Raw genomic sequence first — 109,947 nt, forward strand, 5'->3', positions numbered from 1 at the left:
CTGAAAGACTTTAAGTGCAATTTATAGAAAGAAAATGATGTATAACAATTTAAAAATTGAATAGTAGTAAGAACTGAGAAGCATATAGACGTCAACGCAACTATGTTACAAAAATGAAAAATATATCCATGAACCAAGATTTTTTAATATAGAGGTGCACTAGGGACATGAAATCTCACGATTTATAGCCAATAGTGAAACTTGCTCTTACAAAGAAAGATATTGTTCTCACTGAAAAAGAAAATAGCCTTCTCTTAAAATAATGAGTGTATTACAAAACAAGAAAAGGTTCGTGAAATATCAAATACATTTTCTGTAAATGATTCAAAGTATATTGGAAACTATCGAATACAGATTTATGATGACCACCAAATCTTTTGGCTATTAAAGATAAATAAAGGCAACAGTGGTATACCTCTGTTCAAAACTCGTAAATCCATGGACAAAAAAAACGAAATCGGGATAACAAACTAAAACCAAGGAAAACGCATTAAATATAAGATGAGAACAACGACACAACACTACAATGTAACACACACAGAAACGGACCAAGCATCAGACAAAATCCCACGAGAATAACAAATATAACGTCAAAACCAAATACATGAATTTGGGATAGACAAGTACCGTGACACGTCTTATCGCAATGTGAATTTACACTCAAAAATAAGAGAAAACAAACGACGCAACGTTAAAATGTTACACACACAGAAACGAACTATAATATAACAATGGCAATATTCCTGACATTTTTAAAGGAAAAAATGGTGGGTTGAACCTGGTTTTGTGGCATTCCAAACCTCCCTCTTTTATAGCCATGTGAAATATAACATCAAAATGACAACTCAACACCACAGGACTACAATATAAATAAATTGGAGAACACAATTGACAAAGAAACACACAAACAACAGCCAACAAAAGGCAACAAGTTCAATTTTTAATACGCTAGAAGTGCATTTTGTTCACACATGACCTACTAGTGACGCCCAGATACAAAAGTTTGAAAGCTGAAACAAGTACAAAGTTGAACAGCATCGAGGAGCAAACGATCAAAAAAGTTGTGCCAAAAACGTCCAGTGTTTTCTGTTAGTTACCAGAACATCCCTATTATTTAGAATAATTTATACTTTTGCAAACAGTAAATTTTATAAAATGACTAAAAGAGATGTACATGATAAAACTGAAGTATTTACCAATTACAAGGAACAACTGAAATACATTACATAACCAGACATTTGCAACACAAAATGTAGACACATCCGAATAAGTTTAAACCTCAACGCTAAGTGACGTCATATTTTAAATTGTAAAAAATGACAAAAAAATAACGTCATTTGAATTTGTAAAACAGATCACTAAAAAATGAAAAATGACGTCACATTAGAATGAATAAGATAGAATTAGGATTGATTTAAGATGACATTTGAACTAAATACTGATATTGCATTTAATAACAATGCACATTTCAATACTTATTAATAGCAAACTAAGGTAGCAATAAACTATATTATAAAGTTATGTCCGGTTTGTGTTGAATCTAACTTCAATCGAAAATATCGTACTGACTACGTTGAACCAATCAAATCTTATAAATGAAGGCGGTGATAATTTTCTTTATCATAACACATAAATATAATAAAAAAGACTTCAACATATTTGACAAAATCCGATGTGAATTACAAATATAACATTAAACATTTAAACTAAATACATGAATTTGCGATAGACAAGAACAGTAACACGTCTTATAGTAATGCGAATTCACACTCAGCAAAACAGACACAATCGGGAATAAGTCACGATTGGTAATTAGACGACATAATGACCAACAACAATCTACCATGTGGTAAACATGTCCTTAGCTAGTTTGGTCAAAGACACATCGTATGGATCCACCAATTCGTGATGGTGTCCATAAAATTCAATTGTCAATTTTGATCTGTCCTCCTCATAAGTTTGTTGGAACAGTTTCTGCGTAAAGAGCACACTCCTGTATATGAAGTCCGTATAGTGTGAACAAGCACGAGAATAACGTATCAATTGTGATATGTAAACACCATACGAAGGGACAGAGGGTATGTTACTGCTGAGAAATGGGAAATTGATAATTGGGAAGTTGAAATCGTACCGTTTATCATAGATTTTCGTGTGAAGTCGTCCATTTACGTCAATATTGAGGAAAAGATCAAGGTATGAAGCAGTCCTTCTCGTATAAGTAGTATCCTTAATGTCAAGTTCACTGGAATATATGAGATGTATGTATTGGCTGAAATATGGGTTATGCAATGATAGAAAATCATCAATATATTGGAAAGTAAAATTAAAGAACTTTGCAAGATGCTTTTTCTTTTTGTCTTTTAGAAGGTTCTAAATGAATTCTGCTTCATACGAGTACAAAAACAAATCAGCCAGCAGGGGTGCACAATTAGTACGCATTGGAATACCGACTGTCTGTTGAAATATAAATCCTCCAAACTCAACAAATATATTGTTGATCAAAAGTCCAGCATTTTGATAATATCATCTTCAGTATATTTTCTGGAAAATTCAGTGTGATTCTTCACAAAATATGAATTATTGTAACCCAAAACAAGAAATTTGTATCTACGATTCCCATTTAATCTACCCGATCTTTTAAAAAAAACCTTCGACTTTCTCCCCTTTCGATGACGATGTTGTTGAGAGACGAATACTTAAAATTAACTACACTCTATTTATATTTTTCAACACTGTAAACCATCGTTCCCCGTGTAGAATTTAAGGAAAAATCGTGTAAAAGACAAAAGATTTAATCTATAATGCCTTCCAATATAAAAAAGGTAGCATACCGTATAAGTTTATTGTTTTTGGATACCATATGGGATATTGTGTTAATAGTGAACAAAAACTTAAACATTTTACACAAAGTAGCAGGTGATCAGTATGCAGGAGTTTCAATTAATCGTCGTTAAACTTTTCACATTTTAAAGGTTCGTATACAGAACCACTTGTTTTTATAGTGTTTACGATTTAAACAAATTGTTGACTGTTTTACCTTTCATGTCTGTTAGTTTTGCTCAAATAATATTGTTAATATAATTGAATGTTATGCGACTGTCAAACAAGTGGGATGTTAAGCTACCAATAAACCCATGTACCATTTTCTACATAAGAAAATATCTGCAGAAGAAGGGCACCACAGTAAAAAGAAACATGGTAGTCTTCCAAACTCGGAATCATGATTTTCGGGACAAATGGCATCGTAGATTTTGTTTATAGCCATAAACAATGACAGAAAGATTTGCCAACAAATTATCTTACAGCAGCTTGTGCCTTTAACGGTTGGACAAAAAGGATAGATTTCATCGAAATTTAAAAAAGAAGACATTAAGTTTAGGTACCTTTGCTTTCGTTTTCATTCCAGTAGAAATAGTTTTACAAGGAATCTTGATCGGTAGCACACACTTTGGAATATCTTATAAACTAGGAGACATACATATAAAGATTCCAGGACTAAAATTTTAAACTTACGCCAGAAGCGCGTTTCGTCTACAAAAGACTCATCAGTGACGCTCGAATGTTCTTATTCCAAGCATAAAAACATAGCCGTATTTGACACAACCTTTTTCAACTTTTGATCATCAGTGCTGTACAAGTTTGTACTTTTTTTCCCTTTCGAGCTTTTATATCTGGGCGTCACTGATGAGTATTGCGTGGACGAGGCATGTTTTGGCGTATTGAATTTTAAACCTGACGCCTTTTGTAATCTATTAATGATGTGTTTCTTTGTCTAATACGTTTTCCTATTTATTTGTATTGTAGTCCTGTAATATCATATTGTCATTTCAATGTTATATTTAACATTGCCATTAAAGTGCGAGGTTTGGCATGCCACAAAATCAGGTTCAACCCACCATTTTTATCTTTAAAAATATCCTGTACCAAGTCAGGAGAATGGTCATTGTTATTTTATAGTTCGTTTCTGTGTGTGTAACATTTTAACGTTGTGTTTCCGTTGTGTCGTTTATTTTCTCTTATATGTGAGTGTGAATTCACATTTTTTTAAGACGTGTTATGGTACTTTTCTATCCCAAATTCATGTACTTGGTTTTGATGTTATATTTGTTATTCTCATCGGATTTTGTCTGATGCTTAGTCCGTTTCTGTGTGTGTTACATTTTAATTTTGTGTCGTTGTTCTCCTCTTATATTTAATGCGTTTCCATCGGTTTTAGTTTGTTACCCCAATTTTGTTTTTGGTCCATAGATTTACGAGTTTTGAACAGCGGTATACTACTGTTGCCTTTATTTAAAAAGCCAAATAAATAACGTACCGGTAGTTGAAGAGTATTGAGGATCAAAAATTCCTTAAAGTTTTGCTAAATACAACTAAAGTATTCATGAGGTAGAAAAGCCTTAGTTTTTTGAAAATTCAAAGTTTTGTTAACAGTTGATTTATTATTATGAATATATCAATGGAATAAAGCCTCAAACAACATAGTGTTTGTGTGTAAATCACATTACATAAACATATCATCATTAAAATGGTAAATCAACTATATTAGGAATCATTGCACTAAAATTACGATTTTCACCCATCTTTGCGTTTTAAAATTTATCTTCAAAACTATCATACATAGACAGAAATTGTAAAAGGCAAACATAATAATAAGTCTTGTAACATTTGGTAAAACACAGACTGAAAGTGCCTCATGTTACCTATATATTATATTATTTCGAACAATGCCAATTTTGGTAAACAACGTATTCGAAATAAGAACCAAATTATATAGATTAAAAGTATATATGCGATTGTCATACAAGTGAGAGGTGTGTCTAGCCACCATTTTTTTACCTAATAGAATGCATGTACCTTGTCAGGAATATGACAACTGTTTAGTCTTATCCATTCGTTTAATGTTTTTAACGTTTTGGATTTTGCAATCTGATTATCGACTTTCCGTTTTGAATTTTCCTCTGAGTTTAGTATTTTTTGTGTTACCTTTATTTTTATGTCTGAAGTTTATCATCTACCATTTTAATTGTTTTTTGTATTATTCATAAAGTTTATATTCACCATATCAAATCATAAGCAGCAGATAAAGAAAGTGACTTCGTCTTGGTCAGTGCAAAAACTCAAGGAATAACTTAATAATACGATTGGCCATTAAGTCGATGATGATAATACCAGGCAATGGGTGACCCCCTTATCGCCATGGATTTAACGCGAGAAACAAGACGTAATTAATCTTTCTAGCCCGTCGGGCTTAATATAAAGGATGCAACAGATACAGTTAAGTCTGTCCCATGCTTTGACATATATCTAGAAATTGAGAATGAGGATCGGCAGAAAACAACTGTTTATGACAAAAGAGATGATTTAACCTTCCCAATTGTTCACTTTCCATTTCTATGCAGCAACAATGTAGCAGTGCCTGCATACGGAGTATACATCTTATTTGATACGATATTCCTGAGCTTCAATTGTGGCAACCACAATTCTGAAGTCACATATGTTTTGTGGTGTTCATATTGCTATGTCTCTAGTTGTTCTATGCTGCTATTTGTATACTGTTGTTTGTCGGGTTCGATGTTTTAATTAAATCTATTAAACAATGCATTTATGTTTGGCGGTAGATGGCATGGATAGGGGTTGCGTGGAAAGTTAAATTTGAGGATGGAAATGGGGAATATGTCAAAGACCCAACAAACCGACCAGAGAGAAAACAACAGTAAAAGGTTATATATTTTGTTGGTAGGTTTATACCCACCCCTTCTGGAAAATTGTCCTTTTCAGTGTATCTTCGATCAGGCACATTTCTTAAACTAAATAACCCAATTATGATTGTGGCCAAATTTGGTTGAATTTGTCTCTGTAGTTTCAGTGGGGGAAGATTTTTATTAAGGATTACAAAAAATTACAAAGCTTGTTAAATTTTACTTTTAAGGGCAATACCTCCTTAAGGGGTCAATTGGCAATTTTTATCATTTTGACTTATTTGTAGGTCTTAATTTGCTAAACTTTATTGCTGTTAGAGTTTATCTCTTTCTATAAAAATATTCAAGATAATAAGCAAAAACTTAAAAATTCCCTTAAAATTGCCAAGTCAGGGGCAGCAACCCATAAACAGGTTGTCTGATTTGTATGAAAATTTCAGAGCAGATATATCTTGACCTGGTAAATTATATTATTCCAAGTCAGATATGCTGTAAATGCTTTGGTTTCAAAGATATAAACCAAAATCTACATGTTACCCCTATGTTCTTTTTTAAGCCATGGTGGCCAGGTTGTGAGACACATTTTTTTAAACTAAAATGTAGATACCCTCATGATTATTGTGGCCAATTAATTTTGGCCCAGTAGTTTTTGAGGAGAATATTATTGTTAAGATTAAAAAGTTAACAGATGACAACAAGGTACAACGGACACAAGAGGTGATAAGAAAAGCTCACTTGCCTATTAGGCCAGGTGACATTAAAGTATGGAAGGTTGTACGAGGCATCAAAGAAAGGTGATCCCCTGACAATTCTACAGGTGAAATTGTGGGAAAAGGGGCTAATGCCCCCAAAGCATGCTTTGCCTATGTCAGTAGCAGACTAAAAAAAAAGCAGTAGAAGATTATTGTCAATACAGGTAGGTATTTAAAAATATCTTGAAATTTACAAATCATATTGTTGAAAATATTATGGATTCAAATCAATATACTGTTACTCATTCATATGCAAGATTGAGACATAATGTATAACCAATAGTTATCTTTGGAGAATTTTGAGTTTGAAGTTTTTCTGGATTGCTATCTCAGTGACATATACACCAAATCTCCTTATATGTTTATATAATTTTTTTGATAATACTGACAATAAGACAAATCTAAGCTATGTACTAGTATATAATTCCAAATCATCAATTCTTTGTAACAGTATAAAAGATAAAATAGCAGTAAATAATCTGTTGATAAAATGTCAACTTCAAAGATAACAAAAAAATAATCAAAATGTAAAGTCAAAAAAAATATATAGAAAATTAATTTCAAATTAAACACCAATACAACTTATTCCTTTTTGTAAGCCATTCCTGGACATTTTAAAGGTTCCTGTAAAATGTTGATGTCACAATAGAAAAGTCTGACACCTCAAACAAAAAGTAATTGCTGTATGACATCAATAGTTCAAGTGCGCAGATTCTCTGGTCAATAGTTGTAAATTACCAAATAGCTATAAGGTCTATTAAATACTCCCTTGGGGTACTGGTAGGGTGTAATAAGAGGTGCATGATATGTGCAACCAATAAAATTACTTGTAAGCTAAGTAAAGTCTACATCAAAGTCGTTTCTTAAAATCTTCAATCATTGTCCTCCAAGTTCCATCGGTCCAATTGTTAAGGCGTAACTTATCTCCTTTAATTTTGATATTTTGGTTATTTGGAGCAGTAAACAAAACATGTTTCCAGGAAGGATGATTCATTGCACCTAAAACAATAAAAATAAAATAAAATTAATCTGATAAATTCTAAAGGTTTTCAATGGGCCTTTAATTGGTGCAAACAATCAATAAAAGATCAAAGGGACATGTATTGGTGGCTTACTTTTTGTATAAATATAATCATATAGTGATATTTTCTTTCTTTCTTTAAATGTGGGAATATGATGTTATTTTTTCTCGAATATTTGTCATTGTCTTCAGTTTAATAAACAAAAAGAAATTGAGAAAATTTTCCACTTTTCAGTAGTTCAATTAAAATGAATAATATCAAATTCTATTACTGCTAAATTTAAAGATTTCTATATTTTTGACGAAATCTTTTCATACAAAACTCAAAACCAGCTCCATTTGAAAATTCAATAGTAAAAATTAATTGGTATTTTTTAATGAGCATACTGTTGGGGAAGAAATAGACTAAACATAAAAGAGACATAAATCTCAAATAAACTTCTAACTGTATAAATAATGGTTTGCTTTTACAAATTGCAACTTGAATGCAAATTTGTCTCATTGATACCACATCTTCTTATATCTAGATATATAAGACAAAAACTCAGGTTGTATCACTATGTGACTTTGTAATAAGAATCTGGAAATACTGAAATGTGTTCTTTTTGTTTGATATAACCTGTAGGTATGGGTGCCTTTTCTTTATACAAGTACATTGGCAAACTCCAAGATAAATAAAAAAGCAAGTTGGTGTAATAATTCAATTACATTGTATATGTAACTTCAATGAGAAACTATGAACAAGCAACCCCTCGCAGTATATCAAATTAAATCTATCAAATGCAAAAAACAAACAAAAAAAACCCAAACAAACAGACCACACATTGTTCATCTAAATAAAACCAAAAGAGAGATTGTATTATTTTAAACAAAACCATCTTGAGACAACTATCCATGAGAGAACAGATGATGAGGATGTAAATATCTGTAAAAGTCACCATACAGCTTTTAACCATGTTAAATAACTGTAAAAGTCACCATACAGCTTTTAACCATGATAAATAACTGTAAAAGTCACCATACAGCTTTAAACCATGATAAATAACTGTTAAAGTCACCATACAGCTTCCATGATAAATAACTGTAAAAGTCACCATATAGCTTTTAACCATGATAAATAACTGTTAAAGTCACCATACAGCTTTAAACCATGATAAATAACTGTTAAAGTCACCATACAGCTTCCATGATAAATAACTGTAAAAGTCACCATACAGCTTTTAACCATGATAAATAACTGTTAAAGTCACCATACAGCTTTTAACCTTGATAAATAACTGTAAAATTCACCATACAGCTTTTAACCATCATAAATAACTGTAAAAGTCACCATACAGCTTTTAAACATGATAAATAACAGTATAAGTCACCATACAGCTTTTCACCATGATAAATAACTGTAAAGGTAACCATACAGCTTTTAACCATGATAAATAACAGTAAAAGTCACCATACAGCTTTTAACCATCATAAATAACTGTAAAAAAGTCACCATAAAGCTTTTAACCATCATAAATAACTGTAAAAGTCACCATACAGCTTTTAACCATCATAAATAACTGTAAAAGACACCATACAGCTTTTAATTATGATAAATAACTGTAAAAGTCACCATACAGCTTTTAATCATGATAAATAACTGTAAAAGTCACCATACAGCTTTAAACCATGACAAAAAACTGTAAAAGTCACCATACAGCTTTTAACCATCATAAATAACTGTAAAAAAGTCACAATACAGCATTTAACCATGATAAATAACTGTAAAAGTCACCATACAGCTTTTGACCATGATAAATAACTGTAAAAGTCACCATTCAGCTTTTTACCATGATAAATAACTGTAAAGGTCACCATACAACTTTTAACCATGATAAATAACCGTTAAAGTCACCATACAGCTTTTAACCATGATAAATAACTATTAAAGTCACCATACAGCTTTTAACCATAATAAATAACTGTAAAAGTCACCATACAACTTTTAACCATGATAAATAACTGTAAAAGTCACCATTCAGCTTTTTACCATGATAATTAACTATTAAAGTCACCATACAGCTTTTAACCATGATAAATAACTGTAAAAGTCACCATACAGCTTTTAACCATGATAAATAATTGTAAAAGTCACCATACAGCTTTTAACCATGATAAATAACTGTAAAAGTCACCATACAGCTTTTAACCATGATAAGTAACTATAAAAGTCACCATACAGCTTTTAACCATGATAAATAACTGTAAAAGTCACCATACAGCATTTAACCATGATAAATTACTGTAAAAGTCACCATACAGCTTTTAACCATGATAAATAATTGTAAAAGTCACCATACAGCTTTTAAGGGCATACGATACAGTTACAGGGAAGGTAATGACATTGCTAACGTAAAATGTTATTTTCGCGACGTCAAACTGTGACAAGTCGGGAAAAGATGCATTTTTCGACTGATTTTTATCATTCAAACTAATTTAATTTGAAAAGGAATTCATGGACCCCTATTTTTCAAAACAGCAATTTGTTTCATTTTGCAGGGAGATTATGTGACCCAAATTTTATAAAACTAAATAGAGGATTTTTTTTAATTTTGATAAACATGCAGCAAACAATGACGTATTTTCCTCAAATCATGAACATTTGATAAATATGAGTTATTTCTGAATAAAAAATGCATAATTTTTTTGAATACTTATAAAATACAGAAATTACCGATTATTTAACAAGAAACAATTTGTGTTTATCTTTTATAACAAAAAAGTAATGTCTTTCTTTCGAAAAAGAAATTACAGCCACAAATTTGATTTTTGAGCAAATATACAAAATTTAGACCTCATTTTACTCAAAAAGAAGTACATGAAGGTATATTTTTTATTACATATTTGATTTAATCAGGTAAAAAATAGCCTATATGCAACTTGTAAATACAGGATCAAAACTGTATCGTATGCCCTTAACCGTGATAAATAACTGTAAAAGTCACCATACAGCTTTTAACCATGATAAATAAACAATATAACACTTGGTAAGCTTAAAAGGCATATTCATGAAAAAATGTAATTTTGACAACCAAAAATAATGCTGATAACAAATAAAAAATCAAACAATATGATCTTATAAATATCAACCAATCAAAAGCTGAGAACATTAAACCAAACCAAAATTTTTCATTTTTTATCTAAGTTAACCAATGAAAAACTAAAAACATCTACATGGCAGTCAGAATTATTTCCAGAAAGGTATATGTCCTCACATAATTCGAAAAGAAATTAAGCAATGAGGTTAGGGGAGTTTTGAAATCCCACTTACATGTCTTACATGTTTCATCCTGCCACACTCTGTATGTATGTGCCTGTCCCAAGTCAGAAGCTGGTATTTCAGTGGTCATTTGTTGATGATTTACATTTTTTTTTTCATTCATTTTTTGTACATATATAATGCCTTAAGTTTATGTTTGAATTGTTTTAACATTGTCATGTAAGGGCCTTTTATAGCTGACTATGCAGTATGGGCTTTGCTCATTGTTGAAAGCCGTACAGAGACCTATAGTTGTTAAATTCTATGTCATTTGGGTTCTTGTGGAAAGTTGTCTCATTGGCAATAATACCACATCTTCTTTTTTATATGTATAGAGATCAATGAAGCAGAACTTACCTGTTATATTGCTCTTGTCATCTATCAGAATATCTCCATTAATCATAGTTTTATCTCTCGTTAAAATCAGCCGATTAATCCAATCTGGTCCCAAATGTTTCTCTACCCATTCATACTGTAAATGTAAGACTTTCATATGTAAACTGCTCGTAAGTCATTAATCTTTTACATATATTGATTTGATGAAGAACGGGGTTCTCCTTGGCTTTTCTGTTAGGGTTTAACCTCAACCCATCTTTATCACTGTTCAAACAAAAATCAATCAATCAATAATATGATCCGTTTCAGATCAAAGTTATTTAAAATATATTTGACTTTCTTGCTACAAATTCAAATATTTAGAGGATTTGTAGTATGGACAAGTATAGTAAAGCTAGTATTTAAATGTTTGTAAAGAAAGAGAAAACGTTAAAAATTCAGCCATGCATGAAAAAAGCACTGTACTTACTTTTTCTGGTGCACTGTATTTGTACTGGAATAGTGGACTAGAACAAATGAAAACTTCAACACTGAAAAATAATTTGAAGTCATATTTCTCAATTCTTGTTATGATACATGTAGTCCAGATTTTTCTTCCTTAGTTATCAACTGTTCTTTGACAAATCCATTCAATACAGAGAGCCAATCGAATTTCTGGACCTCAGCAAGGATGAAATTGATGATAGAGATTCAGTATAGAGTTTTTAATGGTGATATTGTTGCATTACCATTAGATTTCTGAGTGATGTTTTTTTTTTACTATTTCTTTTTTTTTCTCAAGGCCATGGTATTTTTACTTTTTTACTTATAACTTGCATCACCATCTTGGTATCTTCTTATTCATTGAAGTTGTATATTTTAAGCAATTACATATAAGGAACATTTTATATTATCGGACCAAATATTACTCATAGCCACTTTCACTAAGATAAAATAAATGCCAAGTTTTTTCACTCAGATAAAATAAATGGTGAGTAACACAGTTTGTACAGCATGATCCCTGATCTCATCTACAAACAGGTGACTAAAAGATTTATCAAACTAGCTTTTTTTCAGAATTACAACATATTTTTATTAACAGTGGCCCAATCTCATAAAAAAAAGAACAGTTGCCTCATTTTTTATGCCCTACCTCGTTAGAAAGAGGGCATTATGTTTTCTGGTCTGTGGGTCTGTTTTGTTTGTTCGTCCATCCATCCATTTTTTCGTACGTTTGTTCTTTGTTTGTTCATTTGTTCATATGTCTGTCTGTCCCGCTTCAAGTTAAAGTTTTTGGTCAAGGTATTTTTTTATGAAGTTGAAATCCAATCAACTTGAAACTTAGTACACATGTTCCCTATGATATGACCTTTCTAATGTTAATGCCAAATTAAGAGTTTTTACCCCAATTTCAGTCCATTGAACATAGAAAATGATAGTCAGAGTGGGGCATCCATGTACTTTGGACACATTTTTGTTAATTAGTAAATCACATATACCTTTCAAAGTTTAGTCAAAGAAGTTGTAGGCTATACATCAAAGAGACAGTAAATATACACATCAGAAATAAAATTGAGAATGCTATATTTCTTACCCTTCCATTTCTGCCATTTCCTTTACAGCATCACATCCACCTTCTATTTCTGGTAAATCACGGAAAAAATGTTCACTCCTGTAAATCTTCTTTAATCCAAGCTATAAACAAATAAAATGTTAGTTAGTCAAATAAAATGATCGTTAGTTCTAAAACAGACTTTCAATCTGCACTTGAAATTAATGTTTAAGAGATTAAATTTAATGCATAAATTTCACCTATGTATTATCTCCCTTTTGAATGTGTTTATTTGAATATTTCATTTATTTTCAATTACATCATGCACTACTTCAAAAGCTGTGATCCTGATCATAATAAATTTATTCCACCTTGAAACAATATAATCTTGTCCACTTTTCCCTAAATTAGACTTATCACAGAGTTTGTACTAACATGAGCCACACAATGAATGCTACATGTTGAGCAGAATCTGCTTGTTCTGCTTAAGCAACTGATATCATCCCCAGTTTTTGGTGGGGTTCATGTGGTTCAATATTTAGTTTTCTATGCTATGTTTGTGGAGCTGTTGTTAGTCTGTTTGTCTTTTCCTTTTTTAACCATGTTTAGAATTATGAGTTTTAAAATCCCTTTTTTTCATCTCACTTTAAAATGTTATATGTTCCAACATTTATACTGACTATTTTATCACAATTGAGGCAACATAAAAAGATAAAATAAGTCAAAAGTTTAAATGATTTTATATACAGGAATCACTCACTCTAGATAAAATGAGACAAAAGTTTAAATGATTTTATATACAGGAATCACTCACTCTAACACTATCATCTGTAAAATTCAGTTTATCATACTGATCAGCAATATAAAATGTGTTTCTCTTCTCTGCTGGAATATAGGGTTCATTAGGATATTTTTCTCTAAACTTGATCATGAAATGCTTTTCAAATGCTGCCAAGGTCTCATCAAGATCTATCAAAACCATCAATGTTCTTTGTGCCATATTCCCTATTCCTCTCCTTGCTGCCATTGTTTACTATGAATTATCAAAATCTGTCAGTCTGAAATTATAGGTTGACATTAAAAAGGCATTGCTACATCTTTAGAATTTCTATCAAAATAATACTTTGACACTTTTGTGATAACTTTGATTTTTTTTTGTTTTTGTTTTTGTTTTTAATCTGCCATTATTTTAAATCAATTCATACTGTCACCACATGTTCATATATCTGTTCAAAGTCAGCAATTTCGTAAATGATTTTTTTTCCGTAGGTGATAATTCAAATTGTGGATTTTAGTAATATATGGTGAATTGGATATTGATCTTTGTTATTCTGTTCAATGTTTGGATGATTCTATAAAATTGTAAAAAAATGAATTAGCATATTGTTCTCAAAAGTCAAAACCCTACACTTCATAGTTTTAAAGCAGTAAAACCCATACGGTAAAGATGCGTAATTCATTGTGAGAAGAGGACATGTCTGACAGTAATGACAGTGTGTTATCTTGGAAGGCCTGTCACAAATTCATTTAGACATTAAATGTAAGTGTATCTTGATAAAAGAGAAGTGAAAGAATACAAAGGAGCATTCAAACTCATAGATGATGACAAACTGACAAAGCCATTGCTAAAAAACTAAAAACGACCAAGACAAAAATAGTTAACATAGAAAAGTAAAGACTGAGTAACAGAAAACCCACAAAAAAACTCCAGTATATTATATGTTTTATCATGTTTATTGGGATAGACAACTGCAGAAAGAAAACAATATGAAAATTTGAGACCAAATGTCGTTTCCCTTAAATGTGATTAGAGTAAATTGATTTAATCATATTAAGATAAATAGGTAATAGAAAATAAGAAAATATGTGTTTGTGGTTAACATGGATCTTTATATTCCATTCCAAAACATATTATCTCTATTTTTCCATTTAAAGATTTTCTCTTTGGAGTAGTATCAATAATGCCCAAACCTTATAGAATAATAGGTTTTATTTATTTTAATAATAGGGCACAAGGGGCACGTACCCCCCCCCCCTCCCCCAGTTCAGGTCACCAATTTTGTTTCGAACATGATTTTATTGCTACTGAAACTTCATACTAGTGCGGAAATTGTCACAGCTTGATCAGACTTCTTAAACTGGCCGTTAATTTATACCAGCGTCCCTATGCATGATTTATGACAACTTATCGGTGGGTGTGTAAATATTGACACCTGTGTGTTATGTATCTATGCAAAAGCTTTTATGTAATTGTATTATATGTCTCTGGTCAGATACATTTACATACTGATTGGAATAGTACAAATTTGTATTGGTTTATAATACAATACTGATTAAGATCGATTACCAGGTGAAACTTCTGATCTGTGTATTTGAAGAAAAGGTATAAACATTTCCTGTAATGATGTACATTTTTTCCAAAATTTTATTTTTGTGAATTTATTCAGCAACAAATTAAACTGCATATTTTTTGATAACTTAGAAGATATGTTTTTCAAACAGAATGTCATATTTCATTCTCCCCTTATTTTCAAGGGAAATCAACAATTTGTTTTACTCCCCCTCCCCTTTCCCCTAATGCTTTCCCCATGTCCAGGAAAAATAAACTGACATTTCCTATTAAAAAAGCATTAATAAAATGCTATTTGATTTTCGTTAAAATTTAGTTTGTAACAGAATTTAGGACTTATACATTTCTCTAAAAGCTGAAGCATGCTGTTATATTTGTTTTTATTGTTATTGTTTCAGTTACCATCTACATATATGAGGCCATGCAAAAGGTCGCCATTTATGAAGATATGAAGGTGTTTTGCAGATATTAGAATGATGTGCAAAACAGTAAGTCTAGAAGCGACGCCAAAAACTATAGACAAGAGAATATAGAGGTGATGAAATATAAAGAAAATATTGTTTGATTGTTGCATGGTTGTTAAACGTCCAGTGGCAAATATTTGATGCATGTTTAAGTCGAATATAATAGAGATCAAGTAAAGTGAAAAGGTAAACAACTACTTTTAAAAAACATATCGAAATATAGAAACATTGATCTTACCCCCCCCCCCCCCACCTAGCACCCACTCACACTCGAATATATATATATATATATAAAAAAAAAATGTTTTTTTTGTTCATGGTGCCCCCCCCCCCCCCCCCCAGACATCGAGGTCCTGGATCCGCCCCTGTAGGAAACTCCCACACCCAGAGAAGCCCTTCAACTTGATATGTTTATGCATGGGCTTGCGGATTTCAAGCCTGAATACAAATTAAAATAGTCTTTCAAGCTTTTTTAAAATAATTGATTTTTAGCTTCATTAAAATTCCCAGGTTTATATATCAGATGTCAGAGGTTTCTGCAGGTACAACTCTATTTTGGAAGAAAGATCATTGAGACATCGAAATATTTCAATTATATAAATAGTTCATATTGTTGCACTTGCTTTATGAACATGTGTCAAGCAGGTTACATATTTGTACCATCTAAGTCTAAGATCCAAATAATGTCGTCCCATTTAATGACCTATTTGTTTATTGCCGCTTAATATCATAAAAAAAATGACATGCATTAATTTTGATATGATTACCACTAATATAGTGTGAAGAAAAAAACAATATATTAAAATTCAGAATTTCAGATATTATTTCAAATGCATATTTACAAGTAATAAGGCTTTTAAGAAAAAATATTTATTATCTTGTTGATGTAAGCGACAATTGAACATTTTGTGAAGAATCCTTCAAAAATTATAACAGACTATGGCCTCAGTCTTAGAGCAGTATGTCAATACAGTACAGAACCTGTCATCCCAAGGTATAGGAAATAATTATTTTTAGCATTGAAATTAAATTCAATCAACTGTAGGGAACAAAAACCTTACAGTTGCATGACATTTGAACCCCATTTCATAAAATAAATAAATAAAAAAAAATATCATTTTCTTCTTCTTCTTCTTCTTCTTCCAGGTAAGGAACCGGATTCATTGCTGAATGTTAATGGTTCCGGGCGAAAACTTTACGCAGTGTCGGGCAACACAGAAAGATTTCTCTTGGCTATTTACAAATTACATTTAAAACGTTCGCAAAAAAATATACAATTAAAATTATTTACAACTGGTTTTCCTACTTCCTTTCAGAGCATGCCTTCAGGGCAGCTCTGAATCCCTCAACGGTGTTGGACGCTGTAACTGTTGTTGGTAGGTTGTTCCAGTCCTTGATTGTCCTCGGGAAGAAAGATTGGCCGTAGGTGTCTGTACTTGTTCTTTCTTGGAAGAATCGGTTTTTACCTCTGGTCCGGTTATCATTCGGCGTCAAATATTGGTGACGGTCTATATCTATAAGTTCATGCTGGATCTTGAATAGCATGCACAATCTATTTGTTTTCCTCCGTTCTTCGAGGCTTTCCCACTTTAGATTTTTAACCATATTTGTGACACAGCCAGGTATTCGGTCTGTGTAGTTGTTATTCACAAATCGTGCAGCTCTTTTCTGAACCTGTTCAATTGCCTTGATTTTATTTTGAGCGGTTGGGTCCCATACTGTGCTTGCATATTCCACTGCAGGTCTTACCATGGACACATATGCAGCTGCCTTTACAGGTTTTGTACAGCCTTTGAGGTTTTTACTCTTGTCTTTAATAAACATGTTAAACCTCATCATGAATATTTTACATTTTTCAAAATTTAAACGATTCTTTTAGTCAGTTGAAGAATTTTCTTCAATTTCTTTGGTAATGGTAGTATGAACAAATGATGTATGCACTTCACATATATGGTAAATTCCTCCTACGAAAAAAACCTCGAGAGGTGTGAGGGTACACTCCCTATCAGGACTAATGGAGATGTGTCTCTAACGTATTTACAATGTTCAATATTTACAAGGACAATCCCCAACCCAACACCAGGGAGTGTTTGTGTAAGACAAAATATTGTCCTGTGAAATATTGTACCACACAGTGGCGGATTCAAAAGGGGGGTGTAGAGGGCGTGTGCCCCCCCTTTTGCTGAGACTTTTTTTTTTTTTTGTAAAATTATTAATCAGACTAGACTTTTTAAAAAAAAATTCTACGACATGATGTGCCTGTGTATACTATATATATACAAAACGAGTGATTGTCAGTACATTACTTATATTTGTACAGTTTAATATAATAAAATGAAACCTACATTAGACAATTCTTTAATCTATAATAAACCATTTGTAATGTTTCTATGCAAATTTGAAACTCACTATAAGTAATAATATATATAAATTCTTTACTATACAAAAGAATTTCAGTTATATATCTAAAATGTGCATGCTGCATGCTTGTGTACTCTTTCTAATTGTGAAATAATTTGATTAAAAAATATTTTCAAAGCCAGTATTTCCTAGTGAAGTATTGACAGTATTGTCATAAACAGAATTTGATAGTGAAGTATTGCCATTTAAGGTTTGAGCTGATGGTTATATAATTACCCGCAGATATTTTGCAGTTAAAAGGATATTTTTTTTTTTTGCTGTGACACATTCCTATGTTCCTATATTATCCTACAGCCATTTTACAATAGTTTTAAATAGTTTAATAATATGTTGCTTTGGGGAGAAAAGTTTTGCCCAAGAAAGGAGTAGTGATGCATATGGCTGTTATATGATTATATACATTTACATGACATGTAGATATTATTATTTCGTAAAGATATGAACTTTGTTGCATATATTTGGGATAATTTTGTTAGATTTAGATTTTGAATAATAGAAAAGTACCGGTAAGTGGGCTTTAAATATTGTATATTTCAATCAACTTTTTAATTTAGAACCCACACATAGTGAAGTGTCACACACAAAAAACACAAAAACGTTGTGTTTCGATTCCAAGTCTTAATCAAATTACAATTTAATCTACTATTGTAGGAAATTTTTCTCAGCTGTGTGAATTCATTGGAAAAAGTGCAGATGCCTTAACCAAAAATGCAAGTCATTTAGACAATGTGTTAGCAACATTAGATATTCAGCAACATTCTCTAGGAATTTTGGGTATATTGTAAGTAAACATATTTAGGTTTATTTTGTTAAGTGTTTTTTCACTGTCAGTGACATCACAAAATACCTGATAAAGATGTTCAATATAACATTATTTACCAGTAAAAAAAAATTTGTACCACCACAGTTATTTTCTATAACAAAAACAGATAAATTTCTTATAACTAAAGATCTGACTTACATGTAGATTTGTACATGCCATTATGAAGCAAAGTTTTTATTTCTACTGATTATATGGGCGATTTTATTTCACTGGTGAAGATATCGAAAGAATACTTTTCCATCTTCAGTTGTATCTAAAAATATATTACAAATGAAACTGATCACAAATAGGATACTATTTCATATATATATAATTACTTCTCAACATACCAAACTACATTGGTGTAGAAATTATTTCTGATTATTGATGTAATTTCTGTCGAATTGTCTTACACTAACCATAATGTTATGCCCAATGTTGTATTGTTTCAGATGTGTGAAGTATAGTTTACCAAATATACCAGATTTTGAGATTTTATTTATACAGACTCAGGAATTCATTCATAATTGTAATGGAGAGCATGTTAGATATGCCACAGACAGTTGTAAGTTTATACAACAAAATAATCTTTATTAAAGCATAGTTGCCAATCTCTGACAATGACAAATCATGTCATGACATGACATAACATGTCAAAAAGCATGTGAAAATGTTTGACAAAAGATGCAGACTTTTTAATATGAACATTTATATATACATTGTTTTTTACTAAAAAAACAATATAATTCTACTGTAAAATATTATTGCATTCAAAAGCCTGTTTTACTGCCTTCAGAACAATACAAGTAGGCACATATTTAAAAGCCTGTTTTACTACCTTCAGAACAATACAAGTAGGCACATATTCAAAAGCCTGTTTTACTGCCTTTAGAACAATACAAGTAGGCACATATTCAAAAGCCTGTTTTACTGCCTTCAGAACAATACAAATAGGCACATATCCAAAAGCCTGTTTTACTGCCTTCAGAACAATACAAGTAGGCACAACTCCAAAAGCCTGTTTTACTGCCTTCAGAACAATACAAGTAGGCACATATTCAAAAGCCTATTTTACTGCCTTCAGAACAATACAAGTAGGCACAAATCAATAAGCCTGTTTTACTGCCTTCAGAACAATACAAGCAGGCACATATCCAAAAGCCTGTTTTACTGCCTTCATAACAATACAAGTAGGCACAAATCCAAAAGCCTGTTTTACTGTTCAGAACAATACAAGTAGGCACATATTCAAAAGCCTGTTTTACTGCCTTTAGAACAATACAAGTAGGCACATATTCAAAAGCCTGTTTTACTGCCTTCAGAACAATACAAGTAGGCAAATATCCAAAAGCCTGTTTTACTGCCTTCAGAACAATACAAGAAGCCACAAATTCAAAAGCCTGTTTTACTGCCTTCAGAACAATACAAGTAGGCACATATTCAAAAGCCTGTTTTACTGCCTTCAGAACAATACAAGTAGGCACAAATACAAAAGCCTGTTTTACTGCCTTCAGAACAATACAAGTAGGCACATATCCAAAAGCCTGTTTTACTGCCTTCAGAACAATACAAGTAGGCACAAATCCAAAAGCCTGTTTTACTGCCTTCAGAACAATACAAGTAGGCACATATCTAAAAGCCTGTTTAGCTGCCTTCAGAACAATACAAGTAGACACATATCCAAAAGCCTGTTTTACTGCCTTCAGAACAATACAAGTAGGCACATATTCAAAAGCCTGTTTTACTGCCTTTAGAACAATACAAGTAGGCACATATTCAAAAGCCTGTTTTACTGCCTTTAGAACAATACAAGTAGGCACATATTCAAAAGCCTGTTTTACTGCCTTCAGAACAATACAAATAGGCACATATTCAAAAGCCTGTTTTACTGCCTTTAGAACAATACAAGTAGGCACATATTCAAAAGCCTGTTTTACTTCAGAAAAATAGTAGACACATTTGCAAAACAACTGGCAGTTAATTCAAGGCGTTACCTTTTCTTCTTTTTATAATTATGTATCATATATACTGGTATGTATTTAAATGTACACTGGTGATACAGCAAATATAGTAAAATGGATAAACTACATGAAATATTAACAACTGGAAACACAAATGTTCAAAAATGATATAGTGCACAAACTTTAAACCTTTGCCTTGATTTTTTAAAACTTGAAAAATCAGTCTCATTTTTGGGATGAAATATAATTAAATATGTGTATAATATTATTGAAACATACATTTTTGTAGTTTATGATAACATTGGCATTGAAACGAACAAAAAAAAGTTTGAAAAAAAATGATTTATATAACCACAATTTTAATAACAAAATGAAGTGTTTTTGTACAAAAAAATGCATTTTTCAACTTTAACTGTAGTCGAACTTTACAATGTCAAACATCTCAAAATTAATCTTCTGATGACTGTTCACATCATGGTTGATCGTTATACGCCAAAGAATTAGTACTTTGTGCGCAGTCTCCATTCAAACGGATAACCGCATCTAAACATCTTCTGATTCCTGCCATAGATCAACCAATTTGTTGCTAAGGTACAGTACAGCCTGTGACTTCCTCTTAGTAATGTCCACCCTCTTGCATGGTCAACATCCAATGGTGAACATTTATTGGGGTATTCAATCTTGAGATGTTGGCCATTTATTGGGGGTCATAAATCATAGGTAGATTTTTTATCTAATTATGTTACCTGTTAAAATCAATCAGGGTTGAAGTTTTCAGCTGGTATGTTTCATTAAAATTTACCTGTACAGGTAACTCGGTACGTCTAAACACCGCACAGGACCTCCTGAGTGCACTCAGGACATACAAAATACACCCAGGACCCTTTATAGTCATCGTATCTGCACACAGGATGGATGCATATATTCTTTATACGCTTCTTATTTTGGAGTTAAATTTTGGTAGAATTTAAAATTGAACTTAGGTAGATATGTTAATTCTTATAAAATAAAGAGGGCACATGTCACTGATTACACAACTACTGAGCCGTGAACTATCCAATCAACAAAATTGATTGGATTATCTTTAATGCTGATCATGATTGAGTTGTTCGTACAGTGTGACCATGCGGGAAAGTAATATTGTGACGTTTAAAATGAATATCACGATGTTTTAAGATTTTCGTATTTTATTGAAATTTCGTTCCATAAATTTTTTAGTTTTATTCTTAAGTTTATTATTTAAAGCGTTGATTTTTGCGTTTCAATCTAAATTTTATTGAGGAAGATTGTTTCCCCTATTGATACTCGTTCTTGTACTGGACCATTAATTAATTCTTTGCACGAGTTTGAAAATGGAAATAAATGTTTATACTTTTCAAGAATTAATATTAAGTTTTGTATATGGATACCGTTCTTAACTGTAAAAGCAGTTCTTTTCAAACAAACTTACTCATATACAGGTGTAATACCACCAAATCATGGTACGTCACATCCAGTTGCATACGAAAGTAGGTCTAAAATAATATTCCCTTGAATTTGACCGTTGTAGGTAATTAATCCTACATTTTATTGCAGTAAAACTATTTCTGTGTCATAAACATATGTCTTGGGTATTTCAAAACACCATTATTTTTTATTTGTGATTTCTATAGAAAATTTTGTAATTTTGAGGATACATGGTGACTAAACCTTGTACACAGATAGAATAAGGGGAGAAATTTGATTGGTTAACTTCCAATGATGGTTATTTTCTTATATGCAATGAAATGTTATGTGAAATTTTTTCTACAGAACTGGACCGGATATATCTTTACTCATGCCAAGTATTTCTTTATTTGAAACAAAGATAAATTCTGCACATTTTTTTGAAAAGTGCAAATTTAACAAAGACTAATAGGGGAAAATCAATGGTGGTATTACACCTACATATAGTAAGATGTTATTTCTCATTTTTTCGAACTTGTCCAGGAATTTTATTTTTGAGCATTACGAATGTTTTAAGACATCCGCATTTATTAAGTTTTTTCTCTAATTAAAGCCGTTTTGTCCAGTTTCACAAGCCAGAAACGAATTTCAATGTGAAAATAAATTCTAAAAATGATTTTGTCTCCATTTGTGTCTCCGTTTTTTGAAAATTATGATATTTTGGGTATAATTATTTCTCAACAATATATCAGTTAGATCGTAGTAAGATTCTGAACTAAATTATACAAAATGATTTTTTTTACAGCGAGAAAGACTATGTCGAAGACAGTATATTGACACGAAATCCGTTCAAACCACGACTAAGTCTTCGTGCACAGATTTTCGTTAAGGTTAAATTCTAAATATTGTACATATAATTGTCTTTTCTTGTATGATGGTTTGTTGAGAATAAAGATATACAAATTTATAAATTTGATATTCAGTTAACATTGTGTTTATTTAAAAACTTGATTTAGAGAGAGAGAAAAGAATCACGCTGAAAAATAAAAATCGAATTTGTTACAGAAAAAAGCGACTATAAAATAATTTTCTTTATTCGTGAAATACAAAACACAACAAATTAATTTACCCGTTATCACTGATGAAATATAAACTGAAAAAGTACATCGAATGAGAGTTTACGAATGTATGAATGGAGGTGTTGTTTTGTTCGCTCTTAAGATAAGTCATCTTATTTGATAATAAAATGGATAATTTTGGAAATTAGAATTTTCAAGTGTTTGATTGGTGTATTGGGACCTTTCGCCCGTAATAACTTTGTAATTCAGGAGATATTGGGGATGAATTCCACTATATTTTTAATTGTTCGAAATTTAGTCATGATAGAGAAAAAAATTTGAAACCATATTATCTAAATAGACCTAACATATTGAAATTTCATGATTTCATGAATACTAGAAACATCAGTATGTTGAATCATTTGTGCAAATTTATTAAACTGATTAATAAACAGCTGGACTCTTAGGGGAAACATTGTTAAATAATTTTTTTTATATAATATTGTATACATGCATAATGTGTTTTTTATATAACATGTAGCTGGACATATTTTCCCAGTTGTAGATCATACATTTGTATTAATTCTGACTTTATGTTATATTATTAATGTTTATAATATCTCTGTCCCATGGATTTTGGTTTATGAGAATAAAGATATATAATGAGATATTTTTTTTTCTATATGCAAATTCATGTGAAAGGTAAAACTGATATAACAATACAAATCATCATCAGCAATAAAGATAATCCAATCAATTTTGTTGATTGGATAATTCACGGCTCAGTGGTTGTGTAATCAGTGACACGTGCCCTCATCATTTTATAAGAATTAACATATCTATCTAAGTTCCATTTCAAATTCTACCAAAAGTTAACTCTAAAATAAGAAGCGTATAAAGAATATATACATCCATCCTGTGTGCAGATACGATGACTATAAAGGGTCCTGAGTGCACTTTGTATGTCCTGAGTGCACTCAGGAGGTCCTGAGCGGTGTTTAGACGTACCCCAGGTAACTTGGTTTCTTTTAAATTTGACATTTCACCTTTTTGGGAAAATGTAGAATAAAATATTGTTTTAGTCTGTTAATTTATTATTATTTTTTGTCTTTAATTTTATTTAATTTTGTAATTTTTTAAGGTTTTATTTTTTTATTTTTGTATGTTTTGTTTCTTATTCTTTTAATTTCTTCTCAGTAAGAATCTTGAGTAGAAATGGCAAAAAGTTAAAGATAGAGTTATTGACTAGCATTTGAAATAAACAGACTTTTAATAATTGTTTTTTTAAGTAAAAAGGTTTATATAAATGTACATGATGTACATTGTATTCAATTATTTGTTAACATTATTAAATGAGTTATTACTTTTAATAATAACTAATAATCATGCAAGTGATATTTTAAATTAAAAAAATGAAAGTAATTAAACAATTTTGTTTCTTAACAAAATAAGATGATCAATATCAATCCTTTTACAATAAATTTTGATAACATCTAATATTATTCAGGAAAACTACAAGGACAATTATATGGTTTAGGAAAAAACTAATTTTGTTTATCTTAATTTTCTTCAAATCTCAAAACAAGAGTTGTGCACAAACAGTCACTGAAAAGACTTATTTTCCAAATGCCCACCTAGTTATCATCAAATTTTGATAAATGTTCATTAAAAATGCTAATCATAATGAATTTTTTTTCAAAATTTGTCTCCAGAAAAATAGTGCACTTCTAAAGATGGTGACACTTTAATGGTCTATTAATTAAATCATTTTTTTTTCCAGTGTATTATATTGTCAATAGTGTTGGACTGGCATGATACATAATATTGGTATACATTTACAAAGAATATTTCAATCAACCTAGGCCTTTTAGATAAAGTTTAATTGCAGGGACTTGAATGAATTAAGACTTTTAGAGTCCTTAATATAAAAATGAATTTAAAGAAAAAAATAAAAATAAAAACTTTTGATAAAAACTGTAAACTTGATTGTGTCAATAGGTATAGAATTTTTGTTCATACTTTGGAAATAAAAAATAGTGGACAATATAAAATTCCTAGAAAGGATAGAATGTGTAAACTGTGCCATTTTGTGACAAGGTCAATGAAGAACACCTATTCCTTGATTGTAAAATTAACAAAACAACTTTGAAATAATCCATTTGAAAATTATTTACCTTCTCATTATAATGTCTCTAACCCAAGAACAAAAAGTAAAAGAAATGCTTAACCTCTAAAACATGGATCTGACATGTTTAAAATATCAAATGAAAATAAAAATATTATCAAATTTTGTTGTAATGAATATTTCTAATACTTATTAATATATTTTATTCAATAAAGAAATAATGAATTGCCTAAATTTTATTTAGTGTATGAGTCCTAAAGACAATCTTTATCATTTGTTAAATAATATTGAATGCAGATCAGTCTATCTACAATAATAAACCATTTTGATTTTAGAAAATAATTTTTTGAGAAACACCTTGTCGATAGAAAAAGGCAGGCATTGTAAATGTTTGCAGTATATTTGAAAATGATATTCATTTATTTTTCACTACCAAAAGATAACTTAAATTGATCAAAAATTATTTAAAAGGTATAATATCAAAACTAATAGTCAGGGGACAATTATGTTTTAATTAAGCTGTTTGTTCAACTAGTTTTATTATTTCAATTTATTTTTGAATTTCTTGTCATAGTCATAGTTATTAAATTTGACAAACACATACATGTATATTTTACCTGAGACACCTGACCTGTTAGTTATATAATTTTAACACTTGAATGCATTCAAGATTTCCCTTTATCCTTGACTAGTTTTTGAGTAATACCTTGTGTATTAAAAAAGCAACAGGGGGTATGATGATGAACATTTAGGGCCACCATGGTGAACATATTTTTTATGGCCACCATTAATAAGATAAAGTCACAGGTAGTACTGTAGCAGCAACCATTTCTGATGAAGGGCATTGTTAATTTCGTGATGTGTTTGAACTGGGGTGTCCTTTCGCGCACTTTCCGCCCAATAGTGTCCCAAATATGCTCGATATGGTTCAAATCCGGGCTACGATCAGGCCAAGGAAGATGAACCGAATTCTATTTGAACATTGGATCTTCCTCCACAATGCTAATTTCCAACTTTGGCGAGCTCTGCACTACATTGGATACGGAAAACTGTGTGTCTGTTCGTTAGCTAAGGTATCCGAAATGGTCTTATCGCACGATTACCAGTAGCGATGAGTCGATCTCGAACAGTTCTTGTTAAAAGGGTCCTATATGGCCACCACTCTCTTTTTAGGATTGTCTTGTATCCAATAGGTTTCCTTCTGACCAACCTTCATTATGCTTGATTTTCCCTAGCAAATGGTATAGGGGGTCTTCATTATCTCGGAAGGTCTTTAACAGCGTTTAGAACCTGATTTTTATTCATAAAACGACTTATAGTGGAATGGTGATGACCAACAATACGTTCAGTTGTTACAGCGACATCCCTGCTTCTCTTATGCTGATAATCTGCCATCTTGCTGCAGATAAGAGTTGTCAAGGACCCATTACAAGGTGTCAATCACATAACTTAAAAAACTTGGTTATTTAAACTGTTGAAAACAATGAGGTTAAAAACATCTGTTTTGCTACAGGTACAGTAGCTGCATGTGCAGATAAAAACTTATCGAGTCGATATTTATTGATTAAACTCAGGTGATACTTGAATAATGTTTAACTAGTTCTATTTTACCAAATTATATCACAAAAAAATGAAGAGTGTTTTTTTAATTTCAATTTCAATTTGGTGTTGCAATATTTTTTTCCATGTGTATATATTTAATCATCTTCTTACTGACAAAATTCACTCTGAATGAGTTTTGTGAATTAAGCTATAATTTTCCTGATATCTATGTTTTGCCTTTTTACTAAGATATAGTACGAAAAAGTAATTTCTTTTTATGATTAGTTGAACATGAAAAATATTAAATGGATATGAGTTGGTTTTCATGCTTCTGAGGTACATAAGCTGACTTTTGTTAAGCTTTCTGCTATCTATTAAATCAGGGTGCTATAAACAGTTTTGTACTAAAAACTAGGGGTTATTCCCCGTCTAAAAATAACCATGGAGGAAAACCCCTGTTTATTTACTTACTTGGTGAAAAAATATCATGTTTTTTGTATTTGATTGTAAAAATTAGTTACTTAGCTTTCAATTAAAACAGGTTGAATGATTGAAATAATTTTTAAAATTATATTAAATAAACATGTTTCGAGGGGAGACAACACTGTAAACAGTCTGTTTTTTAAGCAGTGAAAATTGAAAACTTATTTGCAGCCACTGTAGCTCTTTTCGGAGCAGGAAACCGTACCCTGAAACCAGATTTTTTGAAAGGCCAGGTAAAAACCTACAAAATTCATACAGTTTTGATTATGAAAAATGTGCATGGATCATGTCTTCATGGGTGTGCACTTGACCTGATTTCAAGTTTTTTATGTTAAAATTATACCTTTTTTCCCCCATGTTCATTGGATGAAGTTTTTATAATATATTAAAAGTACACATTATTTTTATTTCATTATAAACTAGAGAACATTCTGATTCCAGTGATATCTAGTTTTATACAAGTATCTTTATTAATCAGTCCACCAGTAAGGGTCACATATGCATGGTCCCTCAAAACATGACGTCATAGAAAAAAACTGTAAATTGCACCCTCACTCCTGGAATTCTAGTTAATAAAAGTTCCATTAAGATATCAAATAATTTATTTTTAGGATTCATTTTTTGAAATGTCAAATTGTCTCCCATGATCATTTATATATACATTTGTACCATAATTTACTTATTGTGATAATATTTTAAAAACATATTTTTTCTTTTCAGTTGCAGATTTATGTCATAGATTTACACAGAATTTGGTAGAAAAGAAACAGGTTAAACACTTAATTCAAATGTTATCAATTGTTCTTAGATGTAAAGCATCAATAGTGGATGTAGGATATGAGTACTGTAGACCAAGTAAAAAAATGAAGAGCTATAACCTTTGTTTGAAAGCACAATACAGCTTACTTTTTAATACTGTTTTTAAATTTAAAAGAATTTTACCAGACTTGAGTACAATCTTAATTGACAAGGATTGGATATAGGAAGATGTGGTGTGAGTGCCAATGAGACAACTCTCCATCCTAATAAAAATTTAAAAAAATGTAAACAATTATAGGTCAATGTACGACCTTCAACACAGAGCCTTTGATTGTCAGTTTTCCTACGGAAGGTCTTGGTTCTCTCTGGGCACTCCAGCTTCTTCCACCAATAAAAACTGACCACCACAAAACATAACAGCACACAAATGCTGAATGTGGTGATAAACTTCAATCAATCAATCAATATTTTGAATTGAACTTTTATAAATAATGACAATTTAGCAGTGGGGGATCCGGAAGGAGGGTTCCGGGGTTGGAACCCCTTTTTTTTGGATGAGCAATGCAGTTGTATGGGGACATATAATTGAACCCCCCCCCCCCCCCCCCACACACACACACACACTTTGTCCAGGGTTGGGAACCCCCGTTTTTAAAAAGGCTGGATCGGCCCCTGATTTAGGGTTTTACCTTAGATTATTTGTTTCACTGAATGAAAATGTAATAGTGTTACTGTTAGCATGGCATTGTGCCTTATAATCACATATCATAATTTATTTTTAAATCTAAATGATACTCCTTGTTTTATTTATAGAATAATGTACATTGTTCTATTGCAGCCAATGAGAGGTATCAAACTATTAGTGAATGCCATTGATAAGATTCAGTTATTTCCAGCTCAGTTAACATCAATTCATGCAGATCTGTGTCAGGTAACTTGGAAATGAGAAGAGAAATGGTCATGCTTGAATAAATATGGTTGAAAGGGACAGACATGAGAAATGTGAAACATGTTCAAATGAGATAAATAATGGCATAAGTTTTTACAAAAAAAATTACGAAAAAATAGGACAGACATAATTACCCGATCATTACTCTGCTATTTACCAGTTTATATAGAAGGAGGAAAAAGATTTTTAAAACTTATAAATGTCATTAATAACTCCATCATTTTAGATACCATCTCGAAAAACTATACAATTGAAAAGATATACAATGACAAAAAGACGAAAAAAACGGAAATTTGAACATCACCAAGATCCTTATAATAGGAATGATAAACTTCAATGCATCATATTACATATCCATGATTTCATAAAGTATTGTAGACAAGGTCTTTTGAGATATATTTAACTGGTTAATCAGTTGAAATATTATCCTAGAACCTGATTATGGGTTAATAGGTAAAAATATTCAATTTGACAAAATCAATTATTAGTATTTATGTTTGTCACATCTTATGTTTTTTTTTACACAAGACTTTGTATTTATGTCTTTTTTTACACGAGACTTTGTAATTATGTCTTTTTTCACACGAGACTTTGTAAGTATGTCTTTTTTTACACGAGACTTTGTAATTGTCTTTTTTTACACAAGACTTTGTAATTGTCTTTTTTTACACAAGACTTTGTAATTATGTCTTTTTATCTATATTTTAGTTGTGTTTACTGTCAAAGAACATGACATCAGCAATACCATTCCTTGATGTGGAAATTAATGAAATAAGTAAAGAGGTAAAAGCTAATTATTTTTTTTTCAAATAGAGAATTGTAAAAGTAAACAAAAAGAATTTGAATAGTATTCATGTATAAAATCAAACTGTGTGTTTTTCATAGCTAAAATTGTTAGAGAGATACTCAATTTATATTTTATATAAAATGACATATTTCACTGCTGTCAATGAAATAATCTTTTTTGATGTCAAACTGCATTTTCTAAATTTTTATGCCCCACCTACGATAGAAGAGGGGAATTATGTTTTCTGATCTGTACGTCCGTCCGTCCGTCCATCTGTTCATTCATCTATGCGTCTGTTCATTTGGATTCAAGTTAAAGTTTTTGGTCAAGGTAGTTTTTGATGAAGTTTGATAACTTTAAACTTAGTACACATGTTCCCCATGATATGATCTTTCTAATTTTAGTGCTAAATTAAAAGTTTTGACCCCAATTTCACGGTCCACTGAACACAGAGAATGATACTGTTAGTTGGGCAACCATGTACTATGGACACATTCTTGTTAGGGCTATTTTTATCATTGTGAAAAATAGAGACAGTATTGGTTTCACATTTTTGTTTTTTTAATAATACACATGTATTATATATATGATGCGTTTCCCCAATTGCAATAATAGATCTCTTATTTGTGTTCATTGTTCAACAAGCAAAATTTTTAAAAAATGTACCGGTACGCAAAATGTCTGAATTAACAGTACTTGGATGTCAACGAATAGATATAATTTTATTTCAGGGTGGCCATTTTGATGCTAAAGATTTATTACTGTACTATTACTATGGAGGAATGATCTACACTGCACTGAAAAACAATGATAGAGCATTGTACTTCTATGAAATTGTAAGATATGTCTTTGAATTTTATATTTCATGTTAAAACACTTTGATGAGATAAGTCTTTTATTATTCTGTGTGTCCATTTTAAACAACATTTTTTTTTTAAATTTTGGATGAAATTTAAACTACTGCATAAATTAAACTTTAAAAAGTTGAAAATCATCACACAAGGGTTATTACTTTATATTTGTGTTTATGTTTGGTTAATACTGATATATAATAGATGATGTGTTAGTAGGATGACCATAGATAATTTACACCTCTGGACTGAAGTTCTTGTATGTATGTAACTTACTGAAGAGCATGTTAGGTATATTAAAAAAATATGAATTGTCGTATTTAAGAAAAGATACATTAGTTCTTAGGTTAGTACAAGCTTCATCAGCTTTTAAAATAAAGTCTTTCTTTGTTTACAGGCCATTACCACACCAAGTATGGCAGTCAGTCATGTGATGTTAGAGGCTTATAAAAAGTATATTTTGGTAGCACTTATAGTCCATGGAAAGGTAAGTTAAATAGGAATACTATCCAGTTACAATTTCTTGTTAGTTAAGATTGAGCAAATCTTGTAATTGATAGGTATTCTTGATAATTTATGTACACAGGTATATGTTTTATAATTAAGAAAAACTACAAAATTATGTGCAAATTGAACAAAATTGAGGTGTTGCATCGAAATAAAGTTTTCGGACAGTTAAGTTAAAATAATAAATAGAGTGACATACCATATGGTGTCATTTTGAAGGATTTTCATCCTCTCAAGATGAAAAATAGAATTGGGATATACCTTTTGTTTATTTGTTCTTTATTCCATCAGGACATTTGAGCGAAAAAAATAAAACTACTAGGGGACACTTGAGTGCCATCATTAGAGCCAATATAAGCGCCGGATTAATCCGCTCTCCTGTATTTTCGATAGCCCATTTTAGCAAAAATTTACCTGGTTGAATAATGCTCAACTTACTTGCCCATCATAATGAGCAATTTTATAGTTGTCACCAAGCAATTTATGTTTTCCTCGATACTATTACAAACAACAACATATATGAAGATACGAACTATAGAGGAATGTGCACCACAATCGAACCAAGATATTAAAAGAGAAAGGGCAGTTCCTTATGCAATTCTATGAACAGTGTTGTACAAGGGGGTATGTCTAGAGCCCATTACGTACATTCTCTAGGTTATAAATTCTAGGCTAGAACAGACTTTTAGTGCTGTATTTTAATTGAAAAGTCTTGTATTGATTTATTTTGTGCTGTGTTGAGTCTATAAATGCTGTATTTTAATTGAAAAGTTTCATATTGTTTTATGTTGTGCTGTCTTGCGTCTATTAGTGCTGTATTTTAATGGACATGTTTTATATTGTGCTGTCTTGAGTCTATTAAATTTTTTAAAATTTATTATATATTATTTATTTACTAAAAAGGGTTAAAATATTTTGCAAAAATGGGCTTTGACAATTTTAATTATCGCTGAAATGGATAAAAATTCTGGTGCTCAAATGGGTTCTACTTTGGCGCTCAAACATCCTATTTTTTTCGCTGAAATATCCTATCAATGTGCTCAAATGTCCTCCGCTGATTCCTTCCCAGTTAAACTATACCTAAGATCAAGGTCAAAGTTACTGAAAATAGACAGAAAGTTTGAAGAAAAAGGGTTCAGAGTGCTTAAATGAAATACAATATATTGGATTGAACTTTTATTTGGACTTCAGGTCACATAATATGAAAGTAAGATCCATATTGATTTTGAAGTCACATGGTCAAAGATCAAGGTCCCAGTTAATAAAAATGGATAAGACAATATTACTGTCTTAAAACTTACATCGAATTAAACTTTGCCATCAGGTCTCTATGAGTGTTTTCTTTTTATAATCAAACTTTGCCATCAGGTCTCTATGAGTGTTTTCTTTTTATAATTAAACTTTGCCATCAGGTCTCTATGAGTGTTTTCTTTTTATATGTATGGTTTTGGGTATGTTAACTTGCTGACTAAAGGTTCTTTACTAATCTTTGCCATCAGGTCTCTATGCTTGTTTTATATGTATGGTGTTAGTTATGTTAACTTGCACTCTAAAGGTTCTTTAATAATCTTTCAGGTACCAAATTTACCAAAATATACATCCCCTGTTGTTGCTAGATACATAAAGGTAAGTGTTATAAAGTGAAACTTTTTAAGTTCATCAAATACCGTAACATTGATATATATATCAATCATAGACCAACTGATTTATGGATGAAAGCAATTGTAGGTCAAAGTATCCTTCAACAATGAGCAACAGTTATAATGTATAGTAAGCGATAAAAGAAGCTCCTAGAAACAATAAACACTTCATGACATTTTTAGCATCAAATCTTTAAATTTAGATACAATTAAGAGGAACAGTAAATCATAAAGCGTATCACATAATATGTTCTAATACCTTAGCATACTAGCTGTTGCAAAAAGACTTGTTTTTACCATCTATGTACTTGAATGTTTTAGCCTATTGTTCCATTGTACATCAGCAAACAAACAACCATCTCACTTAAGCATGAGACACTATCGTACTTTAGCATAGACCATCACACTTAAGCATGAGACACTATCGTACTTTAGCATAGACCATCACTCTTAAGCATGAGACACTATCGTACTTTAGCATAGACCATCACACTTAAGCATGAGACACTATCGTACTTTAGCATAGACCATCACACTTAAGCATGAGACACTATCGTACTTTAGCATAGACCATCACACTTAAGCATGAGACACTATCATACTTTAGCGTAGACCATCACACTTAAGGGTGAACTTCACACTATTGAGTACCATTGCACTTTAGAGTCCTAGATATATTTTAGGTATTTTATTTAAATTGAAAAGTAGAAATCTAAATTATTTTGTGTGTTTTACAGCCATTATGCCAGCCATATCATGATCTTGCTGCATCTTATACAACTAATAATCCATCAGAGTTACGGAACACTGTGGGAAAACATCAGGAAACATTTAATAGGGTAGGTAACTCTTGTATTTCATTTGCATGAAATCACATGCAAATCATTTCATTTAGTTTCCTTGGTATATATCAATTTTCATAGTATTTTGAAATATTGTCTCTTTTGAGGGTATCTAAACTGATTGGTTCTTTTCTAAGATTTGTGCAGACTTATTGGGTTTTTGTTAGGTTTTTTTTTATGTATTTACACAGAAACAAAATTTATTTGTCTTTGATTCTTAAAAAAATCTTTATTTCATCCTTATGTAAATTAAAGGAACTTTTAATATTTTTCATACCATTATTCAGGGTTTTTATTATTAAAAACTAATGTTGTATTTGAACAGGATAGTAACATGGGACTAGTAAAACAGTGTCTTACATCATTATACAAGAAAAATATACAGAGACTTACAAAGGTTTGTGTTATTGTTATATTTTTAGACTTATTATGGTAGATGGTATTAAATAGATATTCATTTGAGTGCACAATCAACTTTGAAGATTGTTCTATAGATAAAAAAAAGAAAATAACTTAAATATAGATTTCTGTTGTAGTAGTGGAAAGTCCATGAAACTTTTTGTTATCAATAAAACTTATTATATAAAAAAGAAGATGTGGTATGATTGCCAATGAGACAACTGTCAACAAGAGACCAAAATGACACAGAAATTAACATCTATAGGCCACTCTACGGCCTTCAACAATGATCAAATCCCAAACAGCATACTATTAGTCAGCTATAAAAGGCACCGAAATGACAATGTAAAACTATTCAAATGAGAAAAGTAATGGCCTTATTTATATAAAAAAAAGGAACAAAATACAAATATGTAACTCATAAATAAAAGACAACCACTGAATTACAGGCTCCTTATTGTTAATTTTAACACCTAAAATAATGAAGTTACAGTCCAAAACTTCTAAAAATATATTTAATCAATTGTATGTATTAGTGTTGTTCCGATGATCGGAATAAGTCGGAAATCAGTTGGTTGGGCCTTGCGATGTCGATAATCGATTGGGATTTTGTTCAAACGATTGTCGTTTAAGTTTCCGGACCTTTAGCTTGTCAACTTCCGGTCTGTTTTACGGTTTGCATTTTATATGCGCAGTCAAACAATATTAACCAGTCGATGACAGTAGCAATGTCAAACATCCAATAATTAAAGAATAAACCAATTTCCTTCTTTATAAACGTGACAAAAGCATTTGCAGATTGATGGAAGGTTATTTAACATTAATAATTTTGTATGAAATACTTTCTTTCATTACCGGTACTTGTTACTTGAGAGCGGTACAAATCATTCTGATTTTAGACAAAATAATTTCGTTGCTTCATTAGAACGTGTTGCAAATTGCCTTTTAGAAATGTTTATCCATGAGTTGCATCAAAAACGTCATATTCCTTTCCAAATTGTTTGCCAAACCGTTTATTGTTGTAAATTTTCAGAAATTTGTCCGCCATTTATGAAAATATAAGAATCACGAATCGGATACGGTTCAACTATGTAATAATTCCGCATTCTTACAATTATAAGTTCAGACGTACAAATGACACAATTGACAGAAATTAATGATCACAAAAGTGAAAAAAAGCGTTCTTCACGAATTAACAGACAATGGCTTAATACCCTGTGTATACTGTATATCTTATAATGCAAATGCATTATTTTATTTTTTTGTGTTAATTTTAAATTTCTAAAAATTAAAAACTTTATATATCTTTTCCTAATTAGAAGCATTCAAATGTTCATACAGCTATGTTATTGAAATTGTTTTGTGAGTTACACCATTGAAATTTAGAAATGTTAGTGTCACTGTTGGTAATAAATGTTGTAATTATGAGATAGAATATGTTCAATATGAATCTTGATTCTTATCAAGACAATTCATTGTTTTAACTGCTGAATAGATAATTATCAAAGGTACCAGGATTATAATTTAGTACACAAGAATATGAAAAGGAAACAAAAGATCAAATATGAATATATAAACTCTGCAATGATATGAAATGTACACATAAGACATGTACAATGGGACTAAATACATAATTTCCTTTAAAAAAAAGGACAAGATATTATGATCCGATTATAACCGATAGTCGGTTGGTTGCTGTCAACCGATTGTAATAGATAATCGGTTGGTAATTTCAACCGATTATCCAACACTAGTATGTATTATTTCAGACATTCTTGACTCTATCCCTGTCTGATATGGCTAGTAGGGTACAGCTATCTGGTCCCAAGGAGGCAGAGAAATATGTTTTACATATGGTGAGTCAGTATACTTTTATGTTGTTAACAGAATTAAGAAATTAAATTATTCAAGAGGATCTTTTTCTATTGATATCACCATTAAGATTGTTGACTGTTGGTTCATTTATATTTGTGGATTGAGGAAATATTCTACTTTAATTAATATTTGAGACATGAATAAAAGAAGACATGAGTCAATGAGAAAGCAACTCAATTACACAAATAATCAAAAGACATCAAGTTAAGGTGGTACCTAACACTTTCACTAAAATCAATTTGGCTTGTTTATTTTTGATAAAATTTTGACAAAGTATTTACTTTGACCCTTTAACAGAAATATAAAAAAATACACTGGTTATATAGCAGTTTGACAAACACCAATTCTGATCTTGGAGAAGCTTATTATGTCCTTAACAACACAACGTAATTAAAATGTTTCACTGACTTTACAGAGTTATCTCCCTGTAGTGTTAGGTACCACCTTAAGATTTGATCATGAGTAATTGTGAAATTTAAGCAGATATACTAATGCTACACATATAAATGTTATAAAATGAAAATGCCAAATACAGTTTTAACAGATTTTATGCAGATAATTTTTTTTCAATTTTTTAGAATGAAAATTATATGTCAAAATGTTATATATGTAATCTCTAATGAAATGTTCTATACATATATTATAAAATTTTTGGTTTTAACTCTTTAGATTGAAGATGGAGAAATATATGCCACAATAAATCAAAAAGATGGAATGGTTCGTTTTCATGACAACCCTGAACAATATAAAAGTGCAGCAATGTTACAGCAATTAGACAAAGAGGTAAAAAAAAAAAAATCATGATAAGACTTGGATGAAAACTTAAAAAGTAGCAGGAAGGGAAGACTTATGCATGTAATTAAACTATAGGTCAAAGGGAACTTAAAAAGTAGCAGGAAGGGAAGACTTATGCCTGAAATTAAACTATAGGTCAAAGGGAACTTAAAAGGTGGCAGGAAAGGAAGACTTATGCATAAAATTAAACTATTGTCAAAGGGAACTTAAAAGGTGGCAGGAAAGGAAGACTTATGCATCAAATTAAACTATTGTCAAAGGGAACTTAAAAGGTGACAGGAAAGGAAGACCTATGCATAAAATTAAACTATTGTCAAAGGGAGCTTTAAAGGTGGCAGGAAAGGAAGACTTATGCCTGAAATTAAACTATAGGTCAAAGGGAACTTAAAAGGTGACAGGAAAGGAAGACTTATGCATCAAATTAAACTATTGTCAAAGGGAACTTAAAAGGTGACAGGAAAGGAAGACCTATGCATAAAATTAAACTATTGTCAAAGGGAACTTTAAAGGTGGCAGGAAAGGAAGACTTATGCCTGAAATTAAACTATAGGTCAAAGGGAACTTAAAAGGTGGCAGGAAAGGAAGACTTATGCATAAAATTAAACTATTGTCAAAGGGAGCTTTAAAGGTGGCAGGAAAGGAAGACTTATGCCTGAAATTAAACTATAGGTCAAAGGGAACTTAAAAGGTGGCAGGAAAGGAAGACTTATGCATGAAATTAAACTATAGGTCAAAGGGAACTTAAAAGGTGGCAGGAAAGGAAGACTTATGCATGAAATTAAACTATAGGTCAAAGGGAACTTAAAAGGTAGCAGGAAAGGAAGACTTATGCGTGAAATTAAACTATAGGTCAAAGGGAACTTAAAAGGTGGCAGGAAAGGAAGACCTATGCATGAAATTAAACTATAGGTCAAAGGGAACTTAAAAGGTGACAGGAAAGGCAGACTTATGACTGAAATTAAACTATTGTCAAAGGGAACTTTAAAGGTGTCAGGAAAGGAAGACCTATGCATGAAATTAAACTATAGGTCAAAGGGAACTTTAAAGGTAGCAGGAAAGGAAGACTTATGCCTGAAATTAAACTATTGTCAAAGGGAACTTAAAAGGTGGCAGGAAAGGAAGACTTATGCATGAAATTAAACTATAGGTCAAAGGGAACTTAAAAGGTGGCAGGAAAGGAAGACTTATGCCTGAAATTAAACTATTGTCAAAGGGAACTTAAAAGGTGGCAGGAAAGGAAGACCTATGCATGAAATTAAACTATAGGTCAAAGGGAACTTAAAAGGTGACAAGAAAGGAAGACTTATGCCTGAAATTAAACTATTGTCAAAGGGAACTTAAAAGGTGACAGGAAAGGAAGACTTATGCATAAAATTAAACTATTGTCAAAGGGAGCTTTAAAGGTGGCAGGAAAGGAAGACTTATGCCTGAAATTAAACTATAGGTCAAAGGGAACTTAAAAGGTGACAGGAAAGGAAGACTTATGCCTGAAATTAAACTATTGTCAAAGGGAACTTAAAAGGTGACAGGAAAGGAAGACTTATGCATAAAATTAAACTATTGTCAAAGGGAGCTTTAAAGGTGGCAGGAAAGGAAGACTTATGCCTGAAATTAAACTATAGGTCAAAGGGAACTTAAAAGGTGACAGGAAAGGAAGACTTATGCATGAAATTAAACTATAGGTCAAAGGGAAAGGTTTCTCAAACTTGAATTATTTTTGCATACATCAACACAAACAGTATTGTATGAATAAAGGATGATTTGAATATCCACTTTTATTTAAAGAAAAACATATCAATCATCCATTAAAAATAGTTATGAGTAGATTTTGTTTCCGCATTATATACTAAAAATATCTTTTTCCTGCTAGATATACTTTTTCTTTGTAGATGCAAAAATGTATCCAGTTAGATGAAAAGTTGAAGGAAATGGATAGAGAAATAGCAGTCAATCCTCAATTTGTGCAAAAGGTAACACATATGTAACCAGATCTTTCTGTCACTACATAATTGTGTAATGTTGTTATCACTGAACTAGTATTTATTTGTTGAGGCGCCAGCTGAAAGACGCCTCCAGGTGCGGGAATTTCTTGCTACATTGAAAACCTGTTGGTGGCCTTCTGCTGTTGTTTTTTCTATGGTCGGGTTGTTGTCTCTGACACATTTCCCATTTCCAGTCTCAATTTTAAGTATACTTCAGTAGAAACCAGTTTCATGGACACTTTTTAAAAAAAAAAATGGTTTATATGGCTTACTATGGCTTCATTATTATTCGTTGGATACCAACTTTCGTGGATATTGTGGGTAAAGGTAAACCACGAATTTAAATGTTCAACAAATGACAAATGTTCAATAGTAGGCTTGTATGCAGACCTCGGCAAAACCACAAAATTAAATATTCACGAACATACAAGTTTTCTTGAAACCAAGAAAATTGATACCCACAAAAATAAATGAATCCACAGTAAATGAAAAATATATGAGACTTTCTAGTTAAGCTGACTCATATTTCTCTAAATATGTAATATCCTCTTTCTAGAAAATATTCATACGCTGTTTTCAATGGGAATTACGGATTTTCAAACTAGCAACTCTCATCAGAATGGTAATCAGGGACAATTGTCATATTTTCTAAATGATGTTGAGAGGTTTTCACATTCACCGGTTGACTTTAAAGGTCATGTTGAGTTTTGTGCATACATTTTAATGATTTAGTACATTTTGTACTTAAGTTTGTTGTAACATTTCAGAGTTTACGAAGTCATGAAGACAACTTAAAGATATAAGATGTGCCAATGAGACAACTCTCCATCCAAGTCACAATTTGTAAAGTAAATCATTATAGGTCAAGGTACAGTCTTCAACATGTAGCCTTGGATCACACTGAACAGCAAGCTATAAAGGGTGCAAAAAATGACTAGTGTAAAACCATTCAAACAGGAAAAACAACAGTCTTATCTATATTAAAACAAGAAACCAGAAACACGTCTGAACAACATCAGGTTTCTGACTGAAGACAGGTTCAGCGGGTTTAAACGTTTTAATAGGTACCAAACTTCACAGTTAACTGAAATAATTGTGTAACATTCCAAATGTTAATATTTAAGGTAGGGTTGAGATGTGAATTCATATTTAATACTATTGTTTGTTTTTACATTTCAGAGTTCGTCGAGCCATGATGACGACCTGCCAGGCAGCTCCTCTAAAATACAGGGATATTGATGATAGCTAAAGTGTGGCAATAACACTACAAAGTGCTGAATTGTATTTGGACTGTAACATTTAAACACAGTAGATCTTTGTTAACTGTGATAGTGACACTGATTTCATTGGATATTTTGTATTACCATGAAACAATAAAAAAAAAAAATTCTTGTCAATTAAGTTATATACAAGAAATCTCCACACAGTTATTGTTACATTAGAAAAACAAAAGACAAGGGGTATCCATCCATGACACAAATTCAGTACATGAACAGCAATAAACCACAAGAAGCAGTCTGAATAACTTCTTTTGTTGCATGGACAAAATGTTGTGGATCAAAGGGCATTCAGCATCAATAACAACCTACAAATTTACAACAGAGATTCTCATACGTTCAACATGGTTTGCACTTTGTAAAACAAATGCATGAATAAAGTGGATAAAGAAGTTAACACAACATTTATATTATATAACCAGTCAACAAATATCTCTTTTTTCTTAGGCATAAGTTGCAAAACTAGCAAAAAAAATAATCAAACTGCATATATTAACAAAAGCAGTTTAATTTATTCCACCATTTTCTACAAAAGAAATATGCCAGTACCAAGTCCGGAATATTACATTTGTTTTCCGTTTGTTTAATATGTTTAGACTTTTGATTTTGCCATTTAAAATTTTCCTTGGAGTTTACTTTTTTCGTTATTTTTTTTTTTTTAATCAAGGGCTTGCGTTTATTGATAAGTTTGTTTCCTGAACTAACAAAGGTACTGAAAAGCCAATCTGTATGTAATGGGTTTCGCATGTAGAAGTTGACCTGGAAGTTCCATTTCCTGCAAACTCACCTTGGAAACTAGCTCGTAAAAAACAGGCTCAGGTTGCTCTTGTTCAAAGCATGATTTGTCTTATATCAAATTAAGATGTTTTAAATTTTTAATCCTGATCTGCAGGCAATATTACCACTTGATTTTAAACACCAATCCAACATCATCATAATTTTTTACAATATTTTGCCAATGACTGTTTGATGTCATAGGTATTGCATTGCACCCAATGAAATACTTATAAAACTATACATGTAATGCAAAAAAATCCAATTATTTTCAAATGTGGTTATTTCTTCTTAGCTTGCAAATTCTTTTGCTTAGTTAGAAAATAGGGTCATCAGACAATTCCAAGATGTTTCTGGCTCTTTCTCAGTTATAAATTTACAATTTCTAAACTTAAACGCAGCTTAAAACTTAGCGTTATATCTTAATAGGCTAAAATTTCTTGCCTTCTTTACTTACCATTGATATCGTGTTGATAGTCCTAAATATAAACCTTTACTACAACTATCACATAAACTTAACATGATCCAAGAAAATGAGGTCAAGGTCATATAAATCAAACAAAAAATACATATACACCTTACAATCATTCAATAAACTAAATATGGTTGGCCTAGTGGTTAAATTTCTAAAAAACAGGCTTAACCAAGAAAACTAAAGATTGACCAATGAACCAAAAATATAAGATCAAGGTCAGGCAGACATATACAGCTTACAATCCTTCCAAACACCAACATAGTTGACCTATTGCTTACAGTTGAAGAAAAACAGACCAAAACACAATAACTTATCACTGAGCAATAAACAGAGAAAATGAGGTTAGGGTTAGATAAAACCTGCAAGACTGACATGTACATGATTAAATATTTTCTTATATCAAATATAGTTGACCTATTGCATATAGTTCTAAGAAAAAAAGGCAAAAACTCCAAAACTTCACCTTGACCACTGAACCATGAAAATGAGGTCAAGGTCAGATGACACCTTCCAGATGGACATGTAAACTTTACAATCATTCCATACACCAAATATAGTAGACCTATTGCATACAGTATAAGAAAAATAGAGCAAAACACACAAACAGTTTACCAAGTGGTCTTTTAAGAGGTTGTGAGTTTAAATCCTGCACGTGGCAGGTGCACTCTACTCCAATCTTAATAGACTTGTCAGTTTTCACTGAGAGTTGGTGGTTCTCTCTGGGCACTGCAACTTCTCACCAATAATAATCACCACAAAACAGCACAATGGTGCTGAAAGTGGTGTACAACACCAATAAATCAATCAGGCAATCATAACAATTCAGTTATGGTAATTGGGACATGCTAGAATTTTTATTCGAATGTCGAAGTACACATATTGAAATAGAATAAAATCTAAAGGATTAATTGGTGAGATGTCTTGGAAGTATGTTAGATATCCGATATAAATCTGTTCTTTTTGAACCATTAAAACATTTTCTGATTTTTTTAATTATTTTTATTAGCATCATGAGAAAAAATCATATTCATCTTCAAATTTGTCAAAGTCTGTGTTAGAAAATACAGTTGAGTTATCTACAGGTTCCATCTTTTCATCATTTTTGGATAATCTTCCTTTGTTGTACTTCAAAATCTAAAAAGAAATACAAAATTTCATTACATATATGTAGACTCTTCAGGGTTAGTAGTTATCTGCATTGAAGGAATAATTAACATTGGAACTTCTTTCCTCAGTGTTGAAATATTGTCTTTAATACCAGCCAATTGAGCTCAGCTATTTGTAAGTAATTTTAAGGTGGAGCTCATCTATTTGTAAGTGGTTAGGGGCAGGTTTGAGCTCTCTCAAAACCCAGCCACATTCTTTGAGTGCTAGTTCCAAGTCAGGAGCCTGTCATATGTTGTTGATTCATGTCGGTCATATTTGTTTTTCGTTTTAAATTAGACTCAATCTTCTATCAATTATTTTACATATTTCAAGAAGTCTTTTATAGCTGACTATATGGAAGGGGTTTTCTCATTGTTTAAGGTCATACTGTGACCTATAAGGTAGGGTTATTCTCATTGTTTAAGGTCATACTGTGACCTATACCGCATCTCCTTATTTTCATAAACAGGATATCATTCATATAATAACCAAAATAATACAGTGAAATATTTAAAATAAAGAATCATAAATATAAATTCAGGACCACTTTTTTAAAATAATAAAGTTGCAAACATGGATCCTGCTGTCATGTATTATATCTGAACATAATTGCTGACCTTTCAATGACTAACAAGATTAGGAACAGCAATAAAAGCGGTTTGGGAGTTTCTCGCTACATTGAAGACCTATTGGTGGCCTTCGGCTGTTGTCTGCTCTACAGTCGGGTTGTTGTCGATTTGACACATTCCCCATTTCCATTCTCAATTTTATTGTTGCTTTGCTCAAATCAAGTCTCATGACATTTGTTTGTCAAAGCATAGAACTTTTGTAGTACTATTACAGTAAAATTCCTGGTAACTAATACAAGATTATGTGATCTAAGAGAAATGACCTTGCCACTATATAACTGTGCAATATTTATCTCTCAAGAGTAGACTGTAGTTCAACGCCAGACACAAAGAGAATGATGCAACATTTAAATATATTCCCTAAACACTGATTATTGAATGTATGATGAATTTATTACTAGAGTATCAATCTCCATAGTCATAAAACATCACATCTAAATTATTCATAATTAAGTGCTTGCATGCAATAATTGAACAAAAATTGCCAGAACTCCTGCAAAAGTCATTATATCGACAATTTCACCAAGTATGAAAGCTTCTGCACATACAAAATTGAGATTTTACAAAAATAAAATGAAATTTTAGAAGGCGGTTACTGTAATTGAAAGCCAATAAATGGCCTTGAAGAAAATATGAGATTACCCTCAGGCATATAGATATTATGTAAAAAATAATTGTTAAATGTCCCAATGGCAATGACATTAAGTACCAATTTTCATATACTAAAGCTAGTCTCCAATCCCAATACATGTTAACCAGAGTTAATTTTGAAGTAATCTGATCCACTTTGGTAAACTAGAACTCAGTAAATGACATTTAAAAAATCCCTTTTCTTTATCTGACCGTCAATCCAACTCAAGCAAATATGTAAATCAATCAAAGCAAACTCAAATTATGGTATAACATATCTAAAATTTGTTAAATATGACAATTTGAGTCCGGTAACAAACAACGAAACCAAAATAAAATTAAGAAAGAATAAGAGCCTCTATCCTTTAATCCTAATGGTATGTTTAAATCTTGAGAAATGGTTAGAACAAATTTAATATTAGTTGTACAAAATGTTGATGGATAGTGGGTGAGTCAGGCAGACAGAAAGATGAAGGACAAACAGATTACTGGTATATCTACAGGCATATAAAAAATAATTGAAATACAACAACTTCCCAAAATAAAATTAAAAGTAAGATCAAATACAAAAATTGAGAAGCTATTTTATTGAGTATTAAAGCTTTTTGACATACTGTCAGTGAAGTTTCATGCTATAAGTGGCCTCAAGCCTTTCCAATTGGTGGTAAAGTATTATCATCAACACCTAATGACTAACAATCCTGCCAAGTATGAATGCTTTCATACATTTTATCTTGGATTACAATGTATTAGCATTTTTCAGGAGTCATTAAATTATATCTAGCCAAAAAAGGTCACCTCTAATAACTTCCACAAAAATCATTACAGAGGGTTAAGCCTTTCAATTGATATTTTATAGTGTGTCTTTCTATGTTGTGATGTTATACTATTGTTTCAGAAAAGTTTTGGTACTATTAAAATATTGAATCCTGCTGCAAATGTTTGCACCTGTCAGGAATCTAATGTACAGTAGTTGTCGTCTGTAGTTCAAACGTGTTTCTCGTTTTATATAGATAAGACCATTTGTTTTCCCATTTGAATGGTATTACAATAGTTACTTGGATGGAGAGTTGTCTCATTGGCACTCATACCACATCTTCCTATATCTAATGACACAACTAACCATGATGATAAGCAATTCTACTATGTAAGAAATCGTAACTGATAATGGTCACAGAGGATTGATGATCACACAGCTTTACAGATTAAAAACATAAAAAGACTATTACTATTGGGAGGAGGAATAAGTACTGCACAAAGAGGCATATAGTGATTACAGTACCATATAGATCTTAATAAATAACAACTATCAGAGTATCTTGACAGATGACCTTGCTTTAAAACACCATGCAAATTAATTCTACTTTATGTAGTACCATATAGATCTTAATAAATAACAACGATCAGAGTATCTTGACAGATGACTTTGCTTTAAAACACCATGCAAATTAATTCTACTTTATGTGTTGATATGGTTTATTTTTTATTCTTGCTGGCAAAGAACAGTCCCTGGATTTATTGCCATGTTTTTCCTATTCAATTTTAGGTATAGATCTGCTTTTCAGTACAGTGTTGTATAAAGGGTAGAAACCAATCAAGGTTAAACATGAATCTTTGGCTGAATTAAGGACATCTATACTTACTGTTTTAGTTGTTTGGCTATCTGTTTTGTTGAACTTTGATAACTTTTGTAAAAACTCTATGCTTTTTTCTGTTCTATCTTCAGTCTGTCTGTTTACTGTAATACAAAACAAAAATAATGGAAGTCATATCATTTCTCAGTAGAAATTTGAGGTTTTACTAATTAAAACCATACAAAAGACAGATTTAATGAACACTTATGTTTTTCCTTACAGTTACAATGATATGATATCAGTTATGAAGACAATAAAATTCTGCCCAATTCCAGAAAGATTTCTATTCTCAATAGTGTGTCAAAAACCTTAGAGAAAGTAGAATGACTTTTTGTAAGTTAATTATGTTGGAAACATTTTATAACATGAGTCAAACAAACAAAAAAAAGCAACTTCTTACTTTAGTATACAACAAATGGAAGTTTTTTACGACCTTGACTGGCTATACAGTCCTTGCACGGTCAGTGACCAAGACAACAAATGGAAGTTTTTAACGACCTACAGTTGCGGATCCAGAAATTTTCATAAGTGGGGGCCCACTGACTGATCTAAGAGGGGGCCTGCTCCAGTCATGCTTCAGTGATTCCCTATATAAGCAACCAAATTTTTTTCCAAAAAAGGGGGGGGCTGGCCCCTGCCCCCACTAAATCCGCCTCTGACCTTGACTGGCTATTCAGCCCTTGCACAGTCAGTCTTTAGTATACAATGATGATCAATCATAGATCTATACTTGTTCACAATCATTATCTCAAACACATAACAGACCATAATAAACAGCTGCGCCATGAGCGCATGATACCCCCGACGTCTTGTGTGGAAGTAAGTTTTATGCAATAGTCATAAATAGTTTCTGACATGTGAAACCCCCAACCCTGGTTTTTTTTTTACAAAAAACTAAACATCACTAAAATAAAATTTTGAATCAAAACCAAAAAGTATACAGATCTTTAGATTAATACAACAAAGAAGTGTGTAAAATTTAAGCAATAATCATAAATTATTTTTGAGATACGGCGCAACATGTAAAATAAACCTCCCCTGTTTAACAAAATACTCAATAACTCCAAAATAAAGTTTGAAGTCATCACCAAAAAGTATACAGATCTTTAGATTAAGATAACAAAGAAGTGTATTAAGTTAAAAGCAATAATCATAAATTGTTTTTGAGATACGGCACAACATGTAACACCCCCCCCCCCCCTTTTTACAAAATACTCAATAACTCAAAAATGAAATTTTGAATCATCACCAAAAAGTATACAGATCTTTAAATTAATATAACAAAGACATGTGTAAAGTTTTAAGCAATAATCATAAATCGTTTTTGAGATATGGGGCGACATGTAAAAAAAACCTCCCCCTTTTTTACAAAATACTCAATAACTCAAAAATAAAATTTTAAATCATCACCAAAAAGTATACAGATATTAAGATTAATATAACTAAGAAGTATTCAAAGTTTAAAGCCATATTCAAGAATCTTTTTTGAGATACAGTGCGACATGTGAAAAAAAACACACCCCTGTTTTAGTTACAAAGTGCCGTAACTCAAAAAGTTTTAATCTTATTTTCACAAAAAAGTATACAGATCATTTGACCATCATAAGAAACAACTATCTTAAGTTTCATGAAATTTGGATAAGTCGTTCTCAAGTTACGGTGCGACATGTTTACGCCGGACAGACGGACAGATGGACGGATATCGGACATTTGTATACCATAATACGTCCCGTCAAAATTTTGACGGGCGTATAAAAAGATATGCTAGAGTGTCATTCCTTTAAGTTGACATTGAAGCTCATAGCAGCTAGTTGATCTAACTCTAAATTTTTTATGGCGTTTAAAGAGGATGGGGGTTTACAGAATAGAGAATAATTGGCAGTTTTATATTCATAGAATAAAAAAATGGACACATTTTTTAAGAGTACTGCTTTAATAGGTTGATTCTACAAGTTATCTTGATTTTCCTGTAAGGTGTAGAATGATTGACGCCCTTTCCATTTTTCTTTCAATGACTATTTTTCTTTCAATGACTACTATTAAAAATATTTAAAAAAAAAAAAAACTCTTTCAAGATGACCACATATGTCAGATGTTCTTCTACACATATTTTGTCCTTATATTACAAATTCAATAAATAATCATTCGGTGCATTTGTTTTTTATACATTGTGTCTTTCAAATTTTGTTAGTAATTCACCATCAAATACAATGAGCAAATATGTCTGAATGCAATTTTCTGTCTTTATAAACCATTTAACTTTTATATATATATATCAATCAATTTATAAATTCTGGTATATATGAGTTTCATCTTTAGTTTCTTAGCAGTCATGAAAAATATACAAGATTAAAATCCAATTTAGTTATTTAGCAACAATTTTTCTTTGAACTGTTGCTGTTAAAGCTACCTGTAACCATTAAATTCCAATACAACAATCTCCATGAAAATGAGATATGCCAATGCTTATACAACTGCATACCACTTATCATCAACTTACCACTAGTGGAGCCCCATAAACTGAGTTAATCACAAACTAATACATAAAAACAAAGCAAACCTTTCAAAGTCAATAGACCATAACTGGTGGGACAGGGCCAAATAATCTCCATGGTAATAAAATTTGCAATTACTAATACAACTGCATACAAAATGTCATCACAAGTGGTTCACCATAAACTAAACCTAATCACAAACTAATACATAGTTGACACTGAAGCTGATGCCACCGAGGAAGGAAACTGCATACCTATGTCTCGCTTTTTAACTCCGTCAAGCAAGACAAAAAGCTTAGAGAACTATTCTGTCAACAGCAATTTTATCCCCAAAAATCTCATTAGATTTACCCAATAACTGAAATGATCATCAATGGTCTAAAACATTCCATGACAATTTCAAACAAAAACAGGGTTTTTAGTTTATTATCTGGAAATATTTTTTTTTTTAAATTTTCCATCAATTTAAAAGTTCCACAATTCTTGGACATTAAAAGTGAGAAAAAAACAACAAACATTGTAATAAAACCTTTATTCTATTAAAATTCAATCAATTTCTATAAAAGGAGTGCTCTATTTATTAGCCGACAACTTCAAAAATTTATTTTTTCAAACATCAAGTAGTTACAGAGGAAAATATTTTGTAAAAATTTACAAAACTTCAATTTACAAAATTTATGACGATTGTATAGAATTGATCATAAAGGGCAATAACTCCTTAGGGGTCAATTGACCATTTTCGTCATTTTGACTTATTTGTATGTCTAACTTTGATGTACATTATTGCTGTTGACAGATTATCTCTATCCATAATAATATTAAAAATAATAACCAAAAACCGCAAAATTTTCTTAACAATAACCATTCAGGGGTATGTAGAAGCTCAACAACTGGTTGCCTGATTGGTCTGAAAATTTCAGGGCAGATAGATCTTGACCTAATAAACAATTGTATCCTGTCAGATTTGCTCTAAATGCTTTGGTTTCAGCCCAAAACTGCATTTTGTACCCTATGTACTATTTCTAGCCATGTCAGCTATCTTGGTTCAATTGTAGGGTCATTGGACACATTTTAAAATCTAAATACCCTAAGGATGATTGTAGACAAGTTTGGTTAAATTTGTCTCACAGGAGAAGACTTTTGTAAAAGATTACAAAAATTTATGAAAAATTGTTAAAAATTTACTATAAAGAGCAATAACTCCTTAAGGGGTCAATTGATCATTATGGTAAGTTGACTTATTTGTACAATATTGCTTTCTACAGTTTATCTCTATCTATAATAATATTCAACCATAAACAGCAAAATTTCTTTAAAAATACCAATTCAGGGGTAGCAACCCAACAACAGGTTGTCTCATTCATCTGAAAATATCAGGGCAGATAGATCTTCACTTGATAAACAATTTTCCCCATTTCAGATTTGCTCTAAATGCTCTGGTTTCAGAGATGTAAGTCAAAATCTACATTTTACCCCTATGTTCTATTTTTAGCCATGGCGGCCATCTTGGTTGGTAAGCCAGGTCACCGGACACATTTTTAAAACTAGATACCCCAATGATGATTGTGGCCAAGTTTGGTTAAATTTGGCCCAGTAGTTTCAGAGAGGAAGATTTTTTGTAAAAGTTAATGACGCTGTACGCCGCCAATTGGTGAGAAAAAAAAAAAAAAGAGATTGACATGAGATATATACTCACACTCTATTGAGTGATGCTATGAGATATAAATCCTAACCAGAACAAAGTCCCAGATGTAATTTATCATTATGAGTTTGATAAAAAGTCACTGAACTCATAAGTCAAATATTGGTGAGGGGCTGATTCTGAAATCCCAGGCTTGAAAACATGAAATCCTGATGTCCTGAGTTTTAAAAAATAATTGAATCCTAACATCCTGAAATTCGAAAAAAGAAATCCCGGATCCTGAAATCCCAAACTAAATAACACCCGATCTTGATGTCCCGAAAAAGGTCCTGCCCCCCCCCCCCCTCATTGGTAATATAACAGAAACACCACACAAGTGTTATATCTATCTCCAACAAGCTTCAACTGTGAAATATTTACTCATTTTGTTTTCTTTATAAAATTCTCACTGTTCTTTCAGTTCTAAAAGTGTCTAAAATTTAATCAGATTGGACAATCATCATGTATCAAATTTGCTTACAGATATAAGAAACCATAAAAGGCTTTTAGCTTTGTTTAAATTGATTAACAATCCCAAACCTTCTACATATACCATAGCATCATGTTGCTAACACTTAATTGAATTATGAGGATCTTTACTTAGGAAATTAGCAAATTATATAAAATTTGATCTGGCATGCAATAACAACAAGTTTTTACTGCTTTACTCAGTACCCTACAGAGAAATAATCACCAGCTTCCTGTGTTAATGAATGTTGTTTTATATGCTTCTCTACATCAATTTCAATTATTATCAGTTCCCATAATTAGTATAAAGTGATGATGTTGTTTACGAGAAATGTACTTTTGTATGTCAAAAATAATGGCAAGGACAATCATAAAGCTCCTTTCTTAGTTAATATAAAAAAGAAGATGTGGTATGATTGCCAATGAGACAACTATCCACAAAAGACCAAAATGACACAAACATTAACAATTATAGGTCACTGTACGGCCTTCAACAATGAGCAAAGCCCATACTGCATATAGTCAGCTATAAAAGGCCCCAATAACACAATGTAAAACAATTCAAACGAGAAAACTAACGGCCTTATTTATGTAAGGCTTTAAAACAAGAGTGTGCCCTGTTAGACTGACATGTGCATCTTATACCCATCACGATCATCTCATAAACCAAATTATAATGACCATTACTTATGATATCTGATAAATAGACCAAACCACAAAAAATAAATATTGCCCAATGGTCTATGAAAATGAGGTCATTTGGAAAACTAGTGGCACAATTGTAGCATTGTCACAAGAGTTTCAACAACACACAACAGATGCATTTAACATGCAAAAAGAATTTCTCCACCAGTAAATATAACTAACGTACCAACTTTTTTCATATAAACAAAAAAGGCTTTAAAAGAGTTATAGCAAATATTATAAAAATAAATAATATTCTTTAAGAAATAATGCGTCAAAAGTATGTCAACGGAATAAGATTTGTAAAAGAGGGTTGAAAGATACCAGAGGAACAGTCAAACTCAAAAATAGAAAATAAACTGACAACCCCATGGCTAAAAACATAAAAGACAAACAAACAAATACTAGTACACAAGAAATAACATAATTTATGTGAGACTATCAATCACACAAACTGATTATTTTATAGATATTTTATTCAATCTATAAAAGCTCCAAACACTACCATAAACTGGTTTAATTCAAGACTCTATTTTTAGTAATTGCAGCTTAGAATGTCTGTTAATTGCCAGAAATGTCATGAACAAGTTTGAAATAAAGTGTCCAGACACTTCACACCTTAAGGATGATCAAATCCCTGTCTGATATCAATATCTTAATGTTGTATACAATATTTTTTTCTTCTAATTTACTAACAGCAATATATATGGACAACTGAGGCACAGCAGATACCAAATGTTGACAATAATTCACAGCAAGGCATGTTAAAAATGTATATATAGGTAATTTAAAATCCACAAATAAATCTTTCTTGCTGTTTGAACTGATGGCATTATCAGAACCCAAACAAAATTGCCTTAATTGTCTAATTATAGAATTTCATGTCACTACTTGGAAAATCTACAGATAACATATAAGCTAAGCTTCTGTCAAGAAGGTTGTGACCAATTATAATTGAAAACCATAAAATATTATTTCTCCTACACATCAGGCAATTCTCTAGTGAGGTCTTTTGTAATATAATTTATAGAACATTATTCCATTTATGATCAAATCTCCACCAATATTTTATTATTTCAATTGACTTTGTTACATAATTCTTCAAGGAAAATCCTGATGACTAGAAAATCAAAACTAATTATTTTTAGCAAGAAGGTTATAAAATAAGTGGTGGGTTCAGGTTTTTTTTAAATTATTATTAATCAAAACTAATTTTAACATTTTGGACAACTACCACCACCCCTCCCTCCCCTTCCACCTTTTCCCCTTGGACCCTGGATCTGCCATTGGGAATAACCAATTGCTACCTTCTTACATGTACATACATATCTATGTATTGTAGTCCAAAGAAAGTTTAAAGAAAATCCTGCATTCTATTTGGTACTAACTTCTGTGACACTCCTTGAGAACCTGTAGGTGTATATGTATAACAGTATTCATTGACAAAGAAAAAACAAAACCATCATCTATTTACAATAATAAAAATATTAACTTACTAGAGCAATTATTTCTAACTGATAGAATATCAATAAATAAAACTTCAGTCAAGGTCTTCCTTCAACAAATCTGAATCTATTGGGTATTCAATGTCTGTTTAGTTGTCAAATTAAATTACAGGATTGTCAATACAGATCTGATTAAGCTTAGGTTATCAAAAGAAAAATGTCACAGAATTGGATCACGTTTCAAGAAGCAATACAAGAGCATTAGCTTGGTTGAAATCAGAATATTATGAAAATAGAAAATCTGATGGTTTGTTTTGTAATTATTATGACCGCAAAAACTTTCAAAGGCTTTGTTTTCTATATCATAGTAAGTAAGTAAGTAAGTAATTAGTTTATTACAGTGTCACAATCTAACATTATACATAATATATTATACATCAGATAAAAACAGCATAAAAATACATTAGATTCCTGCCTTAAAAGACATATGAGACACTTTTACCTCATGCACATTAAATGCATACACAATTTAATACATTTTTCAAAAGTAAAATTTAAAAATACAAAACAATTACTTCGTAAATTGACAATTTTTAACTTAAAAGTACGAAAAGGGTAGAATTGATTTAAAAATCTTTAATAATATGCAAATAAATAATAATTAAAATTTTTTAGTTCTTTAAAAGTTATAAATTTATCTTTCTCCTCTTAAACATCAAATGCAATGTTTTAGCTAACAAAAATTGAATTTCATCACAGCTCATAATATAATTAAATTTCTCTTCTACACTCAAGATTATAAAAACATAGTTTGATAAAAAGGGTGAATTTAAAAGTTCCTCTCTCAAGTCCGAATAAAAATTACAGTTCATTAAGAAATGTTGTTCAGTTTCAATCGTATTTCCATCACAAAACTGACAAATTCTTTCATTTAAAGGTGTAACTGGCTTGGTGTAACGTCCTGTTTCAATGGCGAGTGGTAATGAACCACAACGAAAGTTTGACAAAGTTCTACGATAGTCTCTAAACTTGACGGATTTCACAAAACTGCTTGGCTGAAGATTACTTTTATACTGTCTGAACGTCCTAAGTTTATTTCCATTTTCACAGTTTCGATCGTTATGCACATCGCGTAGCCAATTTTCAGCATCCATAGTGTTTAACTTGTCCTTTACAATATTTACTTTTTGTCGGATTGTCATATTTTGAGCGTTTATCAAAGACCTTAAGTCACTTTTTTCAATATATTTCAATACACGGGAATTCCACGAGCGCTGTTTTGATTTACTTGATTCATGTATCTTTTTAACTAGCCTATTTCCATCTAAATTTGTAACTTTAAAATACAGTCTCAAAACTTCGATATTTTGTTTAGTTTTTACCGTAGTCCATCCCATGTCTCCACGTATAGCTAGGTTTGAAGAGTTCTCATATCAAATAGTGATTTGTGCATCCTTTTAATTTTCCCATTCTAACCCTAGGATAGATATTTAAACAATATAACTGCTGAGAGTGTAAAATAGATGTAAATTATGATTTAAGTCTCTGTACTACAGTGAAAATTTGCCATTGCATATCATAAAGTAAAGAATTTTGGAGTAAACAACACAATTTCTCAACCTTCTTTTTAGTGTTTTTAAGCATAAGAAACTATAGGTCATCACATGTTTCAAAAATATTTTATAAATACATCAAATTAAAAAAAAATAATGGTGCCTTCAAACATCCAATTATAAGTTTATGACTTAAAAAAAAATCTCTGAAGAAATGCAGGATTCATTTCAACTGTAAGGTTCAAGGGGTATTTATTTTTGGTCCTATTTTAAGGTAATACATCTGTCTTGGTCTGGAATCTCTTAAAGACTACTTTTTCAAATGCAGTTGAAAGGAAACCAAGGCTTATATCATATGAATACATATATTTGTCAAAACAATAACTTCCAGACAGATACAACATTTATAAAACATTTAACAAAATAAATGTCAAGTCAATATTCAGCTTTAAAGTTTTTGTGATCTTCTTGGTTCATTTTACAGAAAAGTTTGTTAAAAAAATTTAAATGTACTGATTATATAAGCAAATTACAAATAATTTCCAAACAATTTGATCAGCAAATACAAATTAAAGATATGTATACAGGGTTCTCATTAGGGGGTTCTGATCCCGGATTCCGCTTACTGTTTTGTCAGATTCCCGTATCATGCTTACACTACATAGGTAAGCAATTCTCCCTTTTTTGTTATTTCCCAGGTCCCGCTAGACCTCATTTTCCGTTTTCATGACACAATAATTTCACTTTCACGTGTCACACTTACAAATCAAAGCCTGAAAGGCTGTAAAAGCAATTGCTGCCATGTTTATGTTTTGGGGACTTTTTTTTCATCCACATATATTTAAGAATTAAACATGACAGGAGTGTTGTCTAGTGAGAATTAAGAAGGTTTTAACTTTATATCAATTAAAGACTTTAGCAGAAAGTCATTTTTAATATGTTTTATATTTCACAAGGAGACAACACGTTCACCAGGCTAAAGTTGGGGTCAAATATACATGTGCTGAAACATATAACTCCAAGAGAAATTATAATGGATTATCCCCTAGTAGTGTTTGTAACTGGGCAATAATTTCCTTTATTGATTTAATTTTCATAATTAATTTAAATTTAACACTTCAGTAAAAACATTTCAACTTTCCAGACGCAAATGTTGAAAAACGGGAAAGAAACAAAATATTTTACAAGACATAAACATGTAAAAAATAAATATATATTTCAGCTGACTAAAAATATTTTCATAATGTTACTTTGTCATCATTTCTTAAAAACTAAGTCCCAAACATTATTGCTCAGTTGATATGTGTCATCCTCATGCGGTACGAGATAACTATAATTCTCGTGCAATCCCGAAAAGAGGGGCCATCACAGACAAACATGACATTAAATCGTCATTAAAACGAACAAGAACAAACAGCTCTAAGTTGCTTTGATATTTATCCAATTTTCAGGAAACATTGTGAAAATGATCTTCAATATTTCGAAAACATGTGAAATAAAATTGCAAACACGGTGGACCGTCGAGGGTCAACAAACGTAGTAGACTCGTCCATTGGAAAGACGAGGATAATGGTTTTATCATTTGTCATGCGGCATACCCAGTTTTGAATATGATATCCAAAAAGGATGTACTTTTTTTAATCTATGAAACTAGAAAATTCCAAATTGTAAATATCTCTTCATCTGGACTTAATTGGCATCTATCACGTTTGGAAAAAGTAAAATCACAAAAATACTGAACTCAGAGGAAAATCAATTTGGAAAGTCCATAATCACATGGCAAAATCAAAAAACAAAACGCATCAAAAACGAATGGACAAGAACTGTCATATTCCTGACTTGGTACAGGCATTTTCAAATGTAGAAAATGGTGGATTAAACCTGGTTCTATAGCGCTAACCCTCTCACTTTAATAACAGTCTCATCAAATTCCGTTACATTTACATGATGCGTTAAATTAACAGTCACAATCAATAAAATAGTCAAAATATGGGAACATCAGTCATCATCGTATAACAATTTAACAGGACACAACAACATCTACTATCTACGAACACATGGATTGATTTGAGTGTCTGACGTCAGAAAAATTATATACGTCACATAAATTTGTCGTTCAATGTGCATACAATAGTTATCCAAAGTACCTGGATTATAAACAATTTTAAATTTTACATAGGCAATGAGCGCAGACAGGGTTAAAAAATCAAAAGTATGTAAGAATAAATTACAGAAATCAAACTAGTCCAAAAGTTATACATAGAATTTATGAGAATCCAAAACTTTTAAAAGGAACAATTTAACAGGACACAAAAACCTATCCACGAACACATGGATCTACTTGAGTGTCCGACGTCAGAAAAATTATATACGTCACATAAATTTGTCGTTCAATGTGCATACAAACAATTTTAAAATTTACATAGGCAATGTACGCATACAGGGTTAAAAAATCAAAAGTATGTAAGAATAAATTACAGAAATAGACCGAGATTCAAACTAGTCCAAAAATTATACATAGAATATATGAGAATCCAAAACTTTTTAAAGGGAACAATTTAACAGGACACAATAACATCTACTGTCTAAGAACACATGGATTGATTTGAACGGGTTTGGACGGGTCCATTTCAATAGTAAGGTGATCGATAAATCTTACGGAGTTATGACAAAAAAGGAAAACAAACTTATTGTTATGTGTTTTTAACAAGGGTTTCGTTCCTCTAAATTATTTGCGCAAACAAATCAACAAAATAGGTCAGTTAACTTTGTCTATTTTTAGATTAGAGGTAATCATTTGACACTACGTATAACCTGATAACCTGTGTAGTGATTTTGATTTTACGATAAATTTATGAATGAACGACAATTTTATGAATGAACAAGAGCACCTGACCTTTTTCTTAAAAAAACACCAATTAAACATATAAAACCGTATATTATAAAAGATAATTCAGTCAAATTTTCAATATATAAAATACTAAATCAACAACTGAAATGATTCCATATTTTGTTGAAACAACGTACGAACGGAAAACGGAATCGCATGTATAAAAATGCATTTTTTTCACTCGGACGTCTATGTTTTTTGATAGTCAAACGGTTGTCCCCCTAAATACAAAAATACATCTACAAGAACGTATGCTGAAACTTCTTAAATCCACTAACGTTTTTCAAAAGTTTCAAGCTATGTATTGCATTAGAAAACATACATTGGAGTTTAAGAATGACAGACCAGGAGCCTGTTTAACAAAATACTATGGCTTGATCTGGGCGGAGTCTCTGATCTGGGTCACAAAGATGGCCATACGCGACGGCATGAAAGCAATAGACCACTTTCGAGTTCATCCGTCACCGGCAAAAACTCGTCAATTATACACGCCTTTATGACGTCATTTACCAGATTGAGGGGCTCGCCTGTATCCCTGCACTATTTACGTTCATCAAGCGTCTTAGTGATCGTCTTTGTGCAGGATAAACTAGAAATAATGGTTGCTCTGTAGGTACTTACTGACATTTCCCCAATGACAGCAGTGTTGATTGTCAATTTTGAGAATTCAATTTGCCGAATAATTCGTACAATATAGAATTATAGTTTTCCAACCACTCGCTCAACATTGGAAGGAAGTGACGACGCCCCTAAACGCACAAATGACGATGATAAAGGCGCGTATAATTGACGAGTTTTTTCCGGTGACGGATGAACTCGAAAGTGGTCTATTGCTTTAAAAATCGACAGTCCCGCATCACGCTTAGCCCCAATGAAACCCACTAAGGCACTATACAGATAGAAGATAAATATTCAGTACAGTAGTAAAACAATAAAATCTGCATGATTGTTCACATTCACATGTATTTTAAATTTTACATACATTGTAAATTCAGTTTATTTTGTTGACTAGGAAATAGTTAAATTGATTTCAATGTTCCATTATCTGCCCCCACATTTACATCAATGATACAGCAATCAAACCATTACAAAGATTTATAGGTATTTTCAATCTATTTGTTGCTATTGATGAATTTTAGTACTTCGAAAGAAAGACTTTATCCACAACAACAAATTAATTTAAATTTACCTAATTTGATGATTTGCAACAACATTAAATATAACCAGAGGCTCAACAGTGCCTAAATTACTCACATAGTAAAATTATGCCATTTTAATAATAATTTTACTATTAGGGAGCTTCCATTTGATTTTTATGGGGGGCTAGGTGGAAATTTGAAAAAGATAGGCAAGACAGGAGTTTTGAGTAAAAAAAAAAGGCAGGATGAGACACTTGCAAAAAAAGTCAGGACGACAATTTAGGTTAAAAAAAAGTCAGGATAAACTAAAAAAAAAAGGCAGGACCGAACAGAGTGAAAAATAAAAAGGCAGGACAGAGATTACAGCTGAAAAAAAATGCAGGACAAAATTTTTCATCCTAGCCCCCCCCCCCCCCCCCCCCCCCCCTCCTCCATAAAAATCAGTTTATGGTCTCTTATTTTTAAATATTAATAATTTCAGTGGCATTTTTAAAGATTTTGTATTGATGATAATTTTTACTGTTTACATTTTATACTCATCAATAATTTTTTTAGATAGAATTGGACAGTTTTAAGTAATTGGTTAAAAAAGACATTTAAAGGCATTTAATCCTAAATGAAGTCAAGACTCTTTTGTAGATTGCACTGTGCTTAATTTTGTTTGCTATGGGTTGTTCCTCACACATATTACCTATTCTTTTCAGATTGTGCAAAATACACAGAAAAAAGTGTAAAAAAATCATTCAAAGAGCAATTATTTGTCTAAGAATTTTTTAAGGATTTCAACCATATTGACTAATTTGTAGATCTCATTGTAGTAAATAACTAATTGCCATTTTTCCCTTTCTATTAAGGTTTCCGCAAAAAAAAAGCAAAAATGGGTAAAAACCATATTACAAGGACAATAACTCCATAATTGGTCAACCAATGAGGATTTTAGTCATTGACTGATTTGTAGATCTTATTTCAATGAACAATATTGATTTAACAATTTCTCTCTGCCTATAATAATTTCTGTAAAAAAGTAGTTAAAATGTCTTTCAAGGATCATAACTCTTATGAGGAGTCAACTGATGATATAGTCTATGTTGACTTATTTAAAATTGAAGATCTTATTTGATTTACATTTTAATAAACAATGGATTCTTTCTATCCACTATGAGGGGCCTGATGGGTTATTTTTCGTTCTTTGTGATCGGCACATTTTCGCTATCGTGATCCGTTTTTCTACAGATTACTTTTTTTATATTTTCGTGATCCGTGATCATGGAAATTTATTTCATCCGGCCCTTCTACTATAGTTTACATAAAAATCCAACAATGACGAACAAGTATGATGGCCACCAAATGAAGTAAACATTTAAAGTATATTTTTTCATCACTTATAAAACTACGTTTTACTGTCTGTCCATTACTTAATCATTGTTTTCATCTTACCGCTGTCATCTGAGGCAATAATAACAATCCTTTTGTGGTGAGAACCTACACAATTATTGATCACTTTCCTTAACATTCCCGTCTGTTTTAATGAACTCTTCAGAAACCTTAGCACCATTTACATCTGCATCACCGTGCGTACATAATATCTGGCTTGTCAATTAAGTATACAATCAACTGTTGAAAACCAATCATTTTGTTCAATATTCACCATGTAAATGACAATAACTGGAGATTTCTTGGACAATTAACTAATAGGATGTTTAAATCGGTAAGACATTTTTTTTCTCATTTTAATGCTTTTGTATTTCTGTAGTATGAGTTATTACTATGATATATATTTTAAAATTTTAAATTGTATAATGTACTTCAGAATTCACTTCATTAATTTAGTCAAGGTGAGAGGGGCATAACCTGGCTCTCTCTTAAAATATTTTTTATGAAATTTTGTGAGTAGCTAATTGTAATAGAACAATATGGACATAAATGATAATATTTGGTAAAGATTGATAATATGAATATAATCCAATCTAAATCCTGTGATTCTTTTAAATAAAGAAAAAACATTTTATGATATCAAAATTCTGTTTTGCCGGTACACAATTTATAGACAATCACCAACTTTAATATAGCCATATAAATCAATTAAGTATTAGTTTCCTGTCAAAAAATATCAATAAAAAAACTATTGTGCTGCACCATGCTGTTAAGCTAAAAATAACTCTTGATTAAGCTTCATCTTGAGAAAAAAAAAATTATATTACCACAATATGCTGGAAGGGGTCTTTCAATTTGATCTTTTTTAATGGCAAAGCATGATAAATTACATTTAATGACATCTTGGTGTTAGCAGGATATCCAATTACATGTGAACTTTTTATGACTTGTTGTTAGCAGGTAATCCAAAAATAACAACTGAACTTTTAATGACATCTTGGTTTTAGCAGAATATCCAATAACATTTGTACATCTAATGACATCTTGTTGTTAGCAGGATATCCAATTACATTTGTACATCTAATGACATCTTGTTGTTAGCAGGACATCCAATAACATTTGTACATCTAATGAAATCAGTGGCGTAGCTAGGTCATTTTTACGTGTATGCCCGATCCTTGGTGAAGGCTAAAGCGGACCAAGGCCAAAGAACACGTTGGTAGTAGATTAGCGAGGGTGAAGCCTCCAGAAGTTTAAGAGTTATCTGCGAGAATGACATACCATTTCTGTCATTGAAAACTCATCAATAACAAGATTCTTTAGATTCAAAATTGTTTCTTTTTCATGTTTTATCTTTTCATTGTGTTTATTTAGAATATTATGACTGTCATCTGGGACTGTTGGTATAATAGTCCCAGCTGTCAATGGCCATGTTGGCTTTGGAATAAACGTCCATACCAGTTATTCAAGCCTTAGGGAGGCGTGGGGGGTAAAAATACGCAATCAACAAAATCACATTTTCATGTGCAAATTTCGTATAAATGAGTTGTTCATGTGAAATTTTAAAATTTTAAAGAGTTCTCTGTGGAATCCTGGTTCTCGCCTGGGATTTCTCTCCACGAAAAGTATATTCATTTATCAGTCCATTGCTGGATTTAAACAAATCATTGTTTTTTCATTCGATATTTTTTTCTTTGTCTGGAATATTTATTTCTGCACAAGTTTCATGATAAACTATGGAGGTTAATAAATTTATCACATACATTAGCTCATCATAGATACCAGCTTTGAATTTTTGGACATACGCTAGACGCGCGTATCGTCTACAAAGAACACACCAATGTCGCTCGAAACAAGCGTGACAAAAAATCCAGATCGTTTGATTTAAATTGCATAAAGAGAAGTCACTTTCTTGATGGTTTTTTTCATGGTTAATTTCAGAAGCAAACTTTTTTTTGTTCATTTTTCAGTGTTATACTGACAGACAAGTTTGCTTCTGAAATTAACCATGAAAAAAACCTTCAAGAAAGTTTCTTTAAATTCGACGAATGTTTAACAAAGTAATTGACATGTAACAAATTTAAACCCCGGACTGTAAATGCAAAAAGAAATTCCTTGTATCCATAAAATACGGGAAAACTCATAGATAATTTCGTCATTATACTTTGGATACTCTTTTGACACTTTCGCGACATAAATATCAATGGCTCGAGAAAAAAAATGAAAAACACATATCGAATATTAGCACATAATGAATTGCTTTAAAAAAAGAATAGGAAAGTGAGTTTAGTATCCACGGTATATTAAGACTTTGACAGAAAATGAACAAATATATCAAATGATAAAATGTTTTGTCTCTTTTATTCGCAATTACAAGCCATTGAAGAAAGGCTTAAAAGGCTGATGAACTGTTATTTTTAAAATTCTTTAAATTTTTTTAGATGATTTTTTTTTTTTGCCAAATTCAAGTGTACGCCCGGGCGTTTTGACGTAAACGTAGCTACGTGCATGGAAATATTGTTGTAAGCAGGATATCCAATTTACATTTGTACATCTAATGACATATGGGTGTTAGCAGGAGATCACATTACATTTGTACATTCAATGACATCTTGTTGTTAGCAGGATATTCAATTACATTTGTACATCTAATGACATATTGTTGATAGCAGAATATCCAATTGCAATTGTACATCTAATGACATGTTTTGTTAGCAGGATATCCAATTACAATTGTACATTTAATGACATATTGTTGTTAGCAGGGTATCCAATTACAATTGTACATCTAATGACATCTTGTTGTAAGCAGGATATTCAATTATATTTGCACGTCTAATGACATATTGTTGTTAGCAGGGTATCCAAATACAATTGTACATCTAATGACATATTGTTGTTAGCAGGATATCCAATGACATTTGTACATCTAATGACATCTTGTTGTTAGCAGGTTATCCAATTACAATTGTACATCTAATGACATATTGTTGTTAGCAGGATATCCAATGACATTTGTACATCTAATGACATCTTGTTGTTAGCAGGTTATCCAATTACAATTGTACATCTAATGATATCTTAGTGTAAGCAGGATATCCACCAAAAAACGTTGGTGTTAGTTTTCATAAAAACTTTTTATGAATAAAATGCACAACTTTAGTATGTAGTCAAAAAAACAAGATTTTCTCAACCAGTACTTTCATTTTAACATGGGAACAATACAAAGTTAAATTTGAATGGATCTCAGAGGAATTACTCTTTAATAACAATTGTCCAAACTATAAAAATCAAATCCTTCATTCCATACAACAAATATAATTGACCTATTGCTTATAGCAACCAATAAATTGAGAAAAAAAAGAAAATATAATTATTGACCATTGTCACCAATGAACCATGAAAATAAGGTCAAGGTCATATGAACCTTACCAGACAAACAGGTTCACCTCAAAATTGTTCTATGCACAAAAAATAATTGACATATTGCTTATAATATCTGAGTAATAAACCACAAATTTTCAATGAAAATGAAGTCAAGGTCAGATGAAACCTACCAGACAGACATGTACATTTGACAATCATGCTATACACCAAATATATAAGTCATATTGCTTAAAGTATTTAAGAAACCACAAGAGACCAAAGCACAAAAACTAAACATTGTCCAATGAACCTTGAAATTGCTGCAAGTTCAATGTGCAGTCCAAAGTATGATACTTTTCTAGTTGTTATCATTTATTAGGTCTTTCCACTTTTCGTGGAAAGACCTATTGTTTTTCTTCTGATTATTTTTTTTCTTTTTTTTTCTTCTACCGTCTGAGATGCTTTTTTGTTTTACAACATATCGAATGGATGTTTGACCAATGATGTTGTTCAGTAATGGAGGTTTCAAAACTCACCCTGTGTAACCGAACACTTATTCTTATAGGAGTTATCTCCCTGCGTCCCCTTTTTCTTGTTATCGCTATATCTCTAAAACCGTAAAAGATTTTTACAAACTGTTTTCACCAAATTGTTCATCTACTCTTAAGAATGATTTGTTTTATTTTGACTGAGGTGATCAGAAGATATCTAATGGGAGTTATTTCCCTTTGAAAATTTAATTCATACGGTATAAGTTGTAGAGGCCTACAGTCTTTTGATATAAAATCCTTGGTCCATATAAAGTAAATTAAGGTCAAGGTCAAAGGTCAAGGTCATGTTATAAATTTTAAATTTTGCTTGTTATCGTTATTCAAAAGAAATTGTAACAGTTAATGATGATAGGTTTGCAAAATCACTGTTTACAATAAGGCGCAACTTCAACTTATTCAGTCGAAGTGTTTTGGTTAACCCTTATAGGAGTTTTCTCCCCTTATGTATTTGAAATCATTATTTCTCCACAACCATACAAGTGATTGACCTCGGACCTTCTACTTTGAGTTGACTGACCCATGACCTTTAAATTGAGGTCAAGGTCAAAGGTCAAGGTCATTTTATCAATTTTGATTTAAGCTTGTTATCGTTATTCAAAAGAAACTGTTACATTTAATGATATGATGTGTTTGCCAAATTACTGTTTACAATAAGGCGCAACTTCAACCTATTTAAGTTGAAGTGTTTTGGTTAACCCTTTTCTGAGTTTTTTCTCCCCTTTTGTATTTGAAATCCTTATTTCTCCACAACCATACAAGTGATTGACCTGGGGCCTTCCTATTTGAGTTCACTGACCTATGACCTTGAATTTGAGGTCAAAGTTGAAGGTAAAGGTCATATTCTAAATTTTGGAATTTGCTTGTTATATATATTCAAAAGAAACTGCAACAGTTAATGATATGCCAAATTACTGTTTACAACAAGGGGCAACTTCAACCCATTTAAGTCGAAGTGTTTTGGTCAACCCTTTCAGGAGTTTTCTCCCCTTTTGTATTTGAAATCGATATTTCTCTAAAATCATAAAAGTGATTGATCTGGGGTCTTTTGATTTGAGAGCACTGACCTATGACCTTGCTTTAAATTTGTTTTTGTTCATTATAAAACAATTAAGTCTTCTGCATATACCTATTAATCTTATTTTTCTATATCAGTTGAGATACCAAATTACATCAACAAGGAGGGACCCTTTCTAACATCTTTTTTTAAAATTTCATTCTAATTATCGAGGTGGAAAGACCTTCAATTGTTCTCTGAAGAATTGCATGGTTTTTAATTATATCTTAATGTGGTTTTTTTTTCTTTCTCAAACACAAATTTAGTGTTTACCAGTACTCTTTTGATTTTTTTACATTCCTTGATAGTCTCAGTGTGATTCAGTTGTGAATACCAACCCCTAAAATTGATCTCTGAAGGTCTTTTTATTTTGTATGTTGTTGGTTTACTGCCTCGGTGGTGTAAATCTCACACATCTCCTTCCATTCATATTTAGTATAACTAAATAATATCGCTGAAACAGGTCTAATAAGTCAGCATATAACACAACAGATTTTTATTCTTTTCAATATTTATTGATCTTATCACATCTTTCTATTAAATGATATCCTCCCTAATGGCATTCACCACTAAACCAACTCTGTTTCAGGTTAGAGAAGATTTAACTTAATCTAATAGTGTCTTGTCGTGTAACATGATGTTGATCAATAATGAAATGTGCTACTTTCCATCTGTTATCATGCAATGCTAATGTAATGCAATAAACATAACACAGTCTGCAGATATAGAATACCATTCCTGATCTCTGATAACACATGAAATTATATAATAGAATGATTTTATATGAATTCTGAGCAGCAAAAAGCAATTTAACAGATGACAAAAGATATTTGGCAACAGTCTCCTTTCTTTTTTTCTACATGTCATAGATTTTAAATAGGTATTAGATACTGACTGTATTACCAACAGAAAAACTAAGATGATATTCTCTACAAAATTATTCTTAGAATTAGTTCAAGCTATCTATGTTTTTTCTCTCTTCATTGTTTAAAAAAAATGTATCCACAAAAAAGTTTATGTTGACTAGTGAACCCTGAAAGTGAGGTCAAGGTCAGGTGAACTCTGTCCTGTTTATCATACAATCAGTCTATACACCAACCTACTATTTCTTTTTCTACTTACAGAGAAATAAGCATAATATTGAACACTTATTATAGCCAATAAAAAATGAAAATGGGGTAAAAGATATGTGAATCCAGTGTCATATGGTATTTTGAACCCGGGGTCATTATCCAATGATTAGAATGGTAATCAAACAAGAAAACCAAATCCCTTATTTATAACAACACTATTTACGAGAATTTTTTTTTAACAGACATGAACCAAGGACAACCACTTTGATTTATACAATACTAAGAAAGTACAAGATCAAAGACAAACATAACATTATTTACCATGTTATAACATAATTTTGACATCTAAAATTTGACACAAAGTCACAAACTTGATATTAAGGACATGGTCAATACACCTGAATAGCCACTAGCTAATCATGTAGATTTCTGCGTTACTAAATATATCATTATTGTAAGAAGATTTTATCCCTGTCTTACACATAAATATAATATTCTGTGAGACAAATCTCCTGTCTTACACATACAATTTATGTATTATTCAGTTAGACAAATCTGTATGTAAATAAATATTAAAACTACATGGTTGAGTCTGTAAAATCAATGACAAGGGTTTGACTTATCAACAAGGACTTAACCTAGGTAAATATTATATAAAAGCACATTTATTTTTCAAATGTCTGATTCCATTAAAATTGCAGTTAAAACTGTGACCATTTTTTTCAATTTTACTGGGGAAAATACTGTTAATTATGCATTTATAAATAAATAATAAACTTGGAATTTGTATTTAATTAGAGTATTCAATGGGCCAATTTGCAAATAACATCAGTTTCTACATTATCACTTTTAAATTTTATAAAACCATTCTTGATATACCAGTACATTGTTTTATAAATTTTTCAAAGATCCCAAAAATCAAGACTGAGAAACTGCCTGCAACTAGCAAATGCTAAAAATATTTGAATTTCTATGAATATAAAGATTGGTAAAAAAGGTAAAAATACCAAAATTGTATGGTACAATGCATGTGCTGTTAGTCTGTGCAATTGTTTGCCAATGACAAAAACACTTATAAACCAGAGATGAACAAAAACCAGATGCTCTGCAAGGCACAGCTTTATTCGAACACAGAGGTCGAACCCTGATCGGTTGGGGCAAGTATGGACACAACATTCAAGCTGGATACAACTCTGAATTTGGATTGTGATTGAATAGTTGACACAGCATAGGTTTCTGACACAGAATGAATGTGGTCTAATGAACTTAATTTTTTGGGGGCTTTTGAGAAATTCTGACCATGCTGTTGAATATTGATCCTCTCCAAAAAAACTATTTGAAGAAATTTTCTTTTTAATTTCTGAAATCTAAAATGAGAAAAATTGCCCCCCCCCCCCATTTTTTTCACCTCCCCCTTTCCCTTAATCCAAAAACGATCTCGATTCAAATTTCTAATGGACTTTGCAACAATAACTACTCACTTAAATAGATCACAAAATATTAAAATATAAAGTGGCATGCAGTCATGATTAAAATTAATATTAATTAATAGTAACTTCTAAAAAAATAAATGGGGATTGTGTCCAAATGGACACCAATGATGATGCACCCTCTAGCATATAATGTTATAAAGGGCATAACTCAAGAACTGTAAAAGTGAAGCTGCCAAAAATTGAACTTAAGCTATTTATAATTATAGAGGTACCAGGTAATATGCATTATATACACATTTCATTAAATTTAGTTGAGACTAACTTAAGTTGAGAGAACAGAAACGAAAAAAAATTCTTCACTTTTTCCACTTGTAAAGGGGCATAACCCTAGAATGGTAATCAAAGTGCTTGTAATCACTGAATGGTAAAGATTGCTTTAATTTATCAGTTGGTAGTAAAAGGGAATATTGTATTGTATATTGTACAAATATTGTATAAAGCATTAATTTATGTTGATTCAACTACTATTCTGGACAAAGAAAGATTCCTCCAATTTTTAAAGAAGATTAATTAGCATTGGTTTTAGGTGATTCAACAAACATTCTGGACAAAGAAAGATAACTCCAATTTATTGACAAGGAACTACAAAAATGCTTGTTTTTGGCCCCTTTTTAGCCCTTCATTCTAACCTGTTTGCTCCATAACCCTTAAAATATATCCCAAACTTCTACTGATGGTATTAAACATTGTGGTACAATTTCAGAACAATTGAAATACTTATACACAACTAATTGTCCTGACACCAGATAAATGCTTGTTTTGGTCCCCTTTTGGCCCCTAATTCCTTAACTTTAGGGACCATAACCCAAAACATTAATCAAAAGCTTCCTTTTGTGGTTATAAACATTGTGTTAAAATTTTATTGATTTCTATTTACTTATATTAAAGTTATTATCCGGAAACCATCCATCTTCAGACGACGCTGACACTGAAGTCGACGCTAACGACGAAGACATGATACCAATATATGACCCCACAAATTTTTGCAGTTGTATAAAGTCATATTTGCATTTGCAGTACATATTGCTCACATGTATTTCCCACTGACAGAGAAAAGAGCAGCAAGCAATCACATTTGGACTTGAGTAGGTCCAAAGGAAAAAATATTACAGTATATATTCCTTACGGAATAAATGGTGTAGAATATTTGTTCCGACAGGAATACATATTATGGCAATGTTTATAACAAAGTTTCAAGTGGAACTTCAGTTAGGCAGAACAAATTCACGTTGACAGGTCAATTTTTGTCCAAATCACATACCTGTACTAAGGTAACAAATGCTTCATTGTATATTCTAATTTTGATTATTATGTCCATATTTGCTGGATTTCTAATGCAGCAATTTAAATTAATTGTACTATAAAACAGTAAAGAAATTTTTAAATCAATATGTCAAAGGCTGTGATCATGAAAGATTTTTTAAAAAGTAACACTAGACTTTATTTAAGGAATGACTGCTATATTTTTTCTGTCTATGAAGAAATAACATTAAAAATGTGGTGCATACTGAATAACCTGTGAAGCGGGTTATTTTAAAGTGTACACCATGTTTTTTTTATGTTTTATTGAAAAGACATGATTTATGATTTTTAAAAATCCTGAATTCCATTTTAAACTGGGGTAAACCATTACAATGTAGGTAGGGAAATAATTTTATTTTTCCAAAAAGCTTGAACAGTATCGTATAATCTGGCAAGCCAGGAAATTGGAAATGAATAAAATAATATTTGACTTAAGTTTTGACAATAAAATTTTATGGGTAGCACTGTTTTTGCAGGGTCGGTCAGGATTGGGGAAAAAAACAATATTTTATTTTAGGCCTGATTGAAAGATCTTGGTTTGTTTACTTATTTGTTTGTTAAATATATTGAATGTTTTGTAGAATATCATATTCCTTACAAGTATGTGCCCCCTTGGGATTAAATTTGGAATTAAAATACATTGTATTGTTTCATATTGATAAGAAATATTAAAGCCATAAGGAAAACACCCCCATACTTTAAAAAGACCACATGACAATCTAAGTCATGTAATAAACCGTATTTTGATAACAAAATAATAGAAAAACCCATAATATCAAATATATTAGGTTAATCACTCTAAGATAAAGATTATGAGAAAAACATGATATTGAACAATAACATATAATAATTTCTATTTGATTTATTTACAGGAAAACTATAATTTTCTTCACCACATTTACTAGGCTTTAACAATAATCAGTCATGTTATTACAAAATAATGTCAAGTAATTGACTCGGTGAACAAAAAGTTGAAAAACAAGTTGGTTATTGATTTCAGAGGCTAACTGTAACAGTACAGTGTGATATCAAAATCACAATTATTAAGAGGGATAGCCAGACTGGTAAATGCATTTCAACCTGTTCTAAACAGTTGGATGAATTCCTGATTCAAATGTCAAGTGTGATTTCCCACCAAAATTAGAGGCATGATAAAAAGAGTCATTATTTGGCCATCTAAAATTGCTATAACAGTAATTAATATTATTTAAACCTTTCAAAATAATGTCAATTTTATAGATAAATGAACAGGTTGCTATACATTTTAGTGCATTTGTTAAGTTACTATCATATCAAAAGCATGTTGGTATGGACATATTTGACCTTAGGAAGGTTACTAGTATAAATAGACATGATTAGTGGTGAAGTTGAATTCAGTTGAAGGGTGAAGAGAGGAGTAGTACTGAATTTTAGTTAAACTCTCAAGAAGTTTGGGGCGTATAAATGTTGAAATATGACAAACACACCTATGTAAAAAATAGTATGAATATGATTTCTCCATTCTAAGATGTAATTTTTTATGAAACTTCAAAGGGTTTTAGCCAAAAAAGGAGATCTTTTGGGAATTTACATTGTCTATATTTACAGAAGTGTCATTTTTTAAAATTACATTTAAACTTGTTTATGGGTTTCTGTGATACATCATTGGGGTTGCTATAAAGTTTTTCATTTAATCTGCAAAATAAGACCCTTAGTCATCTTGTTGCAGAGTGCTTGCGTCAAGTGCAGGAGATTGTTGACTAAATCATCAACTAGATCATGTAGATCATGTAATATTTCCTGATAGACTTTAAGTATTTATCAATACATTCATAAAAATATAATTCTTAAGTGACTTAAAAAAATTCTTATCTGGAGTATAATCTTTTATGAATTTAAAACAATCTCATTTAACACTGGACATGAAAAAAAATCAAAGTGTTTCCCAGGTAAATTAAAAATTTCCATATTATTAGTTTTTGAATTTCAGCAAATATCATCATCAAGCATCTGGGATCAAGATGATTGGTGAAATACATGTATGCATCATGGGTCATATAAAATGACAATAATTTAATATGTCACGATAGTCCTTTTCTAATATTGTCATATAAAAGTTTGTTACTAAAATATGTTTTTTTTATTCTGAAAGTAGGCTTTGGTTGTCATAATTAACATGTTCTGATTGACAAAATTCAGTGTTCTTCAAATAGCGTTTAGCTACATGACCTAAATATTTTTTCTACTTGACCATTAACAGAATCATGTTTATTTTACACTAGATTCTTTATCTTATCTGTAACTATATAAACATATGAAAGAAAATTGTAATTACCATCTTTGTTATGTCTTTTCTTTTTAGGGTTTGTCTTTTTCTTGTACCTTCCTTTCTCAGTATCTATTTTCCCCGTACTTGAAGCTTTTGTCTTCTTTTTTTGATTACCTGAAACATTAGAACAGAAAAACATGTCAGATTTACTAAAAATTTCTATTTTCAAAAAAATATGAATCTACACACAAGTTTCTGCAACTTATATAAGCTGATTTATAACATTTGTATAAAGGGAACTTTTGTTAAACATTTTTGAAGATGTAAATGGTTGAAATAAAAAAAAATTAAACTAGGACATTGGAATTTCAGACACTTATGGTTGTTTTAATTCAATACTCATGATTGTAACCATAGAACATTACAAATGTGCTTGCATTTAATACGCAGGACCTCTGTTACAAGTCAGCCCTCACAATCTGATTGAGCTAAAGAAGCACCAACATAACTCAACTGCTTACCATGCCAACAGCTGGCTAAGTATCTACTATTTAAGGGCATCAAACCAGTCACACTTTTAAAAGGGAGAAACCATTATATTAATTTTTTTTTTTTGGGGGGGGGGGGGGGGGGCTAGGATGAAAAATTGTGTTCTGCATTTTTTTTTTTATGGTTGTAATCTCTGTCCTGCCTTTTTATTTTTCACTCTTTTCAGTCCTCAAATTTCATCCTAGCCCTAGTTCTCGAAACCTGATAGATCCAATGGTGTTAAGAGTTATAAATCATTGCCAAATGCTCTTAATTCATGTAATTGTGTGATTTGGCATTACCTAACTTTTAAGTCATTATATAGCAATCAGTTTTCCATAAAATATTTAAACTTAAGACTTTCAATCAAATATTTTAAACTCAGCTACTAAACAATAAATATATTAGAGCGAGATGCAATCAATCAATTAAACTCAGCATTATTTGCAGTCTGATTTAATGAAATTTGCAGACAGTGGCAAGTAAATCATTGAGTTATACTCATTTTTATTGACAGTTTATACAATTCTGTTGTCTGAAATACTAAAATGTCCAACGAAAATAGATAATAAACTAATTATACTCATTACTTAAACCTTATATGAATTCATTCTTGAATAATTTGAACAGTTCCTATCATCCAAGATTCTCCATGGTCTGCTCTATGCTATTTAATGTGAAGAAAACCTTACTCTTAAAAGAAAGTAGCACAAGCAGGATTTGATATTGTATCTAGTGGTTTATGTGTCTTCAAACATCATAGAGCAGTCATGATAAAATATTGCAAGAGTGATAACAAACTTATAAAATACATTTTCTCTTTTCAGAAAATGAAATCTCATTTTCAGTTCAATTTAAATAGTGTAAAATAATAAAATTTCAAAATGATAGTTAAATAAACTTGTGTGAGGGCCTAAGGGGAGGAATTCCTTTTTCAGGTCATCTGGATTGGGCCTTTTTTTTATTGGAACTAACCTATGTAGTGTTTCAAATGCAAAGTCTTTGGACACATGATAAAGGAGTGCAGGAAAAAAAATGTTTTGAGCAAACATCAATTCATCACATATGTAAGAAAGTGGATACACCGAATTCAACCATAAGTGGATAAATAAAATGCCTTAATGGAAAATTATTAAATGTATACATGGTGTAAGGGTGGGGAATTTGAAGAACACATAGGGAAATAATATAAATGAAAAGCTTCTTTGTCTGTGTTTATGTGTTTTCAATTTTCCTGTACTCTTTCTTTATACATGTATGTCTAAAGTCTTTGTATTTGAAAGATTTGGTACAAGAATTTGGGATTACTTACCTATTACAGTAGAAAATTCAATAAAAAAAAAAAAAAATAGGGAAAATTTCCTGAATTTTTCATTGTACCAAGGATTTGTATAGTTATCCTTGATTGTACTAATGAACTCAAAAGATTTTGACACCTTTAGGAATTTCTGGATCTGCGCAGAAATCTGCTTCCGTTTACAGTCTGGTTTGCTTGAGACTTTGAATAAAATGTATATTTATCAGTCTATCAAAGGAACTTAATAACAATCATGATAATTCATTTTTAAAAAAAAGTTACAACCTGACAACAGTGTTTCTGTGATTTTATGAATTCTAGACAGTTCGGCACCCAGACAAATCGGTACCCGGACAAATCGGCACCCATGAAAGACAAATCGGCATCCAGACAAATCGGCACCTAGACAAATCGGCACCTTATAAATTATTTATCTTTGATCTATATATAGTGAACCTTAAAATTTCCTGGCACTGTTCATGTATGAGGGCATTTTGCGTGTTCAGTGTTAATAGACAGCAATAATGTTTGAGTGTTATTTATTTGTCTACTGCACTATTTATAACATTATTGTCAATATTGTACATTGTTTCTTTGAATATGTATCTTATTAAGTGGTTTATTCCTTTTAGTTATTTGTTCTGCACCCAGACAAATCTTTGAATATGTATCTTATTATGTGGTATATTCCTTTTAGTTATTTGTTTATAAATAAATTTGGTGTATTTACTGTCTTCTGATTGGTTGAAATTATTAGTTTTATTTTCAATGTTGTCAATTTTGATGGCGACACACCCACTCTGACGTTGTGTATTCATACGCCAACATGTGTGTACGTTATTATTGTTAATATAAATAATATAAAAAGTTCTTTGAGACTTATTTTTGATAGAAATTTATTTATAATAAATGGCAATAATTTATTTTGATTTTATTGAACCATAAAACTAAATTTTGACTCTTCACATTTTACATAATCCGCTTCGCGGATTATTCAATGTGAAGAGTCAAAAATTAGTTTTATGGTTCAATAAATTCAAAATAGATAATAGCCATTCATTAAGTGCAGAAGAGTGTACTGCAGCTTAGTCATTTTGATAGGTGTATTATTTGTGTGAATTCTTTTTCCTGAAACAATGAACATTCTGACTTTATAGATTTCACCACACATGAACTTGGAATGTGCATGTACTAGTTATAATGTAATCCATAATTCTGTTACCATTGTATCCATAATCAATAAAACACATGTAGAATATTAATAACATTTATTTATTATATCTATTATTTATTATATTCAACAGTTTATGCATACATGTAATAAATGTAATAGATAATAAATAATAATAAATAATAATAAATAATAATAAATAATAATAAATAATAATAAATAATAATAAAACGTTTCTAGGTATTTACTCATTATGGCTTGCACACTCTGTTATGTTTAAGGCTTTTAATATTAAAACAATAAAAATATTGTTTTCAAGTATTGTGTTGTCCTAACAGGTGTAAGGATCAAATGAAAACACAAGCTGCAATCACAAGCTATACACTTTTGATCTCTATTGAGGAATTGTTAGATTTAAACATTAAATACTGATTAATGCATAACTACGATTAATTATGATTCGATTTAATAATGTTTATTCAAACAACAACTATCAACAACATATCTAACAATCAATTATGATTTAATTAAATTATGGTTATTCGTACATAATCTTTAAGAGCTTAATTAAATGATGATTATTCTTTTTGTAATGCATATTTTATATACAAATTATAATAGCTATGCAAGAATTTAATAATTATAGTATAACTAATCGCCGTATTTGAATATAAAAAATAAGACAACGTGTGACCGAACGACGCATGGATTAAACGAGTGTGCAGCACGAGTTTAATCCATAGCGGCGTTCGGTCACAAGTTGTCTTATTTTTTATATTCAAATACGGCAATTAGTTATACTTTTTATTACATTGTCAAATTGCTTTTATTTATGAAATTAATGTAGAAAATGTAAGGAACTATATGGTTTTCCTACGCATGTTTTGTTTCGACGTTATCGACGTCTTGACAACGCCTATTGTTGTATGACGACCGAGAGTGAAATAACCACGTTTATTTCACATGTGAAGTTATCGGATTTATCTAACTGGGAAATCAATGTAATTCATTCCAACCAATGTAATAATTTTTGATAATAAATTTATTTTAAAAAACGAGGTGCCGGATTGTCTTGGTGCCGATACCGAAATGTACAAAATGGATGCCGAAATGTCTTTGGACTTGGGTGCCGATTTGTCTTGTTACCGATTTTATCGTCATCCACCAAAATATCCTATAAATGTCATTTGGCAAGAATTTGTACTGAAGTTTAGCCATGAACATGATGAAAGAACTCCTATTATGACCCTCTTATAATTTTTCAATATATTTTTTTTTTGAAAAGAAAAATAATTTATTGTCCAATCTTCCTCATACTTTTTATTTTGGTTAATTTCAGAGTTTACTATAGGCCGAGTTTGTTTAAGGCCGAGTTATCCAGCGGCGTCTAATATTTACACGTTGGTAGATCCGGATTAACTTTCTTGCATGCCCCAAACTTGTATAAGGACTTAAACTTGTTTCTTATTCTTTATCTAAATCTTGTCTATATTTTTTACAAAATTGAAATTGCAAATACCTCTTCCTACGTCGTCTTCTTCGTTGAATAGCTCTAAACTTCTTTTTAGAATTGAGGAACTCATATTTTCCTCTCTACCAGCTGGTTTTGTGTTTTATATTTCTGTACGTTAGACGCTTTGAAGAAAGTATTCCTTATCTTCAAACGTTTTGTAAATTCTGTAAATCGTATTGAGGCTATAAATTTTCCTATGTTTTGTTGGTCATTCCTCTTTTCAAGTATTTTTCGTCTTAAAGAATTCTCAATATGAATAAAAAAGCCAAAATTAATCATTTAGAATAAATTTAGATCATTTCAATCATTATACTTTTAGTTTTGAGAGTACACAGAAAATATTTTTGGGGAGACAACTCTGTTCAAACCACATGAGATTTTTGTTGTTACACACCTATTTGTATGTTTTTCTCTTATTTTTCTACACTTAATTCACAATTTAGATTTTCTGATCATCAATTATTATCACTCTTGTAGTAAAAACTATAAAACTGTAATCTATATGTCCTAACTTAACACAAAACCATCGACCTAAAAATGTACTCTTACTTCATGAATTTCATCAACACCACTGGCACTGGCACTGCTGGTAAATATATCATATCATACTCCATTTGTTAATGAATTGTAAAGACAACTGTCAATCAATATTTAGAACTATCAGAGACACATAATTCATGTCTTTATTTCCTCATAATTGATGGTTTACTTTTTAAATTGTTATTTGGATGGAGAGTTGTCTCATTGGCACTCACACCACATCTTCCTATATCCAATTAACTAAATATCAGACAAAAACAAAATAAACGAATTAGGTACAGAACAGTTTTTTACATATACAAACAAATATATACACTTTAGTCTCTCAGCATTAAGGCCTTATATAATCTCGATTGATGACATATCATGTATTGCCTAACCTGACACAACGTCCATATAATGATAAGCACTGAACCACATGGGCGTGACATAGTCTCTGAAACTCAGAATGTTCAACACTTAAATTTAATGGAATTCTTCCAAGCAAAATTTGATATATATCCTCATCGTCATATTCACTAAGTTCAAAATAAAGTTGTAGCGAAAATTCTTGATAATAATATCCCACTACAATTCGCGCAGCTCTAAAGTGCAAATGTAGGAACAGCATGAATTTGAAATTGTGCCTCATATTTGTTGAATTGTGAATATTGCCATTCAAGAAAGACTCCCATTTCAGATCATTTCATGTTTTAATTCGTCTAAACAACTGAAGTATTTACAAAGCTGTCTCACTACATAATCACTGTTTAATTGAGTCAAAGAAACTACTGGGATGGTTAATTGGCACACATTGATTGCTATTAAACACAATTTTAATGAATGATGACGCTTAAAATTAATCGATTCTATATGTACATCCAATATTCAACATAAAAATCTTTTCTCAAGTACAATAAAAGTTATAAGCTTAATATGTACAACACACTGTATCCACTAGATTAATGTCTTGTGGATATAGTTATTTACACTTTGACTTTAAGCAGGGGTTAAACATTAATTGTAGAGCGATACAAAATAAGACCAATAGAGTCTTACATAGTTAACAAGTTGGGAACAACCCTTTATTTGGTGATACCTACAAAGTGTTGACCCTTCTTGAACTTAATAAGTATTTTATCAAAAATTAAATTCCTAGGGTTCCTTGATCAAATGTTGATATGTTACATTTTAATTCTAACAAAATACTTAGATTTTGGATATTGTACCATCATGACCATGATCATGATAATATATGTAGATAAATGTCCAATGTCAAATTTTCATGTTCTTTGACCACATTCATTTTGTGTCATTACAATGAATTCTAATATGACGTCCTTATTACGCTTTGTAAACAAAGCTGTGTTCTAATGAGCACAAAATATGTTTGACACATGCGCACGAACGTACTGTTTACAAGAACGTTATTTCCATCTTTTTCCTTTAAAGAATATACATTTAAGCATCTAGCATAAACTTTTATTATATTTTTGTATGAAACAACATATATTTACCCCGCTCGTAGTTTTTAAACTCATCAAATATGAAATGCAATGCACAGACTCCTCGAGGAGGAAACAGGAAACGCCAAACATTTTTACGCTAATTTCGTACACTTCGACCTATAAAAATACTGTATTTGTCCTAGTAGAATCGAAATAATTCCTTCATGTCATGCTCTATGCTCATTTTAACATGGGTAGGCATTATATTTGCCCACATTTTACACCTTGCTAACGCTCTTTATCCAAAATTCAGAGCTGTTTTAAACTTTAACATTGTGTCCATAATTCTTCAACTTTTTAGTTGCAAAATCTGCAAAAAAATCTGGTTTGCTGTCACTCAGTTAATCTCTTGTTTTTATACGACCGCAAATTTTGAAAAAATTTTCGTCGTATATTGCTATCACGTTGGCGTCGTCGTCGTCGTCGTCGTCGTCGTCGTCCGAATACTTTTAGTTTTCGCACTCTAACTTTAGTAAAAGTGAATAGAAATCTATGAAATTTTAACACAAGGTTTATGACCATAAAAGGAAGGCTGGTATTGATTTTGGGAGTTTTGGTCCCAACATTTTAGGAATTAGGGGCCAAAAAGGGCCCAAATAAGCATTTTCTTGGTTTTCGCACTATAACTTTAGTTTAAGTTAATAGAAATCTATGAAATTTTGACACAAGGTTTATGACCACAAAAGAAAGGTTGGGATTGATTTTGGGAGTTTTGGTTTCAACAATTTAGGAATTAGGGGCCAAAAAAGGGCCCAAATAAGCATTATTCTTGGTTTTCGCACAATAACTTTAGTTAAAGTAAATAGAAATCAATGAAATTTAAACACAATGTTTATGACCACAAAAGGAAGGTTGGTATTGATTTTGGGAGTTTCGGTCCCAACAGTTTAGGAATTAGGGGCCAAAAAGGGACCCAAATAAGCATTTTTCTTGGTTTTCGCACCATAGCCTTAGTATAAGTAAATAGAAATCTATGAAATTTAAACACAAGGTTTATGACTATAAAAGGAAGGTTGGAATTGATTTTGGGAGTTTTGGTCCCAACAGTTAAGGAAAAAGGGGCCCAAAGGGTCCAAAATTAAACTTTGTTTGATTTCATCAAAATTGAATAATTGGGGTTCTTTAATATGCCGAATCTAACTGTGTATGTAGATTCTTAATTTTTGGTCCCGTTTTCAAATTGGTCTACATTAAGGTCCAAAGGGTCCAAAATTAAACTTAGTTTGATTTTAACAAAAATTGAAACCTTGGGGTTCTTTGATATGCTGAATCTAAAAATGTACTTAGATTTTTGATTATTGGCCCAGTTTTCAAGTTGGCCCAAATCGAGGTCCAAAATTAAACATTGTTTGATTTCATCAAAAATTGAATAATTGGGGTTCTTTGATATGCCAAATCTAACTGTGTATGTAGATTCTTAATTTTTGGTCCAGTTTTAAAATTGGTCTAAATTAAAGTGCAGAGGGTCCAAAATTAAACTAAGTTTGATTTTAACAAAAATTAAATTCTTGGGCCTCTTTGATATGCTGTATCTAAACATGTACTTAGATTTTTGATTATGGGCCCAGTTTTCAAGTTGGTCCAAATCAGGATCTAAAATTATTATATTAAGTATTGTGCAATAGCAAGTCTTTTCAATTGCACAGTATTGTGCAATGGCAAGAAATATCTAATTTCACAATATTGTGAAATAGCAAATTTTTTTTAATTAAGAGTTATCTTTCTTTGTCCAGTATAGTAAGCAAGAAATATCTGCAAGATTTTTTTTTAATTGGAGTTATCTTTCTTTGTCCAGAATCAACTTAAATCTTTGTTATATACAATATACAATGTATATTCACTTTTTACTACCAACTGATAAATTTAAATAATCTTTACCATTCAGTGATAACAAGCAGTTTTTTTTACATCTTAATATTTTATGATGTATTTAAATGAGTAGTAATTGTTGCAAACTCCATTAGAATATTTTAATTGAAATTAGTTTTGGAATAAGGGAAAGGGGGATGTGATTAAAAAATTGGGTTCAATTTTTCTCATTTGAAATTTCATAAATAAAAAGAAAATTTCTTCAAACATTTTTTTGAGAGGATTAATAATCAACAGCAAAGTGAATTGCTCTAAGAGAAAACAAAAATTTTAAGTTCATTTGAATACATTCATTCTGTGTCAGAAACCTATGCTGTGTCAACTATTTAATCACAATCCAAATTTAGAGCGGAATCCAGCTTGAATGTTGTGTCCATACTTGCCCCAACCGTTGAGGGTTCAACCTCTGCGGTCGTATAAAGCTACGCCCTGCGGAGCATCTGGTTTAATTTTATTTTGATTTGATAACCATCTCCCCCTTTTTTAATCAATAATAGTAGTTTTTACTTAGCTTAATTTTTATTTCACATATATTTATTATTCATTTACAACTTCATAAATTAAGACACTAATATAAAGAAAGACTCAAATAACATTTTTTTTTAAATGGATATCATACATGTATATCTTTTCTTAAATTACAATTTCCAGGTTCAAAGGGTAAGTTATTCTATATCAAGAGGAAACGAAAAATTACCCTTTCTCTCAATAAGTATTATAGTGTTATTACATATATATGTTAAAAAAAATTGCTACATGTAACATACTACAAGATTCATATGGTAGAAATCTATTTGTTTAACTGAATACAATTCTTTTTGAAATCTAATTTTTTGAGGTGGTTTGTAAAGACCATCAGGTATTTGTGTCATTTGTGAAGTTGAAAGGAAATATTTATCAACAAGATCTTGGTATCTTCTGATGATTTTTTTCAGAAATAGGAAAAGACATTCTTTGGCATTGTGTAATCATACGTTTTTTGATTGAGTTAAGTCTGCCAATTGATATTTTATCGTATGTTTTTCTATGTTGTGATGTTATGCTATTGTTTCAGAAAAAGGGAGAAGGTTTGGGCCCATTAAAACGTTTAATCCGGCTGCAAATGTTTGCACCTGTCCTAAGTCAGGAATCTGATGTACAGTAGTTGTCGTTTGTTTATGTAATATATACGTGTTTCTCGTTTCTCGTTTTGTTTATATAGATTAGACCGTTGGTTTTCCTGTTTGAATGGTTTTACACTAGTAATTTTGGGGCCTTTTATAGCTTGTTGTTCGGTGTGAGCCAAGGCTCCGTGTTGAAGGCCGTACTTTAACCTATAATGGTTTAATTTTTAAATTGTTATTTGGATGGAGAGTTGTCTCATTGGCACTCACACCACATCTTCCTATATCTATTCTTTGACATAACCCTAGTAATCAATAAAAAATGCTATTTGCCAATTGAAACATAAAATCCTATAAAGATTGTACATGTTGTAGTTCATGAACTTTATAATATTTAAATTATTGCCACCAGAAATATATGACAAGATTTGAGTACGTTTTTGTAACACATGTTTGAAACACCTGTTGATATCACAATTAGAAAATAATAATTATTCATATATTTAGTTGTAATTTATTTAACATTTCTCTAACAATGTTAGATAAGCTGCAAATTTGATTTATCATCAGGAAAGCAGAACACTTAATGAATCTAGTTTTTCTAGCAAACTTTTGCATGAATTTTTTGAATAATATATAAAGTACTTTTATTATACTCACATGACTCATTAGAGAGTGAAAAGTACCTTTGGAATCAAACCAGAAGATAGATTATCCAGTATATATATATGTATTAGAATTAACTAGCAAGTTTCTCATTTCTTATTTTCCAGATACATAGAAGAATGTCAGGTGAACTTCCTCAGAGCCAAGCTGCTAACAATGCTGTAATTGCAGGTTCTCCCATAGGACAACACAAATTCCTTATACCTAGTCCTATACCAACTCGACGAAACAGGACATATTCACAGTATGTATAATTGTCTACAAGGTTGTAAAACCCCTTTGAAAATCAATTTACTAGTTTTTCTATAGACATGTCCTGAACAATCTATTCATATCCGATTTTTTTTTCAGCAAAAGAATTTTTTATGCTCCACCATAGGCATCTGGGTTAAACCCTTAGTCCATAGTCTATTTAAAAGTCCCTGAAAAGTAAAACAATTCAAACAAGAATACTAAAGACATGATTTATGTATAAAATGATGAATAATCTGTATATAATATTTGCCACTGGATATTAAGCCCCATCTTGCAATTTCTAAGTTAATGTATTTTATGTTTAAGTAATTAATGCAAAAAAACTGTAGTCAGTGTACTGTTTATAACTTTTGTTTAGATCAGAAAAAGCAAAGGAGGGTCCAACATTGAAAGGGAAGGTAGAAGAGTTCTGTCGCCAGAAAGGCCATGGTTTTATTATTCCAGAGGATGGATCAGGACATATATTTGTCCATATATCAGAGTAAGTTCTCCAAATTATTTGTTATATATATAGAATGAAATGATTTTTATACCCCCGCTTTGAAAAAAGGGGGGTATACTGTTTTACCTCTGTCTGTCCGTCCGTCAGTCAGTCCGTCCCATGAAACTTTCGTCACATTTTTCTCAGGAACTACAAATCCACCCTTTCTGTAATTTGGTATCAACATTTATATATATCAGCCATACCGTGTGATGCGTTTTCAGATTCATCATTCATCGACTTCCTGTTTACCAACCACTTGTATGATTTAACACATGATAGCCAAGTTGAAAATTTTCGTCACATTTTTCTCAGGAACTACAATACTAGGATTTCTGAAATTTGGTATCAGGATTTATATAAGTCAGCTATACTGTGTGATGCGTTTTCAGATTCATCATTCATCGACTTTCTGTTTACCTAACACTTGTATAATTTTACACATGATAGCCAAGTTGAAAATTTTCGTCACATTTTTCTCAGGAACTACAATACAAGGATTTCTGAAATTTGGTTTCAGGATTTATATAAGTCAGCTATACCGTGTGATACGTTTTCAGATTCATCACTTGACAACTTCCTGTTTACCGAACACTTGCATATTTTTACACTATTTATATTATCCACTTGCGGCGGGGGTATCATCATTGAGCAGTAGCTCGCAGTTTCACTTGTTCTTCATTTTTCTTTCTGATTATCATTAGTTATCCTTACACATATATCTTCATATCAACAAAAACAAGTAAACATACACTGAAGGATGAATATGATCCATGACACAATTTAAATACAAAATTAATTACAAAAAAGGGGGCAGATGTAAAACAACTATAGCCTTGGATAAAATGGTGTTAAATAAAATGAATTACACAAATAACTATAATTGATTTTAAACATATTTTATTCATAATGATATGAAAAGGATTGAGCAACAGGCACAGCCTATAAAAGCTCTCTCCATAATACATGTACAAGGTATGATTCAATTACAACAACTGTATTTAAAATAATACAATTTAGTGGAACATGCATGTTACTTGTGGGCACACACTAGCAAAATATGTTAACAGTGTTACTTAATAAATGCAAAGTATATATAAATATATAGGCAATTAATCATCAGTTATTCAAATTACCTTGAAACATGCAAATATCCTTTATAAGTCATAAGAAATATATATATGGCTTGAAGGAGATACTAAGCTTGCTTATTGGAATAAATGAATTAACGTTGGAGTGTAGAAAAATAAAAAAATACATAAAACTAGATGAAACAAAAATTAAGTAAGTTTCAAACAAAACGTTGAGTGTCACTGATATATTTCTGAACAGATTTAAAAATAGCAATATTCATATCATATGATAATAATCTGTTTCCAAAAAGTAGTAATTCAATATTTATGTCAACATTATCAACAATGGAGTAAATGGAATCAAGAAGGATCTGTCTTACATCATTGTACTTAGGGCAAATAAAAAAGAAATGTTTGTTATCCTCAACAGGATGGTTACAGTTAGTGCAAAAAGTGTTCTTGGATAAGAACTGATTAAATAAATGAGATTTAAGGTTGCTAGCATTATTTCTGAGTTGACAATGACTTATATTAAGTTTCCTTATCCCATAGTTGAAAGGTTTAAATATATCATTAGTCCTATAAAACTTATCCAGTCCACTTCTAAATATACCCAAGCTTGGTGACTTTTGTAAACTCAAAGGAAGACTATTCCAAAGTCTTATAGTGGAAGGAATGAAACTATTAAAATAAGAGCTAGTTCTAGCAAGAGGGGGGTGAAGAGTGTTATTTTCATTCCTCAAAGTATAAGGGGTTTGTCTGGGAAGATATGACTGGACTAACTCATATAAGTATGCAGGTGTCATCCCATTTAATATTTTATAGAATAGTATAAGCTTATGTTTATTATGTCTATTCTCCAGAGTTTCTATACCTAATTCAATATAAAGTTTTTGTCTGGAGGAATTACGTCGTAATCCTGTAATAATTCTAGCAGCTTCTATCTGAATATTTTCAAGGAGCTCGGTCCTAGTTTTGTTGTAAGGAGATATTCTTTGTTGTATTTAAAATACTTGAAAAAGACATAATTTTAAAACTGCAGTAAACTAAGGGGAGTAACTTTGCATTATTTACTTATTCTTGATACAAAAATATATTAACTAAGATTCATGTAAACAGCAACCACTGAACTACAGGCTCCTTTCTTGGAATAGACATATAACTAATGTTTTGTTATATTTCAGCGTTGATGGAGAATATGTTCCAAAACCAGGCGATGATGTCACATATAAAAGAATAAAAATACCTCCAAAGTTTGAAAAAATGCAAGCTGTCCATGTCATGATTACCCACTTAGCTCCTGGTGTCTCACATGAAACTTGGAGCTCTTCAGGTCCCAGTCCACAGGCCTCACCAAGATCCTAGTTAATTAATGACTTTGGATTTAAAACAATCTGTACTTACATGTTGAAAGTGAAGTAAGGGTGATTTGATGATAGACGACAGTGACTGTGCAGTACAAAGGCTAATTTATCAAAACAATATTTGTATCACACTTCTTTTCTGTAACACAAAATATCATTTACAATTTATAAACAAACTTACTTAAGATGGTGGTTACTACAGTGTCTTGTGGTTCATGTGGACAACTGTCATCTTATAAAAAAATAATGGCAAAGAATCTAATCATTAAGGCTGTGTTTAAAAAAAAACATTATCTGTTGCAGCTTAATTTGAAGGGGGCTGTAATTGTAGGCTCTAAAATATTTCTAAATTGATACTGCTTATGATTATCAAATATTAAAAAAATATCACAAATTGTAAACATGCGCTGGTTTATTTCTTGAAATCAAAATTAATCAATGATATTTTTCAGTATCAAATTAAGAAACATTTTAATTTTTGTGATTTTTTTTGGACACAATTCTATTAATTAGTGTAAAACAGTTATAACTACAGCAAGCTATGTTATATAGACTCAATATAAGAATAACAAAGAAAATCTATTTTGAAAGATTTGATAATTTTACTAAGCATTCAGACAAGATATATATAGGTGCAAACAGTATTACTTAATCATGCTTTAATATAACTTCTATATTTATAAGTGACATAGTTTGAACTTTTACATATATTTTATATGTTTAAGCATCAAAATGTATAAAATATGTATTACTCACATTTTCTGGATATATTTTTTAATATCATATCTTAAAAATTTAAATCTTTGAAGTTGTTTTCAAAACTAAGAAATTCAAAATTTGGATAATTCTATTTGTAATAAGTTAATACATCCATTTATATAATCCACATTTTATCTGCATTGTCATTGTTAGAAATGTTAGAAGTGTGATATATATAAAACTTATATCTAAATGGTACAATTCATTTCTTGGCAGCTGTATTAATGCAGTATTTTATATCCTATTTATAAAATGTTTTACTCATATATTTATCAATAACTTATTTTTTATGGCAATACAATTTACTAGCTGTACTAACATTTTACAAGCCTGTGTTTTACTCTTTCAAAAAATGATTGAGAAAACTATTCAAAACTTTTAAAGTATTTCAAAAACTATTTCAAATTACAAAACAAAATTTTTTAAGTATTTCAAAAACTTTCCTTTTCCCGTAAAACTTTGAGGATCTATTAATATTATTTTCATCAGTTACGATTTAGATGACACCGATAGTTATATGGAGAACAAACAAAAGATGTCATAAAGATCCTTATACATTGAAATTCTATTTTATCATACCTCTGTCTCCTGTGTATATAATGTATAAAGTGTGCATGGTTAGTCAGATTGTTATTATTCAGCTTCTGTCCATTTTTATACAAACATTATGTTACTTGCTTTGCAAATGGATTTTCATATCTATTGCAGTGGAAAATATTAAACAGGATTGAAATATCCCTGCTTATCATGCAATTTGATTGGCTACCTTGACAGATGATATTAGCCCATATTACCTGAAGACAAAACAAAGGTCAGAATGGTGATTAATGTTGAAATTAGGACATTTAAGTATTATACAATTTTTAATAAGGTTTCACAGGGGATATGGGCTCAAAATTCCCTGCCAGTGGCCCTACACCCACTTGGCCTGACTGCTTAGGGGATGTTAAACACTGAAATGGAATATGAGCCTGTATTCCCTGTGGGCTTTGACAATCCTGAATAATATATAACATACATGCTTGACATCACTGTATAAGAATTAGTACTTTTCTTATTAAACCAGCAGAATGGTAGCATGTATAAAGGAACTTAAGCAAACCACTTATAATACTGTCAGTGCTATCTTTAGGATTTGGTGCAAATAATTTATAAAGTGCAATTAAGTTTAAAGAATAGTGCTATCTTGTTATATTGTTTCCATGAAATTTCTTGTTTGATCATTAGAAGTTCAATCACTAGCTGATATTTTCATATCTTATAGTGCTCAAGAAACTATTAAGTGCTGCCCTTTGAAGAAATATATATTGTGCTTTATTTCAATGTTTCTTCATTGTATTTAAAAAAAATCTCTATTTTCAATTTTCAATTTGATATCATCTTGTAAGGCTTCGAACTAATTAGATACAATATCTCTATACTGTTGCCATGATGTGTTCTAGGTTATTGAACAAGCTATCTTTAGTTTTAAATTATTGATTTAAATTGTAACACATTTCTACTTTTACAACAAAAATCTAATGAAGCTGTTTTTGATTACCTCCCTTGGATGATATATAATGTTTCACATTTAACTTTTTGCTGCTGCAATATGGACATTATAAATATGATATATTTTTGTGTGTATAACTTTTTCAAACATGACTTGTTTTTCCAATATTTCATTTTTAAATTCTTGAAAATCCAGAAAAATGTCCCCAATGATCAACAGTTCTAATTATACATCAATTTTATAACTTCAACTGACCTCTCTGTCCAATCTTGGACAGAATACTATGGTCATACATATATCGCACCAGAAATTTGTTAGTGGGTAATGAAAGATAATATTGTAATTTGTTAATTTTTGAGAGTCAACAGATTGATCAGAGAGATAAATTTCAGGTTTAAAATATTGAGGAAGATACAATATATAAGTGAAAATATTTGAATTTTTGTCAATTTTTTGTATACTCCTTGTTACATATATAAGGAAATTTTAGGTGTCTATTAACTTGAATTATCCAGGATATATTATTAGAGTTAATAAGTGCTAAATTATATCAAAGGTAGGATTTTATTATTTGGTTGCATCCTATAATAGTATTCATTTTGATAAACTGTTCCTTCAAAAGATGTCCTGTTGTTCAAGTTCAATTTATACTGTCAATTGTACAAAAAATCTATTTACAGAAGAGGATCAACCTCATTGAAAATTAAATTTACAAGAAATTACTGCTGTTCAAGTTTTCTATCTTTTTTGTAATTCCTTTTTGAATTTTACTTTAAAAAAAACAGAGATCTTTAAAACTGTGAAAGCTATTTAATAGTGAAACCTACATCAACACTTTGATCATCTATTATAATTGTTAGTTAAGATTCTACTGTAACACTAGATTGTATCCTCCCATCATGATACTTAACTGTATATATATAATACTTGTTAGTTCAACTGTAATACTGTCATTCTTGTTTCATGACAAGACATATATAATTTGTTTAATAAAAGAAAACATTTTTCGAATAAATACTTTGTTGTTGAATCCGGCCAAATGACATGTACATGTAGGCCCTTACAAATTTCAGAAATGAGGGCCAAATGTCAATGGTTATATTATATCTTTTTGAAACACTTCAGAGCTTGCATTCCATCAAATCATCACGACATATTGGGCAATTGTTTCTTCAGTAGAAGAAGAACTTACTGTCAAAGGACTTAAGGTGTCGGAAACTAATTCAGAACCACATTTTCACAGCTTTCTAAATATTTTCCCTTTAGTTTAATTTCATAGAAAGCATGTATATCCTGAATTGTACATACCTCTTTTCTATACCAATGTTTAAAGTTTTGTAGGATAACCTCATTTTTAAGGTTCATTGCTCAATGTAAAGTTTTTTGTGTGATGGTCTCTTTTTCTTGACTATAAGCATTAGATCAATTATTTATGGTTTATGAGGTGATTAGAAGGTATATATATAATATATATATACAACTGGTCTAAACATCAACCCAACAATGTTAGATCTGTAAATTTGCTTTCGCAAATTTTTGGTTCTTCCCTCGCCGGGATTCGAACCCATGCTACTGTGATATTGTGACACCAAATCGCCTGCACTGCAGCCGTCCCGCTAGACCACACGACCACCTGGGCTATATATAATAAATTTAAAAAAAATTTGCAAACTACATTTCACATCAAATAATAACAATTTGATTGTTTACTTTTGCTATATATATAGCGGGACGGCTGCAGTGCAGGCGATTTGGTGTCACAATATCACAGTAGCATGGGTTCGAATCCCGGCGAGGGAAGAACCAAAAATTTGCGAAAGCAAATTTACAGATCTAACATTGTTGGGTTGATGTTTAGACCAGTTGTATATATATATTATATATATACCTTCTAATCACCTCATAAACCATAAATAATTGATCTAATGCTTATAGTCAAGAAAAAGAGACCATCACACAAAAAACTTTACATTGAGCAATGAACCTTAAAAATGAGGTTATCCTACAAAACTTTAAACATTGGTATAGAAAAGAGGTATGTACAATTCAGGATATACATTCTCTAAAAAATGAGGGTACTTTTTATATGGCCTTCCAAATACCGTTTCGATCCCTAACATCACTGAAGAGACATTTATTGTCGAAATCCGGATATGGTGTACTAAAGAAATATTGACACCGAATGTTTGTGGCACAACATCCTGTCCACAAGTTAACAAATTTTTTTTTCTGTGACGTATTAAATTTATATTAACATCTTGTGATCAATTTTATTTGGCAATCGTCAATGGCAGTCAGCAGGGTTAAAGAACATCAGTTGTTCGACCTGTTAGTCAAATGCGTTTTGTTTAAATATACTTTTTCACGCTTTTGGTCTTTTGGAAAATGTTGTTTGTGCTGTTTTTAGACCCTTCTACAACGAAATTTGTTTGACATGCACACGTATAAAAATTGCGGTTTTTATCCAACGCAGTCATAGGTTTGAACGTAGTTTTCAATTTAGACTCGTATATATATATATATATATATAAGTACGTCTGAGTCAGTGACAACCCTACAACAGATGTATCCATCGGATCGCCATCAATGATGGTGATACATGGCTGTGTACATAATGTATATACAACTCGTCTAAACATCAACCCAACAATGTTAGATCTGTAAATTTGTTTGGTGTCACGATATCACAGAAGCATGGGTTCGAATCCCGGCGAGGGAAGAACCATAAATTTGCGAAAGCAAATTTACAGATCTAACATTGTTGGGTTGATGTTTAGACGAGTTGTATATATATATACATAAGTACGTCTGAGTCAGTGACAACCCTACAACAGACGTATCCATCGGATCGCCACCAATATATATATATATGTATCCCTCTGGCAGTTATCATCTGAACTTGACCTCATTCACAATTGTTATGTCTATTATGCCTCCTAACCCTGACATCTTTTCTTAAGATTTCAAATTATCTGATGAAATAAGATTAAATTTTCTAAAGAGACCATCGACAGCAATTCATTCTTTTAATGTTCCTGTGAGGTACTATAGTCTTACATACGTCAAAACAGATTTTTTAGTGGAAGAAGACGTCAAGTCTTCTGAAGACTTAAGGGGCCGACCCTTGGCATTGAGTCTCTGTATGCCGCATTCGTTTCTGTGTATTACAATTTCAAAACAACTTAGATTCCTGACACCGATTTTTACACATGATTAGGCATCTGAATCATTTAATTTGTAAATTATGATTGTAAAACAATCACTATCGTAAATATGACCCTTTTATTTATGTAAATTACTAGATTTCATCTCATCCACATGAACGTTATTTGTTTACTTGTAACAGGATGTTTTAAATGTAGATATTTGTATTACGCATGCGTGAATTTGGTATCGGGACAACTCGCCCTGTTTACAAGTTCGCCCTTGAAGTTACGAATTTGCAATCCTGCAGACAAGAAGATTTTGTTTTTATATAAATAAAAAGGATATATAAAGGGTTGTCTTTATTCATGGTTTTCTTTTGTCATGTGAATTAGATGCCCTTCGTAACATACAAGCGAACCTCCCGTTTAGGAGCAAAAACTCCCGTGTATGAAATTTTTCAGACTCCATATTTGAACATTTACTACTGTACGGGTGTAATTGACACCTGTGTTAAATTTTACCTGAACATCAAAGAAGATGTATAATTATATGGCTTCACTTGACAACTTGGGTGTCAAACATACTGGTAATCAACGATGTTTACCTCCGGCTAACTGCCGTTGTGTTATCAAAACGATTAGAATTCAACATACAATAAGTGCTAATAGACTAATAAAAGGTCTAGTAGTTAGATCCTAGTAAAATAATGAAATTTAAATTTGTAAATGTTAGTATATAGCAAGACATTTTACACTGTTTTTAAGTCTTTTTAAGCTTTCTACAAATATGACTTTCATAATGCTTAAAATCCATGCAGTACTAGTGTTAGTGTATGTTATTTTTTTAATTAATTTACGATGTTGCAAATATACATGTGGAGCTTATTTCTTTCTTATTTGTCTATACATTTACAAATGATAAGGAGATGGAGACACGAACAAAAATATATACAGATAAGATATATAAATATAATGATTCATTTGCAAGCAGTGAACAATCATTTGTCAAAAACAAAATAAAACAAAACAAGAAACAGATTCTTCTTATTATTTTATTTAATTCAAATAGAGAGGCAATAAGGGAACTATACACATTACAATTTGATGGAAATTTGATGAAAAAACACAATTTCTACATCATTTGGTTACATTAACGACAAAATTTATGTCGATAAAAAAACATGATGTTTTGACCATTCAGTACTTAATAGATGCATAGTTCTTGGGGAAAAGTTTCATCAAATAATATGAATATAAATGACTTTTTTTGTGCTCATTTTTTACAGTGGGTTGTGATGATCTTCCAGTTAGGTTACCCTCATTTGGAGTGTTGTTCCCAACTTGTTAAAGGTCCATCTTTGTGCATAATTCAAAATTGGAAATTTCAACAAGCATCTAATATTCTTAATCTGGAAAATAAACCCTGGTCTGCTAGCTTCATGTATATTTTTTCTACCGATTTAATATATAACTAGAATCATGCAAACAGACTTAAGGAAAAGGCATGTAAGTTCATCATACAAATATGACTCTTTTTCTAGACAATCCAGATCTTGCAAAATACGTCGCTAAAAATTGTAACCTTTTAAATTGTTGTTGTGCAGTAAAAACCCATATGGAAACTTTCAAAAGTTGGCAGGTATGTAACAAGTCTTACTATTTTTATGCTCCATTTATGGGCAATATGTTTTCTAGTCTGTCCGTCCGTCCTGCTTCTGGTTATAAAGTTTATGGTCGAGGTAGTTTTTGATGAAGTTGAAATCCAATCAACTTGAGACTTAGTACACATGTGTTCCTCTTGATATGATCTTCTTAATTACTGCCAAATTAAAGATTTTACCTAATTTTCATAGTCAACTGAACATAGAAAATGATTGTACGGATGGGAAATCCATGTACTTATGACCTTTTCTTGTTTGAAGAAAAAAAAATACATTTTAACGATAATGGAACAAAGCAGCCTGGGTAAGTGGGGGCTGCTTTTATGGTAATTCAAGTTACCTTTTATTCACCTTCTTCCACTTCAGAGCTATCAGCTCTTTGATTAAACAGTCCAGTCAAACTTAAGTTTGACAGGTATTGTTAAGGGTAATTTTCATGCATCGTTTTGATTTTTGTTTTTATTTGACAGCAACGGCAGAATGGTCTTTCAGTACCATAAGAAAACTTGAGAAATACAATGAAAATCATGGTTAATTTGGTTTGGTCTATTGAACATATAACGTGAAATTATATAATCCTCTGAAAAAAAAGAAGAAAGCATTTTACAGAAAATGGTCCTGGATTTTTAGAGATTAATTTGACACGGAATTAAAAGTTGAAAGAAACAGTGCTTGTTCACTTATTAAACTAAAACATAGAGAAATGTGACTATTTATTTATGTATTTTCTCATTAAAATAAATGCTTTAAGTTGTACAGACGTTGCTTAGAAATTTGGATTTTCTACTGTAAAGTTGGTTGAGACTGATTATGTTACAATTCAATTCAAATATATGGTGTGGGGGGCAGGGGGGCGGGGGGGGGGGGGGGGGGGGATATATATTTTAATTGTAATTGATATCAACAACCCACTACAGATTAGTAGTTTGTTTTTTCTGTAATTAATATTTTTTATGCCCCACCTACGATAGTAGAGGGGCATTATGTTTTCTGGTCTGTGCGTCCGTTCGTTCATCTGTCCGTCCGTCTGTCCAGCTTCAGGTTAAAGTTTTTGGTCAAGGTAGTTTTTGATGAAACTGAAGTCCAATCAACTTGAAACTTAGTACATATGTTCCTTTTGATATGATCTTTCTAATTTTAAAGCCAATTTAGACTTTTGACCCCAATTTCACGGTCCACAGAACATAGAAAATGAAAGTGTGAGTTTCAGGTTAAAGTTTTTGGTCAAGGTAGTTTTTGATGATGTTGAAGTCCAATCAACTTAAAACTGAAACTTAAAAACACATGTTCCCTATGGTATGATCTTTCTAATTTTAATGCCCCATTAGAGTTTTTACCCAATTTCACGGTCCATTGAACATGGAAAATTATAGTGAAGGTGTATATTTACTATTTGTATAGACATGACCAAGTCATTGGTTTGCTCTGCATAGATAAAGAGTCAATTTGTGCCCATTTTCGTTTCATTTAAAATAAGCCACTGGTTTAGAAAGAATTGCAAAAGGTTTTAAGGGAATTTCAGACACATTATGAATGAGGACAACGGAATAGATAGAATCACTGTACATCTATGCTTCAATAAAGAAGTATATGAAATATTTGAACAGTAAAGAAAACCACGATTCAAAGCTAAAACAATCCTATGTCAAATATGTTTAGCAAACATCATGATACCACCATAATTGATGTTAAACTAAACCTTGTAAAGCGAGGTCATCATTGACAACAGTTAAAATTAAAATCAAACTAAGCAGTTAAGCAGGTAAAGTGGTTTTTAAATTCGTTTTCCGTCCTGAACATGCATAAAATATTTGCCGCTGGACGTTATGCAACAAACCAATAATCAATCAATCAATCGATATCCTTTTCTGCTCTTTGATCAGGTTGTTGTCACTTTGGCACATGTCAATTTTCCCCTGCTTTTGTCAAATGAACAAAACGGTGTTGTTGTCAGATAGTTGATTGCCTCTTTTGAATGTTTCCCAAACTTGACTGGTGCATGGTGATTGTAAGCTGATCTTACGATGTGTGCTCTTGTAGTGTGAAAATAATCGTGGTGTGGCTTTTAATCGATGCTGTTAACATAAACGATGTTGGTGTCAGATAGTTGATTATTTCTTACGATTTTATTCAACACATGACTGGTGTTGATTTTGAGCTAGTCATAAAATGAGAGCTCTTGTATAGTAGTGTCCACCTAAAACTGATTTTTTTTCATTGACCTGGCTCACGATACGATACCTACAAGATACTTGCTATGCTGATTAAGCCTTTTCTAGCATGAGGTCCGAGGTATGTCCAAGTTGATATAACACATCTATATTGTAGTCTCAGGTCCAGGACACAATGTAGTTTCAATACAGCACTGATGCTAATATGCACCTTTACTATATATGTCATAGCCAAATACAGTATACTAGTTCTAGTATTAACCGTCGATTTAGATTCAATGTTGTCAGTCAAATCTAACACGTTTCTTCCCGTAAAACTGTTTAAGTTGTCGATAAAGAAGTGCATGTTCCAAATGTTTGTCTGATACATTGCGAGTATGTGTAGTTCATCGACAATGAACTATATTATAAAGTATCCCCCCCCCCCAAAAAAAAAACAACCAATCAAACAATTAATGTCTATGTCGGATAAAGAAGGAATGAAAAAAATTAGCCCCATGTATATGAAATCATTTATGAAAATAGTAGCTCCAAAACAGACTGTCTTGTCTACGTGTTTTTATATATGGTGTCAATTTCTCGTGTCAGTATAGAAAGTTAAGTATGCTTAATGCATACTCTGACTGTACTACCGGCACATCTTCTATACTCTATAGTAGGCCGTGACGACTTTCTTCGGTTCCTTCACAACTGGCGTCACAATGTAGCCGTGGTGATTGCTTGACGCTATCGTTTTGGAGAATGGCCTGTCCGAATGAAGTACACGATGTTTTGTTTAGTAAAGCTCGAGTTGTGTTGAATAATAATGTCAAGCGTCTTTGGTTTAAGATCAACCCATTCCTAGAAAGGAAAGATACTTTAAAAGGATTCAGTCAACCAGAGCAGTTGAGTAAATTTGTGAAATTATTGCAGTCAAGTGTTGGTTGTGAGCAATATTTTTCAGACGAGTTGACAACATTCCAGGATGTCACCGTAGGTTAGTAAATTTACTGTAAATTGTGAATTTTAAACTTTATCGTTTATGTTAATACTGGAGACGTACGGTAAATATTAATGAAGTAACAAAACTAAATAATTAAACAAAATACTGTAAAAAAGGAAGAGAACATTATGTAGAACTTAAAATAGACAGTGTTGGATTGGAGGCCTTGGGCTGTTGCCTGCTCTTTTGTCATGTTGTTGTCGCTGACACTTTTCCAGTTTCAATTCTCAATTTCATTGTCATACTAGCCTTTGACTCAGTTCCACTTGACAAGCTACTTCCATTACTTCGCAAACTAAACATTTGGCATTACATTGATTGGTTGATTGCCGGTTGCTTATCGTCCAGTGGCAAATATTTCATACTCGTTCAACAGGACATGGCATTAATATCCCTTCTAGATCGATCAAGATTATTTCTGTATGATAGGTACATCACATCAGAGTCATAGTCGATAGAGGATCCTCTCGTGAAGAACTTTAAGTGGTTCTTCAAAAAAAATAAACTGCAAATTTATTTGCTGAAACTTATATAAAGCCGACTTGTGTAATGAAAAAGGTAAAAATGCTAATCCCAACCTTAACTATGATTGAATGAATAAACTGTAAATTGTCTTTACTGCCAACTACAATAGAGTACGTTGTGGCAATAAAGATAATTGGCAAGTTTAAGGTACACTAGCGCTTCTTTATTAGCAGACATGTTCCTGTATTTTTATGAATCTCAGTGTAAACATAACCAAACTCAGGTAATATCCGTCTAAAATTTTAATACAGTGACCGTTACTCGAATGATTATTTTTTTTCTGTTAAATGGATGGAACTGAGGGATGGAAGGAAACTGACGGAAAATAAATCATAGTTAAAAGGCGATAGTTGTCTTTTTTTATTGTTCAGTTCAACAAGACGAAAAGACTATTGTTCATCCGATCATATAAGAATTTATATCTAGATAATAAGACATTTCTCTAGGCTTATAGTTTTCTCCTTCAGAGAAGCCCTTAAAAACAGTAAAGCTACACATGGGGTCTCACTTCTGTCATATGAGAATTAAGAAGATGAAGTATGCATGCCAATGAGATTACTAAGACCTGAAACAATCATGAGCATAACCCTTACTGGGCTTTGGCATAACCAAACGTTTTTCATTTAGCAAAATCTTGACAGAATAGCAAGGGATTTTGTGAGCCAAATGAATCTTTTGGAAGACCGAAATCATAGGCATATACACAGAGCACTCGAATCTTGTTAAGGTCAACCTGACCTTAGTGTTGTTAACTTGTAAAAAACAACTTTAATGAATGAAAATGGAAGCTGATATCACAACAGCAGTGGTAATCTGCGGTGTGTTTTTTTTTATATGTTTCACAATATAATTAGACACACCTAAGTTGGTATCTATAAAGTATATAGCAGTTATGCCCCTATTCTTTATTTTCAACAAATATTAATATCTTTTAAATAATATATGGATATTGATTTGTCAATTTTGACGAAATATATATTTGTTATTAGAAATTTTCTTGGCAGAAGTAAATAATTTAAAGATATCTTTACACTTAAATCAATTATAAAATGTCAGAACAGACATGATTGCCATTTTCAATTCTTTCATCTTCTTTACCTAACAATGTGCGTGTCAGGTAGTATGAAGTTTATATTTGCATGTTACTTAAACTTAATGTCGTAAAGTCTATATCCGTATACAGATGATTTTTATTGTCATATTTCAATGATCGAGAAAATTATACTACTCAAATTCTTAAGTATACTAAGATGAAACCGTTGGTTCTTTATTCTTCTTGTGGTAAGTATTTATGTTTTATTTTATTTTATTTTATGAAGTCCGCCTATTTTCAATTTTTTAAATCTGCGAAAACAAATTTGCTTTCATATAACGACCGGAAGGTTTGGATGGGGATCTTAATTTCAATATTCTTTAAATTTTAAGAGCACTTTTCTTTATCATTCAAAAAAAATCATACGTTTAGTCTGTCAAATTCTCATGATCAGTATTGTATAACAGGTATTGTATCTATTAGGTTTCACAGTTATTCTTTATGTCGGAACTGTTGCACCCGGCCAGTATACTCTATTCTTTATATTTTATGCTCATTCTATTCATTATTGTTTTTGACCATTATTATACATTATCTAAACCCAATCCAGACTATATAATAAACCACAGTTTGAAATATGACCAAACTGTTCCATATTTTTTCAATTGCATATAATATTTTGGATTATAACCATTAGATTATATATTGCGACACTAGTTAAACTTCAATATCCTTGATTTGTTTTTCAGAAGAATTCTGGGATTTCCTGTATTCTGACAAATGGTCCCATGGCTGTTCTATACGGATACTGGAAGGTCAACTGTTGGACTATATCATCACAGCTCTGTATGTCCTAGAGAAGACAAACATCATAGGACATCATAACACTTTTGCTTTTGCTAGGAACCAGCGAGAAAGACGAGGCTGTTATAAACTATCTAATGAAGAAAAGGTATTGTTGAAGTAAAGTGATAGTTTTTTAGCAAGGTGAAGAAGTAGGGGACATCATTGATCCATAGAATACGAATTTGACATTATTTCTATTCGGTTCACATATAACAATACAGAAATATGCTTTCGAGAGTATTTTGTCAGTTCGGTTCACATATAAAATTAAATATTGTCAAGCAATGAACTTAGAAAGATTCACCAACTGTTTTATAATTGAACAGAAATTACCAACAATGTTAATTTGAACAGACTTCATTCATTCTCGAATGGACCAACAAGAAAACGACTAAAACTATAGACTTTATAGGTTACTGATGTTAAAGGCAAATTTGAAACTGTTATCTTAATCTTAAGCTTAGAGAAGTTGTTAAAGAAAACTCTGAAATATAAAAAAAAACATCAACAAGAACTAAACTAGATCAACCATATAAGCAGGTACTGATACCAAATAGCGAGTTAATACAATTTACCAGATATTTTTTTCAGATTCTGTTTTATTTTATCTATATCTACTTATAGGGGTGTACATTAATAGAGGAAACCTTGTTATTAGAATTTACGTATTATGGACGGAAAACCGAGAAGAAGTCTAAAGACAAGCCCTCTTCAACTCCCGAGACAACAACTGAATCCACATTCCACACCATCACAGAGGAGGAGGAAGAGGAATCGGACGATTTTGCCACCATGCAAATCCTCTGTAAGTATATGTTGATATTTTACTCACGAGGTCACATTTTAAAATATGTTTGAAATGCAAACCTCTGCAACATACTGATTTAATTGTCAAAGTGAATGGTTTTTTTTTATATAAAAAATGGTTTATTGAAATCTAAACTAAAAGAAAGATAGAGCGCTAGTGGAGAAATATTTTCCATTACCTTTTGTTCAGTGCATTGCTTCTTTTGTTTGCTTTCTGTAGACGTTAGTCCGACCAATCTTCAAAGTTTTATAGTTAGTCAATTTTACATGTTAATTGCAAACTCTATTGCATTCTCAAGATTTATTGTGAATTTTCGCTCCGAGAATTTATTTATTTTTCAGACGCAACCTAGAGGTGGATTAACGGCAAAATGTATATATTATTTTCTTGATTATTAAAAAAAAAAAAATTTTAGAAGGGTAATTAGGGATAGCCCTGTCCGGTTTTGGTCCATGTACGTCATCAGGGCAACTCTGTACAATCAATACTGCAATATGTGGAAATATTATCTCAATAGTATATCCTTTTGCGAACTCACTCATAGTTCTCGTTTTTATCATCTTGGTTATACTTATAGGATTTATATGCACATCACCAAAGGTGGTGTGTCGCATATTGAATTTGGCCTTTTACAATCACCCTACCTTTTAACTTTCAGCGGAACTTGATCTACTTTGCGATTTAACTTATTTCTACTTCAGTCTATCAGCAATATTGTAGCCAGACATTCGGATAAGCTTGGTTTTAGTTTTGAGAATCTGTATCATATTTTTTTATGAGGTTCATTAGGCCTTTCTATTTTTTCATATTGCATGTTTTTAAAATAATCTTTTAAATGACACTGGGTGACCTGTCACACGGTGGGTTTTACATCATCCTTTATCGGCGGTATCTAGTGGATAGTTGTCTTGTTGATCATCATAACACATCTCCTTATTTAGTATTGGCATTGGCGAAAAGCTTGGAAGGGGAAACTCAAAAGTTCAACATAGGGTTTTATGTTTTCATGAAAGAAAGAAACTCACGATAACATGTCAAATATATTTGATTTTTGTAGAGGACATTCTCAAGTTTTAGTTTAGTAGATATTTTAATTGCTATTTTAACATCCTTGTAAATTTATTTTTTAGCCCGGTCAAGGAAAAGGAAGCAGAGTATATTCCATTACAATTTCGACCCATATTCGTCACACTCCTTCAAAAGAAATTCTATGTTTGTATCATCTGATAACAAAGAGGAAATGAATGACATTTCAAGACGGTTAGAGTACATGGTAAAAACTGGCTGTGTAAAGAATGACCCAGATGACATAAAAAATACTATTCGGAACTGGAATGACCAGGAATCTCGAAATAATGGAGACACAATGTCAGAAAAAAGTACAACTGGAAATGCATCGGACAAACCAAATGTAGAAATCATACCACAGATTCCACGCGATGACCCGAAGTCCAATCAAAGTAGTCCGGATAATGAATATAAAATGAAAGCAAGAGTGCGCAACTTGGCAAAATTTGGCTGTACTGAAAATGATGTGTTTGGTGATGGGTTAGATGTGCAGGTGGTAGATGATGTCAAAACTTTGGAAACCTTCGACACCGGCGAAGAATTCTATTTAGGAGAAAACATAACAAAAACTCTAACAGAAGATTTGAATGTTGAAGATAAGCTAAGATCGAAACTTAAAGACAAACAGAAAATGCGCGAAGAGAAAAAAGCCATAGAAATAGACTGGCAGAAACACCATCAAGGTTTGCCAAAGTACAAAGAAATTGATTTTAGCCAGTACGCAAATACGAAAAGAGTCCTAAGGATACCACCGCGAGTTCCAACATTTGAAGAATTCCTATATATCCTAGAAGAGGAAGAAAAGTACGATCCAAGATTTCGACGAGCTAAACAAATGTCCAAGAAGGTAGCCAAACGTTACAATATTCAAAGAGAGGCTCTGAGAAGTAAAAGATCTGATAAAGCATTAGCAGAAGAGACGAGTCCTGAAGATGACAACAAATTGCCGCCAATTGGAATAAAACAAGGACAATTAAAATATAGGCAAAATACCATAGGATTTGCTGAAGAAGTAGGTGGCGTGACAGATTCAAAAGCTTGCGAAAGATGGGTAATAGATCAACAACAAGGGTTGAGAAAAAGGTCGCCGAGCAGACGCTTTACTGCATTTTCAGATGAGGATGAACGAGAAAGGTCCGTTTCTTTTGAATATGAGTCAACATTATATGATTTTGATGTAATGAGGCGAGGATCGTCTGTTGAATCTGACATCCCTCTGGTTTTTCTGACTTCTGCGTCAGGAACACTCACAGAACTTCTCCATGAAGAAGAGGCGGAAACTGTTGAAAATATAACGCCTAAAAAAAACGAGACAAAAATGACCATTTCTACACTTTCATCTCCGTTAATAGTAAAAAATAAGTTAATGACTAAAAAAAAGTCAATAAAAGAAACGAAATCTAAGAAGCCATCCCCTTTGAGAAAAACTCTTCCAAAGAAATTGGAAGTCCCATCTCCTGAAACTGAAACAGATGAAGAACCAGAAAAGGAAATGTTTGATACTAAAAAGCTGAATTTAAAATACAGTTTCGAAAAGTTAAGAGGGAAGCAGATTAAAAAGAAGGAGCCGTCATTCATTGAAGTCCTAAAAAAATACTACAAAATTCAAAAAGTGGTAAACAAATTCACATCACAAAAGAAAGGTGGTAGAAGGAGGGGTATATTTGCGCGGTTAATGAAGTTACCTATGGAAGAACACAAAGAAGATTTACCTCCAATCGGAACATTAAAGAAGTTCGATTTTTTAAATCACAAAGCTCCACCATTGAACCAGGGAGAAAACGTTTCGTTTGATACAGTATCAATGCTCGATTTCACAGCAAAAGTTCTTAAAGCTTTAGATGACTTTGTTGTCAGGAAGGAACAGGTAGTTTCGGATTATTATTCCAAGACTTCTATGACCATCACGTTCACCAGAAAATCTGTTTTCAAGATGAAACAAGATTAATTTTCGGAAACCTGAAATTGGTATTCAGGAAAATAAATATCATGACATTGTAGTTGTTATAAAAGAGATATACAAATAATGTTATTAAATTGAATTAAAGTTTTGTTTTCATATTTATATACAATCATACCATGCTTTCGAACCTATGAGTCGTTTTATTTTCTTGTCGTCCTGTTGTGTGTTTTGATTGTATGTTTTACTTTTACGACATTTGGTTTAGATATGCAGAAAGAGGATGATTGTGCTCACGTAAAACTGGTTTAACCACATAAAAAGTTGTGAGTGATAGACTGATAAAAAAAACCTGGTTTAATTACATCAAATGTTATGCTTGTGAGTGTTATCAAATGGAATTGTTTCGACCACTTGCAATGTTGTGCTTGTGATTGTGCTGAAATAAAACTGGTTTAACCGCATCAAATGTTAGGCTTGTGTATGATCAAGTGAAACTGTTTCGACCAAATGAAATTTTAAGTGTACTCAAGTAAGACTGGTTTAGCTACATCAAATGTTGTGCTTGTGAGTGTGCTGAAATAAAACTGGTTTAACCGCATCAAATGTTAGGCTTGTGTATGATCAAGTGAAACTGTTTCGACCAAATGAAATTTTGAGTGTACTCAAGTAAGACTGGTTTAACTACATCAACTGTTGTGCTTGTGAGTGTGCTGAAATAAAATTGATTTAACCACATGAACCTCATAAAATGTCGTGCTTGTGAGAGTGCTGTAGTAAAACTGGTTTAACTAATTCAAATGTTGTGCTTGTGAATGTGCTCAAATAAACTGGATTATCCACATCAAACATTGTGCTTGTGACTGTTCTCAAGTAAAACAGTTTTAACCACATCAAACGTTGTGCTGGTGAGTGTTCAAGTAAAACCGTTTTAATTACCTCAAATGCTGTGCTTGTGAGTGTACGCAAGTAAAACTGGTTCAACCACATGGAATCTTGTGTTTATGAGTGTGCTGAAGTAAAACTGGTTAAATTAAATAAAATGTTGTGCTTGTGAGTGTGCTCAGGTAAAACTGGTTTCACTACACTAAATGCTGTACTTGTCATTGTGGTGAAGTAAAACCGGACTATACGCATCAAATCTTGTACTTGTGAGATTACTCAAATAAAACTGGTTAAACAACATAAAATGTTGTGCTTGTTAGTGTGCTCTAGTAACACTGGTTTAACAACATCAAATGTACTTGTGATTGTGCTCGGGTTAAACTGGTGTATCCACATCAAATATTTGGCCTGTGAGTGTGATCAAGTAAAACTGTTTTAACTACATGAAATGTTGTGTTTATGAGTGTGCTGAGGAAAAACTGGTTTAACCGCATAAAATGTTAAGCTTGTGCTCAAGTTAATTGGTTTATCTACATCAAATGTTATGCTGGTGACTGTGTTCAAGTAAAACTGGTTTAACCACATCAAATGTTGTGCGCGCGAGTGTGCTCAAGTAAAACCGTATTAATCACATCAAATAATGTGCTTGTTGGTGTACTCGGGTAAAACTTATTTAACCACATCAAAAGTTGCTCTTGTAAGTGTGATCAATTAAAACTGGTTTAACCATATCAAATGTTGTGCTTGTGAGTGTGCTGAAGTAAATCTGTTTAACCACATCAAATGTTATGCCTTTGAGTGTGCTTAAGAAAATCTGTGTTAACCTTATCAAATGTTATACTTGTGAGTGTGCTCAAGTAAAACTGGTTTAACGACATCAAATGTTGTGCTTGTGCTGAAGTAAAACGGGTGTAACCACATCGAATGATGTGCTTGTGAGTGTGCTCAAGTAAAACTGGTTTAACCCCATCACATGCTTGTGATTGTGCTCAAGTTAAACTGGTTTAAACATATCAAATGTAGTGATTGTGCTAAAGTAAAACTGGATTATGTTGTGCTTGTGATAGTGATGAAATGAAACTGGTTTAACCACATAAAATGTTAGGCACGTGTTAAATTTGAACTGATTTAACCACTACAAATGATATGTTTGTGCTAAAGTCAAATTGGTTTAACCATATCAAATGTTGTGCTTGTGATTGTGCTAAAGTAGAAATAGTTAAATCACACCAAATGTTCTGCTTGCTTGTGTGCTGACGTAAAAGTAGTTTAAACTCATCTAATGTTGTGTTTGTGATTATGCTGAAGTAAATAAGGTTTACCACGTCAATTTGTATTTTTGTTCATCTGATGAGTTGAGCCTTTTTTTACTGATTGTTAAAGTTCGTTCTTTTTTTGTACTGTTATACCACTGTCCCAGGTTATGGGACGGTTGGGATCCCGCTAACATGTTTTATCCTGCCACATTAAGTATGTATGTACCTGTCCCAAGTCAGGAGCCTGTAATTGAGTGGTTGTCGTTGTTTAGGTGTTACATATTTGTTTTTCGGTTATTTTTTTTTATATAAATCTCGTTTTAATTGTTTTAAGTTTTGAGTTTGCTGAAGTAAAACTAGTTTAACCACATTAAATTTTGTGCTCAAGTATAACTAGTTGACCGCATAAAATGTTGTGCTTGAAAGTGTGCTCGAGTATAACAGGTTTAACACATCAAATATTGTGCTTGTGAGTTTGCATAAAATCATCTGACAGGAACAAAATATGAACTTGATCTGTAACTTGTTTTAATAAAACAAAATAGTAAATATCAAATATTCAAGCATGAAGAAAAGAAGTGTGGACATATGGAGTCATTCTAAGTGGAAACCTGAAGTTGGTACGGGTCTTAATACCTTTCCAACATTTAAAACAAGCCACCAAGTTAACAAATTCAAAAATTGTCCCTCAAATCACTGCAAATTAGATCTTGGTATATAGTATAGACACCTTTTTATTGATTGAAGACTGTTTGTTGTACTGTCAATGTTTTTAAAGATTTTTTTTAGTTGTGGTGCCATCTCATAAAGGTATGCCTGACATCTTCTTTTATTTATACAAGTTATTCCTGTGCATTAAGTATAGTCTAAATAAGGTAATCAAATATTTATTGAACAAATGTCCAAGAATACCTGTTCTATTATAAAACAATATTATATCTTTTTTAGACATAGAATAAACTGACAAACACACACACTTTAGCTTTTTCATTCTTGAATGTTTGGTCTGTCTATAAATTTTGTAAGAAATATCTAATGTTTCCTGGCTGCCATGTGATGGGCAAACATAAAGTTTTTGTTTTGAACATGAATTTTAAACACTTAAATTTTAATGAAGCTTCAATGAAAACAAATACAGAAAAATTCAACAATTAAGGACAGTAACTCTTGTAAGTTGACCATCCAGTTTTAATTTTGATGTACATTACGCCCTAATTAGAATTTCTCAGTCTGTAGCTGTCTTCAAGATAATAGAAGAAACTTGTATTTTACCCTATATGTTCTTTTTTTAGCCATATTGGTTGGCTGGTAGGATCATTGGATGATTTTTTTTTAACTAGAGACCCTGATGATTTAACAGAATACAACAAGATGGATACCAAGTGATTAGATAGGGCCTAGGTGGCCAAAAATAAGCAGGCAAAAAATTATCAGTCACAAGATTTAGAAAAGATTTTTTTTTATTTTAATGTACATTGATATTATCTATTGTGAATATAAGAATCGGAATACTGTTTTATATGACTTCATACCACAATATTTACAACAAGTATAACATATATATGGTGTATTCATTAAACTGTCCAATAGTATTACTTCACTTGATCAAATTGTCTACTTGTAGAAAACATAATTAAACATGGCAAAAATATGAACCAAATAAGATGTAAATATTGATATGTATAAATAAGTTATACAACCATTACTTTAAGAAAAGTTCTATTTTTTTTTTGTCACAAAGGATTTATTCTAATAAAGCTCATGTTTACTGAATTAAACAGTCATTAAATAAATGAATTCCCTTTTTTATATCCAATATAAATGTTCACACTAAGTACAAATGAGAAATGATAGATTTTACAAATGTATTACTGAAAGTCTGAAACAAACAAAACAAAATGAAAAACCAAAACATTTGTATCTTAATTTTTTGTAAAAAAGGGGGGTATACAATATTTCTCAAACACAAAATGATTTGTCGTAAACATTTTTTGTCAGATTCATTAAAATAAATTATCACAGTTATTTATTAGATGTGAAATCTGTTCAGGTAGCATATTTTCTGGTCCATTCCCGAGCATTCTGCATGTATTTTTTCCTATCAGTCTTGTATAACTTGGCTATATCAGGCATTAACGGATCGTCTGGGTTTGGTTCTGACATTAAGGCATGCAGTGACAATAAAACTGAAAAGAAAAAATTCAATTTTGCTACATTTTTCTTAATTTTTACTAATGCTGGAGATTTATAACTATTCTAGAGCATACATTCAATCAATTTTAATTGTACTATAAGTATATACATACACTAGTAATTTTTTGGTCCCTTTATAGCTTGATGTCCCGTGTGAGCAAAGACTATACTTTGACCTATAATGGTTATATATACTGCAACTGTGCTATTTGAACAGTCAAATTGCATTGACCGCATATTCATATGTGATATACAGTCACTGACCGTATATCGCCTTGTTTATGACATTGACAATGTGTATCCGTAGAGTTTAATCTATGACGTCAACAAAACATACAGGTCCATGGAAATTTTACGTCTTCCACTCAAAATTAGGAAATGATGATTTTTACCCTAAATACGTCATTTAGAACAGTTATAAGAGCTGCAGCCTCGCTTTCTACCTGTTTCTAAGCCTTGTACAAATAACATTGATATTTCGAGACAATGTAGGGTTATTCTATATTTACACTTTGTTACTTGGATGGAGAGTTGTCTCATTGGCACTCATACCACATATTCTTATATCTATAAAAATACTATGAACATCATAAACAGTGGAAAAAAACCACCAAGTTTTCTATTTTCAACTCATATTAATGCTTAGCTACATCCTACAGCCCAGCCTTGTAAAATTACTATTGGTACTGTAAGAATTTTTTCTGCATGCCATTAAATCGTTACAGAATTTCTCCCTAAAATGAGCTTTAGTGTACACAGTTTTTCTTGAACTTTGAACTTGAAAACTTTATTCTTTCTGATGTTTTTGAATGCATGTACAATGTAGCTGGAAACCAGATGAAATCACTACCTGAAGGTATTTATTTATATGTTCCACCTGGTTCAACTAAGTATACATTGATCATTGGTAATGTCAGTGATATACACATCATATTCAATCATAATAAACAGTGAATGTCAGATATAATTGGATGCAAGGAATTTCACTCAGTAAATATTACTTTATGTTTTACGCTACCATTGTCAATGAAAAGATATACTGTCACAGCTGAAAACTTAATTTTTCCATTGAAAAAAATCGTCAATTTTTTAAAGCCTGCACACTACATGGAAATGTAATGAAAAGAGTTAACTTTTTGTAAATTAGCACTTAACTTACTTTTTGATACTGTTAATGCTGGCGACCATTGAGATCTTAGAATATCTAAGCATATAGCTCCACTACTATTTATGTTTGGATGATATATCTTTGTTTTGAATCCTACCTGCAAATATAGAAGAAATTGTTAATAAAATATACATTAATTCTAACTACCTGACCTAGGACTGAACAATGAGTCATATATTTTAAGAAAATGAACAAACAGGTTGGTATTATCAGGATTTTTTGACTACTTGACTCAGTTCTATGTGCATAATGTGGCACAAAACTTTCTGTGAAGGTTGATAGGGGGCCCCATCTTCTTGGATATGGGGGAGTATTTTGTCATATAATAGACCTGAGAGCCCATCTGCTGAACACAAATGATTATTACAATATAATGCTCCCTACAAAAAGCTTAATTAGCTTCCCAGAAGGTGCAGTGCTGCTACAAAAACCTAAATTGTATACTATAAACACATCACTCTTATCTATTCCATCGACATTAAACATTGTTATCTATTTGTGAGCACTTTACAACAGGAAAAGCTGCAACAGTTAGGTCATTGATTCATTAACCATTATCATGTCATTATGCCATTCATAGCATATAACACATGCACATCAACAAAAAATGAGGCTTTATCATAAAATGTTAAGGAGAACACTTGCCTTATCTTTTAGATCAACATTCAAAACTTAAGACACAAAACCTTCAATATTTTCTAAAATGACTTCATAACTCATTAAACAAAATACAGCCAAAATATAACAAATATCCCCAAACTTTCATAAACATATAGTTCACAATGTAGCTGTACAGTATACTACTGCTATGTAATGATTGCACTTACTTTTGGTGGTTTAAAAGGATAATCTGTAGGGAACTGTACTGAGAGGAAAAATATGCCATCTTTATACGGACTCTCTTCCTGAAAATATAAACATATGGGTTATTTATATGGTCTTTCCTGTATGGTTATGATCAGCTCTTCATCAAATCACATAGCATTGTGGTTTTAAGGTGTTAAATTTTGCCTTAATAAGCATGACCAGTACCTTTGATTTTAAGTCCATGTAACGATATGCTTAGAAGATCAGCACATTCATTCTTTTTCATTTTCAATGTTGAAATTTGGCCCTGTACATGAGAATTTATAAAAATTGAAATATACATCTTCGGTCTTCGAACATCAGCCATGTTGCTTACAATTATCTCAATTATTTTTGTTTTTAAAATCAGTCTACCTGTCGTATTTATTATTGATCCCAGGCATTCAATATATCTTGGAAATAAAACCACAATTGCCAAAAAAGAAGTAAAACTGTGTCTATTAGCACCCCCTTTTTCTAGTTTTTTTCATCTCAAATTTCAAACAAGAAGAGCACATTACGAAGATTTACATTTTTATGTGTGCTGCAAAATAGTTTGATAAATATACTTACTGGACCTGTTAATGATGCTTCCCATTTGAATACTAAAACAAAAACAAGATAAAATGTAAAGATTATAAGTTTGTTACATATTTAATCTTAGCGTTCATATAGTGTACAAGTATATTGCATTACATTAGTTAAAACAATAATAATGAAGGTGTAATATCCTTTAAAACAATACCACTGAAACTTTCACAAAGTTTTTTTTATTAATGTATTACTACATTGTCATGGTTAACTTTCTTACCTTTACCAAAACACTTAGGAATGAACTGGTTTCACAAAACACCTGAGAATGTACTGGTTTCACATTTTATGTGTTCATTGAATCCCAAAATCAGGATCATCAGTACTATAATATTTAAACTCTATCTTAAGCCTACAAGAAAAGACTTTTTCTATTAGAGAAGGACCAGCTGGAAGGCCAAAATTTGGCCCTAAATACTGAACCATGTTGTATCCACCTGGCATAAAAAACATTATCTTATTCTAAAAAATGCTCAGTTAGAATATTAACAAAAACACTTTTTCTGCTGTCTGTTTTTGCTGATTAATTTTAAATATCAATTAATTTTTTTATTAAGCCAAATAAGCTTTTTATGGGTCTATTAAGCTCACTCCTTGTATAAACTAAGACTACACTCCTTGACTAAAAACAAATTTGTAATACTAATATCATCTTATCAGTTGTATTATTCGTTTCTTTTCTTTTCAGTTCATGTTACTCAACTATCATTATCAGAGCATGTAGTTTTGATTCATTTGTGTATAATGTATTTACTTAAACAAGGAGACAGATTAATATAAGTACTTGATGGTTGTTTATGAAACATTATTGTCATTTGTGTATGTGTTTATAAAATATACTTGTATTATTCACAATGCATATTGATTACATTAATAGTTTAATACCAACATGAAGATTTACTTAGGCTTACTCTGGTTCTTTTATTGAAACATTAATTGTACCAGTCTCTATATCTAAATCTTCTCCACTTCATTTGGATGTTTTCACATTCCAACAAAAAATAATGTTGGTCTTAGAAACATGATTTTTTTTAATTAGTTGTTAAAGCCTTCGAACTAGCTTTCAGTGACTGCAACAGTCTTCACCAAAAACTTTTTCAACTACTAGTTCAGAGACCGATATAATATATTCAGACAATTTTCTTATTGGTCCAAACAAAGTTTTGCTAAAACTTCCTAGTCAGTCCGAATGAAATTTTACTAGTCTGGGGCATCGGTCTAGTGGCTTACTGTGCAGACTCCTGTAAGTACTCTCAGATCTGTACATTGTGTCTTTTGTGTTTTAGTTTAGTTTTTATACTTTTGCTTTGTATTGATCTGCTGAATTAAATCTATCCTTTTTCAACTGTTTTTTTTATTTGTTCTTATGGTATATTTTTATTAATGTTCATTGCACAAAGAGCAATAGTTGCATAATACCTTTCTTCTTCTATATAAATTTGGTTTAAGTTTCAAATATAGTGTCTTAATATGAAGTACAAATGTATTACAACACAACAGAAGATGAAATGTCCTCCAATCAACTTTATTCTGAGTCAGCCTCCAGTTTCATTTCATAATACTTACAATCATCTCCTACTGGTCCTGCAGAACAACCTGGTGGGGGGTCTGTTGTAATATCTTGTAACTCCTGCAAAAAAAATATAATTATTGCCTCCATTATCAATCAAAATATTTGCAAAGGTAAATTTTGCTTTATTTTTCCTTTTTAAAATGATTTCTTGATGAGAAAAAAATGAATTGTGTACAATGTTGCAGTTGAGAAAAATATATCAATGTTAAATACAGAGCTTTTCTTTACTGGACAGTTAATTTTTCAAATTCAAAATGCGAGGCTCGCCTAGTGTTTAAAATACAAAAATTAAATGTATTTAAAATTTAACTGTTAAGAGTGGATGAAAACTGTCGAGAGTGGATAAATATCGTATTACACAAGATTTGGTTGTAGAATCAGTTTCTCTAAGGATTTACAAACAATATGGAAGCAAAATTATTCCTTCTTTGCAACTGATCTGCATTAAGATATGTTCTTTCTACGAGACTTCATCAGACATGGTCGCCTTTTTTCCAGCTGTCACAATACGAAATTCAGAGAAAAACAAGAATATTCGAAGTCATAATCGGATTTTAACCAATGAAGAACTGAGATCAAACAAACCACACGTTGATTAAATTATTTTTTTTATATAATGGGTGCAGAAAGGGATAAATTGACTAAGAATTAGAGAAAATTATTTATTATATTTATTATCAAATCAAATAATGTGCCATATCTCCAGCAGTGAAAGCCTTGATCAAGAGATATCCAATGAAATTTTATTTAGTAAAATGTTCTAGTCTATCTTAAGGACTTCGTAACGTTCTCTTTCATGTTTTGCCTTAAAAATTATTACAATAGCGCTATTAACACAATGTATAACACTTTCCTTTGATTGTAATTAGTTAGTTTAGACCAAAACTACAAAAAATAGCTTTAAATGAAAAATGTAAATTGCGTTTCATTTACAAGTATGGTGACGAAAAATGTCATCCATTACTAAAGGTGGGGAACACTTTTATGAACATTTATATCCATTTATTCCATCTTGTGTATATATTTCCATGTCTGATTTCGCCATTTGTTATTATTTTGACAATTAGTCTTAATATTAAAACTTCCGTGATCGTGACGACCGAGTTCAGTGACGTATGCTAATCAATCGAGAATGATCTGCCATTGCCTAGTCATAGAAACTACTTTATTTGGGGGAAATTACTAGGCTTTAGTATGTTTTCAAACATAAATTCGCCTCTACTGTAGACATTATATGTTAATATACCTTATTCAAACGTTTTAGAGCCATCTGTTTACAGTTATGAGTTGTTTTGTTTTGACTTTGTTCTCAGTGATCTTTGTCGATATTTTTATTTTTATCTGAAACTAATTACAAAACGTATCGGAAATAGAATTTTGAAAAATCCGTATTTTTGTAATATTCAGATTGTAGAAAGTCATATCCAAGTAGTATATAAAAAAATTATATCTTATACTGTCCCTATTTACTCTTTTCAGCTAAATGTCTGCAATAAAAACTGAATATATATTTACGTTAAAACTGAGCACTTGTGAAACTGAGACTACTAGTCTCTCAAGGCATAGCCGTACAAACCTATCTAGATCTATCTAGGATTCAGTAAATAATCAACTACAATTATTATTTTTATTCGGAGATATGCTATTGTATTATATGTTTCT

General features: G+C 31.3%; 6 protein-coding genes across 9 annotated transcripts; 3 read left to right on the plus strand and 3 right to left on the minus strand.

The window, feature by feature from the left end:
* Nucleotides 1–6,857: 6,857 nt before the first annotated feature.
* Nucleotides 6,858–16,175, minus strand: LOC134725538 (5'(3')-deoxyribonucleotidase, cytosolic type-like). 2 transcript variants are annotated; one of them, XM_063589440.1, is made up of 6 exons: nucleotides 16,112–16,175; nucleotides 13,452–13,695; nucleotides 12,680–12,780; nucleotides 11,576–11,636; nucleotides 11,128–11,242; nucleotides 6,858–7,450 (listed from the first exon to the last, which is right to left on the minus strand). In XM_063589440.1, the coding sequence occupies exons 2-6, from the start codon at nucleotides 13,662–13,664 to the stop codon at nucleotides 7,302–7,304; spliced, it is 639 nt and encodes a 212-aa protein (XP_063445510.1). In that variant the 5' UTR covers nucleotides 13,665–13,695; nucleotides 16,112–16,175; the 3' UTR covers nucleotides 6,858–7,301. The 2 variants fall into 2 exon arrangements, with proteins under 2 accessions (XP_063445510.1, XP_063445509.1); XM_063589439.1 differs by having other exon boundaries at nucleotides 16,075–16,165.
* A 161-nt stretch (nucleotides 16,176–16,336) lies between these two features.
* On the plus strand, nucleotides 16,337–40,051 carry LOC134725539 (COP9 signalosome complex subunit 3-like). Its single transcript, XM_063589441.1, has 15 exons — nucleotides 16,337–16,445; nucleotides 18,524–18,653; nucleotides 19,127–19,239; nucleotides 27,989–28,038; nucleotides 28,866–28,958; nucleotides 29,685–29,759; nucleotides 30,495–30,599; nucleotides 31,012–31,101; nucleotides 32,697–32,747; nucleotides 33,499–33,600; nucleotides 33,929–34,000; nucleotides 35,772–35,858; nucleotides 36,547–36,660; nucleotides 38,562–38,642; nucleotides 39,834–40,051. The coding sequence occupies exons 1-15, from the start codon at nucleotides 16,391–16,393 to the stop codon at nucleotides 39,891–39,893; spliced, it is 1,278 nt and encodes a 425-aa protein (XP_063445511.1). The 5' UTR covers nucleotides 16,337–16,390; the 3' UTR covers nucleotides 39,894–40,051.
* Nucleotides 40,052–42,141: 2,090 nt separating this feature from the next.
* On the minus strand, nucleotides 42,142–74,728 carry LOC134725541 (active regulator of SIRT1-like). 2 transcript variants are annotated; one of them, XM_063589445.1, is made up of 4 exons: nucleotides 74,551–74,728; nucleotides 70,102–70,209; nucleotides 45,229–45,323; nucleotides 42,142–42,314 (listed from the first exon to the last, which is right to left on the minus strand). In XM_063589445.1, exons 1-4 carry the CDS (start codon nucleotides 74,612–74,614, stop codon nucleotides 42,189–42,191), a joined length of 393 nt encoding a protein of 130 aa, XP_063445515.1. In that variant the 5' UTR covers nucleotides 74,615–74,728; the 3' UTR covers nucleotides 42,142–42,188. The 2 variants fall into 2 exon arrangements, with proteins under 2 accessions (XP_063445515.1, XP_063445516.1); XM_063589446.1 differs by lacking the exons at nucleotides 70,102–70,209; nucleotides 74,551–74,728 and adding an exon at nucleotides 59,012–59,150.
* Nucleotides 59,175–86,648, plus strand: LOC134725540 (calcium-regulated heat-stable protein 1-like). Of its 2 annotated transcripts, none has more exons than XM_063589443.1 (4): nucleotides 59,175–59,282; nucleotides 80,317–80,453; nucleotides 80,823–80,945; nucleotides 83,203–86,648. In XM_063589443.1, the coding sequence occupies exons 1-4, from the start codon at nucleotides 59,271–59,273 to the stop codon at nucleotides 83,381–83,383; spliced, it is 453 nt and encodes a 150-aa protein (XP_063445513.1). In that variant the 5' UTR covers nucleotides 59,175–59,270; the 3' UTR covers nucleotides 83,384–86,648. The 2 variants fall into 2 exon arrangements, with proteins under 2 accessions (XP_063445513.1, XP_063445514.1); XM_063589444.1 differs by lacking the exon at nucleotides 59,175–59,282 and adding an exon at nucleotides 74,881–74,944.
* A 6,665-nt stretch (nucleotides 86,649–93,313) lies between these two features.
* LOC134725542 (uncharacterized) lies at nucleotides 93,314–99,926 on the plus strand. The gene is made up of 4 exons (XM_063589447.1): nucleotides 93,314–93,587; nucleotides 95,901–96,103; nucleotides 96,622–96,802; nucleotides 97,936–99,926. Exons 1-4 carry the CDS (start codon nucleotides 93,353–93,355, stop codon nucleotides 99,819–99,821), a joined length of 2,505 nt encoding a protein of 834 aa, XP_063445517.1. The 5' UTR covers nucleotides 93,314–93,352; the 3' UTR covers nucleotides 99,822–99,926.
* A 3,430-nt stretch (nucleotides 99,927–103,356) lies between these two features.
* LOC134725543 (ubiquitin-conjugating enzyme E2-17 kDa-like) lies at nucleotides 103,357–109,652 on the minus strand. The gene is made up of 6 exons (XM_063589448.1): nucleotides 109,532–109,652; nucleotides 108,279–108,342; nucleotides 106,695–106,726; nucleotides 106,103–106,180; nucleotides 105,267–105,372; nucleotides 103,357–104,100 (listed from the first exon to the last, which is right to left on the minus strand). Exons 1-6 carry the CDS (start codon nucleotides 109,553–109,555, stop codon nucleotides 103,961–103,963), a joined length of 444 nt encoding a protein of 147 aa, XP_063445518.1. The 5' UTR covers nucleotides 109,556–109,652; the 3' UTR covers nucleotides 103,357–103,960.
* Nucleotides 109,653–109,947: the final 295 nt, after the last annotated feature.

Source organism: Mytilus trossulus, chromosome 7 (assembly GCF_036588685.1).
Source record: "Mytilus trossulus isolate FHL-02 chromosome 7, PNRI_Mtr1.1.1.hap1, whole genome shotgun sequence".
Taxonomy (NCBI): domain Eukaryota; kingdom Metazoa; phylum Mollusca; class Bivalvia; order Mytilida; family Mytilidae; genus Mytilus; species Mytilus trossulus.

Coding starts and splice junctions, on each gene's coding strand:
- LOC134725542 (XM_063589447.1), top strand. CDS start 93,353: ATGGCCTGTCCGAATGAAGTACACGATGTTTTGTTTAGTAAAGCTCGA. Junction 93,588..95,900: donor ATTCCAGGATGTCACCGTAG/GTTAGTAAATTT, acceptor TTTGTTTTTCAG/AAGAATTCTGGGATTTCCTG. Junction 96,803..97,935: donor TGCCACCATGCAAATCCTCT/GTAAGTATATGT, acceptor TTTATTTTTTAG/CCCGGTCAAGGAAAAGGAAG.
- LOC134725540 (XM_063589443.1), top strand. Junction 80,454..80,822: donor CGAAACAGGACATATTCACA/GTATGTATAATT, acceptor ACTTTTGTTTAG/ATCAGAAAAAGCAAAGGAGG. Junction 80,946..83,202: donor ATATTTGTCCATATATCAGA/GTAAGTTCTCCA, acceptor GTTATATTTCAG/CGTTGATGGAGAATATGTTC.
- LOC134725541 (XM_063589445.1), bottom strand. CDS start 74,614: ATGAGTTCCTCAATTCTAAAAAGAAGTTTAGAGCTATTCAACGAAGAA. Junction 70,210..74,550: donor AGAAGACGACGTAGGAAGAG/GTATTTGCAATT, acceptor CTAATGTTTCAG/GTAATCAAAAAAAGAAGACA. Junction 45,324..70,101: donor GAAAAGACATAACAAAGATG/GTAATTACAATT, acceptor TTTGTATTACAG/TAAACAGACAGACTGAAGAT.
- LOC134725539 (XM_063589441.1), top strand. CDS start 16,391: ATGGCCTCAGTCTTAGAGCAGTATGTCAATACAGTACAGAACCTGTCA. Junction 31,102..32,696: donor CACTTATAGTCCATGGAAAG/GTAAGTTAAATA, acceptor ATAATCTTTCAG/GTACCAAATTTACCAAAATA. Junction 36,661..38,561: donor TACAGCAATTAGACAAAGAG/GTAAAAAAAAAA, acceptor TTTTCTTTGTAG/ATGCAAAAATGTATCCAGTT.
- LOC134725543 (XM_063589448.1), bottom strand. CDS start 109,555: ATGGCTCTAAAACGTTTGAATAAG. Junction 106,727..108,278: donor AGGACCAGTAGGAGATGATT/GTAAGTATTATG, acceptor TTTTTGTTTTAG/TATTCAAATGGGAAGCATCA. Junction 104,101..105,266: donor AGCATTAACAGTATCAAAAA/GTAAGTTAAGTG, acceptor TTTTCTTTTCAG/TTTTATTGTCACTGCATGCC.
- LOC134725538 (XM_063589440.1), bottom strand. CDS start 13,664: ATGGCAGCAAGGAGAGGAATAGGGAATATGGCACAAAGAACATTGATG. Junction 11,243..11,575: donor AATACAGTGCACCAGAAAAA/GTAAGTACAGTG, acceptor TTACATTTACAG/TATGAATGGGTAGAGAAACA. Junction 7,451..11,127: donor TGACAAGAGCAATATAACAG/GTAAGTTCTGCT, acceptor TTATTGTTTTAG/GTGCAATGAATCATCCTTCC.